This window comes from Aquarana catesbeiana, linkage group LG10 (assembly GCF_042186555.1).
Source record: "Aquarana catesbeiana isolate 2022-GZ linkage group LG10, ASM4218655v1, whole genome shotgun sequence".
In the NCBI taxonomy this organism is placed as follows: Eukaryota; Metazoa; Chordata; class Amphibia; order Anura; family Ranidae; genus Aquarana; species Aquarana catesbeiana.
The window spans coordinates 26,006,301-26,133,476 of NC_133333.1; the positions used below are offsets into that span (position 1 = coordinate 26,006,301).

General features: G+C 42.0%; 2 protein-coding genes across 5 annotated transcripts; one reads left to right on the top strand and one right to left on the bottom strand.

The window, feature by feature from the left end:
• Positions 1-36,302: 36,302 nt before the first annotated feature.
• Positions 36,303-67,643, bottom strand: LOC141110495 (sialic acid-binding Ig-like lectin 12). Of its 2 annotated transcripts, none has more exons than XM_073601868.1 (11): positions 67,607-67,641; positions 62,688-62,773; positions 57,543-57,911; positions 54,975-55,232; positions 48,109-48,150; positions 45,693-45,944; positions 44,493-44,528; positions 42,618-42,665; positions 42,336-42,458; positions 40,670-40,725; positions 36,303-37,353 (listed from the first exon to the last, which is right to left on the bottom strand). In XM_073601868.1, the coding sequence occupies exons 2-11, from the start codon at positions 62,749-62,751 to the stop codon at positions 37,339-37,341; spliced, it is 1,263 nt and encodes a 420-aa protein (XP_073457969.1). In that variant the 5' UTR covers positions 62,752-62,773; positions 67,607-67,641; the 3' UTR covers positions 36,303-37,338. The 2 variants fall into 2 exon arrangements, with proteins under 2 accessions (XP_073457969.1, XP_073457968.1); XM_073601867.1 differs by having other exon boundaries at positions 36,304-37,353; positions 67,598-67,643.
• A 10,901-nt stretch (positions 67,644-78,544) lies between these two features.
• LOC141110490 (sialic acid-binding Ig-like lectin 12) lies at positions 78,545-119,268 on the top strand. Of its 3 annotated transcripts, none has more exons than XM_073601856.1 (11): positions 78,545-78,846; positions 85,254-85,306; positions 93,408-93,516; positions 98,326-98,676; positions 102,509-102,865; positions 105,772-106,026; positions 109,508-109,543; positions 111,264-111,530; positions 112,441-112,534; positions 117,247-117,355; positions 117,940-119,268. In XM_073601856.1, exons 1-11 carry the CDS (start codon positions 78,750-78,752, stop codon positions 118,030-118,032), a joined length of 1,821 nt encoding a protein of 606 aa, XP_073457957.1. In that variant the 5' UTR covers positions 78,545-78,749; the 3' UTR covers positions 118,033-119,268. The 3 variants fall into 3 exon arrangements, with proteins under 3 accessions (XP_073457957.1, XP_073457958.1, XP_073457959.1); XM_073601858.1 differs by having other exon boundaries at positions 78,548-78,846; positions 93,408-93,488; XM_073601857.1 differs by lacking the exon at positions 85,254-85,306 and having other exon boundaries at positions 78,546-78,846.
• The last annotated feature ends 7,908 nt before the right edge of the window (positions 119,269-127,176 follow it).

Sequence of the window (127,176 nt, forward strand, 5' to 3'; positions counted from 1 at the left end):
AAGTGCTTAAAGGACTGTAGGTTTTATGGTGTAGTCTTTGAGAATGACTTATTTTACACTGCCTGCAGCCATTGAGGTCAGTGATGACTTGTTTTCAAGCTCAATTACTGCTTTATAAATATATGTAGCACCACCCCTGTAGGAGTGGCTGGAGTTAGGGTTCCCCATTGCTGCACAGCCAGTCACATAGCATTCCCTTCAACTCAGAAAACAGTCCTTGGCTTGTTGTTTTTTTTTTTTTTTCTTTAATATGTTCTTTATTGAGACACTTAGTTATGGTACAACAATTGTAACATAGAGGTTGCAAACAATACATGGAGATTGACAATATCAGGTCTGACCCAAAATCGCAAGGGTCCAGTATGCAGGGTAATATTTTCTTTAAAGGGAGGGGTAATAGGGATAAGTGAGGGGAAAGAAAGAAATCTGGAAAGTGGTGAGGAAATGAATGGGGAAAGCGTGTAAATTTTTTAGCAATATCAGCTAATACTCTACAATGAACAGTAAGCAGTGGTCTTTCCCGGATGGCTCAAACCGGGGTGGGCAATTAGGCATATAGATGATCCTCTATAGGGAGGGTCATCAGATAAAAAAAAAAGGACAAGGTGGAAATGCAAGTGGTTAAGAACATGTTGCAGCTTGGGGTCTGACAGACAATATTGCCAATGATCATAGAATTTATTCACTTTCATCTGTGCTGTGCATCTGTGCATCTGTGGCAAATAGGAGTTCCATAGTTAGATGATCATTTAGGAGATCAGTAGTATAGTTCAGAGTGGGTGCACTGGTATGTTTCCAGAACCTAGAAATGGAAAGGCGAGCAGCAATTAGCATATGTGTGATAATAGGGTGAAATTTTGGATGCCAGTTTGAGAGTCCTAGTCCGAAGAGAGACATCTGAGAAGTTAATGTGATAGATACTTTAGTTACATCTTTAATGAGGTTGGAGACATCTGTCCAGAATATAGTAATGGACTGGCATTCCCACCAAATGTGAAAGATATGTCCGTCTATGTACGTCCTCTAGCATTTCCTGGAATGGGATGTGAACATTTGGGCTAATTTCACCGGGGTATAGTACCAACAGTAGAGGATTTTTAATAGAGTCTCCCAATGAGAGTTGTTTCTGGAATATATGCTGGGGGTACTTATTGCTTGAAACCAGAGGGAAAAAAGAAAACTCACATTGTAGGGTGAATTCCCAGAAAGATATAGCTGAGGATTTTCCTTCCTGTTTAGGTTTTATGAGCAGTCTATAGAGGGATGAGATACCACGTATTTTGTGTTGATTAGGTTGAAGAAGGATAAGATGTCCTTGGTCAGAGTGTTGAGTGAAGTCAAGGTAGGTGCAAGGATGTGGTGGATTCTTAGGTAAATGTAGAAATCCTTATTGAGGAGGGCAAAGCGCTCTTTAAGTTGTTGGAAGGACATAAGCTGACAGTTCTGGAACAAGTCCCCTATTTTTTGGAGACCTAGTGAGGCCCACCTGTGCACAGGTAAGTCCAGCGAGAGGAGAGACAAGGTAGATAATTGTAGCTGATAAAGTGCTTGAGTATGTAGCCCCAAAGAGGTTTGGATGATTGCTTTCCATGTGGATATTGTAGTGTTAACAGTTGGTAAGAAGGAGCGAGGGGGATGGTATCCTATCCACGTAGATGCCAGAATCGATGAAGGGCTTTGAGTCAGGGCTAAAGCTTCAATTTGAGTCCAGAGCTATGTAGAGTCCCAGAGTTTTTTGGCCTGGTCGAGTATTGTTGCTTTGTAGTAGGATCTGAGGTCTGGTACTCCAGGTCCAGCATGCGTTTTGGGTATTTGTAGTAGGGAGGATTTAATGCAGGGCTTATGTGCCGCCCAGATGAATTGGTTCACAATACTTTGTAGTTTGGCTATATCCGATTGAAGTATAGGTAATGGAAGTGTCCTGAAGAAATACAGAATGTGGGGTAGTAGAAACATCTTGGATAGGGCTATGCACCCTGCCCAAGAGGTACAGACCTTGAGTAGTGTTTTGGATACATCCTGAAGTTTCTGGATCAGGATAGAGAGATTGGTACGTAGAAAGTACAGTTGAGGGGGATGTTAATTGTATCCCCAAATAGGGCATGGATGAGTTGGGAGTCCGAGAAAAGGGAGAGACTGTGGTGATGGCCGCCTTGACATGTGGCGGTAAGGAAACACCCAGCATAGCTGACTTAGATGGTGGTTCAGTTTATACGTAAAGAGACCTGACTAAACTGGTGTAGGAGATCAGAGAGGGGGTAGAGATTTCAGGGGGTCTGCAAGCCAGATGATTATGTCATCGGTATATAGGCCAATCTTATGTGAGTGTTGGCCGATTGGTAATCCAGAAATGCGGTTGTATGATCGTAAGGGCTCGATGATAAGTGCAAATATTAAAGGCGATAGGGGACACCCCCGCCTAGTCCCGTTAGTAATAGGGAAAGAGGTGGAAAGCATGCCAGAAGTCAATACCTTTGCTCTAGGTGTAGAAAAGAGGCCTAAGATCGCTTGGAGAAAGGGGCCGTGTATACCAAATTTCTGTAGGACCAAATCCAGATACAGCCAGTTAACTCGATCAAACACCTTCTCTGCATTTAAAGAGATCAGCAAAGAAGGCGTCTGGTGATGCTATGCCCAATGTATGAGGTCTATGAACCTATGTGTGGCATCTGAGGCTTGTCTACAGGGAATAAATCCTACCTGATCCGGGTGAATGAAGGTGGGCATGTACTCAGCAAGACGTGTGGCTAATAATTTGGTGTAAATTTTGAGGTTGGTGTTCGTCCATGATGCTTTGTGTAGGGTTTTGTTTGTTTAGGGATTCAAGTGTTTTGATACGGTCAAGGAGAGAATTAGCGGTCATAGTTTTTCTTTTATTTTCCTGGGCACCCAACTTTAGAAATATTCCTCTTAGTGCTGATTTATTGGCATTCCAAAGGATCACAGGGTTGGAAACGGACCCTTGAAGTTGAAGTTGAAGGCAGACATCTTGGATCATACTTTTTCCCAAGTCTCTGTGCACTAAGTAATGATGCATTCAAGCGCCATGGAGTGTGGCTAGGTGTTTTGGGGGTGATAAACCTAGTAATGGGTACCGGGGCATGATCTGACTAAGTAATGATTTGAATCCTAGATCGAGAAATTTTTTGTAATAGTGCTTTGGAGGTCAGAAATCGCCATTATGGTTCTTCTGTACGGGCTGCATGTAGAAATTGAGCACTCTGTGGGGACCCTTGGGCTTAAATTTCAATTTGGACATAGTCTGTATGGTGCCCTGCATGTCCCCCTCCGATTTGAAGGGCAGATGGAGGCTGTGCTGTGGCTGCCGAGGCTGAGGTGGATCGTGGAGGAGCAGAGCTCTGTGATCAAGCGCCCATCATCTTCCATCGCCAGGCCACGCCCCGCTTGGCTTGTTTTTGTTGTTTTTATTAGGGGATGATAACTTGGATGTTGTTGGGGAATCATGGGATACCCAACTTGAAAATATCCAAAACACTGAACCAGGAACAACTTCCTTTATCATTTACAAAAAGCCCTCATTTCCTTCCACCTGCACAAACTTGGTTTTCTATGTACAGTGCCTGCTGCTTACTCCTGAAGGATCTAGCAGTTTTGTTGCTAGTTTAGCAAAGGCCCATTACAGGCAGGAACTCTCAGTCCCAGTGGCGGCCCGTGCATTAAAGGCGCACGGACGTCGCCCCCTCTCTCCTGCCACCCCCTCAATGCATAAATCTATCTATGGCCACTGCTGCCACCCCCTATTCAGGTGCCCGCCCCTTTTCAGGGGGGGTGGTTTTGAAGCACCTGATTAGAGCCATGGGCTCTAATAGGCGTCAAAAAGGGTGACCTGCGGGCGCCATGCTGGGCACTCGCAGGTCACTCAGCTGTGTTAGAAAAGCGAATGAATATTCGCTTTCCTAACACTAAACCTGCCTCTCCGCCAATCAGGTGCTCGGATCTGTTACCCGTCACATGATTGGCTGAAACGACAGGCGCTGTGATTGGAAGCCAGGCATCCAATCATAGCAGAGGACGGGAAGAGAGGACGGGAGAAGAAATCGAGGAGCATCGAGGAGCTGTCCCACCGAGACAGGTGAGTGCAGATGACGGGCCGGCGGGGGGCGCACTGGCAGCATTTGTTATGGCACAGTGGCGGAAATTGATGGGCTCAGTGGCGGCAATTGATAGGCACAGTGGCGGCAATTGATGGGCACAATGGCTGCATTTTATGGGGCACAGTGGCTGCATTTCATGGGGCGCAGTGGCTGCATTTGATGGGGCACAGTGGCTGTATTTGATGGGGCACAGTGGTTGCATGTGATGGCACAGTGGCTGCGATTGATGGTGCAGTGAGGCTGCATTTGATTGTTTTTCAGAATTGAAGTTGAAGATGAAGTGAACAGCATAATATCTCTCCTTCTGTGTTCCCATAGCCATTGATCCCAGCTCTACTTGCCTGCAGAATGCTAGCCCACCTGGCTGCCACCAGCCCTGCCTGGCTAACCTTCCTCCCAGTCCTCCCGACTGACTCTTTGCCCCAGTCCTGCCCGACTGGCACACACACACGATGACCTCCCAGGGCAAGTTTAAATGAAGGCTTTGCACAATGTGGTCTTCAAAAAAGCAGTCTTACTAATTTCCCCTTGCCTTGTCCCTGCACTGTGCTGATCTACTCACTGTCTCTGTTTGCTCCTTCATGCTGCCTCTCCAGCATGAATTCTTCCAGGCCAGCTTTCCTGAGCTCCCAGCCTGAGGTAAAACCCCTCCCCCTCGGGGGTCCATCAAGGGCCACCGACAGCATCTAATCAGCACTGCTTTTTCATCTTCCACCCAACTGCCTTGCTGGCATTGCCCATGTCTATTTATGGGTTATGCCAGTTCCCTGCCAGGCCCACTCCTGGGGATTGGCTGAGAGCCCATAAATATTCAAGGCTGCTCCTCCTCACCAGCACACTCTACAGTAGTTCCAGAATGTTTTTCAACTTTACAGATACCAGGGGCAGGCACCAGAGAGCTGCCAGGATGAGTCACCCAGCCCTGGCGTCTAATAACCCTGACCCAGATTCAGTGACTCCCTGGGCCAAAAAATGATTTTTCCTACTCTCATTAGTAGAAGTACACACTAGAGGGTGCTACACATATATAACCACTTGAATGTCCATAGCTTGACCACAGGTTCACTTTAAAATGCACCTGTCTTTTACTAGTAAACATAACATTGCAAAAGGTACAGGAGAAAAGACATGGTGGCTATTGTACTCAGTTCTTTCAGTTTTTAAACTTGAATCTTCCGATCCTTAAATACTGTTTCACATGTACTTTCAAACCCTGCATATCTTTTATGTCCTTGACACTCTCAAGCCTGCTCAAGGGAGCCATAAAAATTAAATGGTGTCACAGAGTCAATGACAGCTAAGAGAGACTCTGACGTCTTGAGCATGTTCAGCCGCTTTGTCATAGCAAAGACTTAAATTTTTCCTGAAATTGCCATGGGGTTAATTTATGAGGCATTTTTAAATGCAAATTGTACTTCGTAGGGTTCTTCTTTAAAGAGCAAGTTCATGCAATAAGAGAAAACATTTTATAAGTGACTACCACTGCCCAGCAAGCAATGAGGTTTGGCTGAAGTCTGAAAGTTCACCCAAATTACCGTAGTTCTGTACAATCCCCTGGAAAATAACCACACACGGCTTCAGCGGGAGGGCAGTAGGAGCGGACTTCCTGAATCCTGTTTGGGTGATAGTGATAAGTAACTCTCTGCTCCAAAGACTCTTCTCCACCACCACTTGAACACCGAGTGCTAGGGGCAAGCTGAGCCGCCCATGCTTACAAACTCAATGTAGTTATAAGAAGCTGCCACACTCCTTAGAGATCACTTAAAATGACATCCACAGACATGGTAATGGCAGGTCCTGCCCCAGGACCGCTCCCCTAATGCATTTCTTTCAATATTGCTTAGTCGTTGAGACCTCTATGGCTAAGGCCTATTGGGTGAGACATTTTGGAGGGGTTGGTTGGCGGCGGTGGCTTCTTGTTCTTATCCTGAATCCTGTTGTCACAATTCTCTGTCTCCAAAACCAACCTGTGTTAAAGTAACAGCTGAATCTTTGCAGGATCAGTTTGCGGTTTCAGACCTGGGTTCCATGTGGGGGAGGTGCACCGTGGTGTGCAGCAGTAAACACACAGTCTAATTTACAGAGGACAGAACTGTATTCAAATTCAAACGTCTCAGGGTGCAAACAGTGTCTCTCGTGAGGAGCAGAATGTGGCCTGGATGATCCATATCCAAGGGGGGAGGCTTTCAGGAAGCACAGCATGTGTCTGCACTTTCCCTACTCATCTGGGACCTCTCCCTGATGCTAAGCACTGTCCCTGCCAGACAGGTAACCTGTCCCTATTCTGTCCACATGAGAAATGCCAGGGTCTTAAAAAGACTCCACCTGACCCAAGATGGCCACCAAAGTCATATGGGACGTCACTCTCATGGGATAGCCTCTTTGTGACTGAGGAGATCATAGAGGAATGAGGCTCCTCCGGACTTCCTCCTCCACCTGCATTGCTGCTATGGGAGAGCGCCACCAGCAGTGGAAAAAACAGATTGAACCTGCCTACATCCATGCTTGATTCCTGTACTTCTGCACTTTGAACTCTCCAGAGACCTTACCCCTGATCTGCCTCTGGATTCCTGCCTACATGTTGTGACCTCAGCTTGTACACTGTCTCTGTTCCTGCCTTACGTTCCTGTACCTCGCTGCCCGGCTGTGTATTTAGCTCAGCTTGTATCCTGACTCTACCTCTGTCTGATGTCCCTGTACTTTGCTGCCTGGCTGTTGATGACCTTTTGGCTTGTGTCCTGGCTATGCTCCTGTTTGCTGATCAAGTGTCACCATTTTCCAGTCTCTGGTCCCTGCCTGGTGATCAACGGTCATCTGCATCCTGCAACCAATGGCTGGTGCTGCCCGCTACACCAGCCCTCATGTTACTCTCTGTGTCCGAACACCACCTGTCATCACTACCAGGGTGTTGGACAAGAGGGGCAAAAGAAGCCCGCTCTCCAGCTCGAGCTCCACAGGGTACGTAACACTATGTGACAACACTGGTGCTTGGTGATTGGTCCAGCCCTGTCACAAAAGTGAGGAGACAGTCCTCAGCCCTTTGTAAGCTTTTACTTGAGTGACTCTGACAGGGCTTTCATTTCTAGTTCCTGGCAGCTAAATTGGGCATCAGTGGAGATAAAAGACCGTTAGGGAAGGGGAAATTAACAAGAAACTGTTGCTTTGAGCTGCATGAGCAAAGCACAGGTTCACTTTAAGCCCAACTGCATGTCAATAACGCAAGCTCAGCTGTCCTACAGGCCTTTTTAACAAACAATGATGCCCTTGTCAAGGTCACGCACAGTGAACCCTTTTCTTCACTGTCACTTGCGTTTTCTGAGCCGGATCCACTAGCTGCTGACAACCAGTTTCTTTGGTCCGACTTTCTGCAAGGCTTGCTGCAGCAGAGGTCAGCCATGCAAGGGTAAGGCTTGACAAAGCATGTGCTGATGCAGTTAAGTGCTCCTATATTGTCTCCCCACTTTGCTGTATGGAGCACTCTGATCCATTAAAGGAGCTCTGCGGAATCCAGCGCTCACCTGCTGTTTTTTCCCCCCTGGGGATACTGGCGTTTCGGTGATTTATTGCAACTGACTTAACTTCTTCAGCTCCTCTCCTCCTGAGGGTGCAGCTTTAACAGGGGATTCTTCTTTGAGAGCAAATTAATCTGATCTGACGTAGAAAGGGTGCATCTGAAGGTTTATTTATCTCTATAGAGAAGGTATCCTTCATTCTGTTAGCCTTTGTTGAGCACCAAGGTAAATTTCCACTTTCCTGTAAAGTAATTAGGTGGGACTTTTAGGTTTGCCTATAAGTTTATCCTACTCTTCTCGACCTTCTTGGAAGATAAAACAAATAAAGGTGCCAATTTGCACAAGGTCCTAATTTTTTTACCAACAGAATCATTTTAGTGCTGAGATCTGATAGGCTTAAACACTGTCACTCCACCCTTTCAGGGCAAAATATGACATTGTCAGTTAGGCCACCCTTCCGCCCTCCCTACTGATACTCCTACTGTAATGGAGTAGGGAGGGGTGGGAGATTGCTGTAAAGGTGAGTGTCAACTAAATGCCTTTGGGCTCAGGTAGTATCTGCTCTTATCAGTTTCCAGTAGGGGTGCTCCGCCATCATTCTGTCCTTATGACAGAGAATGGTCTACTCTGTAGTATCTTTGCTGGTAGGATGGGAATCCTGAGTGACCTTCCATGTGGAAGGAAACCAGATTTAGGTAAGGTGGGGTCGGGAGTACTTCCTTGGTGTGGAGGGTTCAGAAGGGACCAGTTAGGGTTGTCACCTCATCCCTTTAAACCCTAACACACATGAATTACTCAGGTTCTGAGGCTAATGTAATGCAGATAAGGCACCAAGTGAGTTTAATTACCAACTTAGTCAGCCACAGAACCTGTAATTAATATTTGTTTGGTTTTAAAGGGATGAGTTGGCAACCCTAGAACCAGTGCCTTCTGATTTCAGCAGTGCAACCTGTTCTGGCTGAGGATTGGGAGCCTGCAGTGTCTAACGCCCCCTGGGAGTGGTGATCTGGTGGTTCCAGATTAACACTATGGGTTAGGCACCCCACTGTGTGAAACTGCACCAAGCTACGACACCTCTTGCTTCTTCTGCACCTCACCTCATGGGCTAGGCCTATCTTTTGTCTTACACATTGGCACCGTATCTACTTTTCACCACGTGTGTGCCAATTTCACTTCCTTATATGTTTTCACTCCCCACAAGGATTTTAAGGTGTGGGTCTTCAGGACTACCCTAAAGTCTTGGAGAGGATGTGTGACCCTTAGATTAGGTTCTCCTCTGTATGGGGGTCTCTCTTTAGAAGCTATAGTTCAAGTGACCATCTATAGCAGCCATTCCTAGCCAGGGATCCATGGAACCCCAGGGTTCCTCCTGAGGGTGCTTGAAGTTCCTTCAGCTGTGGAAGGTTGCCAACAACAATACACTAATGATCTTTTTAGCATTCATCTCTTAACCACAAATATGTGGAAGACCTTCCCTTCTCCCACTTAATGAAATGTTGCATTCTTTTCACTGTCCACTAATGACATAGAGATTCTTTTGCTGAGTACATATAACATTTTGATCTTATGTTTCTGTAGCACCCTCTAGCTAGTGTGCTAGTGTACATAGTTTAGCTGTTAATGTAGGTAAATTGGTTTGGCTAGGAGCCAGGCCTCGGCTGAATCTGGGTCAGGATTAAGTGACTCGGGGAGGCTGGATGACTCATCTGACAGCTCTTCTGGTGCCTCCCCCTGTTTCTTGAACCTTGGAGAAGCTTCCAGATGTAGAGGGTGGAAGCTAGGAGGGTCTGTCATGCATAATTATGAGGGCCTCAGCAAATCCCCAGTACAGGGCTTGCAGAGGGCAGGCCTCCTTATAAATACGTATGTGTCATGCCAGCATTGGCCCTTGCTGGTTGCCACCCTAGTCTGGGGGAGGGGGTGACCTCGGGTCTGGGGCTCGGGTGCTGGAAGGACCCCCCACAACGCATGGAGGAAACCCTTTCTGGAGGCACGGGAGCAAGTAAGTGGACAACAGGAGCAGATAAGCAAGTTCAGGAGATCCCCTGAGAAGTCAGTCGGGTGGACAGGTGAGTGTTCAGTCTGGGAGGACTGTGGAGAAGTTAGCCAGGAGGGCTAGGGAAAGTGGCAGCTGCAGCCAGGCAGGTTGGCAGTGCCTGAAGAGGTTGTTCTGTGATCAGTGACCACAGAGAGAGGAAGTGCTGAGAAAGTGTGAGCTGTGTCATCCTATCTTCAGGTATAAGGGCTGCGAGGCCCTGCCTGTATTGAGCCTTTGCTACTAAATTGCAAAAAGGTCACACAGCTGGAGTTCTGCAAGCAAATGAGTGCTGGAGGAAGCAGTGGAGTGTGTGTATAGACTGTATATAGGAGAAGTTGTCCCTGGAGTTTGTTTGAAGTCAAGTGGGCATCCCATGATCCCCAATCCCTATCCCAGTTATTAACCCTCAATAAAAACAAAACAAAGTCACAAACTGATCTCTGACTCTGAGGGCCAGTGGAAATGTGGTGTACCTGGCTATGCAGGGTGGGGGGGATCCCATTCTTCTTGCCGCTCCTTAGGGGGTGCGTTACATTTGTAAGCTTTGAGTTGCAGCTATAATTTGTCGAAGGGGTTCCCAAGGACCTGACAATTATTTCAAGGCTTCCTTAGGGCTAAAAAGGTTGAGAAAAGCTGCTCTATATTACCATTTTGCTCCATAAAAGCTTATGTAGGGAGGAGAGTGGAGGGGTGGAGGAGATGGGCCAGCACAGACAGTAATTAGATACTCCCAGAAGAAGAGAGGGATAATGACATGGAAGTAAGGAGCTAGGTAATTGACACCTTCCAGAAGTAATCACATTTTGAAGTTCAAAGGAACATTGCAATGAAAATCATGGAAAGGAAATACTTCAAGTATTTTAAATTCTTGATTGTTCTGGGCTTTTACCTGCATTTTTTAAGTTATTGACAGGGTCTCTTTAAACAGTCTCTGATGCGTCGGATTCAGAAGGATCAACAGTGGTCATTATTTTGATGCTAGCCTCAGCGTGATGGCCACCGCTTACCATAACTTGCTAACCGCCATAGGCATAAACAGAAGGGAAGCCCGCTTTGAGCAGGGACACCAGCCCTTGCCAAATGGTTTAACGGTCTGTTAAAACCACTTTAACTCTTTGCGCTCGATTATTAAATACTGCTGTTTTGTGATGGTTACATTGATCTGGGGAACCGTTCGCCATTCCATCAGTCACGGTTTTTCAGGCTGAAACAATATTTTAGCCCAGGTATTTTCCCCCCATCACCTCAGCGGAGAGGAGCAGCAAGTAGACGAATATAAATATCCATTTGCTTGTTCTGCATGGTCAGGATGTATCTACCCCTTATAAATTGGCTTAAGCAAAAAAGATGTAAAAGGAATAGGCCCCAGGGGTGGCAGCAAATCCAAAGAAGACGGCAGGAGACAGACGCTTGCCGGGTTATTGAGAAAAATGTGTCCTTTCAACAGCTCGGCTCCGGACTGACCCCTGCCGCTCCACAGTCCAATCGGGTGGCATTTTACAGCGTAGGCTTTGAATATTGATGAGGAGACACAGAGGAAGTGGTAATAAAAGATTCACAACGTGAGGAATTATAGATGGGCAGCCATGCAAGCAGAGACCGGGACACTATGGGGGGGAAGTGCGGCTGCAATGTATGGGCCTTGGGACTAAACTTTTCATATTTCGCTCTCCCCTGAACTCACACTGAGCCTAACCTATTGTTGTAAATATATTTCCAGCATTGCTTTCAAATTATACTTTCACGGTGAATGGCTATATTTGTACCTGCAATGTCCTCACACATGGCAAAGACCTTACACTCTCTGTACAACATGACTGTCTAATCAGCAATCAAGGCTTTATTATGTGAACTTTCCAAAGATTTAGCCTATCTGCTGTTCATCCTTCTAAAGTTTAAAGACAACTCCTGTTTATTATAAGGATCGTTTTGCAGTCTTCATGTATAAATTCCTGACTTATCACAGTATACAGCAACAATATCATTATTCAAAACATTCCCACAGTTTATCATTAAAAAGCCATCCTAGAAGCATTACAATTCCCCATTACTTTGCATGATGGAACGTAACATTAAATATTAAAAATTGTTATATTGCTGTGCCAGAAAAAACCCTAAATTAAACTTTCTGTAACTCACTCAAAAAATATAATATTCAGGTACTTAAATGAGTAAATATCAAAGAAGAACTCAAAAATGTATTCTTGTTACCCCAGCGATAGACGCCCAGACAATTGAAGTCCTAAATACTGTAAAAATATAAATGATTAACTCCCACACCTCATTTCTACTATCTGATATCTGAAAAAGTGACATAAATGAAGACATGCAATAACTTTTATGGTTACAACCAAAAACTAGGATCCATCCACAATAATCAAAAAATATGAGACGTTATGAAATCATAAGTAGTTCATGTACAACGCCTTGGAGAAGGCCCTGAAATGTGATCAGTATGTCTTAAAGAAGGGACCCTGTGAGGCGTGAACGTAGTCACTATGTTACCTTGAGAAAGGAACCCGTGAAGTCCAAAACATGGTCACTATGTCGCCTTGGGGAAGGAACCCTTTAAGGCACCGAAATGTGATCAATATGTCATCTTAAAGAAGGGACTTATTGAGGCCTGCAACATAGTCACTATGTTATCTTGAGAAAGGGACCCTGTGAGTCCTTGAAGCTTGGTCACTGTCGTCACCTGAGGGAAGGAACCCTGTGAGGCCCCGAAATGTGATCACTATGTTGTCTTAAAGAAGAGACCTTGCGGGGCCTGAAATGTAATCACTATGTTGATTTGAGGAAGGGACCATGCGAGGCCTGAAATATAGCCCCTATGTTGCTTTGAGCAAAGGGCTCTGAGAGGCCCTGAATGTGGTCAATATGTCACCTTGAAGAAGGGACATTGTGAGGCCTTGAAACATGGTCATTATATCGCCTTGGCCTGAGATGTGGTCATCATGTTGCCTTGAAGAAGAGACTCTGTGAGGACTTGAAACATTGTCACTATGTTACCTTGAGGAAAGCGACCCTGTAAGGTCTTGCAACAAAGTTGCTATGTTACCTTGAGTAAGGGTCCCTGCAAGGCCCCAAATGTGGTCGATATGTCACCTTAAGGAAGGGACCCTTTGAGGGCTTGAAACGTGGTCACTACCTCGCCTTTGAGATGGAACCCTGCAAGGCCCCAAAATGTGGCTATTATGTTGCCTTGAAGAAAGGAACTTTGTGAGGCCTTGAAACATAGTCACCATGTCACCTTGAGGAAGGGACCCTGCAAGGCTCTGAAATGTGATCACTATATCACCTTAGGAAAGGGACCATGCAAGGCCCAAAAATGTGGTAGCTATTTCACCTTGCAGAAGGAACCATATGGAGCCTGAAAACATGGTCATTATGTCACCTTGGGGAAGGAACCCTGCTAGGCCTCAAAATGTGGTTACTATGTTGCTTTGAAGGAGGGACTCTGTGAGGCCTTGAAATGTGGTCACTAAGTCACCTTGAGGTAAGGACCCTGTGAGGCCTTGAAATGTGATTACTATTTTACCTTAAGGAAGGGACCTTTGAGGCTCCAAACTGTGGTCAGTGGGTCACTATGTCACCTTGGGGAAGGAACCCTTTGAGACTTTGAAATATTGTCACTGTCGCCTTCAGGAAGGGACCCTGTGAGGCTGTGAAACAATCACTATGTCGCCACTGAAGAATGGACTTTGAAAGGCCCTGGAATATGACCACTATGTCACCTTAAGGAAGGGACCCTGTGAGGCCTTTGAATCGTGGTCACTAGGTTACCTTGAGGTAGGGCCCCGTGAGGCACCAAAACATTGGGAATATGTTGACTTGTGTAATGCTGTCTCCACAATAAATATGTGAAATGCATTTATCTGGAGTGCTTTTAGTCTGGTTTTGGCTTGGCACCATCCATAGTAATCACTTTGAGCACCCACTATTTATCCAAAGGTCAAGTACTGTCAGGAGGGCAGCTTTCAATTCCGAATTTATCAAAAAAATATATCTATAGCAAAAACCATTCCAGGAAATCTCAAAGTAATAATTTGCACAAAGATGAGTGTTCATCAGTGACAACCCACTCTCGTGTCTGCCACATTGTATATAAACAGTGATATATGACAGACAACCTTAAAAAGTATTTGTACATTCACATGATGGCAAAAAAATATGCGAACCGGCAGTTAATAAGGATGCTCTACACATCCAAGATGAACATATGTAGAATGTTGTACATATGTCACTGTATCCTGATGAAACCAGCAAATTGTGGTGATAAATGATTAAAAAATATGTTTAGAGAGGTAAGGGTTGGTATAGTCATTTGAATAAAAAGTTATTGTAATCCATGGCACCATAACATTTCTGCAAGATAAACATCAAGGAGTTATTGATTGCCCCACTAGGGATAAATCAAAAAAGGATGACTTCATACTTAAACTCAAAAGAAACACCATAATATTAAAAAGTAGAACACATTTGAAAAAAAAAAAAAGACTCTGCATTTATTTAGTTATACAAAAAAACAACAACTCAAAAGAGCAAAAAGGGCAAAGGAAAAATGTACAAAATAGTATGTATGTTTTGACAAAAAGTGCATTTCTATTTGTGTAGTAACTGTTTATTGTGCCTCAGTTATGTGAGGTTTGTTGAACTTGAGTCCCTCTAATGCAATCTTTTTTAGGGGGTCCTCCAGAGGTTGCTAGGAAATCCTTGAGGAATAAGCAGTTCCTACCTCTCAGATAAGTATCTACTGACACCAAGGATATTTTTTTAACAATCTGTAATGTATGCATTCTATACACAGTCCACCAATGCAAGGTGCATTCTACCCATTGACCACCAATGTAAGGGGCATTCTACCCATTGACCAGCAATGTAAGGGGCATTCTACCCATTGACCACCAATGTAAGGGGCATTCTACCCATTGACCACCAATGTAAGGGGCATTCTTCCTATTGACCACCAATGTAAGGAGCATACTTCCCACTGACCACCACTGTAAGGGGGCCGTCATGGTCAAGGGACCAGCATGATAAATATACAGCAGGTCAACCTGGCAGATGACGTGGACTCCCCAAGGTGCGGGGTCTAAGCACTAACCATTATTCACCAGAGCTTCTGATGGTGGAGATGGATTTTACTGCATGTTAGTACCAGGTCCTCCGGATTGCCCCACCAGGTTTTTAGCAAGTCGGGGTCCAGTAGCAGATATAGCAGATAGGAATCAAGCAGAAGCATAGCCAGTAAACAAACCATAGATCGGTAACAAGTGGTTGCAGGTTGAGATCAAGCAGAAGCATAGTTGCGGAACAAGCCAATAGTTGTTAGCGAAGATATGGATGGCAGTTTGAGTGACAAGAGCGAGATATTGGCTGGAGAGAGCATAATAATTTGGGAAGTGCAGAGAATGGCTTAAATAGGACGTTCATGGGAGAAGCAAAGAGTTCAAATGTCACCAGAAACAAGGTTCAAGGCAAGATTGTGCAAGGAATGGTCCAATCTGTCAAGTATCTCAGGTAGCTCAGCAAGAAGAGTTACTGCCAGGCACAGCAGAGGTTGCAGGTTCAGATCCGGGTCCTGACACGGGTATTCTTCCCATTGCCCATCAGTGTAAAGGGCATGCTTCTCACTAACCAGTAACCACCAAGGTAAGGAGCATTCTTCCCAATGACCATCAATATAAGGAGCATTCTTGCCACTGACCACTAATGTAAGGAGCATTGGGAACTGTAGGTATCCTAATTTTTGGCAGGGGTTCCCTGAGAACTGAAATGTATTTCAAGTGTTCCTCCATGATAAAAATGTGGAGAAAGGTTGGTCAAATGTAAAAACATATAAGTTGTTCTGGAGCATCAATAGCACATACAGTTGTGCTCAAAAGTTTGCATCCCCTGGCAGAAATTGTGACATTTTGGCATTGAAAATATGACTGATCATGCCAAAAAAACACTTTTATTTAAGGATAGTGATCATATACAGCCATTTATTATCATATAGTTGTTTGGCTCCTTTTTCAATAATATTGATAACAGAAATCACCCAAATGGCCCTGTTCAAAAGTTTCCATCCTCTGGAATGTTTGGCCTTGGTACAGACGCACATGGTGACACACGGGTTAAAATGGCAATTAAAGGTTAATTTCCCACATCTGTGACTTTTTGGATTGCAATTGGTGTCTGTGTATAAATTGTCAATGTTTGTTAGCTCTCATGTGAGTACACTGAGCAGGCTGGATACTGAGCCATGGAGAGCAGAAAAGAACTGTCAAAAGACCTGCATAATAAAGTAATGGAACTTTGTAAAGATGGAAAAGGATATAAAAAGATATCCAAAGCCTTAAATTTGCCAGTAAGTACTGTTCAATCACTTATTAAGAAGTGTATAATTCGGGGATCTTTTGATAGCAAACCAAGGTCTGGTAGACCAAGAGAGATTACAGCCACAACTGCTAGAAGAATTGTTCGGGATACAAAGAAAAACCCACAGCTAACCTCAGGAGAAATGCAGGCTGCTCTGGAAAGACGATGTGCTTGTTTTTAACCACTTGCCCACCAGCCGCCGCAGTTTCACTGTGGCAGAATGGCACGGCTGGGCGAAACAACGTTATGTAACGTCACTTCGCCCTGTGGCCACTAGGGGCGTGCGCGCCCACTGCTGGCCCCCGGAGCCGTTGCGAGTGCCCGGCTGTCTCGATCACCGCCAGGCTCCCGCGATCGCTGGTGACACACCGAGAACCGGGATCTGTGTGTGTAAACACACAGATCCCGGCTCTCTGAGGGGAGAAGAGACTGATCGTCTTTTCATACAAAGTATGAACAGCGATCTGTCATCTCCCCTAGACAGTCCAAATGTAAACACTGAGGAGTAGTTACTATCTGATCTCTGCTCTCTCCTCACACACCGATCGTGTGAGGAGAGAACAGGGATCAGTAAGTGAGCTGTCAGTCTAGTGTATTGTCTATATATATATATATATATATATATATATATATATATATATATATATATATATATATATATACACACACTGTGCACAACACCCCCCCCAATAAAGAGGACAATCAATCAGCCAATCAATCAACCAGCCCATCTGTCAATCAATCAATTAGCCCATCTGTCAATCAATCAATCAGCCCTTCTTTCATTCAATCAGCCCATCTGTCAATCATCTGTCACAGGCCCACCGCTATCGGTACCGCCATTGGTACTACCACACAGGCTACCAGTACTGCCATCGGTACCACCGCCAGTTCCGCCATCAGGCCCGCCACTAGTACCGCCATCTATACCATCACACAGGCCCTCCACACAGGCCCGCTACCAGTATCGCCATTATTACCGCCACCAGTACCGCCATCAGGACCACCATCAGTACCGCCACCACCACCACCCGTACCACCATCGGTACCACCACCACCACCCATACCGCCACCTGTACCGCCATCAGTACCACCACCACCACCCGTACTGCCACCTGTACCACCACACAGGCCCTCCACTAATACCACATCGGTACCACCATCGGTACCACCAGCAGTACCATTACATAGGCCCGCCAATAAGCACTACCATAATGCGGCAAAGGGTTTACACACCTGAGGAGGCATATGCCATTCTTGCCATGTCGGAGCAGCGGGGAGTGCCCATCATCTGATTCTGGTTCGGAAAAGGAGCCAGTGGAGGATAGAGGATCAGAGTCCAAGTCCGCGGAGGAAACTGTCCCTCCCAAAAGAATGAGATCAGGACCAAGATCAGGACCAAGATCAGGAGATCTGCCCACCACCAGCAGCGCCAGACCCCAGGAAGAGGAGCCCAGTACAAGTACTGGAATCACACGCCCAACCCGAAGAACCCAGCCCCAGTCCTACCTTCCCAATGCCCTGGCAAACCCCTTATGGTTGCCTGCCAACTCAGGATCCGCTATCATCCTGATTATCAATTCGATTATTTTTGTTTATTTTTCCCACAAGATTTGCTGCAGAATATGGTGGATCAAACTAATCTGTATGCATCCCAATTTATTGCTACCAACCCCAATTCTTCCTACGCCCCTAATATGGGGCTTACAAAAAAGAACGAAGTCCATGCATATTGGTCCATCCAACACATGCCCATATATTGCGCTGTCATGTCCAGGACAAGATACAACATGCTTATGTGTTTTCTCCACTTCAATGACAATTCACAGTGCCCTCGCCGAGATCATCCCAACTGCGACAAATTGTACAAGATACGCCCCCTAATCAATTCCTTTTCCCAGCGATTTAGAGACGTTTTTATCGCAGACCAAAAAGTTTGTGTGGACGAGTCCCTCATACATTTCACTGGCCGACTGCACTTCAAGCAGTATATACCAAGCAAGAGAGCCAGGTATGGGCTGAAAATAAATAAATGATGTGATCAAGCCAGTGGATACGTCTTCACATTCAGGATCTATGAAGGCAAAGACTCCCAGCTCCAGCCCCGTGATTGCCCCACATATATTGGAACCAGTGGGAAACTTATCTGGGAGCTGGCATACCCCATGTTTGAAAAAGGATACCATTTATATGTCGACAACTATTATACCAGCCTGCCCCTTTTTTGTCACCTTTACAGTAAAAAAACCCCGGCCTGCGGTACCTTAAAAAAAAAAAAAACAGAAGGTATTCCCACAAAATCTGTTGACAAAAAAAATGCAAAACGGAGAGGAACGAGGAGGTGTTGGCCATGAAGTGGAGGGACAAGAAAGATGTCCACATTCTCTCTACCATCCACAATGACACAGTGGTGGAGATCCAAAGAAGACGTGGCCCCATTGTAAAGCCTGAATGTATCCACGACTACAATATGTACAAGGGGGGGGTGGATTTAAACGATGAGATGCTACAGCCCTATTTATCAACCAGAAAGTCCCGTTATGTATAAGTTGCGTTTCACCTGTTTCACATGGCCCTTTTTAATTCGTTTGTCTGCTACCAAAAAGCAACTCAAAACCAACAAATCACCTACCTTAAGTATATTGAAGATATCGTCACTGCCCCCATTTACCAACAAGGTCCCGCCCCAGGAAGCATTCGCTCTGATAGTGTGAGTCGACTTCATGAGCAACACTTTCCCTATAGCATTCCCCCCACAGAATCTGGAAGAAGACTCCAAAAGAAATGCCGTGTATGCAGCAGGAGAGGAGTAAGAAGAGATACTAGCTGCTATTGTCCCCAATGTCCCTCCCAACCTGGCCTGTGCATCGGAGATTGCTTCAAAAATTATCACACATACATCCAATATTAGTTCCCCTTATTATTAACAGACTGCCATTTCCCCATTTGCCTGCTACCATGTTACTACCTTCCATGTTAACCACTTCCCGCCCGGCCTATAGCAGAATGACGGCCGGGCGGTGGTTCAGTTATCCTGACTGGGCGTCGTATGACGTCCTTCAGGATAACAGCCCGCCGCACGCCCGTGGGGGCGTTCATCACGGCGATCGGTGGAACGGTGTGTCAGTCTGACACACCGCTCCACCGATCTTGGTAAAGAGCCTCCGGCGGAGGCTCTTTACCACGTGATCAGCCATGTCCAATCTCGGCTGATCACTATGTCAACAGGAAAAGCCGTTGATCGGCTTTTCCTCACTCGCGTCTGACAGACGTGAGTAGAGGAGAGCTGATTGGCGGCTCTCCTGACAGGGGGGGCTGTGCTGATTGTTTATCAGCACAGCCCCCCCTCAGATGCCCACACTAGACCACCAGGGAAGCCGCCAGGACCACTAGGAAAGGGGGCAACATGTGGATGGCCAGGTATGTACCCCATGGCCATCCACATGTGCAAATTATTCCCAATCTGTGCCAATCAGTGACCACAAATGGGCACTGACTGGCACCATTATTTATCAGTGATGCCCAGCAATGCCACCCATCAGTGTCATCAGTGCCACCAATCAGTGTCATCAGTGCCACCCATCAGTCTCCATCGGTGCCACCTATCAGTGCCCATCCGTGCCACTAATCAGTGCCACCCATAAGTACCCATCAGTGCTGCCTATGAGTACCCATCAGTGCCGCCTATGAATGCCCATCAGTGCCACCTATGAGTGCCCATCAGTGCCGCATACCAGTTTCGCCTATCAGTGCCCATCATCAGTGCCACCTCATCAGTGCCACCTCATTGGTGCCACCTCATCTGTGCCCATCAGTGCCGCCTTATCAGTGCCCGTCAGTGCAGCCATATCAGTGCCCATCATTGAAGAAGAAAACTTACTTATTTACAAAAAATTTTAAAAGAAACAAAGAAAAACTTGTTTTTTTTCAAAATTTTCGGTCTTTTTTTATTTGTTGCGTAAAAAATAAAAAACGCAGAGGTGATCAAATACCACCAAAAGAAAGCTCTATTTGTTGGAACAAAACGATAAAAAATTTGTTTGGGTACAGTGTTGTATGACTGCGCAATTGTCATTCAAATTGCGACAGCGCTGAAAGCTGAAATTTGGCTTGGGCAGGAAGGTGTCTAAGTGCTTGGTATTGAAGTGGTTAATTAACTGACCCTGGCCTGTTTACCGACGATGTCTTTGCTTGCCGATTTAAACCACGTTTCTGACTTCCAAGTGCACCACAGGGTCTGGTTGCCCGGAGGCTTCAAAGCGATTTGGGTGGGAGAAGCCTCTACCCCTGTCCCCCTGGCCCTTCCTGCTGCCTGGACCAATACTTTGGCTGTGCTGACCATATTGCTGCCTGTAATGACCCATGACATTATGGACCATGTTTCTTCCTGCTGCTTGGACCAATACGTTGGCTGTGTTGACCATATATCTGCCTGCTGCCTCTACTGACTTTGGACAGTATTTCTCCTAGGACACCTCTGCCTGCTACCTGGACCTGTGCTTTGGCTGTGCTTGGGCTGTGCTGACAGTATCTCTGCCTGTACGAACGATGGACAGTATTCCTGCTTGCTGCCTGGATGATTGTTTTTGCTGTTGCTGACTTCATTCCTGCCTGCTTTCTCCTCTGTGGACCACTGCACTTCTAAAACCACAGGTAATCTTTTGTTATTTGGCATGTCCCCTCTATGTGTTAAAAATATAAAGGGCCTTCAAAAATGTGATTGGTAGTCAGAAAATTATATGTGTAATTAATGCTGCTAGAATGCCTGGAGGTGCTACTTGGATGTTGGGCCTCTTTATGTGGCCAGGCTGTGTAAAAGTCTCAAACATGTGGTATCGCCATACTCAGGAGTAGCAGAATGTATTTTGGGGTGTAATTTGTGCTATGTACATGCTATGTGTTAGAAATTTCTTATAAAAGGACAACTTTGTGTAAAAAAAAAAAAAATGCATTTTCATTTTTTTTTCCACATTTTCCAAAACCACCTGGAAAAAAAATGAACCGTTCAAAACACTCATTATGCCTCATAGATTATACGTTGGGGTGTGTGCTTTCCAAAATGGGGTCATTTTGTGGACATTTCATTTGTCCTGGTGCTCCAGAGCCTTCAAAAGTATAATAGGTGGTTGAGAAAGGATAGGATATGTGCAATTTTTGCTTGTAGAACGCCTGAAGGTGCTACTTCAATGTTGGGCCTCTGTATGTGGCCAGGCTGTGTAAAAGTCCCACACATGTGGTATCGCCATACTCAGGAGGAGTAGCAGAATGTATTTTGGGGTGTAGTTGCAAGTATGCATATGCTGTGTGAGAGAAATAACTTGTTAATATGACCAGTTTGTGTAAAAAAAAAAAAAAATCTTAATTTTCCCAAGAATTGTGGGAAAAAATTACAACTTCAAAAAACTCACCATGCCTCTTAGTAAATACCTTGGACTGTCTACATTCCAAAAAGGGGTCATTTGGGGGGTATTTGTACTTTCCTGGCTTAGTTTCTCAAGAAATGAGATAGGCCTTCAGTACATCAGGTGTAATCAGATGTGATCAATTTTCAGTGATTGGCACCATAGTTTGTAGGCTCTATAACTTTCACAAAGACCAAATAATATACACTAATTTGGATTATTTTTTACCAAAGATATGTAGCAGTATACATTTTGGCACAAATTTATGAAGAAAAATTACTTATTTGCAAAATGTTACAATAGAAACTAAAAAAAAGTGTGTTTTTTCGCTTATATCGCAAAAAAAATAAAAAACCCAGTGGTGATTAACCTCCCTGGCGGTATTCCCGAGTCTGGCTCGGGGTGGAATTTCAGAACCAAAAGCGGTAACCCCCGAGCCAGACTCGGGATCATATCGCAGGATCCAGGAAGAGCTTACTTACCTTATCCCCTGGATCCTGAGATGTCTCCCCGCAGTGTGAGCGGCTCGTCCTCCGCTCCATTCATCACGGAGCTGGGCTCCGTTCCCTGTAAGCGTTGCGACACACGGGGACGGAGAACGGCACCAAATTCAAAAAGTGAAACGCACACTATACATACAGTACACTGTAATCTTACTATTACATTACTGTATGAAATTATTTCACATCCCTTTTGTCCCTAGTGGTTTCTCCAGTGGCCTGCATGCAGTTTTATATTATATATGCTGTTCTTTCTGTCTGGAAACTGGAGATTGTCCATAGCAACCAAAACCATCCCTTTACATCAAAAGGGGTTTTAGACCAGCTAGAAAACAGCGATCATAAATTAGAATGGCTCGCAGGATTGAGCGATAGTGATTTGTGGAGAGATCCGTCATCAAACACTGAAAAGTAATGACAGCGACAATTCTGCAACTGAGCCAATTTCAGTGTTTTTGATTTGATTACATAATTGAATCATTTTTATTATTATTATATTATTATTTGGTATAATTATTTATTATATTATAATTTATGATTTCGTGTTTCAAACTGTATCATACCCGAGATGTCTACTAGACTCTTGTTTGGACAGATTTAAGTGAGTTATTCCTAAGAATTACAGGCCTACGATATAGAACGCCAAATTTCCATGCAAAACAATTGTACCGCTTTCAGCATCAAAAATATGAAATAATCATACCGCCAGGGAGGTTAAATGAGAAAGTGAGAAGAAAATGATAAACATTTTGTTTGAATACAGTGTAGCATGACTGAGTAATTGTCATTCAAAGTGTGAGAGCGCTGAAAGCTGAAAATTGGTCTGGGCGGGAAGGTGCATAAGTGCCTGGTATTGAAGTGGTTAAATTCACAAGTGCTTTTTTTTTTTTAACCACTACTATTCCTTTATATTGTCTCTTAAATTTACAAATGCAGCAATTTAGAATTTGGATGAATAGTTTATCACTGGGAAACACTTTTTAAAAGATAAAAAGTGCATTTTATATATATCTATATAGATCAGACTAAAATGAGGGACAAATGAGGAGGAATGAGGGACAGAGGGACATTGCTCCAAATCAGGGACAGTCCCTCGAAATCAGGGGCGGTTGGGAGATGGTATTTCATAACTGATAACCCTCCCAAACCTGCATTGCATTGCAATTGAAAAGTGTTATATATATATATATATATATATATATATATATATATATATATATATATATATATTACATATACAGTGGAACCTCGGTTTGTGAGTAACGCGGTTAATGAGCGTTTCGCAAACCGAGCACTGTATTTCTAAAATTCCTAACTCCGTTTACGAGTGTTGTATCGCAAAACAAGCAGGATTCAGGCCAAAAGCGGTGTGCAGTACCGCTTTTGGCCTGAGGTGGGGGGCGTCGGAGCCGAGCAGAGCCGAAAGTCACCGATCGGCGCCGTTTGGAAATGCACGGAAAGGCCCGAGGACAGTTTGGCTGACCTCGGCAAACCTCGGAAAGGCTCGTGAACGGAGTCTTTCCGAGGTTTGCCGAGGTCCGCCAAAGTGTCCCTCGGGCCTTTTCGGCCGTTTCCGAGGCTCTCCGGCGCCCCCCGCGTTCTGGCCGCATGCGGTATTGCATCCCATTGAAGTCAATGCGGAACAAATTATTTTCGTTTCCATTGACTTCAATGGGAAAACTCGCTTTGATATGCGCGTACATTGAAATACGAGCATAGTCCTGGAACAGATTATGCTCGTAATCTGAGGTTCCGCTGTATATATGTTATATAGAAACACCATCAATCACATGCACTTATAGGAAAAATCACATTTGCCCCACAAATTGGTGATGTGTGAATCCAGTTGTATTTAATGTACCAGCCAACACAAACAAATGCTGTAACGTCCAAATAGATCTTCCACAGAGCTTGTACATAAAGCTAGAACAGTGTGAAGTGAGATAAGAATGTCAAATTGGATCGAAATCAGCATGTTCAGCCACATTCACAGAAACCAGTTCAATGCCGTGATGAATGTACTATAGAGGTTTCACAGTGCAAAGTGAATATCAGCATAAATGAACTGGTTTGAAAGTGCTTTAATAGACTTTACAAGGACTGATGCTGAAATAACATAAAGAAGATAAATGATTTACACTATGCAGCTGCATGTAAAGTCACTTAGATATGGAACAGTACTGTGTGTTGGTCAAATGTGTAAAGAGAGTCACTTAGGTAGAGTACTATAAAGTACTCAATGCACTGCATAGTCCTCTTGAATATATACCTGGAGAAGTCTAATCACCTACCTGTTGCACATCGGCAGTAGATCACGTGTCATACAACAGATGAGGCAAACCGACTATATAAAGCAGACATTCTCAACCTTTTCAACACAGAGGAACCCTTAAAATAACTTTCCAGTCCCAGGGCACCCCTGCTAAAAATGACTATACCTACAACTCATTGAGAAGAACTGGTCCCTTACAGTGGGAACTTATCTGAGAGGCATAAATAGCTTATTGCTCAAGGAACCCCTAGGAACCTTTGAAGGAACCCTGGCTGAGAAACCCTGGTATAAAGTAACTTGACCCCATGCATAGCTCCCAACTGTCCCTGGTTCAGAAAAAAGTCCCTCTGTCCCGCTTTCCTCCTCATTTGTCCCTCATTTTGGTCTGATCTCTATAGTTGTATATAAAATGCACTTTTTATCTTTTAAAAAGTATTTCCCAGCGCTAAACCTTTCATCCAAATTCTAAATTGCTGCATTTGTAAATTTAAAAAGCCAATATAAAGAAATAGTAGTGGTAAAAAAAAAAAAAGCACTTGCAGTTTTAATTAACCTTTTTTTTTGGGTTAATTCTACTTTAACCACTTCAGCCCACAAAGATTTGGCTGCTCAATGACCAGAGCATGTTTTGCGTTTCGGCACTGCGTCGCTTTAACTGACAATTGTACGGTTGTGAGACATTGCACCTAAACAAAATTGACGTCCTTTTTTTCCCACAAATAGAATTTTCTTTTGGTGGTATTTGATCATCTCTGCAGTTTTTGTTTTCTGCGCTATAAACAAAAAAAGAGCATCAATTTAAAAAAAAAAACACAATATTTTGTACTTTTTACTAAAATAAATATCCCCAATTTTTTTTTTTAAAAAAGATAATTTTTTTTCTCAGTTTAGGCCGATATCTGTTCTTCTACATATTTTTGGTAATAAAAATCGCAATAAGCGTATATTGATTGGTTTGCGCAAAAATCAAAGCGTCTACAAAATATGGGATAGATTTATGGCATTTTTATTATTATTTTTTTTTTACTAGTAATGGCGTCGATCGGTGATTTTTATCATGACTACGACATTATGGCGGACAGATCAGACACTTTTGACACTATTTTGGGACCATTGTCGTTTATACATCGATCAGTGCTATAAAAATACACTGATTACTGTGTAAATGACACTGGCAGGGAAGGGGTTAAACACTAGGGGGCGATCAAGGGGTTAAGTGTGTCCTAGAGAGTGATTCTAACTGTGAGGGTGGATGGGCTTCTACTCACATGACAGCGATCACTGCTCTCGATGACATTTTTGGCACGATTAACAATTATACAGCGATCAGTGCTATAAAAATGGACTGATTACTCTATAGATGTCACTGGCAGGGAAGGGGTTAACACTAGGGGGCAATCAAGGGGTTTATTTTGTTGTTCCTGTGTGTAGGGGGAGGGGACTGACTAGAGGGGATGACAGATTGCGGTTCCTAGCTATTAGGAACTCACGATCTCTCTCTCCTCACAGAACAGAACAGGGATTTGTGTGTTTACACCCACATGTCCCTGTTCTGCCACTTGTGCCCGCGATCGCTCGTGGCCGCCGGTCATTGTGGCTGTCGCCCATGAGCATCGGCACCCCCGCAGTGCAGTGGGCACGTGCGCACATCTGCTATCCCGCTTAAAGGAGCCGATGTACAGCTACGACGGCTCGTGGGATCGTGCCGACCTGCCGCAGTATAATGACGGCAGCTGGTCGGCAAGCGGTTAAAGGGGTGTGGCAGGGGGCGTGTCCTATGCCTACATATATTTGGTAGTAGGTGTCCCTCATTCCCATCTCAAAATGTTGGAAGGTGTGCATATGGCCGTAAAGAGACTAAAAAAAACAATGCAACTAAGTAGATTTCCATGCATGTCTTGCAAATGTCCGGCATGAGTGAAGGCTAGAATAATAGAGTGGCCTCACCTGGTTTACTAGATGATGCTTGAGAGTAGGAATGAGCTTGTGGTTTGGTCCAAACACAGGTTTGGACTGAACCTTGCTTGTTTAGGTGTTCGTCCGAAAGCCGGACCTTCAGCCCGTGCAGTAGCGCATACCTCCCAACTTTCTGAAATGTGGATGAGGGACACCGATTAGCAAAAGTATGTAGGCTTAGGACACATCCCCTGCCACGGCCTCCTTATAGGAGAATTGTACAAAAAAATGTTTGGTTAAACCCACAAGTGCATTTTTTTTTTTATCACTACTTCTTTATACTGGCTTTTGACATTTACAAATGCAGCCATTTAGAAATTGGATGAAAGGTTTAGCGCTGGGAAACACCTTTTGATAGATAAATAGTGCATTTTATATACAACTATATAAATCAGACCAAAATGAGGGACAAATGAGGAGGAAAGAGGGACAGAGGGACATTGCTCCAAATCAGGGACAGTTGGGAGCTATGCAGTAGCAGCCAAAAATCATATATTAAAAAATAGAAAATACCGCACTGAAGAACATATATAAATGCAAAAAATTATGTGGAAAGAGCAGCTGCTAAAACCGTGAGATACACCCAGAAACAGATAAATAATACAAAGTAGCAGAGCTGAAAAAAACGTGATCAAATATGTGTAAAATGAAAAAAATAAATAAAAATTGAATAAGTCCAAATCAATAGTTGTGTATAAATGACGTGAATACTAAATGAACAGTCCATATATAACACATAAAGTGAGTTCTTATGAAAAAACACCTCTTGACGACAGTATACCTCCACCACATGAATTGTGCGCTTACCAGAAGGCAAGCTTTAAGGAGCCTGCGGCTAAATACCCAGCCAAGGACCTTTATCCAAAAAAGGAAGATAGTTATCCACCGCTAGTATTGGCAGGGGGCTTATAATGGGCACCAAATAGCCTGGAAAACTCGAGCATCGGCCACCAAGGAGCAAATTCAGGTGTTACCCAGAAAATATAAAAAGAGACTCCATAGTATATACCAAGCCAAAAAAGGTTTTAATAGAGTAAAAGGATTGCACTTACAAACAAACGGATAAAACGATCGTACAATGCAGCCGGCCAGCAAGCGAACACCCGTCCACTGAGGAAACGTGATGACATCAGCACGTCAACCTCCCTACATGCGTTTCATCGCAATCTGATGTCGTCTCGGGGGCGTTTTGTAGTGGGTTTTTCTCCCGTTACTAAAAATAGCCACTGATTACTGTATAAATGTCACTGGCAGTGAAGGGGTTAACACTAGGGGGGCTATCAAGGGGTTAAATGTTCCCTAGGGAGGTGTTTCTAACTGTGGGGGGGAGGGGACTGACAGGGAGTAGAGAGAGATCGCTGTTCCTAATCACTAGGAACAGCAGATCTCTCTCTACTCCCCTGTCAGAACAGGAATTTGTCTGTTCTGTTCTGGCTCACTGTGGAATGATCGCTATGGGACGGCGGACATCATGGCCGCCGGCCACGCACATCGGCTCCAGCGCCATGCCCCCTATTGCTCTTAAAGCGGCGGACGTACACCTACGGCGGTTCACGCACCCGTGCCAAACTGCCGCAGTATAATGACGCTGGCTGGTCGGCAAGCGGTTAATCATTGAGGTCAATTCAAGCAGGTGAGAAGACACCCATAGGTGGGGTGAAGGGCACTGCGGTGATCAGAGGCAATTACTGAAACGTTTCTGGTGTATGGGATTGCACTTTTTTTCATGGACATTGAATCTTTTTATTGATGGACTGTATATATATTTAACTACTTCCCATCCGGCCACTGTACATAAACGGCTGGGTGGGCGCTCTCTCCTTCTGAGTGAACTTTCAGGAATGTCCCTCAGAAGGAGGGGGATCACGCGCGCCCGTGCCCGCGCAGCGGCGCGATCCTGATGCGCTCGTGTCACCCGGACATGGCGCATCTCCGATCGGCAGGAGGGCTCTTTGATTGGCCCTCCTGAATCACGTGATGGCCATGTCCAATCACAGCCATCATGCCATGTAAATACAGAGCCGGTTGCTAGGCAATCGGCTCTCCTCTCCTCACACAGAAGTTGTCAGTGAGGAGAGGAGAGCGGATCGCTGCTGGTAATCAGTGAGTATGAGCTGTTTTTTTACAGGTTTTTACTCACTGATCACCAGTCTAGTGTCCCCACAGTGTAAACACACAAAGTTAACAAACACGTTCCCAAAAACACATGTCCCCACATAGTAAAAACACCTGTCCCCACATAGTAAAAACACCTGTCCCCACATAGTAAAAACACCTGTCCCCCACATATTTAACAGTAAAATCACATGTCCCAGTGATTATCTGCACACATATGTCCTTGATCACCTGCGCACATCTGTACATGATCATTTGCGTACATCTGTCCGTGATCACACAAACCAATTATTATACACTTAACGAGATTTTTTTTTACAAAAAACATGTAGCAGAATAGATTTTGGCTTAAATTTATAACAAAATTCGATTTTATTGGATTTCTTTTAACTACTTCACGTCCACGCTATGGCCAAATGACGGCCACAGCGCGGACCTGAATTCCCGGGAGGCCGTCATATGACGGCCTCCCCTGTGCACGCACCCTGCAGTGCGCGCGTCGGGCGCACTTTGATCACCGAGTCACTGAGACTCAGGTGATCATCAATCCAAGTAAGGGGCCGGTCCCGGCCCCTTACCATGTGATCAACTGTCAGCCAATGACAACTGATCACATGATGTAAACAAAAGATCGGTAATCGTTTTTTTTTTTTTCTACTCACGCTGACAGCGTGAGTAGAAAAAAAAGCCGATCACCGGCTTGGATGTGAGGTACATCGGTCCCGAAGTGGAAGAGGCACATCTGCCTCATCAGTGCCACCTAATAGTGCCACCTAACACTGCCCACAAGTGCCACCTATCAATGCCCACAAGTGCCACCTATCAATGCCCACAAGTGCCACCTATCAATGCCCAGAAGTGCCAGCTATCAATGCCCACCTGTAGTGCCAATCAGTGCCACCTAGCAGTGCTGCCCATCACTGCCACCCATCAGTGCCCATCACTGCCACCTCATCAGCGTACATCAATGAAGGAGAAAAATTACCTGTTTTAAATTTTTTATAACAAAATATAAAAAAATAAATTTTTTATTTTTTTTTTAAATTCAGTTTTTTACATTTTTTTAACAAAAAGTAAAAACTGCGGAGGTGATCAAATACCACCAAATGAAAGCTCTATTTGTGGTGAAAAAATGATAAAAATTTCATTTGGGTACAGTGTTGTATGACCGCGCAATTGTCATTCGAAGTGCATCAGCGCTGAAAGCTGAAAATTGGTCTGGATAGGAGGGGGGTTTAAGTGCCCAGTAAGCAAGTGGTTAAAATAGAAAGAAGAAAATATTGGGGTTTTTTTTTTTCCAAACTTCCGCTCTTTTTTTCGCTTATATCGCAAATAATAAAAAACGGAGTCGTGAATAAATACCACCAAAAGAAAGCTCTATTTGTGCGAACAAAATGATAAAAATTTCATTTTGGTACAGCATTGCATTGACCGCGCAATTGTCATTGAAAGCGCGAGAGCGCTGAAAGCTGGAAATTGGTCTGGGAAGGAAGGGGGTGAAAGTGCCCACTGCCCAGTATTGATGTGGTCAAAAGAAACAATGGACTCACGTAAACTTATTATATATAGATGATTTTTACACTGTTTTCAGACATTTATTTATGCACTATAATTTGAATGCACTTTATTGAAGGAGAGCGCTGCACTTTTGTGTGACTATATATATTTATTGCATTTTGTACAGAAGGTTGGATGCATAGTGGTGTTATCTGCTTCCTATAGTATATAGAGTTTCCCTGCCCCAGTATGTCCGATCAGCCCCTACCCTGTCCACCTTTAGGAGATCCCTGAAAACTAATTTATTCAGGGAAGCCTATCCCACACCCACCTAACAACTGTCCCAGAGCCCCCCCCATCAAATCATTCTTTGCAGCTGTTACCTTTTGTACCACCACCCCCTCCCTTTAGAATGTAAGCTCTACGAGCCGGGCCCTCCTGTCCCTTTTGTATTGTATTGTAATTGTGTTGTCCCCCTTATACATTGTAAAGCGCTGCGTAAACTGTTGGCGCTATATAAATCTTGTATAATAATAATGAAATATAGAGTTGAGTAATAGGTGGTTTATACACAGGGATAGCACGGGAAGTTTTTTCACATTTTATATATTTTACGTCTCTGACAAACCTAACATGCAGGGGTGTTTAGAGGCAGAAAAAAAAGCTGCCAGGTGCGCCTAACAGCCCCGTCCAGTCCGCATGAGGCCTTAAAAAAAAAAAAAAAAAAAGGACAATGTAACATGTTTTATTCTATTTTACAAAATTTTACATTCTATGTTCTCTTTGCTACCATCTTGTGGTATTTCTGGAGTACTGCACACACAGATATTACAATAAAATATTATTATTTCTTTGGTTGAAAAAAAAAAAAAAAAAAGAAAATCAGACGTACGAGAAGTAGATTAACCTTGAATGTAAAAAAGTTTTATTGTCAGCCCGCATTTATCCAGCAATGGAGAACTGAAGGAAATTCAAAAGAATGCTAGCAGCATGACCTCATTTAAATTGCTGTTCCCTGTTATGTGCCTCAACTGTTCTGTAGGGGTCACACACACACAATATTGGAATGTATCAGGGTTTCAAGGGCGTTTGGGTGGATTTTTGTCAAAAGTTGTACTCTGCTGACACCTAGTGGACAAATATATGTATTGTACCTTGGGACTAGTTTTCGTTTTGATTAAAGTTGTGTCAGTGGTGCTTTACTGACCTCTAGTGGCAGTTAGTCAAAAAAGTCACAAGTGGATATATTAACCCCTTTCACGCCTAAGCCTATTTCTCACATTTGTTGCTTACATTTAAAATCGATATTTTGTGGCTAGAAAGTTACTTGGAATCCCCAAACATTATATATAGATTTTTTTTTTAGCAGAGACCCTAGGAAATAAAATTGTGATCATTGTAAAATTTTATGTCACACGGTATTTGCGCAGCGGTCTTTTAAGCGCATTTTTTGGGGGGAAAAAGACACTTTTATGAATTAAAAAAAAAAACTAAACAGTAAAGTTAGCCCGATTTTTTTTTTTTTTTTTTTTTTGTATAATGTGAAAGGCGCTGAGTAAATAGATACATAACATGTCATGCTTTGAAAGTGCAATGGCAACAAACTACGGTACCTAAAAATTTCCATAGTCAACGCTTACCGACGGTTTCCAGGTTAGAGTGACAGAGGAGGTCTGGTGCTAGAATTATTGCTCTCACTCTAAAGATCGCGGCGATATCTCACATGTGTGATTTGAACACCGTTTACATTTGTTTGTGCGACTTACGTATGCGTTTTATTTGCTGCGTGAGCATGCGAGGACGGGGGCGCTTTAAAAAAAAATCCTTATTTATTTTTTATTTTTATTTTTTTTTACATTCTCCCTTAAAAAAAAAAAAAAAAAAAAAAAAAAAAAAAGATCACTTTTATTGCTGTCACAAGGAATGTAAACATCTCTTGTGACAGTAATAGGTGGTGACAGGTACTCTCTATGGAGAGATCGGGGGTCTAAAAGACCCCAAAACCTTCCTTTGCACTTCAAAGTATTCAGATTGGCAAAATCGGCGATTCTGAATACTGTCATTTTTTTAAAAATCGCCGCCATTGGCAGCCGAGTAAACCGTAAATGACGTCGCTTCCAGGATCTTACATCGGAGACCCGATCGGAGCCGAATCCAGCTTTGTTTGAGTCTCAGCCTAGCTGGCGGATGTGCCGGCTGGACGTCAGGTTTCCGCGCTGGAAGGCGGCGGGAGGGGGGGGGCACGTCTCCTCCCACTCCTTTAGAATAACAGCCGAGCAGCTTTTAGCCGCATTGGTTGTTATCACTAAAGAGCCAAACACCCGCTCTAACAAATGGTACCGGGGTGATGCCTGCAGCTGCATATCACCGCGGTTTAACCCCTTCAAGCCATGACCGCAAATTTGCGTACGGTCGACGTGAAGGGGTTAAAGGTAATTGTTTGTGTTTTTTTTTGTTTTTTTTTAAATAACAAACATGTTATACTTATCGGGTCTGTGCAATTTTTTTGCACAGAACAACTTCTATCCTCCTCTTCTGGGGACCCCCACTGGTGCATCTGGCTCCTCTCCCCTGCCCCGTAGCAAACCGCTTGCTATAGGGGCTAGATCCCGAGCAGGGGTCTGTGTGTCCATTGATACAAACAGTGTGTGGCTCGGCCCTGCCTCCCTCTCTCTCCCCACTTGCTGTGATTGATAGTAGTGCGTTTTCTCAATGCCCCAAAATGTTGGTCCTACTTCATTTTTTGCAGGGTATGACAATGCACACTGAAGAAATTGGACTACGATAACCAGTGTCAGTGGATGCAAAAGTAACCCCCAACATTGATGTCAATGAGTGCAATAATAACCCCAAGCATTGGTGTGAGTGGACACAATAATATCCCCCAGCAGTTGTGTCAATGGCTGCAATAATGACCCTCAGCACTAGTGTAAGTGGAAACAATAGTATCCCCCATCAGTGATGTCAATGGCTGCAATAATGACCCCTAGCACTGGTGTGAGTAGACACAATAGTATCCCCCATCAGTGATGTCAATGGCTGCAATAATGACCCTCAGCACTGGTGTGAGTAGACACAATAATATCCCCCAACAGTGATGTTAGTTGTTGTAATAATAACCCCCAGCACTGGTATCAGTACTGTTAACATTAACGCACATTGGTGGTCATGGCAGTGAAAGTTAACCCCTTCCGGGGGGGGGGGGGTCATGACAAGTTAACCTTCCCATCCCCCCTGTATTGGTGGTCAATGTGGTAAAAGTAATTGCAGCTTACCAGTTCTTAGTTCTGATGGCTGCAATAGTTTTCTTTTTTTGCATAGTAAGAACATTTTTATCAAGTACAGATTTTCTTTCGATTCATTTTTTTCCATGCACACGGGATGTTTTTGAAGCTGCTTTTAGGAGCATCTGCCTTTTTTTTTTTTTTTACTGCCTCTGAACGCTCCTCCATGTTAACCTATGTGTTCATGTGTTCAGAGGAGTTTGGAGGTATAAGCATTTCGGGACAGTAAAAAAAAACAAAAAAAACCCACTGCCTGTGCATCCAGGAGCAGAGGCTGTAAAAATGCAAAACAGTAAAAAAAACTAAATCTAAACAAACTTTTAGCCGCGTTTGGCGTTTTTAGGTGTTTTTACATTACAGGGAGTGTTTTTACTGTAAAAACGCCAAAAAATGCTAGCGCCAAAAAAAGCGCATTTTTTAATGCTGATTTTTCCTGGCAGCAGCGTTTTTTAAACGTCCTGTGTGCATGAGGCCTTAGACGGTGGCACCTTCTGCATTTTTCTTTGTGTGTAGCCTGGAATTCTGCTTTAATGAAGCTGCTGATATAAAAAAAATATTGAAAGTTACTTTTAAAATATATGTTTTATTTTGTAACAGTTGGAGTAGCTGGATTTAGATACCAGTATTTTGTTTAGGCAAAACATACCAACGATCATCCCAGAAAATTTTAATAAATATACTTTTACCCATGTATAAGTTAATTTTTTTTTTTTTTTTTTTTAAACTTTATTTATACCAATGCTGTAATAGATAAATAATTGCCAAAATCAGAAGCATTCTATCCATAAACACACAATATGATGCTAGGCAAAACAGTTATTTATAACACCACTAATTTTTTTATCTTATGACAATTTTTTCCTTTAACCACTTAAGAACCGGGCCTATTTTTTTAAACGTGGTGTCTACAAGTGAAAATAATTTTTTTTGTTGTTGCTAGAAAATTACTTAGAACCCCCAACATTATATATATATATCTATAGATATATATATATATATCTATAGATATATAGATATATATCTATATATCTATAGATATATATATATATATATATCTATAGAGATATATATATATATATCTCTATATATATATATATATATATATCTATAGATATATATATCTATAGATATATCTCTATAGATATAGAGATATATCTATAGAGATATATCTATAGATATATAGATATATCTATATCTATATCTATATCTATATAGATATAGATATATATATAGATATATATATTAATGTTTGAGGGTTATATATAATTTGTAATATATATAATTTTTTTTCAGACACCCTAGAGAATAAAATGGTGGTTGCTGCAATACTTTCTGTCACACCGTATTTGCGCAGCGGTCTTACAAGTGCACTTTTTTGGGAAAAAATACACTTTTTTTGAATGAAAAAATAAGACAACAGTAAAGTTAGCCCAATTGTTTTTTATATTGTGAAAGATAATGTTATGCCGAGTAAATTGATACCCAACATGTCTGTATGATATGCATACTAGCACATTATGACATTACCTGTAACCACCTGTGGTTTACTACCGCTTGAAGTTGAAATGAGGTCGCAATATTTATTTCAAATAAATAAAATGACAGCATCATTAATTGTATCAGATTCAGAATAATTTATTAATCCCAAAGGGAAATCATTAGATAGAATAAGAATAGAATGATCCTTAAAGGGTAATTTCACCTTTTCACACATTTCCCATAAAGGTCCCCATGTCCCACAATGCCCCTAATATATTAAAATGCTGAGCTCCATTCCCCAAATAAATACCCAGCTCTTCAGCTGACACCATTGTACTTCCCATTCCATCCTGCAGATGGCAGGATGCACCCAGCTCCAGATAGACACTCCTGGAAATCCACAAGCTCCCCTTCGCACATGCCCAGTTTGCATTCAAATGGGACTAAACTGGGCATGTGCGAAGGGGAGCTTGTGGATTTCCGGGGGTGTATATCTGGAGTTGGGTGCATCCTGCCATCTGCAGGAGGGTTTGGGAAGGACAATGATGTCAGCTGAAGAGGTGGGCATTGGTTTGAGGAATAGAGCACAGCTTTATATTGGGGACACTGGGGTGCATAGGGATCTTTTTGGGAAATGTATGTAAGGTTGAACTCCCTTACGTAAGGAACTCGCTCTTTAAACACTATAAGGTGGACGATAGCGATTCATACTAGAACTAGAAGCAGAATCATTTCTAGATGTGTTTATCCAGGATCAGAGTATCTTACAGATTCAGCTCTTCATATCGGTCACATCCAGTTGTAAAGCCATCAAGAATAAAGCAGGTGGAGAGTATGGAGACCCTAGGATGTGGCTAGTAGACATGTGCAATTCGTTTCATTCCGAATTAGTTTTTTAACGAATTTCGACAAATTTGTTAATTCGGAAATATCCGAATTAACGAAAACCCCTTTAACAAATTTTTCTGAATATTTGTAAATTTGATTATTTGAAAATTCTTAAGTTCTAAAAAGATTCGTAAATTTGTGAATTTGAAAAAATGGTAAATTCGAAAAATTAAAAAAAAAAAAAAAAAAAATCGTAACTTCTAAAAATCATAAATTCGAAAAATAAAGTAAATTCGAAAATTACAAAAAAAAACCCCAGAAATTTGAAAATTCTAAAAAAAATCGTAAATTCTAAAAAAAAAAACGTAAATTCGTAAATTCAAAACCAACCGTAAATACTGGAACTTGAAAAAAAATAGGAAAATCGTAAATTCAAAATAAATCGGAAATTCAAAAAAAATTGGAAATTCAAAAAAAATTGGAAATTCAAAAAAAATTTAAAAAAATCGTTGATTCGGAAATGCGAAAAAAATAACAGAAAATAGAAAAAAATAGGAAATTCAGAAATTCGAAACCCCAAAAATTTGAAAATCTGAAATAATCTGCATCTATAAATCTATAAATCTGAAATAATAACTAATAATAACTTAACTATTACTAACTATTAAATTATAGGTATTGTAATTTCCTTTCAAATTTGGCTGTTAGTGAACGTAATGAATATGAATTTGTCCGAAGTTTCGAATTATCTGAAATAATGAATCATAATAATCCAAATTAATAACAATACATTACAATAATAATAATAATAATAATAAAGTTTTATTATTATTAATTTGTTTCGTCCCATCCATTTAGATGCGGCATTCGTTATTTCGGATAATTTGTAACTTCGGATAAATTTGTATTCCTTACATTCACTAACAGCCAAATTTGAAAGGAGATTCCAATACCTATAATTTAATAGTTAGTAATAGTTAAGTTGTTATTAGTTGTTATTTTCAATTTTCAGGTTTTCACATTATTGAATTTCCAATTTTTTTTTTTTTTTTTTATTTCCGAATTTCTGATTTTTTTCAAATTTCCGATTTTTTTTTTTTGATTTCCGTTTTTTGTTTTTTAATTCTCCGAATTTACGTTTTTTTCCAATTTTTTTTTTTTCAATTGTTTGATTTTTTTTTTTTTTCCAATTTTTTTTTCGAATTTACGTTTTTTTTCGAATTTACAAATTGCGATCAATGACAAATGACCGAAAAACTAAAAAAAAAAAAAATGAAAACGAACACATTTTTCGGCAGTGCACATGTCTAGTGGCTAGAAAAGCTGGAGGAGCGGTAAGTGGGGGCTAATGGGGTCGGAGGGCAATGACCTGTGTACACATGGGTTGGGTATGGGAGAAGAGACTGATGCCCATGACAAGGGAAGTTGGATACAATATGCTACAAAAAATGGCAACTGATTGCACACAGGACGCCGACTCACTGTGATCAAAACTAAACTCTCCTGCTCTCCACCCGCAGGACAGATCCCTCAGATATATTTCGCCCCCTAGTGGACCTAATTGTTGAGGCGGAACGCGTCAGCAGGACCTCTCCTGCGGGTGGAGAGCAGAGCCAAAACCATCTTACATTGCTGGTTTAGTTTTGGTCACAGTAAGTCGGCGCCCTGTGTCCGATCAGTTGCCATTTTTCTGTAGCATATTGTACCCTGACAAGCTGTTTTATACGATCTCCACCAGTTCATTACATGTCATGTAGGCTGATATCAGTGATAGGAACATTAGAGGGGTATTTTTTATTTTTTTGTTTATCTACAAGGAAAACAGGGTGATATGGGAGGGGGAATGGTGGTAAGCAAAACTTAAAGGAACAGAGTCCTCCAACAATATTAAATAATGATTTGAGCCTTCCGGCCTTCCGGGATGGCGGTTTAGAGAGATGACGATGATGTCAAAGTTCATGAATCCGTTCATAAAACTTAGTTATTGAAGCCCTTGAAAAGAAAAGAAAAAAATATACAAAGTTATACAAGTGTAAAATACACAAGCCAGTCTCTATAAACGTTATCTAAAATAAAATGAGCAGGCAAGTAGAGTTAAAACCATTTGGTCAACATGATAGCCAACCAACAAGGACTTACCAAAGCAGATGTTCCTTCAAGCAGTATTAAACGCAAAGGCAAACATTTATTATATTGCAGCTTTCCAATTCTTATGCTCTGTACACACGACCAGTTTTGCCGTCGGAGTAAACTCCGAAGGTTTCTCTGACGGAACTCCGACAGAATTCCATTCCAAGCGGTCTTGCATACACATGGTCAACCCAAAGGCCGACCTTCCAGAACGCGGTGACGTACAACACTTAGAACGGGACTAGAAAAGGGAAGTTCAATAGCCAGTAGCCAATAGCTTCCGTCTCGTACTTGCTTCAGAGCATGCGTCGTTTTTGGTCCGTCGGAACAGCATACAGACGATCGGTTTTCCCGATAAGAATTGGTTCCGTCGGAAATATTTAGAACATGTTCTATTTCTAGGTCCGTCAGAAATTTCTAAAAAAAAGTCTGATGAGGTATACACACGATCGGAATAGACAATGAAAATCATCCGTCGGACTTTTTCTGGCGGACATTCCGCTCGTGTGTACGCGGCATTAGATGTGATGACTGCATTGGTTTTCTTTTTTAGGCTCTCTTTCTTCTATTTCCAAAAATCATAAATTCGAAAAATAAAGTAAATTCGAAAATTACAAAAAAAAACCCAGAAATTCGAAAATTCTAAAAAAAATCGTAAATTCTAAAAAAAAACGTAAATTCGTAAATTGAAAACCAACCGTAAATACTGGAACTTGAAAAAAAATAGGAAAATCGTAAATTCAAAATAAATCGGAAATTCAAAAAAAATTGGAAATTCAAAAAAATTTTAAAAAATCGTTGATTCGGAAATGCGAAAAAAATAACAGAAAATAGAAAAAATAGGAAATTCGGAAATTCAAAACCCCAAAAATTTGAAAATCTGAAATAATCTGCATCTATAAATCTATAAATCTGAAATAATAACTAATAATAACTTAACTATTACTAACTATTAAATTATAGGTATTGTAATTTCCTTTCAAATTTGGCTGTTAGTGAACGTAATGAATATGAATTTGTCCGAAGTTTCAAATTATCTGAAATAATGAATCATAATAATCCAAATTAATAATAATACATTACAATAATAATAATAATAAAGTTTTATTATTATTCATTTGTTTCGTCCCATCCATTTAGATGCGGCATTCGTTATTTCGGATAATTCGTAACTTCGGATAAATTTGTATTTCTTACATTCACTAACAGCCAAATTTGAAAGGAGATTCCAATACCTATAATTTAATAGTTAGTAATAGTTAAGTTGTTATTAGTTGTTATTTTCAATTTTCAAATTTTCAGGTTTTCACATTTTTGAATTTCCAATTTTTTTTTTTTTTTATTTCCGAATTTCTGATTTTTTTCAAATTTCCGATTTTTTTTTTTTAATTTCCGTTTTTTGTTTTTTAATTTTCCGAATTTACGTTTTTTTCCAATTTTTTTTTTTCAATTGTTTGATTTTTTTTTTTTTTCCAATTTTTTTTTCCAATTTACGTTTGGTCCGTCGGAACAGCATACAGACGATCGGTTTTCCCGATAGGAATTGGTTCCGTCGGAAATATTTAGAACATGTTCTATTTCTAGGTCCGTCAGAAATTTCTAAAAAAAAGTCTGATGAGGCATACACACGATCGGAATAGACAATGAAAATCATCCGTCGGACTTTTTCTGGCGGACATTCCGCTCGTGTGTACGCGGCATTAGATGTGATGACTGCATTGGTTTTCTTTTTTAGGCTCTCTTTCTTCTATTTCCATCCAGCTAATAAGTCTGTTTTTTTTCCAAAGAACAATCTCTATTCCAGATGTATCAGTTTACAGAGATAAGACAAACCATTTAACTGGGGGCAGTGGTGCTTACAATGATCAGCTTTTATTTATTCAGGTAAAACCTTTATCACAAAAAAGAGCTGTGGTTTAGCTTCAATTTCTTAGTGTATTTAAATCTGCTAGTACATCTCACCCACCCTTAGAATGACAATGCTGATGTCTGCAGTGCCCCACTTACTCCTCCATCCAAAGTGGAGGCACTCTAATACAGGAGGTGTGAGGAGGTGAAAGCAGAGGGAAAAAGCCCCATCATTGGGTCCCATTGTTGATCTCATTGGGAGGAATAGTGCCCCATCATTAGGTGTCATTGTGCCCCAATGTTGGTCTCATTGGACAGAATAGTGCCCTTTCATTAGGTGTCATTGGGCCCCATTGTCGGTGTCATTGGGAGAAATTGCGCCCCGTCATTGGTATAAGTGGAAGGAAGTGTGCCCAATTGTTTGTGCCATTGGGCCCAATTGCTTGTGTCAATGGGAGAAATTGGGCCCTATTAATGGTGTCATTGGACCCCATTGTTGGTCTCATTGGGAGGAATAGTGCCCCATCATTAGGTGTCATTGGGCCCCAATGTTGGTCTCACTGGGCAGAATAGTGCCCTTTCATTGGGTGTCATTGGGCCCCATTGTCGGTGTCATTGGGAGAAATTGCGCCCCACCATTGGTATAAGTGGGAGGAATTGTGCCCCATTATTGGTGCCATTGGGCCCAATTGTTTGTGTCAATGGGAGAAATTGGGCCCCATTAATGGTGTCATTGGGCCCCATTGTTGGTCTCATTGGGAGGAATAGTGCCCCATCTTTGGGTGTCATTGGGCCCCATTTTTGGTGTCAGTGGGAAAAATTGTGCCTATCATTGGTATTAGTGGGAGGAATTGTTCCCTTTCATTGGTGTCATTGGGGGTAATAATGACCCCAAGGGCCAGGTAAAGACAAGCAAAGGGCCGCATCTGGCCCCTGGGCCGTAGTTTGGAGACTACTGCTCTAGACCAACAAGCACTTAACCTCTTCACTTCTGTGGTGGGAAGGGGGACCCACTGCAATAACTCTATGACTAAGCCTCTATGGGTGAGATGAAATGCGTCAGCAGGCGTGGCTATCAGAAGCAGATTTTTTTTCTAACTTTTGTAGTTGGCTTTAAACCAGGCTAAATAGAAAGTCTCGGGGTCACTGCTCGTGTATGCACATGTAGGGCTAGATCCATTGGTTTGCTTTGCATCTTTTAACATATTAAACTCTCCGTAAACCCATTGGTTTCAAATTCTTTCATGCATATTAAGGCCTGACAGTTGATGTATAGGTATATAAAGATTGGATGCATGCATCCCACCAATAACCACACATAGTCGTATACCTTGTAGGCCGATGCCGATCCCTGTGAACTGAGTTCCTGACCATTGTTGATTATACCTAGAAAAGGAAAACGTGTATGAAGATTTTATCAGTGTGCAGGTATTGGCCACATTACATACATAGAGCAACAGACAGTAACTGTTATTAGGTGCAGTGTACCCCGGAAGCCAATAATAGGTAGAATGATGGTTGAATGCTTAGTGCTCTTGGGATGCCGAGTTTGGATCCTGTTAATAATTCCCACTTGGGACACTATCAGAATCACATTTGTATGATCTCTGTCTTTGTCTGGGTCTACTTACACAACTGTTGGGTTAATTGACACTTGACTGCATTTTCCACTCTACTGTAGTTGGTTAAAATACCATATGGAGATGGCAGGAAAACTGGGTACAGACCCGGCAACTTGGCCCAGTATGCAAATTATAACTGCCTAAAGCCCAACCCTAGATTCTTCCATATACCTAATTTTTCTACACCCAGAAGGTACTTACCTTCTTCCTGGTGCTACTCCTTGCAGGCATAATCCATCCTCTAGCAGTGGCCTGCAGGCCAAATGTGGCTTCTTGCTTGCCTTTATCTGGCCATTTGGGGACTATTTCTCCCGCTGACATGAGGCACTCCTCCCACTGACACCAATGATGGGGCACTATTCCTCCCACTGACACCAATGATAGGGCACTATTCCTCCTACTGACACCAACGATGGGGCACTATTCCTCCTACTGACACCAACGATGGGGCACTATTCCTCCTACTGACACCAACGATGGGGCACTATTCCTCCTACTGACACCAACGATGGGGCACTATTCCTCCTACTGACACCAATGATGGGGCACTATTCCTCCCACTGACACCAATGATAGGGCACTATTCCTCCTACTGACACCAACGATGGGGCACTATTCCTCCTACTGACACCAACAATGGGGCACTATTCCTCCCACTGACACCAATGATAGGGCACTACTCCCCCCAGTGACACCGATGATAAGACACTATTCTTCCTACTGACACCAGCAATGGAGCACTCTTCCTCCCACTGACACCAATGATAGGGCACTACTCCTCCCAGTGACACCAATGATGGAGCACTGTTCTTTTCTTTTTGTTTTTGGGGGGGGGGGGGGTTCAAAATGTGACTCGCTACTGTGTTACACTTGGGAAGAACTATTGCCTTGCACTGCCTGCAGGTGGCATTGTTTCATCTCTAGATGCAAGGGACGCTGATCACATGACTTGAAGTGATGAGCACACTCCTTCCCATGTCACAACACCTGGATAAGTTTGCCCTCATTTTTTTCAATGTATGCAGACATTTTTAATTGGTGTTCCCAATAGTACAAAAAGGACCACAACAGTATAATGCATTCTCTAAAAATGCAACATAATAGTAATAATTATAATATTTTGTAATATTACAGTATAATATTGTAGCAATATAAAAATGTATGAGGACTGGTTGAATTACAAATGCCATATACTGTATGGCCATAATGCATGAATTACAGATGCAAAATAAAATCATAATAGTATAAATAAAAATAAAAAAGACATATTATTATGAATAATGATAATAAAACAAAATAAAAATGTATGATGATTGGTTGAACTACCACAACACATATTATAATATTTTGTCTTCAGAGCATTTTAGTTCATACCTTGCTGTCTTCTCTTCATGTTCCTTCGCACAAAACAGAAAAGCGCTATAGCGATCAGGGACAGGACCAGGACATTTCCTGCTACCAGCCCAGCAAGGAGTTTGTAATCAATGTCCCTGGAAGCTGAGAAAACAGCCATTTTAAATGTCCTGGTATGGAAGGAACACGCATGGTTTTCATTCATCATCATCATCATCATCATCATCCGCACACCATCCAATACATTTAAAATAGATCTAAACTCTAAATGGACAACATTTATTTTGCTAATATTTTGCTTACCTTGCTGAGGTGAAGCTGCAGTGACTTCTTCCAGATCAGGAGATGCATCTGTAATAGAATCATCGTTTAGATTGTCAGCTCACATGGGCAAGACTATCATTCTAACAGAATTGTTATTTTGCTGTCTATATTTTGCTAATAATGTTGAATAAAAATATTAATCATAGCAACATACTTATATCCAAGAGTGTATCTATAGCCATAGCAGGCCATGCAACTACTATGGGGCCCAGAGTACAGGAGGGTTGGGGGGAACGACAGCACTGTCTTGTTACACAGTGTCATGTAGCAATAGCATTTGGCACATAAAATAACATACAGTATATATTATATTATGTTAGAGGAATTGTCTTTTTGGTGGGGGGGCTCTTGGTGGTTTGCTATGGAGCCCCATCACCTATAGTTATGGATCTGCAAAATTTGTGAATGGTTAATTAAAATGGTGTGGTATGATACTGTATAGGATAGCATAGAATGGTATGGTATGAAATTGTATTGTATGGTACAGTAGGGTATGGAATAGTATAGTATGGTATAATATGGTACAGTAGGGTATGGTATATTATAGCATGGTATGGTGCAGTAGGGTATGGTATGATATTGTATGGAATAATATGGTATGGTATTGTATGGAATAGTATAGTATGGTACAGTAGGGTATGTTATATTATGGCATGGTATGGTGCTGTAGGGTATGGTATGGTATGGCATAGAATGGATATATAAAATGTGGTATGGTATGGTCTGGTATGGTACAGTATGGTATGGTATAATATGGTACAGTATGGTATGGTATAATATGGTATGGCCTGGTATGGTACAGTATGGTATGGTATAATATGGTATGGCATGGTATGGTTTGCTTTTATCTTCAGACATGTGAGTGCAATACATTTTTTTTTAATATATTTTTTTTAATATTACATACTAAACTATGAGGTTTTTATGTCATACATGCCCCCTTATACTGAAAGTGGATTTGAGGATCCTTGGATGTTTGAGGCTGTTCCAATCAACGTGGATCTGTGTGGGGTTTATCCACTTCTATCTCTCTTGGAGTCACTTTGGGAAGCATCATGCTTTTTTTATTTTTATTTTGCATGTTCGTGGATTTTTTTTCTTATTTTTATTCGCACATCATTATACATACTATATGTATGGATTTATTTGTGGACTGTTTGTATCACTATTCACTAATCATATTCATTTGTTCAATTATGATAAGCGCTGTACTTTTGTTTAAATGTAATATTGTGTGGCATGGTATGGTACAGTACGGTATGGTATAATATGGTATGGCAAGGTAAGGTACATTATGGTATGGTATGGAATGGTATAATATGGTATGGAATAGAATGGTATAATATGGTATAGTATGGTATGGAATAGAATGGTATAATATGGTATAGTATGGTATGGAATAGAATGGTATAATATGGTATGGTATGGAATGTAGTGGTATAATATGGTATGTAATGGTATAATATGGTATGGTATGGAAAAGAATGGTTTAATATGGTATGGAATGTAATAATATAATATGGTTTGGTATAGAATATTGTAATATGGTTTGGTATGGAATAGAATGGTATAATATTGTATAATATGGTATAGTATGGAATGTAATGGTATAATATGGTATGGTATGGCATGCAATGTAATTGTATAATATGGCATGGTATAGCATGGTATGGCATGTAATGGTAGAATATGGTATGGTATGGAATAGAATGGTATAATATTGTATGGTATGGTATGGTATGGTGAGGTATGGTTGGGCAACTCTTGGCCCTCTGTCTACAGAACATCTATTAGTTCAACAAAAAATAAATAAATAATACACAAATGTAATATACAAGGTAAATCATGTCTTACCAGCATAGAGGTTGTCATTAGGTTCTACTTTGCTGGCTGCAAGAAAGTGACATTATGATTCAGTATTGATGATGGGAATGAGGATGACATATAAAACAAATGTAGAGAACATAACAACCAATCAAATGTTTTCTTTATTGATCTAACCTGCCCTAGGAAAAATAACATATAATACTCGTATAAAAAAAAAGAAAAAAAAAACGTGAGACAATTCTTACTGATTTCTAACACATACTTTACTTAAAACTTCTCAAAGAAATTGTTGGGTCCATACATGCTCATACATTGCAATAACGAGCAGTAAAATATGTGAATTGTGAATGCCACCCCAAGATACTAGGTAGTAGGAGCCAATGCTTGGCTTTGAATTATAATGCACAAAAGAGTCATGCGATTTTTTTTTTTTGGATGAGATAAGACACCACAGGGGACCAAAAGAATGCAAGATCACTGAGGAGCAAAGTTTTGGGACTGTGCAGGGACCCGTTATTATCATGTGATATCTCATGCCTGATGAAGGTTCTTTGCATGGTCCTCAGATGTTGCTCCTCTGTGTGATCATACAATAAAGAGAGCTTTGCGCTTTAAAACAAGCTTGCTGGTGTGCTGGTGACATATCCTATCCATGTTATGCACCTTGACCAGTCAGGAGTCGTTGCAGCACACTTTTAACTATACAGTCATATCCAGTATTGTGTGTATTGTGTGTGAAAATCTGGATCCTAGGAAAAAGCAAACATTGCTTGATGTTTAACTTTAACTCGCAACTCCAGCCACAAATAAGAAAATAAAATAAATCACCCATTAAAGGATAAAAAAACAAAGTGAGCTTTTACTGAAACATTCACCTTCAATACACAGTTCACCCCCCCCCCCCCCGCAGTACTTTTTCCACTAGATGTCCTCAATCGAATGGCCAGCATCATTAAACCCACTTGCACTCAGCCCAAGTCCTCCTGGACTCGCCCCTTGCCTGTAGCTGGACAGTGAAAGGAGAAGCAGCATAGTGATGAGCTCACCTCTCTGTCACACTGCTCTCTCCTCCTATCAGCATGCCTCATGTTAGCACATAATCTGATTGGCTTCTTGTGCTGCTTCTTCCTCTTACACTCCTACCCTGTACTGGGACTGCAAGAGGCTGACAGCAAATAAAACTCAGGTACACTTTAAGTGACAGGTACTCTTTATTCCAGCACTTACATTCCACTTCAATATCAACAAAGTCACTTGTGTCTCCATGATTGTTCTGTGCTGTACAGCTGTATGTGTTGGCATCGCTGGACTTTACATGTGCCAGGTAGAGTTCAAGCTTCTGTCCCGTCACACTGCTGGCTATGGTCTTCTCTCCTTTGGTCCAGGTCACTTCAGCAGCTGGATTACTGTCCACCAAACACCTCAGAATCAAGGACTGCCCTTCCTTCACGGACACCGTATGGTTCTCTAAAGTCGCTTCTACAGAAAACAAAAATTAGGAGATAATTATACAACTCAGGGCTCATGTACACAGCTTCAGGATAAAAAAAAGCCAGCGCTCCAAAGATTACATTTCTCTATACAAGATCATATGTGCAACAAAGAACTCTGAAGTACAGAAAGATACATAGTCACAACAACATGGGGACACAGAAGTTCTCTTTCTCAAAGTAAACTGAAGATTGAAGCCCCACACCAACATGTGATTGTCCAAATATAGATTTTTTCATGGGTAAGGTAATTGTGCACCATTCCAACGCATTTCGTCAAGAAATATCCTCTCATCAGGGCTTGAAGCCCTAAGACTGCCCAAAACCAGACCATCTGCTGACAAATTCCCAAAATGTGTCTATATCTTACCAAAGGCCCTTTTCACACCAGCAGACTGATTGGGTTCTCCAGTCCGGACCTGATCGGACCACCCATTGTTCTCTATGGAACGGTGAATGTCAGTGGACATGTGTCCGCTGATACCGGCTGGTATCTGATCTGGTCCACTAAAAACAGAGGGAAGGGGACATGTCCCCCATCCGTCTGTTGGATGGAAATGGACCGGCAGTCCATTTTTCATTAGACCGCTTCATTGAGAACAGCGGCCTGTATCCATTCTGCATAGCGGAGAGGACACGGACCTGTCATAAGCCTGCTCATCGGGGATCAGTGGAGAGATCCCCCCGCTGAGCAGGCGGCTCCGCTTGATGGATTCCGCTTCGTCTGAAAAAGGCATTAACATTAATCTATGTCGGGGCAATAAAATTTTGGTATGGTTCTTCAATCTCAGAATCCATAAGTCACAAACCAAAAAGAGACAATGCAGGTCTTTTGGACTGGAGAAGCTGCCAGCCCCAAGAATCCAAATATCTCAGCTGAATAACTCTGTACTCCCTAATACATTAAGATTACCATAAGGTTCGGGTGCTACCCTTGCAGATTTCTTTCCTAACCCTTTCTCAAGGTAACAGATATAAGAGGACCTCCTTGGCTCTGAAACATAGGGTTACTTTGTATCTGTCTCTACTTCAAAGCTTTTTTTTGCAAATATGAACTCCAAGGTTTAATCTTTGGAGTGCTGGCTTTTTGTCACAAAATGATCACATCATCACCATTGGCCAAGCACCAACCACCCTTTCCCCACAAGGTGCTAAAGGTGCAGGATGTATTTTTTCCAGGTCTGGTTTACACAGCTGTCTGCAAAATTTTGTAAACAGAAATTGGGGAAGAAGCAAGAAATAGATGAAGAGGAGAATGTGGTTTAGTGATAGCCAATGGCTGCTGCTGCTGTCTCTGAGCCAATGAAGAGGGAGAGAGCCAAGTGAGCCTCTGCTCTCATGTATATTGCTGGGTAAAGATCAGCCCCAGGCAAGTATAAGGGGGTGCTGGGGGAGGGGGCTGCATGCAGAATGCAGAGAATGCATTGAGGTAAAAAAACATTTGCCTTTAAAATAACTTTAATGTAGAGATGCCCAAACGAAATTGAGTTTGTTAACTTGACAATAACTATATTTCATACCTAAACAATTTTTAGATATTTTTAAAGACCTATATGGCTTTTATTTAGTACACAAACAAAATTATGTAGACATCCATTCAAGTTATTGAATTCAAGGTCATAATGCTTCAGCATACAAATTTTGGACACTTAGAAGTTGCGCTTCTGATCTTGTGGTAAGAGTTTGCTGAAGGCTCTTTTCTTTTCTAGCATGACTGTGCCCAAAGCCAACTCCATAAAGACAAGGTAAAGGCCACTTAAGTCACTTACACAAACACCTTTTGAGCACCTTTGAGATCATTTGGAACATTATTTGCAAGCCAAGTCTTCTCATCTAACCCCAGTTCTTAACGGCAGAAAATGTTTTTTGGCTGAATGGGAACAAATTCTCACAGACACACATTTTGAGAAAAGCCTTCCCAGAGGAGTGGAGGCTGTTACAGCTGCAAGGTGAAACTTCACAAACAAAGTTCTCATGGTTTTGGAATGGAATGTCCAACAAACCCATTTACGTAGATGTGATGGTCAGGTGTCTTCAAGCTTTTGGCCATATAGTATAGAACACGCTTACTGAACTGCAAAATTAAACCAATGCATAAAGACTTATTCGTAGACAAGGCATGAGCAGGAAACTGTAGATAGGTAACACATTACCTGAAGGCTCAATAACGGTATTGACCTTAATTGTTGGGGGATCTGAAATAAAGGAAGACGAGATTAGAAGAGGTTTTGGGGAAGAATATTGTAGCTTTGTTATTTAAATGAAAGTCAACAGTTAAGGCATTTAAAACGGAGCTTCACCCCAACCCCCCCCCCCCCCTCCCCACCAAAAAATGAAAAGTCAGCAGCTACAAATACTGTAGCTGCTGACTTTTAATATTAGTACACTTGCCTGTCTAGGGATCCTGCAAAGTTGGCACCCCAGATGATTTTTAAATTGGCTTATGGGTGGTGCTGCCGCCATTTATTGTAAGCAATGTCACCCGGAAGGGGGAGCCGGTACCTGTCAAAAACAGGTACCCGCTCACCACCGAAAGGTGCCAAATGTGGCAGTGAAAGGGGGAAGGAAGTAAACAAGTGAAGCTTTCCCTTTTGGGTGGAGCTCTGCTTTAAATGATGTGTGTTATTTTAAAAAAATTGCATACAAATTAGTCCCTGAATGACTCTAATTTCTTTTGGGTTAATTTAGTTGACATCTGAGCTAATCTGCGACTACAGAACCTATTATTGCTCTCATACCTTCAATGATCAATAGGGCAATCTCAATGGACAGGAGCTGGCCAAATATACATTCCACACTTTTACCCTTAGAACTTTGAGAAGGGTCTATGGCCAATGGCGATAGCATGAGAATTGCAAAATTATCAGCACACCAAGTTATGGTTTCTTCTGCTTAAGAAATGTTACATTTCAAGACCTCAGCAAAGATTTGAGGTCTTTCATTCCTAGTGTGTTGGCAATTTTTGCTCATTGGACAAGGGGACTTACAGATAAAATATGTTGGGCTTAGCTTAGAAGTCAAAACCTAAAACCCTTAGTAAAAAAAAGGAATCAGAATAAAAATTCAGAATCAGAGAATCAGAGGGGCACACAGAAAAGGTTTTTTTCTAGTTAGCAAAGATAACATTGGATATGTTGTAGCAGGCAGGAGTTGTACATGTTCGAATGTTTTAAATAATTGACAGGCTATACATATCATAGTATATATCATTTTATTTGGCATGGACCATAGGGTGAGTACATGGATTGAAAACTGGCTACAAGGGCGTGTTCAGAGGGTGGTGATAAATGGGGAGTACTCAGAATGGTCAGGGGTGGGTAGTGGGGTCCCCCAGGGTTCTGTGCTGGGACCAATCCTATTTAATTTGTTCATAAATGACCTGGAGGATGGGATAAACAGTTCCATCTCTGTATTTGCAGACGATACTAAGCTAAGCAGGGCAATAACTTCTCCGCAGGATGTGGAAATCTTGCAAAAAGACCTGAACAAATTAATGGGGTGGGCGACTACATGGCAAATGAGGTTCAATGTAGAAAAATGTAAAATAATTCATTTGGGTGTCAAAAATATGAATGCAATCTATACACTGGGGGGAGAACCTCTGGGGGAATCTAGGATGGAAAAGGACTTGGGGGTCCTAGTGGATGATAGGCTCAGCAACGGCATGCAATGCCAAGCTGCTGCTAATAAAGCAAACAGAATATTGGCATGCATTAAAAGGGGGATCAACTGCAGAGATAAAACGATAATTCTCCCGCTCTACAAGACTCTGGTCCGCCCGCACCTGGAGTATGCTGTCCAGTTCTGGGCACCAGTCCTCAGGAGGGACGTACTGGAAATGGAGCGAGTACAAAGAAGGGCAACAAAGCTAATAAAGGGTCTGGAGGATCTTAGTTATGAGGAAAGGTTGCGAGCACTGAACTTATTCTCTCTGGAGAAGAGACGCTTGAGAGGGGATATGATTTCAATTTACAAATACTGTACTGGTGACCCCACAATAGGGATAAAACTTTTTCGCAGAAGAGAGTTTAATAAGACTCGTGGCCACTCATTGCAATTAGAGGAAAAGAGGTTTAACCTTAAACTACGTAGAGGGTTCTTTACTGTCAGAGCGGCAAGGATGTGGAATTCCCTTCCACAGGCGGTGGTCTCAGCGGGGAGCATCGATAGCTTCAAGAAACTATTAGATAATCACCTGAATGACCGCAATATACAGGGATATGTAATGTAATACTGACACATAATCACACACATAGGTTGGACTTGATGGACTTGTGTCTTTTTTCAACCTCACCTACTATGTAACTATGTAACTATGTAACTATTTGGGAGAATTCCTTAAAATGTGAAATTCCAATTTCTGTTTCCTAGTAGGTTTTCAGAAGTTCTGGACAAGTATGGATAATAATATCTGTTTTTGATGTAAGAGATTTGTACTGAAAGTAATGCAAAAGTGGGCATATCTTTTTGATTAGCTTACAAAGGTCATTCAAATATCAAATGTTGACAGAGTAAACTCTTCCTCTATAGCAGTGGTCATCAACCATGTCCTCAGGGCCCACTAACAGGCCAGGTTTGCCAGATAATTGAAATACATCACAGGTGATATAATTTGCTGCTCAGTGATTGCAGTATTCTAGTCTACATCTCCCCCAAGGTAATACATAAAACCTGGCCTGTTAGTGGGCCCTGAGGACAGGATTAATGACCACTGCTCTATAGTAACTCTTTTTTCATTGCAGGTAAATGTTGGATTCCAAGAAGAGGCAGTGTGCTGTTCTTGAGTCCTTGACGAAGGAGGGCTTCCGGCTTACCAATATTCACAGAAGGCTACAGAATATTTACGGATACCACTGACAAGAGCAATGTACGTTGATGGATGAAGACATTTAAAGAAGAGGAAACTAGAATTTAAGACAGGATACGCAGTGATAGATCATCAATCTGGTATCACGCCTCCTCCCAAAGGCCTAAGAAGTTTAAGAGCCAGCAGCATAGAAAGTCATGCAACTGTTTTTTGGGATGAGAAAGGCATCCTTCTCCTTGTTTTTATTGAACACGGCCATGCTATAACTAGCAAGCAATACATTGAGACACTTAAGAAGCTTAGAAATGCCAATAGGAGGAAGAGTCCAAACATGAATCTGAAAACGATCCATATTCACCATAGCAATGCTCGTCCATACACATTTTGGCAACAAATCAGGCGATTGGCAAAGTTGGCTGGTCAGTGATTCCACCATCCACAGTACAGCACAGATTTATCTTCATCCCCTGACTTCTGCTTGCTTGGACCAATGAAGGACTGTCAACAATTTGATGACATAGATGAGGTGAAAGTGGCTGTGAAGAAGAGGGTACAACAGCACACACCTGAATTTTTTTCAAAAGGGTATTCAAGAGTTAGGTTCAATGGTAGCTCAAATGCATCACTTGTGATGAAGAATATGTAGAGTTGTACCTTTATATAAAGGAAGAGTTACTCTACCAACATGTAAAATTTGAATGACCTATATACTTGTAAGGTAATAAAAAGTTATCCCTACTTTTGCACAACTTTCAGTATAGCCCTCGTAAATCCAAAACAGGAGGTATATTTACTCCTTGCAGGAGGTAAATTCAAGATATCAATAGGCATGTGTAGGGCTTCTTAAGGTTTGTTTTCTATTTGTTAAAAAAAAAAGCTGATCAAGTTCCTGAAATTTAAAATGTTGTGTAACTTTTCTTCCAGATATTATACAACCAATCAGAATTTGGCTTTATTCTCAAATCTGTAGGAGTAAACATTTGGAAGTTGTTGTTTTCTACAGGCAGTTCTGACATGTACTTTCTCTGCACCAGTTTTTTTTTGTTTTGTTTGTTTTATTGTGCACAATATTATTATTATTATTACAGCAATAAAGCACACACATACAGTACAAGGCAATAATAGAACCACGTAGAACACGCTTCGTAATTGACAATAACAGATGTGCCAAGCAATGGCTCAGTGCCTAAGACACGGCTGTTTGGCAACAACACGCAGATGAGTGTATACTAAGATTAGAATCTGGTATAGAGTTCTGAACATGCTGGCAAATGAATCTACTGCTGGACTGAATGCTGAGAAATCAAACAAAAGCTGTCATATTCTATATTTACGTTAAACAACGGTTTTATTTACAGAACCCTTTTAAGTCCTGGGGCCATGAAAACATTTGTGAGGAGACCAAGTTATAAAGTTTTGGTGGTGCTGTGCTGAAAAAAAATAATAAAAGAAAATTATATACTCTATCTATCTATCTATCTATCTATCTATCTATCTATCTATCTATCTATCTATCTATCTATCTATCTATCTATCTATCTATCTATCTATCTATCTATCTATCTATCTATCCTGTGTATATATACTGTATAATCGTGTGTATATATATATATATATATATATATATATATATATTTTTTTTTTTTTTTAAGATAGCACAAAAACAGACCACAATGCTAAAAAATGAAGCTTTGGTCTCTTTAATCCATGACTCTTTGTGTATAATTAATATTTTTTTTAAATATTTTCACTATATTATTATTATTATTATTTTTTTTGCATAATATAATAAAAAAAAATCAACTTTATTTTCACTTACTAAATTCATTTTTCCTATTTATTCTGAGTACGGGACCCCAGATATGTGCAGGTTTTGATACATCTGCTACTGCTGTATGGTCAGTAAAAAAAAGTTTTATATTTCAAGATATTAGTAGTGCCATACTCTGAATGTAATAGCTGTGGTTTATGGATGGTTTCAATAAGTAAAATTATTATGTATATTATTATTTTATTATATTATTTATAGTGGTGTTATTTATATTAGGTTATGTTATTTATATTATTTTACTATTTGTAGTAAATGTATTATATTATTTTTGGTTGTTTTGTCCTGGTGACCATTACCATTAGGCCACTGCTGTGTTAGCTCAGCAAGCAGCCAACAGTAATCAAATAAGTTTCCACATTCATCAGAAAGTGGATCTGGTGATGTCAGTGCAGTGGGGATCAACTAAGCTGTAGTGTCGGAGGTTCCACCACAGATTACATTTTTATATTAAGTTAAATTCACACCAAATTTTACAGATCCAAATACAAATAGAATATCAAAAAGTCAATGAAATAGAGTGACAAGAGACTACTTCAGAGGTTATTTCTGTCTTATATCTGCTTATATCTTTTATATATGGTTGCCTAATCATCCTTATCTTGCCCTTTAGTGCCACCAGGTCCCACTCTTCTATCTTAGTATCGCTGGTATGCTTTTTAAACCAAGTGGCTCAAGTTGCCATCCGCCTTTTCAGGCAATGATGCCAGGAGCTACCTAAAGCATCCTGCACAGTTTTATTGCTCTGTAATACACACTTTTTTGGTACCTGGATGCATTGGGTTTTCCAGTTTTTTTAAATTCCTAATTTTGGAGGTTTGCAAATTTTCCAATACTTCAGTCAAACCACAACTGGTCAAACCTTTTAAAACTTCACTCATCACTAGTTTTTGGCTGTGACAATGTCTTTTGAAGACCAAATTTACCCTCCAGTGGCTTTCTACTATAAGGATAGTTCCCTAGAAGTGTACATCCTTGAGTCTACATTCATGTAAATTGTCAAAATTCTTAATAGCGCTGTTGCATGATCCCCACACATAATCAGTATTAGAATAGGAATGTATGCAAGACCTTTGCTGAGGTCTGAGCCTCACAGCACAGAAACGTGGTTAAAAAAAAGTACTTTCTCTGGTAGACTTGCTCGTCTACACTGCCAAATCCCAGGTCTATTTTTTTTATCAACAGAAGCTATCAACCTACATATTCATATATGCAAAATGCGCAATAGCTGTGGCCTGAAAAACCCTACTGTTCCATTTGCAGAGGTGGAGAACACCTTGACCACCCTTATGGTCAATGAAAAGATGACCAGCATCCTCCATGATTCCCACTCTAATGCCCCGTACACACGGTCGGACTTTGTTCGGACATTCCGACAACAAAATCCTAGGATTCAAACTTCTCTTGCACACACACGGTCACACAAAGTTGTCGGAAAATCCGATCGTTCTGAACGCGGTGACGTAAAACACGTACGTCGAGACTATAAACGGGGCAGTGGCCAATAGCTTTCATCTCTTTATTTATTCTGAGCATGCGTGGCACTTTGTCCGTCGGATTTGTGTACACACGATCGGAATTTCCGGTCTTATGCTCTTTCTACTCTGCACTTGACCATTTGGGTAAATCCAGCTGATCTCACCTGTTCTCTAGCCTGTGGGAACTATACTCACCTTCCTCTCCCCTTTCCCTCTCTTCCCACTCTTTCCCTACCCCCCCCCTTTTTTTTATATATCTGGTCTGGCGAATTAGCACCTCCTGCCCCACCCTCCTGCTCCTGTGTCCTAGGACTCAGGCACTCAGTGCCAACCCCTGGCTCACACTGTGTGGTCATATCATTGCTTAATAATTCTACAAAACGGTTGTATTATATTCACCATCATCCCTATATTCAACATGTGTCTTTTGTGGATTTTTGTTCGAAAGTTGTTGGCTCCAACTTGTCTTGCATCCACACGGTCAATCAAATGTTGGGCAACAATTCCGAACGTGGGAACGCGGTGACGTACAAGACGTAAGACGAGCCGAGAAAAAGGAAGTTCAATAGCTAGTGCGGCTCCTTCTGCTTGATTCCGAGCATGCGTGAACTTTTGTGCATTGGACAATGTGTACACACGATCGGAAATTCTGACAACAAAGTTTTGTTGGCGGAAAATTTGAGAACTTGTTAGCCAACATTTGTTGGCAGAAAGTCTGCCAACAAATGTTCGATGGAGCATACACACGGTTGGACTTTCAGCCAACAAGCTCACATCCAACATTTGTTGTTGGAAAATCCGATCATTTGTACGGGGCATAACTCTTAAAATAAAATTGTATCACAGTCCATCAAGATCCAACTATTTGTTACATATGCGAAAAGAAATAAACTGTGGTCTACTCACACTGAACATCCAAGTTAAGGGTCTGTCTAGTAGAAGAGTCCACCTTTGGTAAGGACACCTCGCAGGTAACAGAAATTCCATGGTCCCATAAATTCGGAGTTATTGACATAGATGTGCTTTCCAAAACTTCATCTGCGTTGTCCCTCCACCATTTTATTATTGGCGGTGAGCAGATTCCCGGAAGTAAACAAGTCAATCTCACTTCCTCTTTTGCGACCATCTCCCCAAAGACAATGATTTCGGGTTTCTGAGTGAGATCTGCCTTGGAAAAAAACACTTACACTGTACAGGCAATATACAAAACAACAAATAATGGGTCTCATGGATTAAAGTGTTTTTTTTTTCGTTTTGGGTAGAGTTGTGACAATAATTTCAGCAGAAAGGAAGTGGAAGAAAAGCCTTAAAATGGAAAAAGGCCGCGATGAAAAAAATTGTGGTGGAGTCTTGGCCTCCAAGCTTGGTGAAGGTTCCAAATAAATCAGATTATTGTTGTAGTGTGACAACTCTTTGATGCCCGATTGAGCCCCAGTGGGGCCCCTTGGAGAATTAGCTAGTGTAACGTGAATAAATGGGAGCTCCAAGCCTTAGGGATGAATCCAGGTCTCAAATTTTATTTGTCACAATAAAAGGGTTTCATTGAAGGTTGACAGCCAGAGACAGGTCTTCGACCCTCCATAAACCCCTTTAATTCTGACAGATAAAAATTCATACCTGATTCCAGTGGCTTGGTACACTCATCCGTTCATTTCCTAGAAGGTTTTCATTGCTGTCTGTGATAGACTTTCCCTTCTTTCCTGTGTTGTGAAATGGTTACTTGGCTGGCATTGGTCAACTCTTAGGCCCCTTTCACACTGGGGCGGTGGGGGCGTTGGCGGTAAAACAGCGCTATTTTTAGCGCTGTTTTACCGGCGTTTTTGCGGCTGTATTCGGCCGCTAGCGGTGCGGTTTTAACCCCCGCTGGCGGCCGAAAAAGGGTTAAACCCGCTCGTACAGCGCGGCTATAGCCGCGGTATTACCGCGGTATAGCCGCGCTGTCCCATTGATTTCAATGGGCAGGAGCGGTTTAGGAGCGGTGAACACACTGCTCCTTCACCACTCCAAAGATGCAGCTTGCAGGACTTTTTTTACCGTCCTGCCAGCGCACCGCTTCAGTGTGAAAGCCCTCGGGCTTTCGCACTGAACAAACAGCGGAGGCTGTTTAGGGGCGGTTTGCAGGCGGTATTTTTAGCGCAATAACGCCTGCAAACCGCCCCAGTGTGAAAGGGACCTAACTTTGAAAATGCCAAATCCAAAGGCTTCAGCACTTTCTGGGTATGAAGATCAGGTTTAGTATCTCAAAAGGTATTGAAGCCAGAGACAACCAGGTAACTAGTAGTTTTCAGAAGGTCTGCAATGGCAGGCAATGCATTTCTGTAGAAAAACTTGCCCGGAAAGCTTTCCCTGTAAAAGAAGGAAGTAAATACTTACATCTTCCACTGCCCATGCCCCGAATACTGTTCTGTTATGTTGAAGTTATGCAGCCTGCTGAAGTACGTTCCGAAACCAGCGCTTCTGGAAGTGTCAAATTCCTGCACTCAGTGTTTCCTTCTGCTGATCTCCAAGTCACTATTGTGTCCTGTACTGTATCCAGTAGTGACCCAAGGGTCAGTGGGAGGAACTACTCAGTGCATCAAGCAAGGCCGCTGTTAGAGAATCATGGGGCCCCATACAGCCTATCTGACACAGTCCTCAATCTCTCTCTCTGCAGCCTCAGCTGCACTGAATAAACAGGAAGAGCTCTGCACAGTCTCCCTGTTCATTCACAAACTGAAGCATAGTATTCACAATTTACAATGATTCAGTACCAATCAATCACTGCGTCCATTCAGAAAAGGAAGAAGCCAGTTCCTTCCCCCATTCTTCATCCCGAAATGATCCACTGTAGCATCCTGTGGGATTGAGAGGAGGGGAGGCCGGCGGTCTTGCTGCGGTTTGGGGGGGTAAGGTGGAAAGTTGACCAAGAGAGCACACAGGTGGGTCCTGGGCACAAGAGGGAATGGGAACCTGCCTGGACAGGAGGGGGTGACATTTACTGAAACTGATCCCCTGTAGCTCCCCCAGCAACAGCTGAAAGCTGGCAGGAGGGAAAGAAGAAGTAGCTGTCTTTCAGCTTCTGCAGGGAAGAACTACAGGGGATTGATTCCAGTAAATGCCATCCCCATCGCCTCTCCTGTTCAGGTTCCCTTTCCTACTTCTTGTCAGCTGCTTGCTGTTGAACTGATGGGGTCCGGGCCTCGACCGGTGGTACCCACTTATCAGTTGCCCTGGCATCAAGTATCAGAAGATGGACACTTCAAGTGTCAGATTCTGAACAGACCTCAGCTGACTATATCTATCTTCAATGGAAAGCTGTTTGGTGGAGAGGTAATTAATTACTACCTTCTTGCATGGGCACAGCTTTTAGGTGTTATTTTTACGACAGGGTCGGGGTCACCGCATGTAGAGTAATCATATAATATAATTTATTATGTATGATCATGTTTTGAGACACAATTAGTGATCAATCATTTGGGATACAAACAAGCTTACCTGTCACTTGGACGGTTATTTTGTTAGCCATATAATTAAACTTATTGAGACTGTCTTTGCTCTCTTCGAATCGGAAGAAGTAGATCCCAGAATCTTGTTTTGTGGCATCGGCTATGTGCAGCGTGCAGTCTCCGACATTTGGGTCTCCTTCCAGGTGAAAGTTTTGTTTTGTTACCGCTATGGACTTATCATTGGAGGCCACATAAGTTCCCAAATCCATCTTCCAGTAGCCAGTGCTATTCGTGAACTTCCTCCTGTTGTTAGCAGTAAATTGGCATGGAATGGACACACATAGACCCTCTTGTACGACAACGACACTGGAGTCCACCTGGAAGGAATACCCATCTTGAATAGTCTCACCTTGGCTGCCTAGAGAAAGATAAACCACATGAGGGACAAAAAAACGTAGGGTCTCTACCAAAACTCATTTAGTATTTCTGTAGTATGTGAAAATTTGCATTGATGGAAATGCTACTAGGTTTCAACAGTAATGAAAGTAGGGAAAGATAAATGCTGGTCTACTTTCCTTCAAGCTGGTCAAAAAAGCAACAAACTCAAATAACAGAGATCAAAACTGTTTTCAAGTGAACCTGTGCTTTGCCCATGCATGGTACTCCCCAAAGACATGCGCTAAACTTCCTTTGGCCCTTAAATGAGAATAATACTAAAAATGAATCCAAGTCTCAGAGCACAGTAAGAACATAAATATATAATTACATTTATATATAGATATATGATTAAAATGTCAAATCGAGAAGAAAAATAAAACCAGGTAAATGTGTTTCAAAGATGCATATACCGTATATATTATGCTTTGTGCACAGCAAAACTCAAAGGCTTTAAATATACCAAATTTTTTAGAGCATAATTAATTTCCGACCACCCACCGTCAATATACGGCAGCTGTTTAAAGAGCCATACCGTTGTTATGGCAGCAGCTAGCTGCCATAACCCCGTATCCTCATCTTCAGCGGGCAGTCTAAGCGGAGGATTCACCACAAGATAACTTTTATCGGAGACGGGAGAGGAGGGCCCCCCTCCTCCTGCCACGCCCTGCTCATCTCCGCCGCTTACCCGAGCCATCGGTAGCAGTGGAGATAATTGGGTCCTTTTCCCTCACAGGCTGGATCTCGAGTGAGGAAAAGATGGCCCCCACTTGGCTCCATAACAGTGGATGGCGGAAGCGACGTCAAACGTCACTTCCGCCCAATGCTCTTAAAGAGGAATTTTTTTTTTGTAAAAAAAAAATTACATTTCGTTTTTTGTGTTTTTTTTTCTACTGCATTTTAGTGTAAATATGAGGTCTTTTTGACCCCGGATCTCACATCAAGCCTGTCATGCTTTTTTTCTATTGCAAGGGATGTTTACATTCCTTGTAATAGGAATAAAAGTGACCCAATTTTTATTTTTTTTTTTTAAAAGACAGTGAAAAAAATAAAAAGTAAAATAAATAAGGAATAAAAAAAAAAAAAACCCATCTAGCCGAGCTTGAGCATGGAAGCGAATGCATACGTAAGTTGCGCCCACATATGAAAACATCGCCTATGGAGATTTTTAAGGGTCAAAGTTTGTCGCCATTCCACGAGCGGGAGCAATTTTGAAGCGTGTATTGAATTGAATGTGTGGTATCAATTTACTCAGTGTAACATTATCTTTCACAATATAAAAAAAATCTGGGCTAATCTGGGCTAACTTTACTGTTGTCTTATTTTTTAATTAAAAAAAGTGTATTTTTTCCAAAATTTTTTCCAAAATAATTGCTGCGCAAATACAGTGTGCTATAAAGTATTGCAACAACTACAATTTTATTCACTAGGGTGTCTAAAAAAAAGTGTGTGTACATGTGTGTATATATAAAAAAAAATATATATATATATACACACCAAATCTCAAAAAGAGGCTCGGGGCTGACGTGGTTAAGGCACAAAAGAGAGCAAAGGAAATTTTTGTATTCAAAAATATTTCTGGTCCTTCTAGACTGGAATACAATGAATTATGGTTAGGTATAAAAGCTAAATATGGCATAAACACAAAGACCATGCATATAGGCTAATATGCCATTTATCATCTAACCCATTTTTAAAACATCCCCATTACCTTGTTTGTAACTATAATGTATGTACACTATCTCACAAAAGTGAGTACATCCCTCACATTTTTGTAAATATTTTCTTCTATCTTTTCATGTGACAACACTGAAGAAATGACACTTTGGTACAATGTAAAGTAGTGAGTGTACAGCTTGTATAACAGTGTAAATTTGCTGTCCCCTCAAAATAACTCAACACACAGCCATTAATGTCTAAACCGCTGGCAACAAAAGTGAGTACACCCCTAAGTGAAAATGTCCAAATTGGGCCCAATTAGCCATTTTCCCTCCCCTGTGTCATGTGACTTATTAGTGTTACAAGGTCTCAGCTGTGAATGGGGAGCAGGTGTGTTTAAATTTGGTATATATAATGGTGTTCCGCGCTTAGGACGGGCCAGTGACCGAACTGCAGCCCCCCTAAATGAGAAAGCACCAAAGGTGCGATCCGATAAATATGTAGTCTGAAGAGATAGGGGATTGGCGCTGTTCACTGATAAAGACTGATAATAAATCAATAACCTATACAAACTCCTAACAAAAGGAAAATATAACAACCCAATACTAAGTGGGTAAAAAGTGTAACACAATGTGAATTATTATTAAAAAATAAATATACGTGCTGAGAATGGTCAAAAAATGTGCAGAGTACCCAAAAAAATTTTTTACAAAATAAAATTGGTAAATAGAACTCCAAGCATTACCAACGTAAAAGACAAAAAGCTCAAAGAATGTGTATGTGTGCAATGAAAGATATAGGTGGGTCTACCTAAAAAGGGGACAAAACACCGTGTTCCCCACTGAAAATTAATATGTGTACTAGTGAAGCTAAATCGTGTTAAAATAGTAAATATGAGAATATCTATAAACTAAAAAAAGGAACAATCGGCATGTGGTGTACAAACAATCTTGGTGCACAAAAAATCAAAAAAGTGAAAAAACCAAAAAGAAAAGAGAGTCCAAACAACCAGATAAATAGTTTCAAAAAAATATATATATAAAAAAAAAAAAAATTATATATGTCCGTGAATAAAAAACAGTTCTAATGCAGCAGGCTGATATATCTTCAAAGGTTGCGGGTAGATCTGTCCCAATGAGTATATGCTGTCCTGTGTAGAGTCCCCTCTAGTGCCCCCACTCACCAGAGTGCCCAACCCCTGCAGGGGTAATGAGCATGTAGATGATCCGATGATCCAAGCGGTTGGTGTCCCCCCTACCAAAGTAGTTGAGTGCACATGCTCAGCGTCATATCCAGAGGTTGCCTTTGGGAAATAGACGTATGAGTGCTGCCAGCATTGCTGCAGAGGTTGAAGGGGTGGGGGGTCAGCCTGTCAGTGCTCAGACCATACGCCGCATGCTGCATCAAATTGGTCTGCATGGCTGTTGTCCCAGAAGGAAGCCTCTTCTAAAGATGATGCACAAGAAAGCCCGCAAATAGTTTGCTGAAGACAAGCAGACTAAGGACATGGATTACTGGAACCATGTCCTGTGGTCTGATGAGACCAAGATAAACTTGTTTGGTTCAGATGCCGTCAAGCGTGTGTGCTGGCAACCAGGTGAGGAGTAAAAAGAGTTGTGTCTTGCCTACAGTCAAGCATGGTGGTGGGAGTGTCATGGTCTGGGGCTGCATGAGTGCTGCCGGCACTGGGGAGCTACAGATCATTGAGGGAACCATGAATGCCAATGTGTACTGTGACATACTGAAGCAGAGCATGATCCCCTCCCTTCAGAGACTGGGCCGCAGGGCTCTATTCTAACATAATAAGGACCCCAAAAACACCTCCAAGATGACCACTGCCTTGCTAAAGAAGCTGAGGGTAAAAGTGAGGAACTGTCCAAGCATGTCTCCAGACCTAATCCCTATTGAGCATCTGTGGGACATCCTGAAATGGAAGGTGGAGGAGTACAAGGTCTCTAACATCCACCAGCTCCGTGATGTCATCATGGAGAAGTGGAAGAGGACTCCAGTGGCAACCTGTGAAGCTCTGGTGATCTCCATGCCCAAGAGGGTTAAGGCAGTGCTGGAAAATAATGGTGGCCACACAAAATATTGACACTTTTGGGCCCAATTTAGACTTTTTCACTTAGGGGTGTACTCACTTTTGATGCCAGCGGTTTAGACATTAATGGCTGTGTGTTGAGTTATTTTAAAGGGAAAGCAAATTTACACTGTTATACAAGCTGTACACTCACTACTTTACATTGTAGCAAATTGTCATTTCTTCAGTGTTGTCACATGAAAAGATATAATAAAATATTTACAAAAATGTGAGGGGTGTACGCACTTTTGTGAGATACTGTATATCCATTTGTGAAAATACCCAACCCTTCTTTAACGCACAAGAGGTCCTTCATTAGAATCAAGGCACCCCAAAAACATTTCACATTAGGCAAAAGACACACCACTGCCGTGCCTCCTGTAATGGGGACCACAAGGATTCATCTGCAAAAAAAGATTGTTTACCCCAAAATTTTATTTTTTCTTCACTACTTTTTCTTTGTTATGGCTTTCTAAAAGAATAAATTACATAAATTAAATGTTAGATAAAAGGTTTAGTGCACTAAAACACTTTTAATAGGTGAATAAAACTTGTTTTATAGAGAACTATACATTAGGCCAACAAAAGGGACAAATGAGGAAGAAAGAGGAACTTGGTTCCAAACGAGGGACAGTTGGGAGTTATGGATTTCCCCTCACCTTGTGTTCCAGTGACAACTGTTACATCTTGGGCAGCCCATTACTTACTTTACCCAAGACAAATAGAACTTAAATACCATCCCACACAAAATATCCTTGACCATCAGATGGGCTTGGATGTTGGATAAAGGATGAAGTCCTAAAAGTGATACCATACCATAGAATGTTGACTTACCACAATGTATCAGCAACTATGTACAAAGAGCTATTTTATGCAGTACGCTTTAGTAGCCAATCAGAAATCAAATTATAAAATGCTAATAGTGGATGCTATGAGTTAATGGGCAGCTCTTCCCATACAAAATTTTTTGGGGAATCAAAGTAAGGCTGGAGTTAATTTTGACCACAAAGACATGCTTACCCATCCAAACCTGAAACAGCACTGTGATCGAGAAGTATATCCAGATCCCGGAGCCAAATTCCATCTTGACACCGAGTACAGAAGATCTGTGGATTAACAGAACACCTTATTAATGTATCTATGCTATTTATTGTGATGTTCACGTAACTTTGAACACGGATTTAAACCATTGACATACAGTGACTTGCAAAAGTATTCACCCCCCATGGCATTTTTCGTGTTTTGTTGCCTCACAACCTGGAATTAACATGGATAGTTTGAGGATTTGCATCATTTAATTTACAGAACATGCCCACAACTTTGAAGATTTTTTTTTTTTATTGTGAAGCAAACAACAAATAGGACAAAATAACAGAAAAAGTCAATGTGCATAACTATTCATCCCCCTAAAGTCAATACTTTGTAGAGCCACCTTTTGCGGCTATCACAGCTCCGAGTCGCTTTGGATAAGTCTCTATGAGCTTGCCACATTTTACCACTGGGATTTTTGCCCATTCCTCCTTGCAAAACTGCTCCAGCTCCTTCCATTTGGATGGTTTGCGCTTGTGAACAGCAATCTTTAAGTCTGACCACAGATTTTCTATTGGATTGAGGTCTGGGCTTTGACTAAGCCATTCCAACACATTTACATGTTTCCCCTTAAACCACTCAAGTGTTGCTTTAGCAGTGTGTTTGGGGTCATTGTCCTGCTGGAAGGTGAACCTCCGTCCTAGCCTCAAATCACACACAGAGTGGTACAGGTTTTGCTCAAGAATATCCCTGTATTTAGCACCATCCATCTTTCCCTCAACTCTGACCAGTTTCCCAGTCCTGACTGCTGAAAAACATCCCCACAGCATGATGCTGCCACCACCATGTTTCACTGTGGGTATGGTGTTCTTTGGGTGATGTGATGTGTTGGGTTTGGCTTTTCCCCCCCTCTGTTCTCACCTGGTGATCTGGCCAGTAACACACCTCCTGTATAAGAGCTCGCCTCACTCTGGATAAAGGAGCACAGGAGGCACAGCATACTGCAGCATTGTTATTCTGGGGGGGGGGGGGGGGTGTTAGCAGATTTGGACGTGCTATCAAATTGAAGCCAAACTTCAGCTAATGCTTTTAAGCCATTACAGCAGTTTTTTGTTTTTTTGGGGGGGATAAAGATTTTACATACCGTATTTATCGGTGTATAACACGCACTTTTTTCCCCTTAAAATCAGGGGAAAATCGTAGGTGCATGTTATACGCCGATCCCCCGCCGATTGTGAGCCTTTTGGCAGCTTTCGGCGGCTCTCACCCGTTCTTGCCAAAAGCCACCAAGAGCGGCCGAGTGCGTCCAAAAGCCACCGAGAGCGGCCGAAAGCCACCGAGAATGGCCGAGTGCGTCCAAAAGCCACCGAGAGCGGCCGAAAGCCACCGAGAGCGGCCGAGTGCGTCCAAAAGCTGCCGAGAATGGCAGAGAGTGGCCGAGAGCGGCTAAAAGCCGCCGAGAGCCGCAGCGCCATTTTTAAAGGGCAGTGTACTGACAAGTTTGCAAATGACACAGGGGCAAGGCTGCAGATGGACACTGACAAGGCTGCAATGATGGACAAGGCTACAGATGGACACTGACAGGGCTACACTGACACTGACAAGGCTGCAGATGGACACTGATAAGGCTGCATTGATGGGCATTTAAATGTAAGTTTTTTCCTAAAACTTCCCTCCTAGAAGTTTTTTTCCTTAAAATTCCCTCATAAACTTGGGGTGCGTGTTATATGCCGATAAATACTGTATATAAAGAATTTCAAAGCTCAACCTATCCCCTAACTTTAAACCAAACCACAAGACACAGATTGTACCATAGTGTTGCTATTAGTACAAATATTAAATTACGCCGATAATAAAAAAGATAAATCAATAACATTTTTATACTTGCTTGTTAAAATCCAATTATTCATTTCCACTCTTTTAATGCTTTGTCGTCCATAAAACATAAAAAGCAGCAATATTGGGTCATTGGATAATAAAAAAAAATGGATATGAAGCAGCCACAACAGTGTAGTAAGTTGTAACTGTTGTCCTTTACTGGCTATTTATAAATGTACTCACTTGATATTTATAACAGATGTTGTCACCTCTCAGAAGTGACATCTGCCAATACAGTAAAATGTAATTCCCTCAGCAATGATCAGCTCTCAGACTCAGCTGGGAAGAAGCAAAGAGTTAAAATTAATCCATTTTATCTGTTCTTCCCGTTTTTTTATGTATGTGAACTCCAGATTTTCCTTTGTATGGTTATACAGGCTCTTCTCCTGTACTGAAAAGGCTTTGCTCAGATTTCACTGCACACTGTGAGATTCTCACATTATGCATTAGAAGCTGGAGCAAGTCAGATAGAGCCCGCCCCCTTTCCTGGCTGGAGGACGCCCAGCCCTCCCCGCCCCTCTCGTTCATTGGATTTAAGCTATTTCAATCATGGAGGCTTAGCATCATATATAGGGGTGCAAATTAGAGTTGTACCGATGCCGGTATTGGTATCAGTGCCGATATTAAGCATTTGCACGAGTATCGGAAATCTTGCAACACTGCTTATTTAGAACTATTTACCGTATATACTCGAGTATAAGCCGAGTTTTTCCAGACCATTTTTTAGGCTGCAAAACCCCCCCATGATAGAGGAGCACTGATACAATGCTGGGAAACTGTATCAGTGTTCCGCCTATCACGGATGAGGAGGAGGCGGGGCTTTGTTACAATGGACAGCGCCGAACGGACTACATAACACAGCGGGAGACACCCGCTGTTTTAGTAATCAAAGGTACGACTGCAGATGGGCACAATGAGGCTGCAAATGGGCACAGTGAGGCTGCAAATGGGCACAGTGAGGCTGCAAATGGGCACAGTGAGGCTGCAAATGGGCACAGTGAGGCTGCAAATGGGCATAGTGAGGCTGTAGATGGCCATTGTTTACCCAGTAGGTGCTGCATTTTCCCACCCTAGGCTTATACTCAAGTCAATAAGTTTTCCCAGTTTTTTTGTGGTAAAATTAGGTGCCTCGGCTTATATTCGGCTCTGCCTATAATCGAGTATATATGGTATACGTAAGTAATCCAGGGAGATACACATCTGTTTCCCCTTGCCCCACCTTCTTTCTCACTATCTGGGCAAAACATTAGATCCTATTTGGTACCTTTTTTTCATTTTTTTCAGATACGCTATGCGTTTTTTATCCTGATGAGTGGCAACTGGCCACGAAACGCGTCGAGTCTATCAATGTCATCGTGTTCCCAACACATAGCTTGACCTCAACTGTGATTTATTTGCATCCTATAACCCATTTGTATCCATTACTCAATAAGCATTGGCATTTTATTCTAGTTACTTCCATGGGATACTATGCGATTTCAGATGCGTGCATGTACATACATGAATTCTTTTTTTTTTTTATATGGCATCGACTTGTGTATATAGATAAAAATACTCATGTTCAACACTTTGTTTATATGCCAATTAAACAATTTTACAATTTCTCCTACCACGTGTCTTGTGCCTCACTCAAAGTCCCAAAAACCCCTTTCTTATTTAAGCATTTGCACGAGTATCAGTACTCGAACTTATGCTCCGATACCTGAAACCAATACTTTCAGGCTCGGTTCTTTCAGCTGACAGCGGGATTCCCCCACTGACAGCTGAAATGTAAAAAAGGAAAGCCAGCAATTATCGGTTGTTAATGTGCTGGGCTGCCGCGTCCTTAACAACTGATGACTCATTCAGCTGTCAGTGGGATTCCCCTGTTGACAGCTGAAGTGTAAACAGAAGTCCCAGCAATTGGAGCTGTCACAAAAAAAAAAAAAAAAAAGCAACCGGGCAATATTTATCAACAACATTGCTCAGCCAAAAGATAAAAAGACATATATATATATATATATATATATATATATATATATATATATATAAAATATATTTTGTATCTTACTGTTTTTCTTCATTTACAGATCAAAGGGAGGAACTTCAATCTGCAGATGATGTCAGTTGAAAGCAACATGTCAAGTTAAAAAAAAAAAAATAATTTTTTTTGTTTGTTTTTTTAAATTAAATGATCCTCTGTTTTTAACCCCTTATTAATTTACTCTAATCAGCCTTAATTAACTCTCCATTTAATTATTATTTTCCTGCTTATTTTTTTTTGTCCACTATTTTATAAACTATTAATAATAACAACTTTTTTTTTTATTTGTTCGTAAATATTTTTACACCTTTAACTTATTATTTACATGTTTCACATTAAAAAAAAGCGTAAAACGTAGAAAAAAAAAAAAAAAATGCTTTCAATGCTTTGTACCATTGCTGACAGCTGAAGTGTAAAACAAAATAGTTGCAGTAGGTAACTGGAATTGGTATAAGCAGATTTAACTTCAGCTTTGCCATGAGTTTATAAAGCTTATGTTTTGGTTGTGCGTTTATCATGTACATACATGCAATCTGGTACGTGGCAATAAAAGCAAAGCATAAACTGATTTCCAGCTGACCCTAAGTGGTCTCCACATACCCACGTAGACTAGTGTTGAATACCACAGATATTCCTAAGACCAGTGAAGAATGGAAAATCCAGATGTTTGCCGAGCGAGGGCAAAGAAATCTGTCCAGGTGAATTCAGATTGGGAATGTCTTTAACGAATGCAATAGGTTAATACTATGCTATACACCGTGTATGTATGTATATGTGTGTATATATATATATATATATATATATATATATATATATATATATATATATATAGTGTATGTAAGAAAAATGACAAAAATATATATATATATATACATATCATATGGAAAATTACATTAAATTATATGTAATGCATCTCTAACATCTTATAGCAACACTTAATAATTATCATAATTAAAAAAATAGCGTACGTCAAAGAGAGAAACGAACTAATAAAATCTACCTTACTCACAGCACTCCCAGATCCTTCAGAGTTCAAAGCTTAAAATAAAACTTAGTAGGAGGCAACAGGAGTAAATAAACATCAACAAGAGCGGGGTAAGGGACACCTAGTGGTGGATAACAGGTACAGCACGTGGTATAAAAACTGTGTTATAAAGGGTATTCGCTTTAACCACTTAAGGACTGGAAGGATTTAACCCCTTAATGACGAGGCCATTTTTTTTGCGATATGGCACTGCGTTGCTTTAATTGACAATTGCACGGTCGTGCAACCTTGTACCCAAATAAAATGTATGTCCTCCCCCCCCCCCCCCACAAATAGAGCTTTCTTTTGGTTTATTTGGATTTGTATTTGATCACCTCTGCGGTTTTTATTTTTTACGCTATAAACAAAAAAAGCATGACAATAAAAAAAATAAAAAAAAAACATTTTTTTCTAAAATAAATATCCAAAAAAAAAGTTTCTTCATCAGTTTAGGCCAATGTGTATACATATTTTTGGTAAAAAAATTGCAATAAGCGTATATTGATTGGTTTACGCAAAAGTTATAGCGCCTACAAAATGGGGGATAGTTTTATGGCATTTTTATTACTTATTAATTTTTTCCTAGTAATGGAGGTGATCTGCAATTTTTAGTGGCACTACGACATTGCGGCAGACAGATCAAACTTTTTTGACACTTTTTTGGGACTGGTGACATTTATATAGTGATCAGAGCTAAAAATAGCCACTGATTACTGTATAAACTGGCAGGGAAGGGTTTAACACTAGGGGGCGATCAAGGGGTTAAATGTTCCCTAGGGAGGTGTTTCTGACTGTGGAGGGGATGGACTGACAGGGAGTAGAAAGAGATCACTGTTCCTGATCAGTAAGAACAGAAGATCTCTCTCTACTTCCCTGACAGACGGGGATCTGTCTGTTTACATTGACAGATCCCTGTTCTGGCTCTCTGTGGAGCGATCGCGGGTAGCCGGCGGACGTGGGTGGCCGGCCACGCGCATCGGCTCTGGCTTCACGCCGTGGGCGCGCGCACAGGCCCCCTATAGCTTTCTAAAGCGGCCTATGTACAATGACGGCGATTCGTGCAGCCGTGCCAACCTACCGCAGTACAACTGCGGTGGCTGGTCAGCAAGTAGTTAACTCCACTTTTGTGTAAAAAAAAAAGAATAACAAAAAAAATAGTATAACATATATAATTTCAACAAAAGTCATATTGTGATTGAGTGTTATTAAAAATGACCTTTCCTTTTCAATCTGCATCTCTGTAATGTTCTGTAAAATATAATATGGCCTATGGGAGGTGTTCTGTCGAATGTTATTTCCTAGTAGTATCGTCACCTGAAGACGTGCACTCACATGAAACGCGTTGGGGACAATAGCTATATGCTGACGTCTCGCCACCATTTTCATGCTTGGAACTGGACATGCTGGTAGATTAATTGGCTTCTGACTAAATTGCCCCTAGTATATGAATGTGAGTTAGGGACCTTAGATTGTAAGCTCCTTGAAGGTAGGGACCCATGTGAATATACAATGTATATGTAAAGCGCTGCGTAAATTGACGGTGCTGTATACGTACCTTAAATAATAATAACTGGCGGCTCTCTTTTTAAGTGCACTTTTTTATTTGTCATGACAATTGTTTTATTGGCATTTGAATGAAGCGTTTTACTTTTTTTATGAGGAATGTATCATTTTTAATAAATATACTGCACTATATGTGGTCCTGTGCTTGTGGCTCTGTGTGGTGAGCGCTTTTTACCCAGACAGTATCAAGCAAACCTTCTGACTGTCCCCAGTGGTGAGAAGTGGTACTGCAGGGTGTCCCCATTGCGAGAATAGAGCTGCTGGACCACGAGTGAAGGATCTTGTTGACATGAACTGCTGCTTTCCTCTGGCACCTTTAATGTCGGTGAATGCATTTTAGTTCTGTTGCTCACTCATGGTAGAGAGGATTTTCAGAAGTTGGTGGAAGACTGTTTCTTTGCAGTGATTTTTATTACATATTTTTGACTCTTTTGCTTTGGGCTTTTATTCACACTGATTTATTTTTATTATCATTTTTGAATATTGTGAATGCTTTTTGCACATTATGAATGCTGTGTTGATAGCACATGATTTACTATTGTAATATTCTCTATATTTGGAGGTGCTGCGTTGTTTTCTTTGTTGAAATGTTGTTGCCAGCTTGTGTGATTGGCTGACTGATTTTCCCAGAGGTCTTCACCAAGATACAAGATTTAGATTTTGGACAGTGTCATTTTTTTTGGTGAGATATTTCCAAAAGGAAATCATGTCTAAAGGGATGCAGACCCTCCCTCTTTTCTCATTAGAGCCCTGCAGGTGCAGCAGCTGATTGATAATTATAAAACCACTTCCATTAGATTCACTTTACACATGGATGCAAAGAAACAAACAGCTATTTCTTCAGAATAACAAAAGGTATGAATCTGCAACAAAGTTTGTTCAAATCCCTGCAATGTACAGTGGAACCTCGGATTACGAGCATAATCCGTTCCAGGAGAATGCTCGTAATCCAAAGTACTCGCATATCAAAGCGAGTTTCCCCATTGAAGTCAATGGAAGCGAAAATAATTTGTTCCGCATTGACTTCAATGGCATGCAATACCGCATGCGGCCAGAGGTGGGGGGGCGCCGGAGAGCCTCGGAAATGGCTGGAAAGGCCCAAGGACACCTCGGCTGACCTCGGCAAAGACTCCGTTCCCGAGATTTGCCAAGGTCAGCCGAGCTGTCCTCAGTCCTTTCCGTGCATTTCCGAACCGCGCCGACCAGCGGCGATTGGCACCGTTTGGCTCTGGCGCCTCCCCACCTCAGGCCAAATGCGGTATTGCACACGCTTTGGCAGGAATCCTACTCGTTTTGCGAGACAACACTCGCAAACCCAGTTATGAATTTTAAAAATACAGTGCTCGTATTGCGAAACGCTCGTTAACCGCGTTACTCGCAATCCGAGGTTCCACTATAATAGGTATTTTCATGTCATACCCGCTCAGCACAAATCAGGAGATCTATTCTGTATCACAACCTTATAACAATTAGTTCTGTTAGTTTGGTTACAAATGTAATCTAAGTTAAAACAAAGTTACTATATGTATCACTATCTGCAAATAACTATTTATATTATTTAAACACTCCAGAACATTGGAAGTCATGGTATTTTGAAAATGGTATCCATTAACCACTTCAGCCCCGGAAGATTTTACCCCCTTCCTGACCAGAGCACTTTTTGCGATTCGGCACTGCGTCCCTTTAACTGACAATTGCGCGGTCGTGCGACGTTGCAACCAAACAAAATTGCCGTCCTTTTTTTCCCCCACAAATAGAGCTTTCTTTTGGTGGTATTTGATCACCTCTGCGTTTTTTTTTTTTCTGTTATAAGCAAAAAAAGAGTGACAATTTTGAAAAAAAAAAACGCATTATTTTTTGCTATAATAAATGTCCCCCGAAAATATATTAAAAAAATGTTTTTTTTCCCTCAGTTTAGGCCGATATGTATTCTTCTACATATTTTTGGTTAAAAAAACCCGCAATAAGCGTATATTTCTTGGTTTGCGCAAAAGTTATAGTGTCTACAAAATAGAGGATAGTTTTATGGCATTTTTATTTTTTTTTTATTAGTAATGGCGGCGATTAGCGATTTTTATTGTGACTGCGACATTATGGCGGACACATTGGACACTTTTGACACCATTTTGGGACCATTGTCATTTATACAGCGATCAGTGCTATAAAAATGCACTGATTACTGTGTAAATGACACTGGCAGGGAAGGGATTAACCACTAGGGGGCGGGGAGGGGTTAAGTGTGTCCTAGTGAGTGATTCTAACTGTGGGGGGGGGGTGGGCTTCAAGTTGCAGCACAGTGATCACTGCTCCCGATGACAGGTGATCTCTATCATGACACAAGCCAGAACGGGGAAATGCCTTGTTTACATAGGCACTTCCCCATTCTGAGGCTCCGTAACACGATCGCGGGGAGACCGGCAGACATCGAGTCCGCCGGTCCTGTGGGCGCGGTCACTCTGTACACACCTGCTATCCCGGCTCTTAAAGGGGACGTACAGGTACACCCATTTGCCCACCGCTGCCATTGTGTATATCAGTGTGCAGCGGTCGGCAAGTGGTTAATGTGGAAGAATTTGTGTCTGTAGGTGGCACCAGCTATGTTTGTTCCCTATAGTAGGAGCATAGCTACTCTCTCTTGCTCGTTTTAAGTTGGACTATCGACTATGGAATGTGTAGTGTGCAGAGATTAGTGCCTGTGACCACAAACGTACACTGTCTGATCCAAACAAATGGAAGTAAGGGGGGAAAAGGAAAGGTCCAAGAGATTGCAGAGGCAAGAAAAAACATGATAAGAAACAATTTATATTAGGTTGTAAACTCCATGAGGACAGGGACTGATGTGGATGTATAGTATATGTAAAGCACTGTGTAAGTTGACGGTGCTATATAAATACTTGTAATAATGATAATTTCATGAAAAATAGGCTACATGGCCATCAAGTAGTGGAGGTGTACAGATTATTTTCAAGGAATAAGGATATTGTTTAGTGTCACTTTAAAGATAAACCCAGGTATTAGTAAATATTTTTCTAAATACATTTGGCATGTGTATCCCTACTTTGTGTGCTTTGCATAGGTGTGCGCAGCCTATTGCATTCGGGTGTGCACCCCAAAGCCCCAACACATATGCCTTTGACATATTTACTGGCCTCTTCTCCGCTCTCCATCCTGAAACAATGGGAGGAAGGGGGAGCACATGGGAGACCCGGGCAACAGAAGGAAGTGGATCAGGGAAATGAGGGGTGGCGGGGGTGTCATATATTAGTACCAATCCCCTATATTTTCCTCCTGTGGCAGCTGAATGTTGACAAAAGGGAGAGGAGAAGCCTACTTCCAGCTGCTGCAGGAGGAAAATACAGATCGGTTCCACTAAATTCCACCCACGCCACCTCTCCTGTCCAGGTTCTGAGGGTCAGCAAGGAAGGGTTGTGGTTTACCTGGCACCTGCCCACCATTGACAGGTTGCCAACCCCAGGATTAGGGTGTGCCCAGGCACACCTGGCACACCCCTTGCGCACGCCTATGGTGCTTTGTGTATTTCCTCCAGATCTGTGCAGTCATCCAGTGTGAGACTTTTCCTTCCTGTAATAAGGACCACTCACTCTACTCTCTCTGCTTGTGCAGGGTGACTGGTCTTGTCTCCGCCCCCTGCCTGTAGTGGGTGGAGCCTGCTGGACCCCTCCCACAGCTCTGTTTCTGCACAGGGCATGTACAACACAGTGATGATGGCACTGCTACTTTCTCAATGTAAAAACTGAGCTTGCGAATACAATTCTCAAAAGACACTTTATAGCACATAAAGTGTCTTTTGAGAATTATATCTGAATTAAAGTTTTAATGTCTGCAGTTCAGCTTTAAGTAATTGTTTTTTTAAGTTGGAATGCCAATGAAAAGACCTATCAATTACAATGCTACATTCATTTGTTTCTTTTGACTTTCTTGAGTTCAGGTTTAACCCAGTGATAGTCATGTGTATGTTAAGTTATAAGTACGTACTTCCCCTTTTCTAGCAACTTTTTTGTTCTCTATTTTAATAACAAGTTATGATTTCTTGTAAAAAGAAAACCGGTTTGTGACACACACTGATGTTACTTCTAACACCTCCGGAGACAGCGGTGCTTGAGTTCTGCAACTTCCGTTCCTTTCCTTTCCTTTTTATGCATTCTTGTAAAATGAAGATCAGCCTGTGACACACACTGATATTACTTCTCGAACTTCAGTGGATATCATTGCTTCAGTTTTGCAACATCTTTTTTCCTTTTCTTTTCTCTCCTCTCCTTTTTTTGTTCTGTTTTCATAACAGGTTATAAATTCTTGTAAAAAAAAATCGGCTTGTGACAAACACGTATTATTCTCAAACTGTGGGAAAATCATTGTTTGAGTTCTGCAACTTCTTTTTTCCTTTCCTTTCCTTTCCCTTTCCCTTTCCCTTTCCCTTTCCCTTTCCCTTTCCCTTTCCCTTTCCTTTCCCTTTCCCTTTCCCTTTCCTTTCCTTTCCTTTCCTTTTCCTTTTCCTTTTCATTTCCCCTTCCCCCTCCCCCCCCTTTCCTTTTTTTTTAGTTTTCCCTTTTGCCTTCCCCCTTTCCCCTCCTTTCCTTTTTCTTTTCTTTTCTTTTAATTTCTTTCCTTTCTTCTCCTTTGTCTTTCCTTTCTTTTCCTTTCTTTTCCTTTCCTTTCCTTTCCTTTCCTTTCCTTTCCTTTCCTTTCCTTTCCTTTCCCTTTCCCTTTCCCTTTCCCTTTCCCTTTCCCTTTCCTCTTCCTTTTCCTTTTCCTTTTCATTTCCCCTCCCCCCCCTTTCCTTTTTCTTTTCTTTTCTTTTAATTTCTTTCCTTTCTTCTCCTTTCTCTTTACTTTATTTTCCTTTCCTTTCTTTTCCTTTCTCTTTCCTTTCCTTTCCTTTCCTTTCCTTTCCTTTCCTTTCCTTTCCTTTCCTTTCCTTTCCTTTCCTTTCCTTTCCTTTCCTTTCCTTTCCCTTTCCCTTTCCCTTTCCCTTTTCCTTTCCCTTTTCCTTTCCCTTTCCTTTCCTTTCCTTTCCTTTCCTTTCCTTTCCTTTCCTTTCCTTTCCCTTTCCCTTTCCCTTTCCTTCCCTTTCCCTTTCCCTTTCCCTTTCCCTTTCCCTTTCCCTTTCCTTTTCATTTCCCCTTCCCCCTCCCCCCCTTTCCTTTCTTTTAATTTTCCCTTTTGCCTTCCCCCTTTCCCCTCCTTTCCTTTTTCTTTTCTTTTCTTTTAATTTCTTTCCTTTCTTCTCCTTTGTCTTTCCTTTCCTTTTCTTTTCCTTTTCCTTTTCCTTTTCCTTTTCCTTTTCCTTTCCCTTTCCTCTTCCTTTTCCTTTTCATTTCCCCTTCCCCCCCCCCCCCCTTTCCTTTTTCTTTTCTTTTAATTTCTTTCCTTTCTTCTCCTTTCTCTTTCCTTTATTTTCCTTTCCCTTCTTTTCCTTTTTCTTTCCTTTCTCTTTCCTTTCCTTTCCTTTTCCTTTTCCTTTTCCTTTTCCTTTCCTTTCCCTTTCCTCTTCCTTTTCCTTTTCATTTCCCCTTCCCCCTCCCCCCCCCTTTCCTTTTTCTTTTCTTTTAATTTCTTTCCTTTCTTCTCCTTTCTCTTTCCTTTATTTTCCTTTCCCTTCTTTTCCTTTCTCTTTCCTTTCTCTTTCCTTTCCTTTTCCTTTTCCTTTTCCTTCCCTTTCCTTTCCTTGCCTTTCCTTTCCTTTCCTTTCATTTCCTTGCCTTTCATTTTTTTTTTTAGTTTCTTTTCCTTCCTTTTTCTTTCCTTTTGTTTTCTTTCCTATCCTTTGTCTTTTCTTTTCTCTTTTCTTTTCTTTTCCTTTCCTTGCCTTTTCCCTGCAACAAAATGTTTATTGAAAAGGTAAAATAAAGAATAAAAAGGGATCATAACAATTATAAATAAAGTCACATCCTGAGACCTGTGTGTGGCAATAACTTTTGCTGGTTTAAGCGGATCTGTTACCTTCACTCTCCTTCCCTCTGTTTCACCGGCACGAGGTCTAAGGTTCCGTTGAGTTTACCAAAGAGGCAGAAGGGAAACTGCAGGGAAAGCTCAAATACTTTTCTGTAGGATTCTTGACAAATGTCCTTTAGAGTTGAATATTACAGTAGAATGCGCTCCCCTTGTGGGACACACTCTTTGCTCGCCTGGATAGGCCTCTCTCACTTGCCTAGCAGCCAGTACGTAGCACGAACAAAAGTCTCTGCCACAGACTTGCTTGGGATGAACCCGTACGATCCTCTGCCACAGGATGTATTGATTTTGCGGTGAATGTCAGTCACAGTGCTTGAACCTTTAAGCCAAACCCGGCAACACTATGCTGTAAAGTTACTTTAGGATACGTCCTCCAACCGAGTCACCAGGCCCCTCTCCAGACCAGCATGCTGCATGATCCTTCCATGACGGGTCCTCCCCTGGGATCTCCTCGGTTGTCCAGCTTCTTCACTCTGGATAGACAGCTCAGGACCATTCCTCGGTTGCTGTGGTAGGCCCCAGACAAGCTTCTGGACCCACCCATGCGCCGCAGCGACGCGGGCCTCCAGAACGGAGGACCACGAGGTAGCGCTCTAAGGCATACCTGTCGGCTAGGAGGGCCAGCAGGTGGCTGTAAAACGACCCTAAAACATAGAGTCTGTCCCATAAATACCCTCTCCCAGAATCCCACTCGGAGGACCACCTCCACCGAGTTGTCTCTGGGACAGAAGCGCATCCATATGCTTTGACATGTTGTGGTAGTAGCCACAAGCACTTGGGTTAGGGCAACTGTCATCTCTGTCCTGCAGCGGCGCGACTTCTCTGACACACTATTGACTCGCCGACAGTCCTAGTCACTTTAATGGGACGGCTGGTGGTGCAGCAGTGACCCAACAAGGTGAGGGACGTGACGGCAGCAGTGTTTAACAGCTTAAGGTGGTACACTGCTGGAGTAGTATGGTCATGTCAGAACACACATTTTACCTGGAACAGCCGTAAGGATCGCACAGAATAAAGGAATGGAAGCATTTTTGAAGTGAACATCATTCGTCCTGAGGCACCCACTCTTGTCGCTTGGTACCCCTGCAGGGGTGATTATCTCTGGTGAGTGGGGTAGCACTGGGGGGCGAGCACTTCAAGTCACCTTATGAAAAAATCGCACAGAAGTCACTACGGTGTACCATCTTGGGTGAAATAAACAGTATTTTCAGCTGAACTCTGTCCCACCTGGTTAACAATATTTTGTACCACATGGATTATATATATAAACTTTTTAGAAATTAACTATACTACTTGTTTCAAACATAAGAAATTTTAATTAATTGTATATATTTTTTTACTCACTGGAATTTAAACATAGGGAGTGGTTTAATTTAACTACTATTTAATTACCATTTAGTTTATCACCTAGTAGGACATTTCACGTTTTGCACAGAAGGACATCTCATAGTTTACGTTTCACAAGCGCCATATTGTCCCAATACTTTTGAACATTGGGGTCAAACACAACCCTGCACAATTTTTTATTTTTATTTTTTGCATATAAATGTGGAAGGGATAACACAGACATCACACTGGTAATATTAATTACACTGTTTTTTTCAATATCTAATAGTTTTTCTTTGGCGCCATCTTGTCCCAATACTTTTGAACTTTGGGGTTAAAAGATTAAAAAAAAATTTTTTTTGTTACCTTGTTCTTTACATTGTCATTTGTATTGCACTGTTCAACCCAATTTTTCACTCAGGTATTATATATATGTCTTTACTTAGGTAATATATATTTCACTGGATGACACTTTTATCCCGCTGGGGGAACACATTTTATTTAGCAATTTTCAAATTACTGGTGTTTTTGTAATTTTAGTTATCTCCAAACATATGGTTCATTTTGGTTTAAACCGTAGTATGCTTTGATATTGGTGGAGCTTTTATGTATCGGAGTCATCTGGATTCAGTGTGGACTTTTTGATATTCTTATTTGGTACTTATTAATAATATAGAGGGCAGTGCCGTTTATGTTCTCATCCTACTTATCTATTATGCTTTGACATGTTGCCTTTCCAACACTAGCCGATAGTAACAACGACACCCACCGGCCCAGTATGGAAACACATACAACGTCAGCCAAGCTGGAACAGAGGCAAATTTAACTTCCCCTAACGAGCAATTCACTAATTTTACCAGATGGTAGATCGCAAATCTACCAGTACTACATGTGTATATGTTTACATATATACACAGGGCTCAAAATTTCAAGTCCTGAGCTACTAGCCAGGCCTCAAGGGTTACTCACCACCAGTTGCCCACCCAACCCCTACCCTGCCCCACCCCTAATTCCGCCCCTAAACACACCCTCATAAATTATCTCATGAAATTACTCCTAAATGTTTTCTGCAGAATTAAGCAACTTTATCCATGCTCATCAATGCAGCCTCACCCTTGTCCACCAATGCAGCCTCACCCTTGTCCACCAATGCAGCCTCACCCGTGTCCACCAATGCAGCCTCACCCGTGTCCACCAATGCAGCCTCACCCTTGTCCACCAATTCAGGCTCAAACGTGTTCATCGTGTTGCCTACCTGTGTCCATCATGCAGGGGAGCAGAGGAGAAGAAGAGCATTGCTGGCCGGATGATAAGAGCGCAGAGGGACACTAGGATACTGGAACAGCTTTGACTTCAATTGCTGCGTGTTCTCGACGCTCTGTGTCCCATACAGCCCCCCCGGCCGGGGAACTTTGATACACATCGCTCGTCCCGGCGGATGGATGGGTGATCTGTCTATCAAATTCCCCGGGACCAGGGGGTGGGGCTGTGTGTTACAGCAAGTGCGGGGAACACTAGGCTATTGAAATGAAAGCCGCTAGTGATGTCCCTTGCGCTCTGAATCATCCAGCCGGCTCTCTCCTCTCTCTTCCCCTCCGTGAGTGCTGGGAAAAGGGCTCCCATACAACCCGCCGGCAGTGCTCGCCCCCCCCCCCCCCCTTGCTCCCAGGCAGCCCTTCCTCGCCAGCCCTCACTCGCAAAATGCAAGCAGGCGAGTGTAATTTTTGAGGGCTGTATATATATATATATATATATATATATATATATATATATACAGTATTTCACAAAAGTGAGTACACCCCTCACATTTTTGTAAATATTTTATTATATCATTATTATATAATTTCATGTGACAACACTGAAGAAATTACACTTCGCTACAATGTAAAGTAGTGAGTGTACAGCTTGTATAACAGTGTAAATCTGAGGATCTGAAAAAAAGAATTGTTGCTCTACATAAAGATGGCCTAGCCAGTGATGGCGAACCTGTGGCACGCATGCCAAAGCTGGCACGTTGAGCCCTCTCTGTGGGCACACAGCGCGCCGCCAGGATAGGGGAGGGAGTCCTCCAGCAAGGCAGTCACTTGTACTGGAGGTGCAGGCGCGGAGGAGCCAGCTCCCTTCTTATCATGAGTGCGATCGTGCAGTGGGGCGGCAGATGTGAATACAGCCCTCTCTGCATGCACTGAGGGCAGCCCAGTGGAACGGACACAGAGTGTCTGCTGTAAGCAGCGCGTGATGCCTCTGGATACCGAGGAAGAGAAGAATGATCCTCCCTTCCTGGACTTGGATAATGGCTTCCTGTGCAGGGGTTTGGGAGCTGAAGCATGGCAATTTGGAGGACTTTGGCTGTACATACACAGGTAGGACAGTGCTATGGGGGAAGGGGGGTGCAGAGGACACAGCTATGTATGTGGGGGTGGGGGTGTGAAGGGGCCTTCACATCACCCCCCCTGATCCCTGTATTCTGAGTACATGCATCCATTTCTGATCCCTGTATTCTAAGTACATGCATCCATCTCTGATCCCACTATTCTGAGCACATGCATCCATCTCTGATCCCACTATTCTGAGCAAATGCATCCATCTCTGATCTCTGTATTCTGAGTACATGCATCCATCTCTGATCCCTGTATTCTGAGTACATGTATCCATTTCTGATCCCTGTATTCTAAGTACATGCATCCATCTCTGATCCTTGTATTCTGAGTACATGCATCCATCTCTGATCCCTGTATTCTAAGTACATGCATCCATCTCTGATCCCACTATTCTGAGCACATGCATCCATCTCTGATCCCACTATTCTGAGCAAATGCATCCATCTCTGATCTCTGTATTCTGAGTACATGCATCCATCTCTGATCCCTGTATTCTGAGTACATGTATCCATTTCTGATCCCTGTATTCTAAGTACATGCATCCATCTCTGATCCTTGTATTCTGAGTACATGCATCCATCTCTGATCCCTGTATTCTAAGTACATGCATCCATCTCTGATCCCTGTATTCTGAGCACATGCATCCATCTCTGATCCCTGTATTCTGAGCACATCCATCTCTGATCCCTGTATTCTGAGTGTAACGCGTCCCTTATCCCTGTATTCTGATTGTAACGCATGCCTGATCCCAGTATTCTGAGTGTAACAAACTCCTTTGAAAAAGCACAAAAGGTTTTTTCTTGGCAGAATCGTAAGTTTTTGGTCCCTTGGGGCTCATTCGGAGGGATGATGAGTCCCATCCTCTGTACAGAGCCTCTAGTAGGTTTAATTCCATGTTGGCACTTGAAATAAATAAGTCACTGTTTGGGCACTCTGGCTCAAAAAGGTTCGCCATCACTGGCCTAGGCTATAAGAAGATTGCCAAGACCCTGAAACTGAGCTGCAGCATGGTGGCCAAGACCATACAGCGGTTTAACAGGACAGGTTCCACTCATGAAGTTGAGGTCACGTGCTCAGCGTCATATCCAGAGGTTGTCTTTGGGAAATAGATGTATGAGTGCTGCCAACGTTGCTGCAGAGGTTAAAGGGGTTGGGGGTCAGCCTGTCAGTGCTCAGACAATACGCATCACACTGCATCAAATTGGTCTGAATGGCTGTTATCCCAGAAGGAATCCTCTTCTAAAGATGATTCACAAGAAAATTTGCTGAAGACAAGTAGACTAAGGACATGGAATACTGGAACCATGTCCTGTGGTCTGATGAGACCAAGATAAACTTATTTGGTTCAGATGGTGTCAAAGCGTGTGTGGTGGCAACCAGGTGAGGAGTACAAAGACAAGTGTGTCTTGTCTACAGTCAAGCATGGTGGTGGGAGTGTCATGGTCTGGGCCGCATGAGTGCTGCCGGCACTGGGGAGCTACAGATCATTGAGGCAACCATGCATGCCAACATGTATTGTGACACACTGAAGCAGACGACTCCAAACACACCTCCAAGATGACCACTGCCTTGCTAAAGAAGCTTAAGGTAAAGGTGATGGACTGGCCAAGCATGTCTCCAGACCTAAATCCTAATGAACATCTATGGGGCATTCTCAAATGGAAGGTGGAGGAGCACAAGGTCTCTAACATCCACCAGCTCTGTGATGTCATCATGGAGGAGGGGAAGAGGACTTCAGTGGCAACCTGTGAAGCTCTGGTGACCTCCATGCCCATGAGGGTTAAGGCGGTGCTGGAAAATAATGGTGGCCACACAAAATATTGACACTTTGGGCCCAAATTGGACATTTTCACTTAGGGGTGTACTCATTTTTGTTGCCAGAGGTTTAGACATTAATGGCTGTGTGTTGAGTTATTTTGAGGGGACAGCAAATTTACACTGTTATACAAGCTGTACACTCACTACTTTACATTGTAGCAAAGTGTCATTTCTTCAGTGTTGTCACATGAAAAGGTATAATAAAATATTTACAAAAATGAGAGGGGTGTACTCACTTTTGTGAGATACTGTATCTATAACAGTTTTAGCAACTTCTCTTTAAGGTATACAGATTATTGTTTAGTAACGGAAAAGGGTTCTGCAATATTTTTGTATTCGGGTTTTAATGTTACAATAAGGATTAAAAAATAAGCTGCTTCCATTCTGTTCCTGCTTATACCCTGTTCTGGGTACCAATGCCAAGTAGAAGGATACTCTTATGCCGCGTACACACAAGCGGACTTTACGGCAGACTTTGCCCGGCTGACTGGATTTCGTCAGACAATTCGATCGTGTGTGGGCTCCAGCGGACTTTGTTTTCTCAAAAGTTGGACGGACTTATGCCTTATACACATGAGCGGACTTTACGGCAGACTTTGCTCGGCGGACTTTTCAACGGACTTTACGACGGATTTTCTGAATGAACGGACTTGCCTACACACAATCCACCAAAGTCCGTCGAATTCGTACGTGATGACGTACGACCGGACTAAAAGAAGGAAGTTCATACCCAGTAGCCAATAGCTGCCCTAGCGTGGCTTTTTGTCCGTCGAACTAGCATACAGACGAGCGGACTTTTCGACCGGACTCGATTTCGACGGATTGATTTAAAACATGTTTCAAATCTAAGTCCGTCCAACTTTTGAGAAAACAAAGTCCGCTGGAGCACACACACGATCGAATTGTCCGACTAAATCCCGTCCGCCGGGCAAAGTCTGCCGTAAAGTCCGCTCGTGTGTACGCGGCATTAGATTTGAAACATGTTTTAAATCAATCTGTCGAAATCGAGTCCGGTCGAAAAGTCTGCTCGTCTGTATGCTAGTTCGATGGACAAAAAGCCACGCTAGGGCAGCTATTGGCTACTGGCTATGAACTTCCTTCTTTTAGTCCGGTCGTACGTCATCACGTACGAATTCGACGGACTTTGGTGGATTGTGTGTAGGCAAGTCCGTTCATTCAGAAAGTCCATCGTAAAATCCGTTGAAAAGTCCGCCGGGCAAAGTCTGCCGTAAAGTCCGCTCGTGTGTACGCGGCATTAGAGCCAGCAGTTGCTATTCTGAGAGGTCCACCTCTAAGAGTAGCCCCACTTTTGTTAGGAAAAAAAAAAAATTCTGGGTGATTAATTGAAAACGATTTTAACAAACGCTGCTGCAGATTCCTACCTGTTTCTGGTCTGAAGAAATAGCTCTTTTAGCTGTTTGTTTGACCATGTGCTTTGCAAGCTGATTATGACTGGGGGGGTTCGGTGCCTGGTTGTTTATAATTACCTGGTGCACTCTCAGTGTTCTAATAAGGAAAGTCGCAGTATCTGTATCCTACTGGAAGTAATTAACCCTTACTGCAGTAAGTACTGCAACAAAAATTAAAATTTTCTCTCTGCAGAGGTCTGACTTTTTAAATGCAAATAGACATATCCAATAGAATAGATGTGTTAGGTATATCGATGTACTTTCTAAACATTTATATCTATATTGTCTAGAGGAATAAATGTATAATTTTTTGATACTAGGATATTCATTACGTCTAATGAAGGAGGAGTTTTTAGTGCCTAAAATGCCTTGGTGTTATCTGCAAAAATCTGTCACACTATGTTTGCAATCCTCTGGGGACCTTCAGAAGAGCTACTTCTTGAATATCAGAGGTGACCTGTCCTTTTGGGCTCAGCACTCCTAACACATCTCCGGCAGCATGCTGGCAATGGACAGGCCTTTTCCACTCAGGCTGTGACTGCTTTCTAAAGAAATGCATTACAAAACTTTGTTTTGAAACACCTGAAATGTATTTAGCTGAAATAATTTAAATTTCCATTTTGGGCTGAAGACCCGGTTCCCACTGGTGTGACATATGCTCTGACTTTGGGAGAACATGTTGCACGACATTTACAAATCAATGGTTCCCTATGAGAGCCGTTTTAACTGGTCCGACACATATCAGTCCGACTTTTAGAAAAGTTTCCTGCACTACTTTGGTTTGACTTTGGTCCATTTTAAACCCATTCAATATCATTGAAGTTGGATTAAAGTCGGATCCTCGTCCTAACCATCTGTCTTGTGGCATTTGACATGGCAATTACAGCAGCAGGAAAAGGAATTTATGTCACACTAGGATTGTTTTGATTGGTCAAAGCACAAGTTGGCCTATCTCAAAGCTGGAGCAAAATCGTATCCTGTTTATTCATTATACGATAAGGCCGGGTTCACACTGGTAGGACATGACTGTTGTTCTGTTTTTATAAACAGACAGGTAGGTTCGGATGGAGAGAGGAACAACCAAAGGAATTTTTAATGCCCACACATTGAAACCCAGAAATGAAACAAAGTTCCAGATAGTGTGATACTGTTTAAGGAATGTTTATTAAAAAAAGAGAGTCAAATTGAACACTCGTATTTTATGATGTAATCAAAGGCGTTCAACGGACATAGAAAGGCGCAGTAGTGATGGCAGCATTCAAGCCAAAGCGTTTCGTCTGAATAGACGTCATCTGGGGTGTGTGGACACACCCCAGATGACATCTATTCAGACAAAATGTGTTGGGCGTCTATTCAGTCGAAACACGTGTCAATGGACATAGGTGCAGTAGTGATGGCAGCATTCAAACTGACGCGTTTCGTCGGAATAGACATCATCTGGGGTGTGTGGACACACCTCAGATGACGTTTATTCCGACAAAACGAGCCCGATTGAATGCTGTCATCACTACTGTGCCTTTCTATGTCCGTTGAACGCCTTTGATTACATCATAAAATGTGAGTGTTCAATTTTACTCTCTTTTTTAATAAACATTCCTTAAACGGTATCACACTATCTGGAACTTTGTTTCATTTCTGGGTTTCAACGTGTGAGCATGAGAAATTCCTCTGGTTGTTCCTCTCTCCATCCGAACCTACCTGTCTGTTTATGAAAACAATCTGCTGACCAGTGCCGTTCATAAGTCTCCATTGTGGTCGTGAAATCTGGATCGTTGATGGTTTCATATCGTATACAGTGTTTATCACTACAAGCTTGGTTGACTTAAGTGGTATATACCTCTTTAAGTCCACCTTTTCTGGTAAGCCTTCATACAAATGGTGGCAGTGTCCTCACAAGATTTTCCTCCATTTATTAGCCCTCCCCAACAAGTCTGTTTTGAAGACATTCTAGATATGATGTTCCATTGATAATCGATGCCAATCAACATTCACGTGGTGGACTTTATTTTTGTTATTCTATTGACATTTGTTGTTCACTTATTCATAAGGGTGATTTTAATTTTTAATTTTTTCACTTTTCCTTATTGTTGATACACAATATCACAATTTTCTACACAATATATTTAAGCGCTGCTTTTTTTTTTTTCTATTTTGGTACTTGTGCTGTTTGTCTTCGGCTGTGCTGGCTGCTTTTATTATATAACACAGCGCGGTATATATTTTTGATTTAAACAAGGCATTTCCCCGTTCTGCCTTGTGACATGACAGAGATCACTGCTCCCTGTCATCGGGAGCAGTGATCGCTGTCATGTGACTTGAAGCCCATCCCCCCCACAGTTAGAATCACTCCCTAGGACACACTTAACCCCTTCATCGCCCCCTAGTGTTTAACCCCTTCCCTGCCAGTGTCATTTACACAGTAATCAATGCATTTTTATAGCACTGATCACTGTATAAATGACAATGGTCCCAAAATAGTGTCAAAAGTTTCTAAAGCGTCCGCCATAATGTCGCAGTCACGATAAAAATCGCAGATCGCTGCCATTACTAATAAAAAAATGATAAAAATGCCTTAAAACTATCCCCTATTTTGTAGACGCTATAACTTTTGCGCAAACCAATCAATATACGCTAATTGCGATTTTTTTTTTTTTTTACCAAAAATATGTAGAAGAATACATATTGGCCTAAACCGAGGAAAAAATGTGTTTTTTTATATATTTTTGGGGGATGTTTATTATAGCAAAAAGAAAAAAATATTGCTTTTTTTTTTTAAAAAATTGTCGCTCTTTTTTTTTTTGTTTTGTTTATAGCGCAAAAGGTGATCAAATACCACCAAAAGAAAGCTCTATTTGTGGGGAAAAAAAGACATAAATTTTGTTTGGGTGCCACGTCGCACGACCGCGCAATTGTCAGTTAAAGCGACGCAGTGCCGAATCGCAAAAAGCGCCTTGGTCAGGAAGGGGGTAAAATCTTCCGGGGCTGAAGCGGTTAAGAATACCCCCTTGAAGTTCCCAAAAAACAAATGAAACTCAATGACACGATTTAGGGAACCTCAGGTAAAAGAGGAAATGAATAAATTGCACAAATAGTATTTTAAGAACATGTATGAGTCATAACTTCTGAAACTTTAACACAAATAAACTTGCTGAATGCTTACAGTTCAAGATTTGAAGAAGCTGGAGGAAGTGTTGACTGGTCAACTCATGAGAACAGTGAGTGCCAATTTAATTATATTTCATTTTAACATAGCCAAACGTTATTTAAATGATAAGTAAATTGATACTTATTTTTTTAATTATATTTCATTTTAAAATAGCCAAACGTTATTTAAATGATAAGTAAATTGATACTTATTTTTTTAGTAAAAACAAGTGTGCATAATATTAAGGTGGACCTTTCAGTAACTTTACTAATCTACATGGATGCATCCATTACATCACAATTGTGGGCGGCACAGTGGTGTAGTGGTTAGCACTTTCGCCTAGCAGTAAAAAGGGTCGCTGGTTCGAATCCCAACCACGACACTACCTGCCTGGAGTTTGCATGTTCTCCCTGTGCCTGTGTGGGTTTCCTCCGGGTACTCTGGTTTCCTCCCACACTCCAAAGACATGCTGGTAGGTTAATTGGATCCTGTCTAAATTGTCCCTAGTATGTATGAATGTGAGTTAGGGACCTTAGATTGTAAGCTCCTTGAGGATAGGGACTGATGTGAATGCACAATGTATATGTAAAGCACTGCATAAATTGACAGCGCTATACAAGTACCTGAAATAAATAATAATAAATAAAGTAACAGTATAATTGAAGAAACAGCACTTATTGAACTTGAACTTTTGAGCTATGTTGCCATTAGGGATAAGTGCCCTTGGCTTGTTTCCAGCAGTGTTCAGTGAACCTCAAATTAGTTCAGATGCTGAACCCGAACCCTATTGAAGTCAGTGGGAGCCAAATCTGTCAAATCAAACTGGCCCGCTCCCTAGGGTAATTGGCAAAAGGCTGTCAGATAAATAGCAAGAGAAGGGGGGGTAACACTGCCACGAAGACCATTCGGTCAGAGCAGTGTTTGTTTTTTTTTAAAGCACTGACATACATTTACAAATGAAAACAAACTGTTTTAAATCGCTGGCAAATTCCATTACCCTCCTTGTTTCTTTTTATAAAATTAAAAATGATCTTTAACCACTTCAATACCGGGCACTTACACCCCCTTCCTGCCCAGGCCAATTTTCAGCTTTCAGTGCTGTCGCTATTTAAATGACAATTGCGCGGTCATGCTACACTGTACCCAAACTAAATTTTCATCATTTTGTTACCACAAATAGATCGTTCTTTTGGTGGTATTTCATCACCTCTGTGTTTTTTATTTTTTGCTAAACGATTAAAGAAAGACCGAAAATTTGGGGGAAAAAAAATGTTTTTCCTTGTTTCTGTTATAAAATTTTGTAAATAAGTAAGTTTCCTCCTGCGCTGATGGGCACTGATAAGCTGCACTGATGGGCAGATGAGGTGGCACCAATGAGATGGCACTGATGAGGTGGTACCAACGATGGGCACTGATGGGTGCTGATAGGCGGCACTGGTGGGTGACACTGATATGCAGCACTGATGGGCATTGATAGGTGGCACTGATGGGCACTGATGGCTGGCACTGATAGACTGCACTGATAGGCATCACTGGTGGCACTGGCAGGCATAGGTGGCACTGGTGGGCACTGATGGGAACTGATAGGCAAAACTGGGCACTGAAAGGCTGCACTGATGGGTACTTATGGGTGGCACTGATAGACAGCACTGCTGGGCACTGATAGGCAGCACTGATGGGCACTGAAAGGTGGCACGGATGGGCACTGATGGCTGGCACTGATAGACTGCACTAATAGGCATCATTGGTGACACTGGCAGGCATTTTTAATTGCCACTGATTGGCAGCTGCCTGGGCACTGATTGGCAGCTGCCTGGGCACTGATTGGCATATCCCTGGTGGTCTAGTGTGGCATACCTGGTGGTCCAGTGTGATGGCCATCCCTGGTGGTCCTGGCAGCATCCTGGTGGTCCTGGGCGGGCATCCGAGGGGGGGCTGCGCTGATAAACAATCAGCACAGACCCACCCTGTAAGGAGAGCAGCGTCTGTCTGACCTGAGTGAGGAAAAGCCGATCAACGGCTCTTCCTGTTTACATCATGATCAGCCGTCAGAGGCTCTTTACCGAGATCGGAGTAGCAGTGTGTCAGACTGACACGCCGCACCACCGATCGCTGCGATGAGCGCCGCCATGGCTGGGTGGCAGCTGTTATCCTGTTGGACGTCATATGACGCCCAGTCAGGATAACTGAACCACCGCCGAGCCGTCATTCTGCTAGTGGTTAATATCATTTTTTTTTTGCTAGAAAATTACTTGGAACCCCCAAACATTATATATTTTTTTTCAGACACCCTAGAGAATAAAATGGCGCCCATTGCAATACTTTATGTCACACTGTATTTGCGCAGCAGTCTTACAAGTGCAATTTTTTTGGAAAAAAATACACTTTTTTGAATTAAAAGACAATAGTAAATTTATCCCAATTTTTTTTATACTGTTAAAGAAAATGTTGGGCCGAGTAAACTGATACCCAACATGTCACGCTTTAAAATTTCGCCTGCTCGTGGAATGGCCACAAATTTTGACCCTTAAAAATCTCCATAGACGATGCTTAAAAATTTCTACAGGTTACCAGTTTTGAGTTACAGAAGGGAATCTTGTGCTAGCATTATTGCTCTCATTCTAACGATCGCGGCGATACCTCACATGTGTGGTTTGAACACCGTTTTCATATGTAGGTTCGACTTAAGTATGCGTTTGCTTCTGTGTGCGAGCTTGGCAGGACGGGGAGCTTATTTTTTGTTTCTTATTTATTTTACGTTTTATTTTTACATTTTGATTAAAAAAATTTGGGTCACTTTTATTCCTATTACAAGGAATGTAAACATGTTTGTAATAAAAAAAAAAAAAAGCATGGCAGGACCTCTTAAATATGATATCTGGGGTCAAAAAGACCTCAGATCTCATATTTACACTAAAATGCAATAAAATAAATAAATACATGTCTTTTTTTTAACAATTTTTTTTTCACCTTTAAGACCATTGAGTAAAAAGTGACATTTGATGTAGCTTCCGCCATCCAATGTTATGGAGCCGAGTGGGGGCCATCTTTCCCTCACTCGGCTCTAGGCCTGTCATGGGGGAAGGACGCGATCGTCTCCGCAGTTTCCGACGGCTCCGGTAAGTGGCGGAGATGATGGAGCGTGGCGGAAGGGGGGGGGAGCCCCCTCCCGCCCCCGATAAAAGTGATCTTGCGGCGAATCCACCACAGAGACCACTTTTATCTGAAAGTGGACCGCCTGCTGTTGAAGAGGATACCAGGGTTATAGCAGCTATCTGCTGCTATAACAACAGTATTCCACTTCAAACAGACAACGTACATGGACGGCGGGCAGTCCGCAAGTAGTTAAAGGTTTGACAAATTCTCCAATGGAGTACTGTTTCCTGTTTAACTAAGGATGTACAGTACTGTGCAGGAGTTTTAGGCAGGTGTAAAAAAAATGCTGTTGATTAAGAATGCTTTCAGAAATAGATGTTCTAAAAGTTTATGGTTAGCAATTAGCAAAATGCAAAGTAAATGAAAAAAGAGAAATCCAAATCAAATAGATATCTGGTGTAACCACTAGGGATGAGCCGAACACCCTCCGGTTCGTTTCGCACCAGAACATGCGAACAGGCAAAAAATGTGTACGAACTCGCGAACACCATTAAAGTCTATGGGACACGAACATGAAAAATCAAAAGTGCTCATTTTAAAGGCTTATATGCAAGTTATTTCCATAAAAAGTGTTTGGGGGCCCGGGTCCTGTCCCAGGTGACATGTATCAATGCAAAAAAAAGTTTAAAAAATGGCTGTTTTTTCAGGAGCAGTGATTTTAATAATGCTTAAAGTGAAACAATAAAAATGAAATATTCCTTTAAATATCGTGCCTGGGGGTGTCCTTAGTCTGCCTGTAAAGTAGCGCATCTTTCCCGTGTTTAGATCAGTACCGCAGCAAAATGACACTTCTAAAGGAAAAAATGTCATTTAAAACTACTCGCTGCTGTCATGAATTGTCAGATTCTGGGAATTTTGATAAAAATCATTGAAGAAAATGGCATGGGTCCCCCCCCCAGTCCATTACCAGGCCCTTTGGGTCTGATATGAATATTAAGGGGAACCCCGCATCAAAAAATAAATACATTGTGTGGGGGTCCCCCCAAAATCCATACCAGGCCCTCCAGGTCTGGTATGGATTTTAAGAGGAACCCTGTGCCAAAATAAAAAAATGACGTGGGGGCCCCCCCCCAAAATCCATACCAAACATCTTATCCCCATGTTGATAGGGACAAGGGCCTCTTCCCTTGGAATCTGGAAGCCTACTTTAACAAGGGGACCCCCAGATCCCGGCCCCCCATGGGAATGGGTATTGGGTACGTTGTACCCCTACACATTCACCAAAAAAGTGTCAAAATGGTAAAACTGACAGACAGTTTGGGACAAGTTCTTTATTTAAAAAAAAAAAAAAGTGTCTCGCGATGTAACTTCATCTTCGATGGCAGTACTGACGGACAAAGAAAAAAACTGAAAAACTCTGCCTTCATGGGAGGCATTCCGCGACTGCAGGCTTATGGCAGCTGTTATATAGCTGAGGGTGGGGCCACCCATCAACGTAAATGGGTGACCCTGCCCCTTCTGACGTCATGTGATGTCCCACAGAGGTGAAGTTTTTCAATTTTTTTCTTTTCTCGGGTCGTCGCGCTGTCATCGAAGATAAAGTTACATCGTGGGACACTTTTTATTTTCTCCACAACCTTTGTCATCAAATGGGACAGGGTGTTTTGGAGGGGACCCCAAAACATCCTCCCCATGTTAAGGGCATGTGGCCTGGTACGGTTCAGGTTCTCGCCCCCCCTTTTCCTGCGGTTTGCCAGGTTGCATGCTCGAATAAGGGCCTGGTATGGATTTTGGGGGGAAACCTCACGCCATTTTTTTTAAATTTGGCGGGGGGTTCCACTTAAAATCAATACCAGACCTGAAGGGCCTGGTATGGATTTTGGAGGGGACTCCCACAAAATTTCTTTTTAACATTTTGGCACAGGGTTCCCCTTAATATCCATACCAGACCCAGAGGGCCTGGTAATGGACTGGGGGGGGGGGGGCCATGCCGTTTTATTTCTATTATTTTTATGTATATTACCAGGATCTGGCAATACATTACAGCCACGAGCAGTTTTCAATGAAATTTTTTCCTTTACAAATGTCATTTTGCTGCTCTCATCCATAAAACTATGTACTATGTAAAAATTTCCCGCAAATGCCCCATACTCTTTGGTATTCGGTGAACGGGCGAACACCCGATGTTCAAGTTGAACTTACGTTCGTCTCGAACTTCGGGCTCATCCCTAGTGACAACCCTTTGTCTTCAAAACAGCATAAATTCTTTAATACTTCACACAGAAACTCGGCAGGTAGGTTGTCCCAAACATCTTGGAGAACTAACCACAGATCTTCTGTGGATGTAGGCTGCCTCAAATGCTTCGTCTCTTCATGTCTTCCCAGACAGACTCCATGATGTTGGGATCAGAGCTCTCTGGGGGCCAAACCATCACTTCCAGGACTCCTTGTTCTTTACATTGAAGATAGTTCTCAATGACATTGGCTGCATGTTTGGGGCCATTGTCCTGCTGCAGAATAGGTTTGGGGCCAATCTCCCTGATGGTATGGCATGATGGATAAATATCTGCCTGTATTTCTCAGCATTGAGGACACCACTGATCCTGACCAAATCTCAAACTTCATTTGCAAAAATGCAGCTTCAAACTTGCAAGGAACCTCCACCATGCTTTATAGTTGCCTGCAGACACTATTTATTGTACCGCTCTGCAGCCCTTCACCAAGAAACTGTCTCCTGCTTCAGCCAAATACTTCACATTTTGACTCAAAAGTCCAGAGCACCTGCTGCCATTTTTCTGCACCCCAGTTCCTATGTTCCTATGCATAGTTGAGTCGTTGGCCTTGTTTCCACGTCAGAAGTATGATTTTTGGCTGCAATTCTTGAAGACCATTTCTGGCCAGACTTCTCCAGACAGTTATTGGGTGTACCTCGGGTTTCCACTAGTTCTGTGCTAATGGCACTGCTGGACATCCTCCAATGTCAAAGAAAAGTTAGCATGATGTGTCTTTCATCTGCTGCATTAAGTTTTCTTGGCTGACCACTGCGTCTACTGTCTTCAACGTTGCCCATTCAATGGTATCCTCAATGCTGAGAAATACAGGCAAATACTTTTCCATCATGCCATACCATCAGGGAGGCGTGTGATTGGCCCCAAATTTATTCTGCAGTAGGGCAATAACCCCAAACATACAGCCAATGTCATTAATAACTATCTTCAGTGCAAAAAAGAACAATGAATCCTGGAAGTGATGGTTTGGCCCCCACCGAGCCCTGATCGCAACATCATGGAGTCTGTCTGGGATGACAGAAGAGAAGATGAAGAGACAGAAGGATTTGAGGAAGCCAACATCCACAGAAAATGTATGGTTAGTTCTCCAAGATGTTTGGAACAACCTACGTACTGAGTTTCTTCAAAATCTGTGTGCAAGTGTACCTAGAAGAATTCATGCTAGTTTGAAGCCAAAAAATAGTCACACCAAATATTGATTTGCTTTAGATTTTTCTTCTGCTTGCCCACTTTTCATCTAATAAATTGATAAAAGTAAACAATTAAAAAATATATTTTTGAAAGCATTCTTACTTTCCAGCATTTCTTCACACGTGCCTAAAAGTTTTCCACAGTACTGTACATCCTTATTGAAGATGTTTACATAATTAAAGATTGGTCATTTATGCAACTGCATTCCAGCTGGGATATTCATTATTGGGAATGGGAATGGGAATGGGAATCTCTCTTGAAGGATCCCACATGAGGAGAGGTAATGTTGATATGAACTCTGCAAGTGGTGTAAACTAGTCTGACTTTGTCACACTGATAGCTCATGATGTTCTTGGAGGGCAAGGGTGTGGGTCACCATGTTGGTGTCCACTGTGATGGCTCTTATGCCCGTACACGCGATCGGACATTCCGACAACAAAATCCTAGGATTTTTTCCGACGGATGTTGGCTCAAACTTGTCTTGCATGCACACGGTCACACAAAGTTGTCGGAAAATCCGATCATTCTGAACGCGGTGACGTAAAACACGTACGTTGGAACTATAAACGGGGCAGTAGCCAATAGCTTTCATCTCTTTATTTATTCTGAGCATGCATGGCACTTTGTGCGTCGGATTTGTGTACACACGATCGGAAATTCCGACAACGGATTTTGTTGTCGGAAAATTTTATAGCATGCTCTCAAACTTTGTGTGTGGGAAAATCCGATGGAAAATGTGTGATGGAGCCCAGACACGGTCGGAATTTCCAACAACAAGGTCCTATCACACATTTTCCGTCGGAAAATCTGACCGTGTGTACGGGGCATAAGAGTTTGGGATATTTAGGACATGGAAAGCTGGACATGGACTACTCAGAAGGCCATGGTGTTGGGATTCCCCTTCCAATGGATCAGAAGGTAGAGGATAGTCATGAGTGTAGGGAATTGATCTCAGATAGTCCTGAATGGAAGTATGTAGGTGCCCCAAGTTATATATGTTCTACAAAAATTGAATAACATGAGGTGAATGTACTCTTTTTAGAGACAGTGTTGTTTGTCTGATACATTGGGGTTATGGATTAATTGGGTTTCCCTTCTTCTAAAATGAGCCATGATGCTTGGACTTTGTTACAGTATCTTGATGATCATGGTGTAGCTACCCATGGGTGATGGCCTGGAGCTAGGGGGGAAATAGAAGCCTCTCATTTATAAAGTTTCCCTGAGACAATCCTGAAGCTCTGAAGAGGTGAGCTCATAATTAAAAGTCTGTTTTTCTGACTTCCCTTCTACCTGATAAGGAAGATAGCTCTGAATCATGGCAACAATGCAGAAGTATAATTGGGAGACAGTTGTCTGCCCATAAAGGGACACTCCTTAATAAGCACTTCTATGGCAACATCACCAGGTATTATTTCTAACGAAAGCTGAAGATTTAAAAAGACTGAACTTATGTTTTGACATTACAGTAACATTTTAAAATGTACCTGAGATTTTATTAATTGAGCTTACATCTACTTTAAGTTTATACTGTCCTAAAACACAAATTTGATTTAAAAAAAAATGTAAATGCATCTAATGTTTTGTTATTGTTCACAGGTCCTGCTCATTGTACAGTCTATTCTTAGTTTCAGGATGAGAAATCATGGACGTCTCAGGATACAGCTGGCGATACGGCTGGTGACAATTCTCTTCCTCATTTCTAAGGGTCTGTGAGAAACATGTCAGAGCTTTAGAGAACTTAATTTTTGTCAGCGTTCGCATTTTTTGTGATTGCATTATGATTTATTGATATTTTACTACTTAAATACTTTATTAGTATAAGAATTTATTTTCTCATTTTTTTATTATTATCAAAAAAGGTATGACTATATATTTCCCCTTTCAATATAGTTTTCATGGAAACTGATACAGTTATCATATACAGGTAAACCCCATACAAGCAAAGGCCTTGGCTGGGCTGAAGCCATCTGCCTGGTATTGTTTGCCAGCTGGTAAGCGAGTTTTTCTTAAGGTGGTGGCCATAGGTGTGAGCAGCCTTTTACATTAGGGTTTGCACCCCCAACCTCAAACACATATGCCTCTGACAGTGTCATTGGAGCAATGGACAGTGTCAGTGGTTTATATTTGTATTAATTTATTTCCTATTATTTTTTTAAATTTAATTTTTATTTAATTATTTTATTTTTTTTTACAGTTTTTTTAGGATCCCTGTTAGGGGGCTTTGATGAAGTAAAAGGGCTCTAAACAGGGGGAATCTGTGCCACACGGAGTGATTAGGGTGTTCCCAGGCACACCTGGCACACCCTGTGCGCATGCCTATGGTGGTGGCACATTTTGTTGATCAAGCTCACTTTGGTGTCTGTTTTGGATTAGAACTGTACTAATATTTCATCACAATTTGTTTACCTACAAGCAATTGTTTTCTGGTTTAAACCTTAAAATAGCGCAGCTTCTCTTTCCCATGTTTGTTTTGTGTATACTGTATCTCACATTAAGCTGCTGCTCATTGGACTTTATTATTACATTTTTTTTATATATTTATTTCATTAATATTTTACTAAGCGCGTTTTTTTCCCTTCATAGTTTTAAGAAATAGATTCTTTAAGGCTTGGTTCATACCTAAACCGGCCGCGGTTCGCACAGCAACACTGTCCGTCCCTGTTCTCTGTTTCAGGGACGAATCGGGGCAGAATCTTTGCCTGAATTCGGCCCTCAAATGGAGGATAAAACACACCGCGTTTCTATGCAGTGCGCTCCACAGCTGCCACGGAAAAATGTGAACCGGCTCCATAGAGAGCCGGTCATATTCTCCTGCTATGCGAATTGGATGCGGGGAAACCTGCATTCAATTCGCATAGGTGTGAACCCAGCCTTAGGCTTCTGGAGTATAAAGTCATTACTTTAATATGCGTACAGTGGGGATGGAAAGTATTCAGACCCCCTTAAAGTTTTCACTCTTTGTTATATTGCAGCCATTTGCTAAAATCATTTAAGTTCATTTTTTCCCTCATTAATGTACACACAGCACCCCATATTGACAGAAAAACACAGAATTGTTGACATTTTTGCAGATTTATTAAAAAAGAAAAACTGAAATATCACATGGTCCTAAGTATTCAGACCCTTTGCTGTGACACTCATATATTTAACTTAAATTCAGTCCAGCTGTGTTTGCTTATACTGATTGGACTTGATTAGGAAAGCCACACACCTGTCTATCTAAGACCTTACAGCTCACAGTGCATGTCAGTGAAAATGAGAATCATGAGGTCAAAGGAACTGCCTGAAGAGCTCAGAGACAGAATTGTGACAAGGCACAGATCTGACCAAGGTTACAAAAACATTTCTGCTGCACTTAAGGTTCCTAAGAGCACAGTGGCCTCCATAATCCTTAAATGGAAGACGTTTGGGATGACCAGAGCCCTTCCTAGAGCTGGCCGTCCGGCCAAACTGAGCTATCGGGGGAGAAGAGCCTTGGTGAGAGAGGTAAAGAAGAACCCAAAGATTTCTGTGGCTGAGCACCAGAGATGCAGTCGGGAGATGAGAGAAAGTTGTAGAAAGTCAACCATCACTGCACCCCTCCACCAGTCGGGGCTTTATGGCAGAGTGGCCAGATGGAAGCCTCTCCTCAGTGCAAGACACATGAAAGCCCGCATGGAGTTTGCTAAAAAACACCTGAAGGACTCCAAGATGGTGAGAAATAAGATTATTTGGTCTGATAAGACCAAGATAGAACTTTTTGGCCTTAATTCTAAGCGGTATGTGTGGAGAAAACCAGGCACTGCTCATCACCTGTCCAATACAGTCCCAACAGTGAAGCATGGTGGTGGCAGCATCATGCTGTGGGGGTGTTTTTCAGCTGCAGGGACAGGACGACTGGTTGCAATCAAGGGAAAGATGAATGCGGCCAAGTACAGGGATATCCTGGACGAAAACCTTCTCCAGAGTGCTCAGGACCTTAGACTGGGCTGAAGGTTTACCTTCCAACAAGACAATGACCCTAAGCACACAGCTAAAATAATGAAGGAGTGGCTTCACAACAACTCCGTGACTGTTCTTGAATGGCCCAGCCAGAGCCCTGACTTAAACCCAATTGAGCATCTCTGGAGAGACCTAAAAATGGCTGTCCACCAACGTTTACCATCCAACCTGACAGAACTGGAGAGGATCTGCAAGGAGGAATGGCAGAGGATCCCCAAATCCAGGTGTGAAAAACGTGTTGCATCTTTCCCAAAAAGACTCATGGCTGTATTAGATCAAAAGGGGGCTTCTACTAAATACTGAGCAAAGGGTCTGAATACTTAGGACCATGTGATATTTCAGTTTTTCTTTTTTAATTAATCTGCAAAAATGTCAACAATTCTGTGTTTTTCTGTCAATATGGGGTGCTGTGTGTACATTAATGAGGAAAAAATGAGCTTAAATGATTTTAGCAAATGACTGCAATATAACAAAGAGTGAAAAGTGTAAGGGGGTCTGAATACTTTCCGTCCCCACTGTATATATTTTTGGCATTTTTCATGAATTTGGAAATATTCATTTGTGTTGTAGCTCAAGTTTAGCAGGACTCAAGTTTACTCAGGACTATCACCAATGTGAGGCATCCTTTAGCCGCGTACACATGGGCGGACTTTTCGTCCGGACAGGTCCGACGGACCAAATCCGACAGACAATCCGACCGTGTGTGGGCTCCATCGGACCTGCAGCTGACTTTTTCGGTCAAAAATCTGATGGACTTTAGATGTGAAACATGTTTCAAATCTTTCCGACGGACTTGAGTCCGGTCGAAAAGTCCACTCGTCTGTATGCTAGTCCGACGGACAAAAACCGACACTAGGGCAGCTGTTATTGGCTATGAACTTCCTTATTTTAGTCCGGTCGTACGTCATCACGTACAAATCCGTTGGACTTTGGTGTGATCGTGTGTAGGCAAGTCCGTTCGTTGGGAAAGTCCATCGGAAGTCCGTCGAAAGTCCGTCGGATAGACCGTCGGACCAGTCCGGTCGAAAAGTCCACCCGTGTGTAGCGTACACACGGGCGGACTTTTCGTACTGCTTTTACTTAGAGCTTTATAGAGAGCACCAGTATGCAAATTCTTGTGTTTATAAAAGTTGGGTTGCTGTACTTTTGAAGTAGTCTGTAGTAATTTTAAGACTGCTAGTTCAGGTCCAGTGGTGAGATAATCTTGACACAACTGTTATTTTGGGGTTTTTGCTTAGTAGTGGATGACTTGATTTGATTTGCTGAACAGATGCTACTGAATCCTTCAATAATTCACTCTAGAAGCCCATTCCCTGAGCAGCAGGATCCAGTGGGGGTCATGAATTTTGTTAGATCCAGAGGACAAAGGGAATTATAGTGGTCAGATTGTAGGGTGGGATTTCAGGGTGGGATTGTTGGATGGGGTTGTAGAGTGGAAGAGTGGGGTAGGATTGTGTGGCAGGATTTCAGGGTAGGATTGTAGGGTTGGTATTATTGAGTGGGATTGTGTGGCAAGATTTTAGGGTGGGATTGTAGGGGTGGTGTTGATGGGTAGGATTGAGGGGTGGGATAGTGGAGTGGGATTGTAAGTTGGATTGAGGGTGGTATTGTTGGGTGAGATAGTGGGATGGTTTTTTGGGGGGGGATTGTAGGGACATGTAGGGTAGCGGGGTGAAATTGTGTGGTGGAATTGTAGGGTGTAATTGTGGAATGGGATTGTGTGGTGGGACTGCAGGGTGGGATTGTGGGTTAGGATTTTGTGGTGGGATTGTGTGGCAGGATTTCAGGCTGGGATTGTAGGGGTGGTAATGTTGGGTGGGATTGTGGATTGTGATTGAGGGGTGGGATAGTGGGGTGGTTTTGAGGGATGGGATTAAGGGGTGGGCTTGTAGGGTAGGATTGAGGAGTGAGATTGCTGGGTTGGATAGTGGGGTGGGATTGTCGGGTAGGACAGTGGGGTGAAATTGTGTGGTGGGATTGTGGGTTGGGATTGTGTGGTGGGATTGTGGGTTGGGATTGTATGTTGGGATTGTGGGGTGGGATTTTAGGGTGGGACTCTTTTCCCCATGCAGTATCTTTTTACACAATAAGCATGTACTGTACAACGTTATAGTGATGAGTTCCTTTATATTTGAGAAATTTCACCATTTAAAAAAATAATAATATTGCAGTCAAATAAAAGGGTAACATGAAAGTCCATCTTTATGTTTCCAGATCCCCCTTCCCCAAACTCCCACTCCCTCCCATCCCCTGGAAAGCAGTAACCATTTTCCTAATATTATTATATTATATTTTATTATATTTTATATTATTGAGAACGTATCAGGAGGAGATCGATTATAAAGGTAGCTCAGAACAGCCAAAACTTCAAGGTGGGCAAGAATATTTGGGAAATATATATATTCCAGAGTGACATATTTGAAGGCAGGCCTATCTCTGTCCATCAGACTCCACCTATAATTAATATTATAGCAGCCTCACCCTGTATTAAAGAATTTCATTTTCTATAATATTTCATTTTTTCCCCCTGCAGAGACGGTGACATCCCATGAATTCTCAATTGAAGTTAACCAAGAAGTGAAAATCCCACGATCTATGTGTGCCATTGTGCCTTGTAAATTCACGGCTGACAGTAGAGGGAAATTCCTCAACTCCAAAGGATATTGGAAGAAAGGGTCTGAGATAGTGGCTTCTACTGACATGTCAGTTGGGCCAAAGCAGAACTTTCATGCAATCGGAGACCCTAACAATGGTGACTGCACCCTGAAAATCTCCAACGCCGCAAAAGAAGATGAGGGTACTTATGTCTTCAGATTTGAGGAGAGCAAACACAGTATAATTCAATATAATTATTTAAATAAACAAGTAAAAGTAAATGTAATAGGTGAGTGCAACTTAAAGTGTTTGTTACCCCAGCACTTCAAATTCCTGATATGTGCCTGCTGTACCATATACTTGAATGAGAAAGTATCCTGTCTCTCTGTATTGCTTTCTTTTGTGTGAAATCCCTGGTGTTCCTACCAGTCCCTCTGCTTTCCTGTTAAAAACTGACCACACTAAGCAGGACAACACAGCATGGTCAGTTTTCTAGCTGTGCTGCTCTCCTCCAATGATCAGACTTGTCCTGACAAGCAGTGCTGGGACAAGGTCATCTAGAGCCCAGGGTGAAAATGCCAAACTGTGCCCCCCCCATTAAAATGTATAAGCATTATGTGTCAGCAAAAATCCCCCCCCCCCCCCAAAAAAAAGAGCACTAATCTGCATGCTTACCCGCTAAGCATAAATTCTCTGCAGTAAAAATCCCCCCCTGCTGAAATCCCCCCTCCCAGCACAAATCTTTGGCCCCCATCGTACAAATCCCCCCCCCACACAAATGCCCCTCCCCTAAAAAATAGTCACTCCACCTAGCACAAATCCACTACCACACAAATTTCCCTTCCAAGTACAAATCCTCTCCCCCCACTCCAAATCCTCCCTCCTAGCAGAAATCTACCCCCTAAATTCCCCGCATTAATCCCCCCCAAGCAAAAATGTCCCCTTCCAGCACAATTCTCCTTCCCCCTTCACCATATCACCTCTTATAGCACAAACCCCCCAAATGCCCTCTTCTAGCACAAATCCTCTTTCCCCATCCTCCCTCCCAGCAAAATCCCCCTTAATCACCACTCCTAGCAACTCTTAACCCCTGCTGTCCCTAAACTACCCCTCCTAACACAAATTCCCTCCCCCTCAATCTCCTCACACCCCCCCCCACCTCACAAAAAACCACAGTGCCCAGGACAGCCGCCCCTCCTGCCCACCCCTTGTCCCGGCCCAACTAACACGCCTCCCCTTCACAGCCTTTCACTGGGAAGATCAGTGCAATGTTACTTCTCCTCCCCCAGCTCTTATGCAGCTGAGAACAGAGGGAATGTGATCACTTATAAAAAAGGGATACAAATGTATTTAGAATGTTCCTTTTTTATATCTACACACAAATGTTTTGCCTTTCATTTCAATTTTAAACTGAAGGGGTTGTTTTACAAGGTGATCATTTACAATCACTTTAAGGCTTAACTAAATCTAATAACAAAAATAATAATATATTGCAGCTTACTGATTCTTATGCCGCGTACACACGAGCGGAATGTCCGACAGAAAAAGTACGATGGAAGCCTTTCATCGTATATTCCGATCGTTTGTAGGCCCCATCGGACTTTTTACGTCGAAAAATCTGACGGACCTAGAAATGGAACATGTTCTAAATTTTTCCGACGGAACCAATTCCTATCGGGAAAACCGCTCGTCTGTATGCTGTTCCGATGCACCAAAAACGACGCATGCTCTGAAGCAAGTACGAGACGGAAGCTATTGGCTACTGGCTATTGAACTTCCGTTTTCTAGTCCCGTCCTACGTGTTGTACGTCACCGCATTCTGGACGGTCGGAATTTGATGTATGCAAGACAGCTTGAGCGGAATTCCGTCTGAACTCCGTCAGAAAAACCTTCAGAGTTTATTCCGACGGGAAAACCGGTCGAGTGTACAGGGCATAAGATGTGGTGGTTCCATTGTTTTTTTGGTGCAGGCTATGAATATTTGCATCAAGCACAGTAAACACTTGTTGTTCTTGCCAGAAATCTCCTTGTCACTTTCAGTGAATTGGAAGAAATAAAAAAAAATGTTATCTGCTTCTATAATCTCCCATCTCCAATGTAATGGAGAAGAACAAAGGCAGACATTTTTGTAGTCCAGATTGTAGCTGCCTCTATGAAAACCGTACAGCGTGATCGTTGTCACCCTAGGACAGGATGTATGTTATTGGCAGAATTACCTGAATTTTTTTTTTTTTATTTACCTTTTCTTTTTTCTTGTTCTAGCAATTATTGTGAATGGTCCATGTTTCTGCCAAACATGTGGTGGGAGCAATTTGTGTAGGTAATGAGTTAACCATAGTATGACCTGAGCCCCAGTGATGATCACTCTCAGTCAGTTGGCAGTTGGGTTGTGGTCCTTTGAGCTGGAAAATCTCTGACAATGGTCAGACTTCTTATGCCGCGTACACTCGACCGGACTTTCCGGCAGAAAAGGTCCGATGGAATCATCCCATCGGACATTCCGATTGTGTGTGGGCTCCATCTGACTTTTTCTTTCGAAAGTTTTGACGGCCCTAGAAATAGAACATGTTTCAAATCTTTCCGACGGACTCAGTTCCCATCGGGAAAACCGCTCATCTGTATGCTATACCGACGGACCAAAAACGACGCAAGGGCAGCTATTGGCTACTGGCTATTGAACTTCCTTTTCCTAGTCCCGTCGTACGTCATCGCGTTCTAAATGATCGGACTTTGGTGTAGGCAAGTCCATTTCAGCGGAACTCCATCGGAACTCCTTTGGAAAGACCGTCGGAGTCTATTCTGACAGAAAGTCCGGTCGTGTGTACGCGGTATTAGAGTCATTATCGTGAATGGTTCATGTCTTCACTGAACATGTGGTGGCAGCGATGTGTACATGTAAGGGGTTAACTGCAGAGTTCACAGAGCCACTGTGATGACCACTCTCGTGGTCACCAGAGCTAGAAAATTCTCTGTGCTGGGTGAGGCTGAGAGTGACATTGTAAGCAGAAGGAAGAAATAGTTCAAATGCTGCACCTCCTACACAACCCAGAGAGTAAAAGCAGCCTCAGCCCAGACTCCATCTGGCACTGATGGGCACTGATTAGACGGCACTGAAGAGCATTAATGGGCGCTGATGAGATGGCACTGAAGGGCACTGATGAGGAGGCAGTAATATGCATTACTGATAAGTACTGATATGCAGCACTGATGGGCAATGATAGGTGGCACGGATGGGCGGCACTGATGAGCAGGCACTGATGGGCACTGAACGGCAGCACTGACTGGCATCACTGCTGGGCACTGTTGGGGCTGCACTGGTGATCAGTGCCCTGATTATCTGTACAGGTCTCCCCTATAAGGAGACGCCGCTGTTCGGTTCTCCTCTCCTCACACTATGTCATTGTGAGGTGAGGAGAACCGATAAACGATATTTTCATGTTTACATGATTAGACACAGACGATCACATGTGTAAAAAGCCACATCATCGGGACACACAGCCACGGAAGCGCGGTAAGACTGGGGCGACGTCATATGATGTTGTCCCAGAACGAGAGGGGATCCCGCCCGCTGTCACTTGTCTATACGGCGGGCGGGAGGTAGTTAAAGAGGGAACAGGTTGCAATTCAAACTTGAGAGATGATCTGAAGCTAGGTCCACACTATTCGTTTTTTTTTTTCATTCAACCCAGTGTGCTGAATGAAAAAAATAAACTGAGGAGCTAGAGAGGAGCTCACTGTACTAACTATGCAATGTTAGTACATCTATCTCGATGCTAAGCTACTGTGTTCTGACAGGGGGACTGCCCCCCCTCCCTCACCAAAACATACCGATCATCACTCTCAACCATTGGCTGAGAGCGCTCAATGGATGCCAAACGGCAGGTCTTTTTCGGTCACGCCCCATCAACAGAAGCTGGACTTTGGCCGGTTTCTGTCGGGTCGGCTCCTGTAAACATTGGCCAAATGTCATACAGTTTCTGTTCAACCAGGCTATACTGTCCGATATTTGGCCTGTGTGTACGGGGCTTTACCCTTTCTCAGAAAAGGTTTTGCCTTTACATACATTTTCTCAATCAGTTGAGAGTTTGTTATAACATTTTTCTTCTTCTGTTTTCCCTCAGACATTAAAGAAGTAGATGGCTATTCTATTCAAGTGGATCAGGCTGTCACTGTCCAGAAGGGTCTTTGTGTCACCATTCCTTGTACATTTACTGCTGATCACATGAAATCCTTTACCAGCTCTAGTGGTCACTGGAAGACGATATGCCAAGAATTTGCAGCCTCTAATAACAAGTCAATTGTTGGTACAAAGCCAAATTTTCAGTTGATGGGAAATCCAGATAATGGAGATTGCACACTAATGATAACTGATGCCAAGGAGCAAGATTCTGGAATGTATCACTTCCGATTTGAAGATGGACAAGCCAACAACCGGAAGTACAGCTATCTATCCAAAATGATAACAATACAAGTCAAAGGTAGGTTTACTGCCCACAAATGTCAACAGTTCCCTCTAATGGTCTACTCATTAATGTGTTCCTGCACTGAGATAAAATTGGAGGCTTTGAAAAACAAACACCACACTCAGATTCATTTGAACGCATGATTTGTATTTAAAATCCAGCAGGAACCATGCTTTGCACTAAGGCACAGCACTTTCTAGGGAACAGAAATCGCGAGTTCTGTTGAATCCCAGTTTGTGGGTTCTTTTGAACCTTCAAAGGTAATTAGATGGGAACAAGCTGTTACCTGGTACCCGGGAGCCTGTGACTGCTGAACTCCTTATGAAAATTCTTGTTGACTGGTAGTCTCAGGTTTCAATACTTTTTGTGTGACTGACTTGGGTCAAGCATGGAGTAAGGGAAGATTGTACTCTTGCGTTGCATACTTATGCTTGGCCAGTGACTCAAAAAGTAGAGTAACCAATACTTTCTGAAGATGGGTAAAATATATATGGAATCCAAGTATCAAATATCAGAGAATTGGATTTAGGAGGAAGTGTATGTAATAAGTATTGACCATCACAGCTTGCTGAACATTCCATTTCTTTCCAACCTTTGCAGCTATAACACCCTTTATTCTTCTGGGAAGGTTTTCCACAAGATTTTGGAGTGTGTTTGTGGAAATTAGTGTTCATTCAGCCTAAAGAGCGTTTGAGAGGTCAGGTCCCGATGTTGAATGGGAAGATATGGCTTATTATTGGCTTTCCATTTAATCTCAAAGGTGTTCAGTAGAGTTGAGGTCAGGGCTTTGTGCAGGACACTTGAGTTCCTCCACACCAAATTCATCAAATCATGTCTTTATGGAGCTGGCTTTGTAAACGGGGGTGCAGTTATGCTGGAATAGAAAAAGACTGTCACCAAATTGTTACCACGAGGTTGGAAGTGGAAATTTGTCTAAAATGTCTTTGCATGCTGTAAAAATAACAGTGTTCATTACCAGAAATATTTGCGTACAATAATCTTCGGGACCCTTCACATGGGCAGACCGATTTGGTCCACCTGTTTGTTTTTCAGGCTGACCCGATCAGACCCTTCAGTCTCCTCTATGGAGTGGCGGGTGTCAACGGACATGTGTCCATCCTGTCTGCTAAAAATAGCAGATGGAGATCCCTTCCCCATCCATCTGTTGGGTTGGATTGGATGGCAGTCGGGTGTAAATGGACAGCCGGTCCAATTACACCTGACCGCCCATAGAGAAGAGCGGACTGTGTCTGTGGTTGCGCTGTAAACGCATGTTCGCTCTGCCTGTTCAGTGGACAGATTCCCTGATGAATAGGTGGACTCCAACAAAGCCCACCCCGTGTGTAAGGGGCCTTACACATACTTTCGGATTAATCATGTAGGGGTGATGGTTGAGGATCCACAAACTTTTTTGTTACTCAGTAATTGCAACTTGAAGAACTATCATTATTGTGAAAAGTCTATGCTTGCTGTGCAATGCTGTTATAGTTGCTGTAATGCCAAAAGTAAATCATGAGTATATAAGAGCTCAGAGAAAAGGTTTGACTGTTCTACTTGGCATTTACTACGTGCTTATGCGTAATGAAAAAATGAACAGGCTGCATGTAATTTCATCCTAAAATACCTCTTTTCCGACTCTCGTCTTTGTAGACTGCAGTGTGTTTCTCAAGGTTCTTTTCCCTTTGCTATGAACCACTGTAACAAGGCCAATGGAGTATTGAGCTCATAAATTGATAGGTGTGAAGACACCAATAAGAAAAACACATGTAATTTACAATAACATTAACCACTTGCTTACTGGGCACATATACCCCCTTCTTGCCCAGGCCAATTTTATCATCTTTCAGCGCTTTTGCACTTTTAATGACAATTCCACGGTCATGCTACACAATAAACACATGAAATTTTGTATCATCTTTTTCACACAAATAGAGCTTTTTAGTGGTATTTAATCAATGCTGGGTGATTTTTTTTTTTTTTTGCTAAACAAACAAAAAAGACCAAACATAAAAAAAAAAAAAAAATTAAAAAAAATCTGTTTTCATAGTTTGTTATAACATTTTTCAAACAGATCATTTTTCTCCTTCATTGATGTGACCTGATGAGGCTGCACTGATGGGCACTGATAAGGCGGCACTGATCGGTGGCACTGATGGGCACTGATAGGCGGCACTGGTGGGCAGTGATGAGGCGGCACTGGTTGGCACTAATCAGGAGGCACTGATGAGGCTGCACTGATAGGTGGCACTAATGGGCACTGATAGGTGGCACCGAAGGGCACTGAGAGGAGGCACTGATTGGCACTGATTGGCACTGATAGGCACTGGTTGGTGGCACTGATATGCAGCACTGATAGGTGGCACTGATGATGAGGCACTGATGAGCACTGTTTGACAGCACTAATGAGCACTAATATGTGGCACTGGTATGTGGCACTGGTGGGCAGTGGTTAGAAGCACTGGTGGGCACTAGTTAGCAGCACGGGTGGTCACTATGTGGGACCGATGTCCCTTTTACAGAAGCCTGTAATCGCCTTTATTTTTTATTCCTCACACTGTCAGCAAGATGAAAAAAGAAAAAGATTACTGACTTCTGTTTACATCATGTGATCAGCTGTCATTGGCTGACAGTTGATCACATGGTAAAGGGGCGTGATCAGCCCTTTACTCTGATGTGTGATCAGCCGAGTCCCAAGGACTCGGCGATCACAGAGCACACTGCCCGTGCTCCGCAGGGGGCGCACGGGCAAGGGGGCAAGGGAGGACATCCATTCACGCCCTCCTGTCATCTTAAGCCCACTCTGTAGCCGTCTTTCGGTTATGGGCACCAAGTGGTTAAATGATTACAATATCACCAACATTTTTGTTATATGTTTTCTTTAAAAACCTATTAAATATTTTTTGGGGTGGCTTTTCTTGTAGATTTCAATGAAAAACCTGTAATCTCAGACCCTGGAATATTGACTGAAGGTAAAAAGGTGACGATAACATGTACTGCTCCAAGAGGCTGCCCCAATGCAATAATTACATGGAAGAATCAGAGGGGAATATGGACTAATTCAGCAAACCTGACATTTGTACCGACTCGGAGTCACCATCAAACTTCACTGACTTGTCAGATGACCTTCTCATCATTGAAAAGTTATACCCAAAATGAAATCACATTATCTGTTCAGTGTGAGTATAAAATATGAACTTGGGGTTGGGAAATATTAGAAAGATTCATACCAGCAGCTAAAATGTTGTGCATTTTACAACCTGTCACCTCCCCATTACAGTATATCTAAAGCCAAGACTTTTTTTTTTAGCTTTAGCTATAGTAGGATAGGGTTTAAATCCCTGTTAGTAATGAGAGTGTCAGACCAAAGAATTACCGTATATACTCGAGTATAAACCAACCCAAATATAAGCCGAGGCACTTAACTTTACCACAAAAAACTGGGAAAACGTATTGACTCGAGTATAAGCCTAGGGTGAGAAATGCGCAGCTACTGTAAGTGGAAAAGAGGGTCAACAATGTCCATTTGCAGCCTCACTGGGCCCATTTGCAGCCATAGGTCCCCCGAACTTCAAACTCGGTAGTTAAGGGTTCCTAGATGCCCCCTAGCTGCAGCCAAAATTTGGGGTCTCTGGACCCAAAGGGTTCCGAAATGACATTGCTGCAGATGGACACAGTTGACCGACTTTGGGGCCCCGTATCTTTGGGCCACTTGGTGTTAGGAACCCCAAACCCGGTGGAACTAGCACTACAACATATTCTAAGCTGGGGTTCCTAGCACTAAGTGGTCCCGGGATACGGCCCCAAAATCGGTTTGTAAAAATGTCAAGCACTTTTCTGCAGCAGGGAATTACATTTTCCGAACCAAATTTGGGGCCCCGTATCTCGAGACCACTTGTAGTGCTAGTTCCACTGGGTTTGCACACCAAATTTGGAGTTCCTAGCACCAAGTGGCCCCGAGATACGGGGCCCCAAAGTCGGTTCGGAAAATGTCATTCTCTGCTGCAGAAAAGTGCTTGGCTCGAGTATAAGCTGAGGAGTGGCATTTTCCTCACAAAAAAATGTGCTGAAAAACTCGGCTTATACTCGAGTATATACGGTAATAGTCCAAAAATCTTTTAATCCTCCGATACTACAGCCACCTTGCGCGGCGGTCCACAACTGCAGATTACTGCAGATGAATCACTCACCAACTTCTTAGAGGCACTCTTTCTCTTCAACTAGTCCATAGATATTATTCTATTATTTATATTTCCACTGTATGTTCTTATTCTACATTGCAATCCCAGTAGAGGAGAGTGACACCATCATTGGCTTTATAATGGCTGTAGAAGTTGGCAATTGAGTGTTCAAGTTTATTTAATCCATAAACATTTTGAGCTGTCTATAATTTATAAAAAAAAGGTTCTTATATATACATTTTTTTTTTAGACAGTTAAGCCCTTTGCTGGTCGCCACTTCTTGTAGGCTAATTCTGGGCTTAAAGTGACTCTATCACTATTATAAAATCCAAAACCAAAGGTACTATGTAAATGTTGCCTATTTCCATTCTCTTCAAGAGCTATGTGGCTTAAACATCTTCCAGAACACTTTCAGGTTAAAGCTCTTTGGCTCCTTCCCTAAATCGCCATTGTGTCCTACAGAGATACAGGGGCTGGAGAAAGGAACCAGAGTAAGTAGAGGAGTACCAGGCATCAGACACTTCTGGAAGTGGCAGATGCTAAAAATTCTCACCTATGTGGGAGTGGTAAGAAAAAATCTTTTTCTTTGCAGGCATGCTTTTGATCTAGTGACAAATTCACTTTAAATTGTGCTAGCCACAGATTAATTACATTACACAACACTGACCATCTGATGTAACCATGAATTAGAAACAAGTTAGGAAGGGGTTTATGGGACCTTTTAGGTGCTATTTAATTATTAATTAATAACCAAGTCATTAAATATTCTATTTATTAGAAAACTGGATTAAAAATATTCTCAGAATAAAAACATATACAATTATGACTCGAAATATACAGTCTGTGATGTCATAGCGGCATTATGATGAGGAATCCCGGCATGTTTCGTCCTCTGGGCTTCTTCAGGGGTGTTGTATCCGCTCAGGGTCATGATGCACTATCAAATAAAATACAAACGTACAGTACACATATTCATAAACCATATTACAAATATTTTTATAAATATTCACTAGTGTTGATCCAGTATGCTTACCCCGCAATTACACACATATAGCTTTAAATGTTTGATGTGATATAATCATGTGATGTGCTGTTTGATGTGCTGTCAAACCAGAACAGACCAAGTGTGACCACAAGAGATATACAGGGACCAAACTGCAAGTAATGCAAACAAAAAAACAGCACTAAAACTTAGTTCTCCAAAAATTTTAAAATATTCTACAATGGGGGATGCTAAATATCACTTGCAATATTCACTACAGAGGATGACCACACGGGGGGAATAGAGTCCTCACAAAGGGTATATCACTTTGCAGGAGACTGAGCATAAAGAGCAAATATTTAAAAAAAAATGTATTTTGGTTTAACACCAGAAGGGGAGATGGATCACTACTAATGTGCATAGTAAAGTAGCTATAGTAAAGAAATGAGTGGGTTAAGCACCAGTCTTGCCACCCCATACTCAAAATCATTAAGGGTCTCCAATTAAATTAACACTCTCCAATATAGCAAAGACAAAAAGTAGAAATCAATGTCAACAGAGGATATTATCTCCCAAGTCCATACACATACCAGGTTACTGTGAAGTATAGTCCTTCCCACATGGCTCCGGCAAGGTGGCCGTCGGTACTGTCGGCCTTATATATCTCCCACCCAGCTGGCGTGTGATATCACGTGAATGTTCTGCTAGTCCATCATGGCGTGTCCTCTGACATCACCTGGGTCCCAGTGCACAGATGTGCACTGGGACCCAGGCGATGTGGGAGGATACGCTCCCGGGATGGGAGATATACAAGGCCGACAGTAGCATCCCTCATTATCGATTCTTTTACAATTTTCGGGGGAATTAAGTTTTAGTGCTGTTTTTTGTTTGTATTACTTGGTCCCTGTATAGTTTGGTCCCTGTATATCTCCTGTGGTCACACTTGGTCCATTCTGGTATGACAGCACATCAGACAGAACATCACATGATTATATCAGATTCACAGTTTGAAGCTATATGTGTGTAATTGTGGAGTAAGCATATTGGTTCAACACTAGTGAATATTTATAAAAATCTTTGTAATAAGATTTTTGAATATGCGTACTGTATGTTTGTATTTTATTTGATAGAGCATCATGACCCTGAGCAGATAAGACATCCCCTGAAGAAGCCCAGAGGGCGAAACATGTTGGAATTTTTCATCATAATGCCGATATGACATCAGGGTCTGTATATATCGAGTCATGCTTGTATTTGTTTTTATGCTCAAAATATTTGAATCCAATTTCTAATAAATAATAGAATTTTGAATGATTTGGTTATTGATTGAAAAATAGCACCTAAAAAGTCCCATAAAACCCTTTCTAACTTGTTTCTAATTCTTAAGGGATGTGGATCTGTAGCTAGTTGTTGATTCATCCACACTAATCCATATGTAACCATGAATGTTTTGTAATAATGTATATTGGCTTACTTTTATTTCTGTTTATATTACAGATCCACCTTCCATTTTTATTACCAATGAGACTCCAGGTATTGTCATACATTTAATATATTTTATCACAATAAAAGTGGTTCTAAAAGCAAAAGGTTTTCTTTTTTTTTTTTCTAAATGCATTCTCTGCATTAAGATAAAAAAACCTTTCCATGTCAGCTCCCCTGAGCCCCCTGAAATACTTACCTGAGCCCTCTCTCAATCCAGCACTGTACCTGTCTGCAGCAACACTGCTCCTAACTTCCCTCTTCTCACAGAAGGCCATTGGCTCCTGCTGCTCTCAATCAAACCTTTGAGCAGAGAGCAGGGGGTGGGGCTGAGCCATGCTCTGAGAGTGTCATTGGATGCACACAGCTCAGCTCGGGAGCAAGTTCACCGGTGTGCCCTAAAATGAAAGCAGCTTCCTATGGGGCATACTCAGAAGAGGAGGGGCCTGGAGCGTAGGCAAGGGACCCCAGAAGAGGAGGTTTGGGGCTGCTCTGTGCAATATTATTGCACAGAGCAGGTAAGTATAATATCTTTTTAATTTATCTTGCAATAAAGAACAGTTGCTTTCAATTTTGGAGGACTAAACAATGGGCCGTTACACCCAAATGCAAAATGTTATTTCTATGTATATGATACACAATGCTTTAGCAGGCAAAATTAGATTTCATTATGCTTGGGGTTTACAATTACATTAATATTTTTTTCTGTTACTTAAAAAGAAGTTCCAGCCTGGGGGGAAAAAATTAAAAGCCAGCAGCTACAAATAAAAAATTAAAAGTCAGCAGGTACAAATACTGTAGCTGCTGACTTTTACTATATGGACACTTACCTGTCCAGGGAGCCTGCAATGTCAGGTCCTGCCACCACCATCTCCACTAAGGGAAACTGGGCATGAAGCCTCACGGCCGGTTCCCTACTGCGCATGCTCAAAGGGCGCTGCACTTTCTAATTGGCCCAGTGGCGGAGGAAGGAGGAGGGAGGCCGAACTTCCAAGGGACGTCGCCACGGCCCCGTCTTCCAGAAGTGGGGACAGGGACCTGTCAAAAACAGATCCCTGTCCCCTCCCTCCCCACTGCAAGGTACCAAATGTGGGGGGGGGGGAAGCAAATAAACGGAAGTTCCACTTTTGGGTGGAACTCCGCTTTAAATATAAGCAAGAAATATTACATATAAATATTTTGTATCTTCCATGAAGTTAGCATGTGGTGCTGTCAGTTCTTTTTCACATTTACCAGTGTCTAGTTATCTTCTGTAGACAGAAGTCAGTTCCAGTTGTCCACAGAACTCAGTAGCTTAAGCTGCAATTTACACACGTGAAGGAGCCAGAGCAGGGTCTCCTGGGGAAGAAAACTTTTAGACTTTTTTTTTCTTGTCAGGAATTTTTTTTAAAGATACACTGGCAGTTTACCCATTATGGTGATCGCTGGCACTCGCCTCTTCAGCAATTCACTCCTCACATATTCATCTACCCTAACTGATACAAAATACCCGGTGATTCCAGGTATGGTGGGAGCAAGTGACTGCCTCCCATGTGTTCAGGTCTAGCATCCAATTGATAGCCTCAAGCACTGTCTCGTGATGAGGCTAATGACATCGCCCCTTCCTGTAGTCTCTAATACTAGCCGGTACCTGGTAGTTTGGTGCCGGCAGTGAGGGATGAAGGAGCGTTGGGGGAATTACTGGAGACGTAACTTTCAGTGTGATGGAGAGGGGTTCACAGACATGTCAGTGCCTCTTTTAGTAATTATTTTTTTTTTGTCTGTTGTACAGAAATGTACGCCATCCCCAACCACACCACAAATCAGGAAGTGACAGTACAAGAAGGAAGCTCATTGGCTCTGAAGTGTTTGGTGGACAGTAACCCAGGAGCTCAGGTGACCTGGATGAAGGGAGAGAGGAACGTGCTCAACAAGGGCAATGGGAGTGAACTTATGCTCTATCTGAGCAATATAACAGCCAACGAGGCAGATAAATATCACTGCTTGGCTCACAATAATCTTGGGGCCATTAATCAAACCATCAATATCATCGTGCCACGTAAGTAAAATGTGCTGTTGCCTGTTTTTGTTCCATTTGAAGTCCACCAAGGAACACCCCCCCCCTTCCTCCAATACAGAAGTGCAAAAGAACATCTTCTCTAATGCAGAAGTCTCCCTCATATTTATTCCCTTGCTGGTTGTGAAAGTTCTTCGCCCATTACACATTTATGACAAAAATTACAGGAATTATTTGTTAAGCTTCCTTAAATCTTAAAATAGTTGCAAAGCAAGTTTTTTTTTTTTTATAAATTGTCCCCTTAAAATAGTTGCTTAAAAAAAAAATCACTTATGCCGCGTACACACGAGCGGAATGTCCGACAAAAAAAGTCAGACGGAAGCTTTTCATCGTCTATTCCGATCGTGTGTAGGCCTCATCAAACTTTTTTTTTTTTGAAAAATCTGACGGACCTAGAAATGGAGCATGTTCTAAATCTTTCTGACGGACCCAATTCCTATCGGGAAAACCGATTGTCTGTATGCTGGTCTGACGGACCAAAAACGGCACATGCTCTGAAGCAAGTACGAGACGGAAGCTATTGGCTACTGGCTATTAAACTTCCTTTTTCTAGTCCCGTCGTAAGTGTTGTACGTCACCGCGTTCTGGAAGGTCGGACTTTGGTCATACTTTGGGTTGACCGTGTGTAGGCAAGAACGCTTGAATGGAATTCCATCGGTGTTCCGTAGGAGAAACCGTCAGAGTTTATTACGATGGCTAAACCGGTCGTGTGTATGTGGCATTACTGTTTTCTTTTTCATGAACACATGCATGGTGTTTTTTTTTGCTTTTCTTTTTGAATCTGCCTTTAGTTTTGCTTCAATGACTAGTATTTGTGTTTTTAGGATTCCGTAGAATATATAAAATGGAAATCCTATTTTACTAATAACTGTGGATGTATCTTTTATTGCAGAGGGTATTACAAAGTATCTTGTGATTGCTGGTGGAGTCGGAATTGCTGCGCTCTTGTTGGTTGCTGTTGCAGTGAAGCTCCTGTTGTGTAGCAGGTGAGCCATTATTATAACTGGGACATTCACCTTTATTCAGCAAGAGAAACTGCAGTAACCAATCAGAAGCTACCTCAAAGTAAGTTATACTGCGGCAGGTTGGCTCCCCTGGGCGGGCCGCCGTAACTGTAAGTCGCCCCTTTAAGACGCTGTAGGAGGACCACAGCGTGTGCCCAACAATGCGAGTGCCCGGCGGGTGTGATGACTGCCGGGCCCCCGCGATCGCTCGTGACAGCACGAGAACCGGGATCTGTGTGTGTAAACGCACAAATCCTGGTTCTCTCAGGGGAGAGGAGACAGATCGTGTGTTCATACTAAGTATGAACACCAATCTCTCTCTTTCCCTAGTCAGTCCCATCCCCCCTACAGTTAGAACACACCTAGGGAACACAGTTAACCCCTTGATCGCCCCCTAGTGTTAACCCTTTCCCTGCCAGTGTCATTTATAGAGTAATCAGTGCATTTTTATAGCACTGATCTCTGTATAATTGGCGATGGTCTCAAAAATGTGTCAAAAGTGTCCAATTTGTCCGCTGCAATATCGCAGTCACGATAAAAATCGCAGATCGCCGCCACTACTAGTAAAAAAAAAAATAATATTAAAAATGCCATAAATCTATCCCCTATTTTGTAGACACTATACCTTTTGCGCAAACCAAACAATATAAGCTTATTGCGATTTTTTTTTACCAAAATATGTAGAAGAATACATGTCGGCCTAAACTGAGGAATTCATTTTTTTTTTTTAAATTGGGATATTATTTATTGCAAAAAGTAAAAGATATTGTGTTTTTTTTTTCAAAATTGTAGCTCTTCTTTTGTTTATAGCACAAAAAATAAAAACCGCAGAGGGGATCAAATACCACAAAAAGAAAGATCTATTTATGGGAAAAAAAAGGACCTCAGTTTTGTTTGGGTACAGCGTCGCATGACCGCGAAATTGTCAGTTGAAGCGACGCAGTGCTGTATCACAAAAAACAGCCTGGTCATTGAGCAGCCAAATCTTCCGGTGCTGAAGTAGTTAAAATAATCGGCATCCTTCACAACACACTTTTGGCAACGTTCATCAAGCTTCTGGAAACTGTCAGCAAAGGCCTATTTAGGAGTTGATCGCAGAACCGGTGTCACACATTCTCTAACTACTTAAAGACTCTATTGCATGAAACATTATACCTGTACGTTGCTAGAGGCGCACACGCAAGCTGATTATCCAGAGGGGGAGAAAATCAGCAGGTCTGCCGGGACACGCCGATCTTTCCCCAGAGAGGCAAAATGGCGATCTGCCTATGTAAACAAGGCAGATTGCCATTCTGACAGGGGAGAACACAGTGATCTTGTGTTCCTGCTGAGCAGGAACACGGATCTTTGTGTTCACCCAGTCATTCCATCCCCCACATAGTTAGAAAGCACCTCCTAGGGACACACTTAACCCTTTGATCGCCCCTGGTGTTAACCCCATTCCCTCCCCGTGTCATTAGTACAGTAACCGTGCATATTTTTAGCACTGATCACTGTAATAATATCACTGGTTCCCAAAAAAGTGTCAAAGTGTCAGTTAGGTGTCTGATTTGTCAGCCAAAATGTTGCAGTCCCGCTAAAAATCGCTGATTGCCACCATTACTAGTAAAAAAATAAAAATGCCATAAAAATATCCCATAGTTTGTGCGATAACTTTTGCACAAAGCAATCAATATACGCTTATTGGGATTTTTTTTACCAAAAATATGTAGCAGAATACATATTGGTCTAAATATATATTTTTTTTTTTAATTGGATTTTTTTTATAGCAGAAAGTAAAAAATACTGTTTTTTTTTTTTTTTTCAAAATTGTCACTTTTTTTTTGTTTATAGTGCAAAAAATAAAAACCGCAGAGGTGATTCAAATACCACAAAAAGAAAGCTCCATTTGTGGAAAAAAAAGGATATCAATTTTATTTGGGTACAACATCTCAGGACCGCGCAATTGTCAGTTAATATAACACAGTGCCGTATCGCAAAAAATGGCTTGGTCTTGAAGGGGGGGGGTAAACCTTCCGGGGCTGAAGTGGTTAATTGCTGCAACGTCCGCAAAACTTGCGCCTTTCATGATGTTCTTCAGGCGTGGACATTGCCTTGACCTTGGACTTTTGCAGGAGATTCTTTTTGGGTCGCAGGGAAGAAGGTGACCACTATTCTATAGATTGCCGATTGGATTCCGGATCGAACTGGTAGCACCAGGTCTCAACCCTCTGTGACGATGGTTTGCAGAAAGGATGGATCCTGGTCACACATAGTAATGAAATCTCCAGAGGTTTCCATCCGTGTCGCTTTCTGTTCTTCTGTCAGCTTGTGCGGCACAAACCAGGAACAGATTTTCCGCGTACCCAAATCTTCGCGGTTGATGGTACGCACCGTGTCCTTGCTAATGCCCAATTCCCCCTCCATCAATCGTAGAGTCATTCACTGATCATGTGCCAGCATTTGTTTGCACTCGCTTAATCATGTCTGGAGTTCTGCTTGCCAACGGCCTACCCAAACGTGGCTCATCCTCTTTCATTTCCTTTCAATCGCAAAAGCGTCATCAACACATTTTCTGCTGGTGGCTTCCATTCTGTACACTTGCACCAACATTTAATGTGTCTCCATTACGGTTTTCCCAAATTTGTAGCAGAACTTGATGTTCACTCGTTGCTCCATTGCCCTGACCCTATCTCTCACACTGACTACTTTCTACGGCCCACAGTGGGTTTACCCTGACGGTCACATGTACTCCACGCTAGGTGGCGCTTCTCAACGTGCCTCTGGATAGCCATGTGCGTGTGCGCACACCTGGCCCATGTTACCGTTGAGATATCAGACCATTCACCAAACTTTTTAGACACACCACGTATTTATTTATGTTACTTGGTTTAGTCAAAGGTAAAAGATTGTCATAGAAATAAAAGTACATATCTTGTTGAACATCTTACCTATTTCATGAAATTCTTTCAGTCAGGAGGATAGACACAGAATTTTCATACAACCCATGCTTTCAATAGAAGGTTATCTGATGTGTTGGTGACAGCGCTGGATGGTCTGGCATAGATGGAAGCACTGTGGGATTGGTCCTCTTTCAGGGGGGCTTTTACCCAATGACGGTGTGGCTTAGGTGAACCCTGTGATGGTCTTGAGCTGTTGCCTCTCTGAATGTAGCAGAAAAGATGCTCCACAGAGTACTTTTGAATGGGTGTAGGGATGCACTCAGTAAAAAGTTCCTCACACTTGAAGGTGGATTGAGTTTTTTGAGGTTGACAGTTCATAGGTAACAGGTAAATTCAACGCATTTTGGGGAAATGCCTCCCCCTTAATCAGGGCTGTAATGGTGGATGTGATTGCAACAGACCTGGAACACTGGCTGGGTATGAGGCCTTTTAAAAGCTGTCAAAATGGCCATCAAAATCTCACATCCCCTATCATCAATTTCAAATATTGGTGCCAACATCCATCCCACGACATGCTGCTATTCTGAAATTTGATGGCTTCTAACAAACATCATATCCAGTAGACATTCCTGTAAATTTGTACATTCGGGAAGATCCGAAATAAGAATTGCTATGCTACGAATTTTGTACGAAATACGAAATTTCGTTTACAAATTTCGGATCCAAATTCCTAACGAACATTCGTAATCGTTACGAAATGTTAACGAACCTAAAAGTTAAAAACCCAGGAAGTCAGCACAGCACAGGGATGGTGGGAGCCCCTCATAATGACAAATTCATCATAACGAACATTCGTAATTGTTACGAAAAGTTAACGAACCTAACGAAAATTCGTATTTCGTACGAAATTTCGGACACGAATTACGAAATACGAATTAATTCTAATACAAACAAAACGAATCAAATTGATTGACGGTGCACATATCCAGCTGCATCTCTGTTCCAGGTCTTTTTCTATCACATTTTTCAATAGAAGGTAAGGAAGCATGTGTACAAAAAGGAAGTTTTAAGGAATGTTGACCAGATTGGTCTCCAATGGCACAAAAAGGAATTGTTTGCAAGTTTTTTTTATTTATTTTTATTCTTTATTTGTAGCATTCAGTGAGATTACAGAAAACTGAGAGACAATAAAAAATATTATCCATAAACAGGGAAATATTCTGTATTGTCTTATTACAGAGACATAGCATAGATCACATTTGGTTGATCAGGTGCTTTGCAGAGTAATACCCAAAACTTGCTGTTTTTTTTATTTTTTTTATTTATGCATATTACAAAAAATAATATCTGTCCATTGAATAGGACCAGATCATAGAGTTCAGCTTTGGAATTAAACAAATGACCAAGGGAAAAGAAATGGAGGAACAAACTAAGGAAATGAGGCTTGAAAGTCCCTAGAGTTGTAGAGTTGAGGCCAAACATCTGGGACAAAAGGGGTGCAGGGAGTCCTCGCTGGGTTTGTGTGGAAAAGATGAGTGGGGATCAGACAACATAACTATACTGTTCAAACCTAATAAAAGGGAGGGAGGTAGAGAATAAAAAGGGGGCAGGGGGAGTGACCAAAATAAAGGAAAATGGGGGTCACCAGGGAACCATCTCCACAGAGTCGGCATCTCTCTCACTCCACTCCAGCCATCAACCTCTTGCCTTCTTCAGAATGAATGAACATATGCTGATGTTGCCATGCCACACACAACAAATGTTTTTACAATTTACACATACCATTCAATTGGAATTTTTTTTAACTCTTAGGACGAAGAACACTGAGAAAAAAAATAAAACCGAGGATTGCATTTCTACAGACAACCAGTATGGCCGCCAACCAGACCCCTTGTATGGAAACATTGAATTTGCCAATGAGGTGAAGTTAATGTAATTAATGTAAAAGAAAAAAAAATTGCATTAGGGAACATTTATAAATGTCTTCTAGGCATATTGTTTTACATTTTATTTTTAAGAAGCAGACTGAATTACTTCAGTGCAAACAAATATAAAAATAAAAGGAATAAATACACGAAAATACAATAATTAGTAAAATATTATGCGCAAAACTTCAAAATGAAATAAGTGCAAATGTATATTTAATACAATCCATTAAATTGTGCTAATCGTTCCTTGGCGCAGTCTCTTCTCCAAGTGATTCACTCCCAAGGAATACAACAAAAAATATGTTTATCCACAGATATAACCCCAGTAGAAATAGACTTACCAAAAAAAGATGACCAGTTAACTGGATAAGGTGGTCACTCTGTTATTAAATCCACTACTGGGTTCCTTCCTTAACAGTCTTATATTAACAGGGAGCAAGGGAGACTGTGAGAATCAAATAGCACTAAGGATAAAAGGCTTATTATTGCACAGGAGGAGGCACCATCCATCCCAACCAAAATTTGCTTTGAATTTGTAAAGGGTATATTCATTTTTGTATTCTTTTTATCTTCCTAGGAAATAAAGTACAGTACTGAACCCGAAATGTATTTGAATTTTGACGAGAAGCCTTTTTCTTATGAAGAAGAATCTGTTTATGCAAACACATGAGTTTTCCTGAAGATATCTCAAGAGTGCTTAGGTGGATTAGAAATTTACATTGTGACATTCATACATAGGGTCCAGTGTTCGGTGTCCTTCAAAGATAATATCTACAAACCAGCATGCTCTAAGTAGGGGCTCTACTTGGTTTCTACATTGGCAATTGTTAAGCCTCTATAGATCCTTCCCTTAAGGCTGAAACTCGCATCGCCAAATGATGGCTTTTGGACAACTTTGTACTCAGTGGTCCTAACGGCCTTCATACACTATTTCTACAAAATATAAACGTTTCTCTAATAACTCTGCCACCCCATTGTCTTTTCAAAGTTAATGCAAGACAGATTGTGATGCGCATTTCTCTACAAAGGAATGGCAGAAATTGTTCTTCGTTACTCACTCTTGTAAAGCACAAGAGTGCAATTATAAAACCTTAACGAGGTGGTACAAGGTTGCCCCATGATTTTTTTTTCCAGCTCATCTCCATTCCTTACCTCACCTAATATCCGCTGGTGTTGCATCCAACATAAATGCACTTACATTCATGTTTGGTGGAGCCCATCAAACAACTGTGGGATTTTTAATATCTATAATGAACATTATCATGTGAAGTACTGGAATACCCCACAAGTGGCACTGTTATCCATGATTGCAGACACACTGACATTTTTGAAACAACCTTTTCTGAGATTTCCTGATAGCTGCCAGACAAATTTTTCCACAACACTGGGAGTTGCTATTAATTCCTACCTTGGCGGTGTGGTTCAAGAGTTTGAGTGACATTTTGTGAATTAAATTATATTTGCTCAAAAGAGGGGAAAAAATGAGCAGTTTCAAAATGTGGATTTCTTGGTTGGACTTTATTGAAACAGTTAAATTCAAAGGCTACCTCACTTAAAGACCTGTCCTTTTTGCCTAGTTAGGTTGAGTATGCCTTTGTTTGTGGGCTAAATCATTTCCTTCCCTCTCTTTCCCTTTCTTTCTCTCTCCATTTCTTTTCCTTCTATTCTTAATTTTAAATTTACCACTCTTTTTTTATGTTTCAAAATCACAAGATAGTTGTATATTTATTTCATGCTGTCAATGTCCTGGTATCTTCATGTAATACATTTTTCGGATTGTACTTCTCAGCTTTTATACATTACTGTTTAGTCAAGAATTGTATACATGTCAATTTGTACAGTTTGTATCTATACTTATACTTTGTTCATATCAGTGCTTATTAAAGAGACAAAGATTCTATCTGTATGTAGTTGGCGTGTTCTCTCTGCATTCATCTGGACTTCTACATGTTCTTCACAAATCAAAAACAGATGGTTAAAGAATATGTAAACCCAACATTTCATATTCACATCCCTGATGATGTAATTGATGATGAAACGCATAGAATGGAGTCAAGGCGGGTGACGTCATCATGCACTGGACATAGCGGCCATTGTGTTGGTTTGAAACTTTTCCATTACATTGGGGATTTATATGTTTTTAAATCTAAGTGCAATATTATATTCTTAATAATTTTTTGAAAAACATTTTGTGCACTATGAGATACATTCATCCTTTCTCTTTGACTAATATCCATTGGGAGATTTGTTGGTCATTGGGTCAGGAAAAACTATTAATTTTGATTGCCTATGAGAGAAGTTGGGAGATGTTCCATTTCTGAAGGATATGGAATTTCCAATGTTTGGAAAAATTGACTTTTAAGGCACATATATACATTTTTCTATCAAAAATAATTTATTTTTGTACATATATCACAATATCACAATACATATATAGTGTGAAACATAAAAGTGGGACTAGTTGTGGTTCCCCTAATGTAAGAACTGGATATAATTTCCTGTGTGACAATACTGAAAATATGTCCATAACTAGGGTGTCCTCTCAGTTTGGGTTTCACTTTTCCACTTGTATATTAAAAACACTTCTGCTCTACCTGTTTCATGACTTTGACCATCACTTCTTCAGGATATCCAGTACTTACCTTAGGGGAACCTCAACTAGTCCCACTTTTATGTTTAACGCTATATATGTATTGTGATATTGTGATATACAGTATGTACATTAATAAATTATTTTTGATAGAAAAATTTATATATGTGCCTTCAAAGTCCATTTTTCCAGACATTGCAAATTCCATATACTTTGTGGAACGCAGCAGTGTTATACTATTTTAGGTGCCCTATTGCCACCTACAGGCACCAACAAACCAAATTTCCATTTCTGAAGGAGGTGTTTGATTGTGCTTTTTGACTGCAAGGTCAAATCTATTTGGTGGGAGGCTGTCCATGTGGTTTGAGGGTGAAGGTCTCTTAGTTACATATTTACTATCACCATCTACTCAAGGACTTTATGGACTTATCTGACCAACTTTAACTGTTTTGCACCTTTCCTTGTCTACCTTTTTGTAAGCCTTTGTACGCTTTTAATATTGGTGCCACACTGTCTTTTATGTATATTCCTGATATGTTCCTGCTGTAATCTGTACTTGCATAAAATAGTATCCTACTTTCTTTGTATTGCTTCCCTTGTGTGAAATCCCTGGTGTTCCTGCCAGTCACTCTGCTTCCTGAATAAAAACTGAACACACTAGGCATGAGAGCACAGCGTGATCAGTTCTTTAGCTGTGCTGAGAGCTCTTCTCCAAAGATCAGACATTTACAGACATGCCCCCCCCCACCCACAGCCATTTACTGGAAAAACCAGTGTGCTGCTGTTTCTCTTCATCTAGCTATGAGCTCCTTATGCAGCTGAGATTCGAGGGTATAATATATATACACAAATGTTTACCTTTCATTTCTCTATTAAACTGAATCAGATGTTTACAAGATAAGGGTTCACATATACTTTAAAGGTACCCTTGATACTGAGTGCTTGAATGTAGGACCTTAACCACTTCCAGCCAGCCATACGCGTATATGCGGCCTCATGTTAGGTGGGCTTTAATGCAGAGAAGCCGCATACATGCATCCCTAATGTAAACATTTCTTTGCTGAGAGCATGCACCCTGCGCACTTCCAGCACAGTTAACGAAACAGTACCAGAAAGTTCCCAAGCCTACTTGCGATTGTGAGCTGTGATTGTTTTGCCAATCCCGGCATTTGAACTCTCCAGGTGTCCACTCACCAGTGAATAGCTGGTTGTTAAGGAGCGGGCCGGTAAGCCGACCACTGCATCCTTAACAATGAATGAGTCATCAGCTGTCAATGCGCTTCCCTGCTAAACCACTGAAAAAAAAAAAAAAACATTGCCAGCAAAAGAAATGTATGAATTTTAGGGGGAACCACACACTTTTTTTTTTCATGCAGCCTGGCAGGACAGGAAAAACGGGGGGCGAGAGAGTTCCCCCCTCCTGAACCATACCGGCATGCCCTCATTGTGGTGGGGTGCTTTGGGGAAGGGGCCTCTGCTTGCGGATGACAACCCTGGGCAGTGGCTGTGGGGGTTCCCCATGCACCAGGCCTTATCGCCCTCATATATTCCATGCCTCTGATGTCCTCCTCTCAACAATCTCTTACATAGTTGGATGCTCAAGATTGGTCCCAACTAGAGACAACTAAATCCTACTCCACCATGTATTAGCTGTAGAGACTAACTTTTAAGCATTAGTAAAGCTCATTTAAAAAAATAAAAATAAATAACAAACATGTTATACTTACTTGCTCTGTGCAATAGTATTGTACAGATTGGCCCTGAACCTCCTTTTCTTGGGTCTCCTGATGGTTCTCTGGGCTCTTCTCCTTCTTAGTGAGCCACAATAGGAAGCCACTTCCTATGGTTGCACATGTGCGAACTTAATCCCAAACTCGGCTGTGTGTGTCTATTGACACACACAGCGCGACTCACCCTGCCCCTACTCTCTGCTCACAGGGTTTTATTGACAGTAGCAGGAGTCAATGACTCCCACTGCTGCCTCTTTAAGCAGAGAGTCGCTGCAGATGGGCACAATGCTGGATCGAGATCAGGCTCGGGCTCAAGTAAGTATGCACTGGGTGAGATTCAAATACTGGGGACATTTTTACCTTACTGCGGAGAATGCATTAAGGTAAAAAATGTCCAGCCTTTTAAACTAAGGTCATGATGAGATGATAACTTGTCCCCGCCAGAATTGCTCACTATGCTCCAGGCTAATCCACCATTTGTTTTGGGAGTTTTGGCCAAGGGGAAACCTTTTTTCATGTGTGGTGATCCTGTCCTTTAGTACATCAGATTTTGGAAGAAGTGTTTCCAGATGATCTCTGAGCGACTGGATTCCCCCGCTCCATTTCTAGCCTGGCATGCCCTTCTGAACCTTAAGTCCCCAGGCCTATCAAAACATGGCTTCAAACTGTTTCTTCAGATTTTAACAGTGGCAAAACAGATGATGGCAAAAGCCTGGAAAATGTCTGCCCCCTCTTTGGGAGAGACCAAATCCAGAATAAATTCTGTCCTGCTGCATGAGCAAATAGAAGCCAAACTGACCAATAAAAATGATACATTTCCATTTGGCATCTCTAGACTTCTCAATTTCTTTCTTTGTGATTTAACCATAACCTCCTGGCCCACTGCAGAAGGCCACTGGCATCTTTCACTCTAACCCCAGCCCTTACACCTCTTACCTGCCCCTACCCCCTTTTGACCCTACTTTCTATTCTACCCCCCCCCCCCAGCTTTAGATTTATATTCTCATTCTCATTTATATACTCACAGCATACAGTGTACAACTCCCCACTTATTCTCTCTTTGCGCAATTATTATTTTTTTTATAAAGTATGTTATCTAAACTGAATCACTCACCCAACTTAGAGAGGAGTTCCGCCCCCCCCACCCCCCCACCCAAAAAAATTAAAGTCAGCAGCTACAAATCCGAGATAGAAAATAATTGTGCTCCAATTTTGAAAATAACTTGCTAAGCTATTGCTAGACTTGCCAGGGAACCGCTGCCCCATGCCATAGATGGGGTAATTTGGGGCTGGTAACCAACCAACCTGGGGGGGGGGGGGTTGTGGCTGTGGGTGCATTGTATAGAACAAACCGCCACTGGCAGCAAGTTGACAGGACTTGCAATTCAACAGTGCCACAGGTTTGTGGCAAGTCATCCTTGCTATCTGGGATACTGTAGCTGCTGACTTTTACTATTATGCCCCGTACACACGAGTGGAATTTCTGTCGGAAAAATCTTGGATGGTTTTTCCAACGGAATTCCGCTCAATCTTGCCTTGCGTAAACACGGTCACACAAAAGTTCTCTGAACTTTCGACCGTCAAGAAACGTGGTGACGTACAACACTACTACGAGCCGAGAAAATGATGTACGATGCTTCCGAGCATGTGTCGAATTGTTTCCGAGCATGCGTGTTTTTTTGCGCATCCGAATTGCATAAAGACGATCGCATTTTCGGATAGGAACTTTTTCTGACCGAAAAATGGAGAACCTGCTCTCAATCTTTTGCTGGCGGGAATTCCACCAGCAAAAGTCCGAAGGAGCATACACACTGTCGCAATTTCCAACCAAAAGATTTCATCGGAGTTTTGCTGGCAGCATTTCCGATCGTGTGTACGGGGCATAAGGGCACTTACTTGTCCAGGCATCTGGCGGTGTCCTCAGCCCAGCCGATTCGTGCTGGCGTGACCATTTTGACTTGACAGCCGTTTCCTACTGTGCATGTGCTTTGTAAATGGGCCCAACTTCCAGCTCACCTCGCCATGACAAACTGAGCCGGAAGTGGGAGCGGGTACCTGTCAAACCAGGTGTCCAATGTGGCACGGGGGCAGGAGGGGGGGGGGGGGGCCAGACAAGCAGAGCTTTCCCTTTTAGGTGGAACTCCGCTTTAATTATGTTGGTATTTTCTTTAACTACACTGTTATCACTTAACATGTTCCTTAACCTGAAATCCTATGGCAATGTCTCTTTCAATTTTTTTTTTTTATTCTTTGTGAAAAATAATAAACAGATTAAAAAAAGAAAGAGAGTAAGAAGTAATGTACAGTAACTATGTCATGACATCCTCTATATTGTGCTTCCTGTAAAAAATTGCAGAATGACATGGTGAAGAATAACTTCTGTCAGTAGAGGTGATGATGTGGTGTGACCAAACAAAACAACCACATTAATCACACTGTTTACAGTAAAATGATATTCTTATGGGATATATTTAAAATGTAATGTATAACATACTCAGAGAGTAGTCATGCCACTGTAACAACATGTTAACCTAAATCTGCAGAATAGTGGTTGCACTGCAGTTTACTGGTAGCAGAAAGATTTTTATTATCAAGTATTCTTCATATTTAGAGAGCAGAGATATCCCAGTTGGAACATATTGTATAGCATCTGAAGATCTGTCTTGTATTATGACTCTATTGAAAAAAATGGTGGTATATGCATAATACAAAATTATTTAGATTCAATAAAATATAATTTATACAATTTATAGCTTATATGGTGAGCAGTGACATACTCTGTTAATATATAGTTTATGGTTCAAGAGAAGTAATGTCACTCTTGTATAATACTGTGTGTATATATATATATATATATATATATATATATATATATATATATAGTGGCAGAGCAAGGCTCTGTCCCTATGGAAATGAGGTTAAAGTAGACACAGACTCTGCATATCGGCTGAGTACAGAGCTACAGAGCGTAAATTTGAAACAGAGAAAACTGCTCTGGCAGTTTTCTCCAGGTTTTGCTAGTTCCCTATGGGGCTTTGTAGTTTGGAGATCCTTCAGAGTGTTGGGTGGGACGGGATCTCCAACCTTGTGTCCAGGTCTTATGGACAGCCAGCAGGGTGTGTGCCCAGGTGCACACAGCCCATATAACGAAGGGCTGGGGAGAGTGGAGGAAGGGGAAGTTGGAGCAGTGGCTGCTAGTAAGTGTCTCTGTGTGAGAATAGATGCTGTGTGCACTGAAGGGCTTGAAGCTGTGTGTGTCCAAGAAGCCCAAAGCTGTGTGCGTTGAAGGGCTTGAAGCTGTGTGCGTCCAGGGAGCCAGAAGCTGTGTGCATTGGAGGGCTTCAAAGCTGTGTGCGTCCAAGGAGCCCGAAGCTGTGTGCGTCCAAGGAGCCCGAAGCTGTGTGCGTCCAAGGAGCCCGAAGCTGTGTGCGTCCAAGGAGCCCGAAGCTGTGTGCGTTGAAGGGCTTCAAAGCTGTGTGCGTCCAAGGAGCAAGAAGCTGTGTGCGTTGAAGGGCTTCAAAGCTGTGTGCGTCCAAGGAGCAAGAAGCTGTGTGCGTTGAAGCTCTTGAAGCTGTGTGCGGCCAAGGAGCCTAAGACTGTGTGCATCCAAGCAGCTCGTTTGAGGGGCCTGTACCTATAGCAGCATTACTGATGAAGAGTAGCCAGGTGGGCTAGCATTTTCATTTGGATTTTGTGGATTTAATTGAAGCTTGGACCCCTGCGTGGGATTCCTGGATGGACTTGCTTTGTTTTTCCCTTTAATAAACGTGGGCTACCAGGCCCTTAACTATAAATGCCTATCTGATGTGGACTCACTGCACCAAAACGCATCTATCCACTTGAGCTGAACAATCTCCAATGTCACAAGATATATAACATACTGTGTATATATATTGTACAGGACGTCAAGGTTGGGTCCTGGACAGGTACTATATATCACCAATATTTGGGTTGTGGTCCCTTTAACCACTTAAGGACTGAGCCTCTTTTTGAGATGTGTTGTTTACAAGTTAAAAACTTTTTTTTTTTTTTTTTTGCTAGAAAATTACTTAGAACCCCCAAACATTATACATTTTCTAACACCCTAGAGAATAAAATGGCGGTTGTTGCAATACTTTCTGTCACACCGTATTTGCGCAGAAGTCTTACAAGCGCACTTTTTTTGGAAAAAATACACTTTTTTGAATGAAAAAATCAGACAACAGTAAAGTTAGCCCAATTTATAATTTTTTTTTTTAATTGTGAAAGATAATGTTACACCGAGTAAATTGATACCCAACATGCCATGCTTCAAAATTGCTCGTGGAATGGCGACAGACTTTTACCCTTAAAAAATCTCCATAGGCGACGTTTAAAAAATTCTACAGGTTGCATGTTTTAAGTTACAAAGGAGGTCTAGGGCTAGACTTATTGCTCTCACTCTACCGATCGCAGCGATACCTCACATGTGTGGTTTGAACAGCGTTTTCATATGCGCGCGCTACTCACGGCAGGATGGAGCGTGTTTAAATTTTTTTTTTTTCTGATTTATTATAACTTTTATTTTTACACCTTTTTTTTTTTTTTAAATTGTGTCACTTTTATTCCTATTACAAGGAATGTAAATATCCCTTGTAATAGAAAAAAAGCATGGCAGGACCTCTTAAATATGAGAGCTGGGGTCAAAAAGTCCTCAGATCTCATATTTACACTTAAATGCAATAAAAAAAAAAAAAAAAAAAAGATTGTCATTAACAAGATAAATAAAAAAATGGCCCTTAAGGCTGGGTTCACACTGCTGCGGTGGCAGACATCGCATGTGATTCGCAGCGCACTGCTGTTCACATCACAAGCGATGTCTGTGCTGTGCGATATCAGCCATACAGATTGTATGGCTGATATCGCACCGCATTCGGTCCAAACTCGCACAGGACCCTTTTTTTTTTTGTTCGGACCAAAATCGGATCACATGGGTGTTCACACCTATGCGATCCGAAAATGTCCGAATTGTCAGTTCGCATTGCGATATGCGGGCTGAACTGGGGGTGTCATTAACATTGTATGACACTCCCCAGCAGTTCGCATATGGCAGTGTGAACTGCCGTGCGAGCTGGTGCGATGCGGGAACCCGCAGTAAATTCGCTGCGTTCCCGCACCGCAGCAGTGTGAACCCAGCCTTAAGAGCTATGGGCGGAAGTGACGTTTTGACGTTGCTTCCACCCTGCATACATGGAGGTGGGTGGGGGCCATCTTCCCCTCACTCATCTCCATGCCCAGCAAGGGTGAAGATCTGATCGCCTCCGCCGCTTCCGGCAGCTCCGGTAAGCGGCGGAAGGCACCGGAGCGCGGTGGGAGAGGGGGTCCCTTTCCCACCGCTGATATAAGTGATCTTGCAGCGAATCCGCTGCAGAGACCACTCTTATCGGAAACCGGACCGCCAGCCGAAGTAGAGGATACTGGGGTTACGGCAACGATATCCCCCTTCAAAGTAAGGACGTATATCGGCGTGCGGCGG

What these genes read in the sequence shown, in the direction of transcription:
- LOC141110495 (XM_073601868.1), bottom strand. Translation starts at nt 62,751, where the DNA reads ATGGAATTTGGCTCCGGGATCTGGATATACTTCTCGATCACAGTGCTG. An exon ending in AATAACCGTCCAAGTGACAG is followed by an intron (nt 55,233 to 57,542) that starts GTAAGCTTGTTT and finishes TTTCCAAGGCAG; the next exon opens with ATCTCACTCAGAAACCCGAA. An exon ending in CCTTAACTTGGATGTTCAGT is followed by an intron (nt 48,151 to 54,974) that starts GTGAGTAGACCA and finishes CCTTTATTTCAG; the next exon opens with ATCCCCCAACAATTAAGGTC.
- LOC141110490 (XM_073601856.1), top strand. Translation starts at nt 78,750, where the DNA reads ATGATCCTCCCTTCCTGGACTTGGATAATGGCTTCCTGTGCAGGGGTT. An exon ending in CATCAATATCATCGTGCCAC is followed by an intron (nt 111,531 to 112,440) that starts GTAAGTAAAATG and finishes CTTTTATTGCAG; the next exon opens with AGGGTATTACAAAGTATCTT. An exon ending in AAGCTCCTGTTGTGTAGCAG is followed by an intron (nt 112,535 to 117,246) that starts GTGAGCCATTAT and finishes TTTAACTCTTAG; the next exon opens with GACGAAGAACACTGAGAAAA.